We start from the raw sequence: 144179 nt of genomic DNA on the forward strand, positions 1-144179 counted from the left end.
AAATTTCACTAAAGTATAAATAGTTGCATATACTGAAATGTTAGCAGTGATCATTTTTTGGAGTCGTGTTTAAAAGTGTTTTTTGAACTTTTCATTGCAAAATGAACCTAAATGCTAACTTAATGTAAAAAACACACATTGTTTTCAAAGAAAGTTAATTCTAAGGTGAATATTTGAGGAGAAAATGACCAAGACTTATATGTAACTGAATGACACCAATTCTCACAATCTGTTAGCCCAGTTGACTTCCAAAAATGCTAAATAAAAAGACATCCACATCCAGATATAGCTCAGGGAAACTCCAGAACCAAGATAAAAAGAGGATCTTTAGTGTTATATTTCCCTGATGACTACTGATGTTAAGCATCTTTTTGTGTGTTTGTTAGCCATTTGTATTACTTTTTTGGGGGGAAAAGTGTCTATTCATAAGTCTTCTGTCCACTTTTATCAGGCTGTTTGGGTTTTTTTTTCTTAGTTTTGAGTTGTATATGTTATTTTTATATATTAGATATTAACCCCTTATTGGATATATCATTTGCAAATATCTTCTCCCATTCAGTAGATTGCCTTTTTGTTTTGTTGATGGTTTCCTTTGCTGTGCAAAAGCTTTTTATTTTGATGGAGTCCCAATGGTTTAATTTTGCTTTTGTCTTTCTTGCCTGGGGAGCCATATCTAAGAAAAAGTTGCTATTATTGATGTCAGAGAAATTACTGCCTATATTTTCTTCTAGGATTTTTTATCATTTCAGATCTCACATTTAGGTCTTTAATCCATTTTGAGTTTATTTTTGTGTATGGTGTTAGGAAGTGGTCCAGTTTCATTCTTTTGTTCCATTGACCCACGTGTCTGCTTTCGTGCCAGGACAAACTTTGGTCACTATGGCTTTGTAGTAGATCTTGAAATCTGGGGTTATGATACCTCTAGCTTTGTTTTTCTCTCTCAAGATTTTTTTTGGCTATCTGGGGTCTTTTGTGGTTCCATATAAATGCTGGGGCTATTTGTTTTAGTTCTGTGAAAATTGTGGGTGTATTTGGATAGGGATTACATTGAATGTATAGATTGCAATCTCTGGATCTAATTTGAACTTTGATCCAATTAATAAACTGTTAGCAAAAAAGATGATCTTAGGGTATTTGGGGGAAATTTTATACCCTGACTAGCTTTTCTGATGTTAGTAAGGAACTATTGTGGAATTATTAAGACATGTTATGAAGGAATTATTGTGAATTATTTAGATGACAAAGGTATTTTAAAAATATTTCTAAAGGATATTTAACTTTTGGACATGGATATAAAATATTTATGTACGAAATGACATGATGTTTGGGATTAACTGGAAAACAATCAGAAGATGAAAGGGGAAATGGATGAGAAGTGGATGGAGGTGACACAAGACAGCTAAATCAATAAATATTGAATCCAAGTGATGAGTGCATGTGGATGCTGCTTTTCTATACATTTAATTTTTCTAATAAAATGTTTTTTAATATTAAAAAAGGGGGATCTTTAGAGCATCCTGAAAAAAAAAAGAAGAGGAGGTGATAGATCAGTTATAGAAAAATGAAAAAAACATTGTTAATATCTTAACAGTAACAACAGAAACATAAACAACAAAATAGCATCTTCAAGTAATTGAATATTGACTGCACAGCTAACTAAAAAATAGGAGAAAATATTTCCAGATATACAGTAGCAGACTAGGTTTGTTCCAGCAAAGTATCTCTGTAGAAAATTGAAGAATGAACTTGAGGAAAGGAGAAAATTCATCCAAGAAATCTGAGAAAAAATCATGATCAAAGGAAACAAAGTGTTTGAAAAATCTAAACAATTTATAGCAATACTGAATAATAATACCAAATTGTGGCATAAGTAACACAATATAAAATAAGCATACTAGAGAACAATAGAATGAATGTTAAGAATTTAATCAGACAAAATAATCTAAAGTTCATTATATTGCTTCAGAACTGAGAAAATCTATCAAATAGCATTCACATTTTTAAGTTTAATATGAGCGCTAAATTTTTTTTTAAAGAGTTTATTTATTTATTTGACAGAGAGAGAGAGCACAGGCAGGGCGACCAGCAGGCAGAGGGAGAAGAGAGGCAGGCTTCCTGCTGAGCAAGAAGCCCAATGCAGGGCTCCATCCCAGGACCCTTGGATCATGACCTGAGCAGAAGGCAGATGCTTAGCTGACTGAACCACCCAGGTGCACCATGAGTGCTAAATTTTTAATCCACTAATGAATATAAAAAGTGTGAAATTCCCAAAGGAAAAGGAATAAGGAGAAAGAAAATAGTGTAACAAAAAACAAAGGATGCAATACAAACCAATTCAAGAAAGTGGCTAAAGGCAGAATAGGAGAGAAAATTATAAAAAGAATAGAAATTAATCCATATTCATCATATTAACATATGAAAAATATGTGATCAATGTAAATAGTCTAAATTCTCCAGTTCAAGAAAAATATTATCAGAGCTGAGTTTTTAAAATTCAGATTCGAGGGGCGCCTGGGTGGCTCAGTTAGTTAAGCGTTTGCCTTTGGCTCAGGTCATGATCCGGGGGTCCTGGGATGGAGTCCTGCATCAGGCTCCTCTCTCAGTGGGGAGTCTGCGTCTCTCTCTGCCTCTCCCTCCCAACTCATGCACACTCTCTCTCTAGCTCTCGCGCGCGGAGGCGCGCGCAGAAATAAATAAATAAAATCTTTTTAAAAACCAAATAAAATTCAGATTTGAGATTTCTTCTTCAAAATAAGTATAATCTGTAAAAGGCTAATTCTTACATTGATAACAATCAGGAAAATAATTTAAAATATAAAAACCATTCATTTTTAGGCATTGGATATTTGTAAAATGAATAGGAGGAAGAGAAGGCATACATTTTCAATAATTGTAGAAACTCTTGGAGTTTAACTGATGACTTTAGTTTATTTATTTCATGGAGGTTTGTCCAATTCTTGCCTTGGCCAAGAATGTAAAAGGTTGATTTAGGTCTAGGGAGAGGACTACCACTGATAAAAAGAAACCAAGAGAAATTTGGCGGTCTCATGGGACTGCAGTGACAAATGTGGATTCTTGACAGAATTTGGACACCAAATCCTGAACAACTAGTGGGTCAAAGAAGATATCAAAAGAGAAATTATATATATATATATATATAGAGAGAGAGAGAGAGAGAGAGAGAAAGAGAGAGAGACAAACAAAAATGAAAACACATTAAAACACACCAAAACTAATGGAATATAGCTAAAGTAGTTCCGAGTAGTCTATAGTAGTAAATGTCTACAAAGAAAAAAAAAAGACCAAAAAAAACCCCCCAAAACAAAGATTTTCAATAAACAACCTTACTTTATAAGTCAAGGAACTGAAAAATGGAGAATAAACTCAACCCAAAGTTAGAGCAAAAATAAATGCAATAGATACTAGAAAATAATAGAATGATCAACAAAACTAAGAGCTGTTTTTTTTGAAAAGATAAACAAAATTGACAAGTTTTAAGCTAGACTAAGAAAAAAAAGAAAAAACTCAAATAAATAAAATCAGAAATGAAAGAAGAGACATTACAACTTATACTACAGAAATGCCAAGGTTAAGGAAAAACTATTATGAACAATCATACACCAACAAATTGGATAATCTAGAAGAAAGAGACAAATTTTAGAAACATACAACCTACCAGACTGGACCATGAAGAAATATAGAATTTGAATAGATCAATAATAAATAAAGAGACTAAGGCAATACTAAAAAGTTTCCCAACAAAGAAAAGTCCAGGACCAGATGGTGAATTCTACTAAATCTTTAAAAAAGGAATTAATGCTAATCCTTCTCAAACCCTTCCGAAGAAGTAAATAAGAAGGAACATTTCCAAAGTTATTTTATAAGGCCAGCATTATTCTGATACCAAAGCCAGGTAAGGTCAACAGGAAAAGAAAACTGCAGGCCAGTATCCCTGATGTGTATAGATGCAGAAATGCTCAGCCTGGCATGGGATTCTGGTGCCTCCAGACGCTTTGTACTGTTCCAAATCCTAGTCTTTGTTCTTAGTGGTCCCAGGAGACGATGGTGTGCCAAGTCTAGTCAGTGCTCAAAGGCAGGGAAATTCCCACATGCCCGTTCAGACCTCCAGAGGACAACTAATTGCCTGCCCGGTCAGCTCCCAGATATGGGCTAATTGGAAACCTTTCTCTCGGCAGTTGTGAAAGTTGGGATGTCAGATATGCAGTCTAGTTTCTCTCAGGGAGAAACCAGGCGCTGGGTGTTTTTCCCTAGTCGCCCTGTGCTGAGCCGGGGGGGACAGCCACTTGTGCATTCATATAAAATTGCCTCTTTGTGCCGTGTGTCCTGTGGGATCCAAAAATGCAGAGTTCCCAGAGCCATGTGGTGTAGGGGGTGGTCCCCTGGGTGGCAGCCTTACAGGTTGTGCACGTGCTCCTTCTAGGGAAAGCTGGCAACTCTTTTATTGTTGGAGTGAGCTGGGAGGAGAAGATGGGAGACAAAGTATCTATATAAGCCCATTCAGGCTCCTAGGGGATCCCAGTCAGCTCCCAGATACAGGCTAATTAGAAGCCTGACTGTCAGGCAGCAGCTGGGAAAATATACAGTCAAAGCCCACCCAGGGAGAAACTGGGAGCCTTGACTTTTCTGCCTGCTCCTTCTGCACCGGTGCTGCCGGAGGGTTCTGTTTAACACAGTCTCTTTGTTTAACACGGTCCCCAGGGGACTTGCAAACACAAAGCCTCATCCAGCTCTGAGAGCTATGTGATTTGGTAGCCAGTCCCTTGGCTGGCAGTCATGAAAGGTGAGGAGCTAAACGTGTAGTCCAAACCCTTAGCTGGACCAGAAGAAGCTGGGAGCTGGGGTTTCCTTCCTGATTATAAGGCTCCGCACCAGGGCTGGGGTTTAAGGTAAGAGTATGTCTCACCTTTTCCAACCCATGTTAATGTGAACATTTTTTCAGTCGCACCAGGTAGGAAAACACTCAACTATTTTTTTTTTCTCTCAAATGGAATTGATTCATGTACAGCTGTTTACTCAGGGTGTCCGTGAGAAAAGGGAAAGTCAGGAGTTTCCTATCCCACCTTCTTGCTGATGTCTTTCTCACCATTTCTTTTTAAAAATGAGTTCCAAGGGGTGCCTGCACGGTTCAGTGGATTAGGCCTCTGATTCTTGATTTCAGCTCAGGTCATGATCTCAGGACTGTGGGATCAAGCCCTGTGTCGGTCTCTGTGCTCAGGGCAGAGTCTGCTTGTCCCTCTCCCTCTGCTCCTCCCTCCACTTCTGCACGATCTCTCTCTCTCTGTCTCTCGTAAATAAATAAATAAATAAAAATAACTAACTAAATAACTAACTAAATAAAACATTTTTAAAAAATGAATTACAAATCCTAACCAGCAAAATAAAAAGAAAAGCACAGGACTCAAAGTATTATTATTTGCAGGCAATTCAGATAAATACATGAATCATAGGAAAACTATTAAAATGAATAAAAATATTATTTTCTCCAAATTTGAATCACAATCGAGTTCCTCAAGGAACTTAAAGCATAATTCAAAAATTAATATAAAATAGAAAGGAGCCAAACATATACAAGATACTCCAGCAGAGCAATCAAATGACAGGATTTGTCCTAGTTTATATCATAGCTACTTGGAAGGTTATAGTGAAATAAATACTATAGCAACGGTGCAGGAATGGACAGCTTACCTACCCACAGAATCAGATCACTACTTATTTATATGGAAAATTCATATCGATAGCACTGGTACTGCAGGTTATTAGGTCAATAGTGGGTTATTAAGTGAATGGTGGTGATCCATTCATTATACATGTGGGGGAAAATGAGCCATTCATTATAACATAAAAATAAATTCTTAATGAATTACAAAGATATATTCAGAAGGCAAAATTTGAAAACCTTCAAATAAAATATAGAAGACAAGCTTTATTAGCTCAGCAAACGAAAAGTTTTAAAGATCCATAGTGATTAGGCAAAGAAAAAAACTGATAAATTAGACAACCTCAAAATTTAGAAACTAAGAAGAATGAGATATGACAAGTAAAAAGTCTGGTGAATATATTAACAATAGACACAATCAATAAAAGATTTAAACACAGAAACTGTGAAGACCCTCTGCAAATTATTTAAGGGAGCAAACAATTCATTAGAAAATGTAAACAAAAGTCTTGAGGTGATTTTAAGAAAAAAGGAAAAATATATCATAAAAAAATACCTTAGAACATCCACAATCTCATGAATAATCTTGGAAATGAAAATTCAGATAGTAGTGAAAAACCATTCTCCACACAATAGATTGGGGGAAAGATGTAAATGTCAATATCAAAAGCAGAAAGAAGTTGCGGAGCAATGGAAATTTCAGACATTTCTGCTGAATGTTTAAGTGTATGCAACAGCCCTGGAAAGCAATCTTCATCTTCCAGCGCAAGTGAACATGCCTGTACTTACAGCACAGCCATTGTACTTCTGGGTGTTAAACACATAGTGAAATACTTTCACGTGTGTACCACAGTGGTGTACAAGCATTTGTGTTGCAAAGTTTTTGTAAAAGAAAAAAAATTGAAAACAAAACCCCCAAACTCTGCAAATATGTAATACAGATATTAAGTGTCAAATCACAAACAGGGGTGCCTAGGTGGCTCAGTCAGTTAAGAGGCCAGCTGTTGATTTCAGCTCAGGTGATGATCTCAGGGTCTCTAGATCGAGCCCCACATTGGACTCTGCTCTCAGTGTGGAATCTGCTTAAAGATTCTCTCTCTCTCTCTCCCTCAGCCCCTCCCCATACTCGTGCACACACACTCTCTCTCTCATTCTCTCTAAAGTAAATAAATAAATCTTTTAAAATATCAGAAATTTTAGTACATACAAAAAAGTGGAATGTCATATCTAATAATTTGTGACCATTTTCTTCTATTGGAATCATTCCTGACAACATACATGAATATACCTAAATCTTAAAAATTGAATGTTTGAAAGAATAGAAGCTGCTTATAAATATTGAAAAGTGGTCTCCAGAGGCACCTGGGTGGCTCAGTCAGTTAAGCATTGGACTCTTGGTTTCAGCTCAGGTCGTGATCTCAGGGTCATGAGACTGACTGAGCCCGGCATCTGGCTCTGTGTTTAACGTGGAGTCTGCCTGGGTTTCTCTCTTCCTCTGTGCACCCCCTCCCCCAACTCTCTCTCTTTCTCCTTCTCTTTCTCTAAAATAAATAAATAAATCTTGGGGGGAGAAAAAGAAAAGCAATTGAAAAGTGGTCTCCGAAACCCAACAGAATATATTATTTAGAGATAAATAATCTGAGATTCAGGGAAAGGTTAACTGAGGAGAAAGCAAGATCCTTTTGCAGGAGGTCATAAAGAGAACTTTAAATGTTATTTTTTTAATGCCATATCATGAAACTTGAGTTTTTGCTTTATTAATACACTTTAAACTTTAAAGATATGTCATATGTGGTATTTTGTATTCATAATATATTTCAAAAATAAAATGATTAAAACCTACATATATAATCATATGTTTAAATATGTATATTTCCTCATATCTACATGATACTCACTATATCTACATAAACATGGACAAACACAGATTGGAACCTATTAGGGTTAAATTCTTAACATATATCTTCCATTGCACACAGCCACCTCCATTTTGCTTATAAATATTTTCATTTCTCATCTTCTACTGCAAATGTTGGGGGTTGAAATACAGGTGGTCATTAAATTTTCCTCAAAAGATATGGGGTCAAGCCCAGTTGTGCCCCCTTTATAACTTTGCAAATGGCCTAACTATCCTGTTTTGTAGTATTAAATTGCATTTAATGAAGATAAAACTTAGGACACATGATTGTTCTTGAGTTATAAGATTATTGGTAAGTATATAAAATGGCATTACAAAAAATGTGGCAATTTTATTTGCTGTTTGTGTTCCTACATTGGGGCACATCAGAATACCTATCTATGTATCTATCTATGTTTTTCTGAAGTGCATTTTGAACTTTTGTTAACATACTTTGAAGAAAGAAAATAACTATTTCCTTCCTTCTATATTAAAAGCAAGCATTATCTCAGGGCGCCTGAGTGGCTCAGTCAATTAAGCATCTGCCTTCAGCTAAGGTGACGATCCCAGAACCCTGGGATCTATGCTGCATTGAGCTCCCTGCTCAGCAGGGAGCCTGCTTCTCCCTCTCCCTCTGTCTGCGGCTCCTCCTGCTTGTGCTCTCTCTTTGTCAAATAAATAAATAAAATCTTAAAAAAAAAAAAGCAAGCATTATCTCATACCATATGACTTAGTCATTTGCTAAATTAACGGTGACACAATCAAAATAACACAATGTGCTGGAAGGTTTTCCACACGATGGAACTTTCAAAGTGCAACATGACCTAGCACAGACAGTTGAAGATTATAACTAATGATAGCCAGATCATTTATTAAAAATGTCAGTTTATTTGTTGCAGGTTGGTATTAGATCTTCAATTAAAGTATAAAATTATTAAGTATTTAATTATTTTTAAAGTGTGTAAATACTAAGAAAACTATAAAAACATGTATTTCAATTTTTAAAAATATATACAGTAGAATATACAATGTACATTTGAATGTATAGTTGAATATGAGGATTAAACAATATTTTTCAAGTGAACTTAATTTTTTTCTTTATCAAATTTTAACCAGCAGAACAACATCCTAAGACATAAACAGGTCTTTCCTGAACTCCCTTCAAACACAGAACTTATGAATCTAGGAAAAGCAACATAAATGGAGATTATCTGCTCTAGTAATCTAAATAGAATAACTTTAAAAATTAGCCATACTTTATAAAGTTGAAATTATAAGTAGTGCAGAATGAAGATATGATTCTGAGCAGCTTGCATATATGATGAATATGTTGTTTTACTGATGTAAAACTTCAACACTTTATGTAACATAATACTGGCATCTACCATAAAGCCACTAGAAGTGAGCATATAAGGGATAGTAATGTTAAAGAGAAAATTCCAGATCTCAACTTTCTGAAGCAGCCATTAGCACTAGGTTTTAACACCCCAAAATATATTGTCATTCTGCAAAATGTAAACATTCTTTATTTTAGTGTTAGGGGAATAGTTTCATGACCCATGTGTTTCTTACTGTATCAGATAGAATATTTATTATCCATTCTGTATCAAATCTATATATTTCATGTCAACATTCTATTTAATATTATTCTTTATCACAGTAACTAGATTAGTAGACCATTTCGTTTTGCCAATTCAGTAAGCATCAACACAGAGAAAATAAATACCAAAGAATGACGGGTTGATTTTCATAAGAGAAAAATGAGTATTTTGAAATTTGATGAAAGTACTGCCATATAATTATGTTGTGGATTAGGGAAAAAATGAGAAGCTGTCAGTATAATGCATTAAATAAAATATGCATAACTTAGTTAAAAGAACTATTTCATAATTACTTATAAAACTTTTTTAAAGAGTTGTGACATATAAGCATTTCTTTTAGTTAAATTGTTGTTGGCTACATTAGGTAGTCAGTATTTGTTCTCAAAACTGAGGTGGTTTACGTCCATGCTGTTTTTTCACTTAATTTTACGGAAATTCAAGATATCTATTTAGATTGACAGCCAAGGAATATTGGCTCTTCTCTATTATCCTCTTGCCTAATGTAGTCGGCCTGAGAAAACAGGAAAAAAAATCCTAAAAACTTTTTTTTGTTTTTTTTGAGAGAGACAGAGAGAGAGAGCAAGCGAGCATGTGCGTGCCTGTGCATGGGTATGGGCAGCAGAGAGAGAGGGAGAAAACCTTAAGCAGGCTCCATGTCTAGCATGGAGTCCCAGCATGGAGCCCCGTATGGGGCTTGGTCTCACCACCTTGAGATCATGACCTGAGAGGAAATCAAGAGTCCGTCGCTTAACCGACTGAACCACCCAGGTGCCCCTCCTAGAAACACTTTAAAGAAGAGTCAGAGGTGTGAAAGAAATCATGTCTAGTCTAAAAGTTTTGTCTATTCTCCCCTCTACATCAAGAAAAACTTATTATATATAAACATATATAAATATGTATATAAATATATATATATATTTGATTCTGATAGATACAAAACAGCTTTCTCTTAAGATTACTTTCAAGAACAATAATCTATAGCACATTTAAATTGCTTGCCTCATATTTAATTTGTTCAAGACACATTCCATAAATATTTCTTATAAACCTACCATGTTGCTGGCAATTATTCTTGGTGTCGAGGATATAAGTTAAACAAAATAGACTAATTCCTACTCTGTGGAGCTTATATTCTAATGGAGAAAGGATAAAAACAAAGAATTGCATACTTAATGTGTCAAATGGTGATGTGCGTTCAGAAGAATTAAAGGTGGATAAGACCCAGACTTGTGGCCAGTAGGGATGGAGTGATAGGAATGTCCTCTCTGAAATGGTGATATTTAAGCAGAGACCCGAAAAAAAAAGTTTTTAAGTACTCCTGCAAATATCTTCTACAATTAGGGGAAACACAGCACTTCTTTTTATGACATTTTTTCATAGTTCCTGGTATCCTGTATAAGGTAGTTGGTGCAATGTGAACTTTATAATAATTTTATGGTAATTATTCATTTCTATAATTTATTGAGTGCCCTTTATGTGTAGACTGCACTAAACTATAAATGATGTAATGTCATAACAGTGAAAGCCATTGTACTAAAGACGAGCCAAAGAAAACTACTAACACATTTACCAGGAGGTCAAGAGTTGGAAGATGTCACAGATTCCTGGAAAAGTCCAGATTGCTATTATTATTATTATTATTATTATTATTATTATTATTATTATTTTTTTGTATCTAATCTCATGGCAAATGAGGAATCATTTTAAATTAAAGATTTGTACCCTAATATACTAACCATTCATCTCTTTCAAGTGTTACATAGCATAACCTCATTTATAACAAAAATACTTATTTTTAAATAGCTACAAGCTTAAAAAATAGTAACAATGATAATACAAAGAACACCTGTAACCCAGATTTGCCATTTTTTGACTTGTGTGTATATACTATATTTTCCTAAACTATTTGAAAGTTAGTTAAAACGTCATGGTCCTTTCCCCCTAAATAATTCAACGTTTATTTCCTAAGTACACTCTCTTTCATAATTATGATAAAATTACCTAACTTAGCACATTAAATCTTTATACAATAATGTTATTTCATATATAATCCATTGTTTCTTCAATTATCTCAAATTCATCTTTTTTTTTAAGTATAATTGACACACTACCCTGTTAGTTTCAGGGAAACATCATATTGTTTCCATATTTTTGTACATTATGAAATGATTCTCATGATAATTCTAGTTAAGATGTCACCATACAAGGCTGTTATGATATTATTGACTAATTCCTTATGCTGTTACATATACATTACATCTCCATGACATATAACTGAAAGTTTCTACCTGATCCCACCTCAACTCAAGAATTAAATATTAATTATTGTTCATGTTTCTTGAGTCTTTCTTCATTTGGAGGAGTTATTTACTCATTGTCTTAATTGTAACTTTTGGAGAATTTAGTACAGATGTCTTGTTTTATTTTTATCTGATATTTTCTTATGATTAGAGTGAGCAACTATTTTTGGGAGGAATAGTACAGAATCAATATTATGTTCTTCTTAGTACCTTATATCAGGGGACACAAAATTACAGCTTATTGCATTTTTGTTTATGTTGTAGTAATAGATCACTTATGGTGATGGCTACCAAGTTTCTTCAGTGAAACATTACATTTTCCTTTGTATTTAGTGATTACTTTATGGGGAGATATTTAAAACTATGTAAATATCCTGTTTCATTGTCCATTGAAAAATTTTTGCCTGAAAAAATTTTGTGATGGTAACAAAGTGGTGTATTTGTAATTCTATTATACCTTATTAGTTGGTATTCAACTGTAAAGAATTCCCATTGTTGGGACACCTGGGTGGCTCAGTTGGTTAAACGTCTGTCTTCCACTCAGGTTATGATCCCAGTGTCCTGGGATCAAGCCCCATGTTGGGGCTTGCTTCTCCCTCTGCCTCTACCTCTGGCTCTCCCCCGCTCATGATTTCTCTCTGTCTCTCAAATAAATAAATAAACAAAATCTTTAAAAAAAATACAGACTTGCCATTGTTCACTATTATGTGATTATATAGACCACCAGAAGATACATTAGCCTGGATTTTATATCTTCCTGATAAGTGATTCCTCTTAATTCATCCAGTGTCACTCCATTCTACCAGTGGAGACAGTATGGCAGAGTTAAAGTATGACTGTTTTTGACTGGATCATCCCTTCCTAATATAATCAAAGGAATATTCTGGCCCACATACATTCCCACCCAATAATGATATTGACTGTACTTATTAACATAAAACTATATTTATACATCTTTTTATACTGTCTTTAGCATATTTTCATTTCCATTTATTAATTTATTCGTTAAACTTTATTGAATACCTGTCATTTTTACACACTAGATGCTATGCTCTATTATTTCAAAAATAGATTAAGATAAATTCTGAGACTTTAAGAAAATGCAATTCTTTTATGAAATTGCATATTATACTAAATCAGAAGACAGAATAAAATGACTATTCAGCACAGTGCAGTTTAATTTTCTTATATAGCAAACATAATGGCCCTTTACTGGTCTGCTTCAGTCCTTAAAAAATTATGTAACTCTAGGTATCATTATGGCTCAAGTAAAACCCAGAATAGCTGTGATGTAGGAATGCCAGTCAAGCAACTCATGGGGCAAACTTAGAGTGAAAAAAAGCCAGAAGAGTGTGAGCCTATGTATTTGTCAGGGCACGTTATGTTTACCATTTCATTAAGAGTAAGCCCGCCAAAGAACAGCGCCAATTGCTCTAAATCATCACACACACACACACACACACACACACACACACACATTCATTTGTACAAACAAACATACTCACAGATAGATGATATTGTATGTGAAGGATCGCTAGGTTTTGAAAGTGTGTCGTTGAAAATGTGTGTGTCGAACATTTTGCAGTCACAATTATATTTTAAGCATTGAACGTAAAGATAAATAATAGGCCCCTATATATATATGCTTAGCTCTGTATATGTATGTGTGTGGTCATGAAAAGTGATGCCAGGAAGTGATTAGGAACTTAGACTGGTTTGTGACCACTTTTTGACTCTCGCTTTGGTCAAGATACTTAAATTCTATACGTCAGTTTCTGCATTTAGAATAAACGCCGTCCTATAGAGTTGCTATGTGGATAAGCATGGAGTACACTGCCTGGATCATAATAAGCCTGACATGAGCTTTGGCTGTTACTCTCTGAATACCAAGGACTTCAGCATAGACATCTTTTCTTTTTCTAAGTAGATTTAAACTATGTAAGTCTTGTGGTATAAGATGTATCAAAATGAAAACAATATGGCAACGCCAGAGAATCGTAAAACAAGATACTTCAAATATTGATAGTCAATCTCTCTGCTTCCAGCTGAAAATTCACTTTGAACATCTCAGGCCTTATTACTTAAATTTATTTAAATATGCATTTAAAAACTTGAATAATAATAATAATATTGTTAAACTTTAAATTATGAGGATGGTAAATACCGTCACTCTGTATGCTTCATTCTCATTTCTCTGACGTATTTTACGTTTTCTTGAAGATCTATGAAAGCAAAGAAATTCACCTGCTTCAATCCTACCACCTGAATGAAAAAATCAGCTACATGTAATAAAAAATTAACAAACTGAGTTCTTGATTCTCAAACTCAACCTTAGATTTTTGTTTGACCATGATTTCCCCACAACTTACCAAAGTAGAGGGGGAAAAAAGTTCATAGGAAGTATTGAATTTTGTTTCTCTTATTTCTTTTTCAGGTTCTTTTTGAATGTTATGATTAAGAAGCTTTATAGTTCACACCACTCCTGACAACAAGTCCCTGAAAGAAGGATGAGAAGTAGGCTTGGCCTCAGTTCCCAAAGTAAAGGGTAGCTTGTGCCAACACACATCAGCGAACAACTGCACTCTTAAGACAGGCTCTGGGGAAGGGCAGGCCTGAATGATCTGGAAACTCTCCAGGAATGATTCAAAGAATGCAAGAGAGGGCATAGCCAACTACTCTAATAAAAGCACAGTGTGCAATTAAGGGAAATGAAGCAGGCGAAGCTGAATTAGAGACTGAGACTGAATGGTTTGTGATGAGTTTGTAATTTATATAAATGATTCAAAGGAAACATTTTAGTAAATACTCAAATCGAAATTAAAAAAGTAAACACAAGATAAACTGAAATGCATGGTTGGCTTGAAACTATGAAATTAAGTCCTGCCCCTCTTTTTCATTTTCCTCTTCCATGGAAATTTTAATTTTACAAAAAACCTTGAACCTTAGACACACAAGATGAGCCTATGTTTTACTCAATTTTCTTTAAAAAAAGATTAAATCTCAGTCGAATGGATGTGCCTTTCAATAAACCATTAATTTTATCATAGTCTTGGTGAAGAACAGATATTTTCACTCCAGTCTGATTTATTAATCAATAATCATGTCACAGATTTCACAGTACATTTTTACAAACATTACTTAACTGCCCAATAACCTTGTAAAGGAAGGACTATTATGTAGATTTTATTTCTACTTCTTTGTTATGGCTGGTTTTAAACAGGAAACAAACTTTTAAATATTACTTGGCTACAATGTAGTATTAGTTTCAGGTGTAGAATTTTGTGATTCATCACTTACATACTGGAATTTAAATAAAAAACTTTAAAAAAGATAAATTAATATTACTTGGAAATCATAGCTACAGGGCTCATTTAAGATCATGTTGAGAATGTACTCATTTCATGAATGTTATAACTACTATTAAGAGAGGTTACCCAGTTTATCCAATATCACACAGCACACATTGGCAGAATTAGAGTAAGAATCTACATCTCTTTCTTTAATACCAGAGCTCTTTCCCGTATGTTTCAGCTACACTGTCTTTTTGAATAGAGCAACTATTATTTATCTGTAATTTGAAGTGATGCATTTATCATCATTTTTTATTGATAATTGGTTCAGATCAAATATCCTAATCTGTTTATCAAAAATGTAAAATGGAAGCTTCATGATAACAACATCTGCTTTTCTCTTCTGTCCCTTTACTTCTATTAAGAGTGATTTATTTCATGTGACCAAAATAGTTTTTTAGTTATTATGTATATATTTTTTCAATTATTAAGTATTAGTTGAAATGTTAACATCAGTGATTTTAACCACTTAGTAGTTTCAGGACTTCCAGAAGCTTGTATAATAGATCAGGATATAAAATATTATTTTGGGAAAGTTCATATCCTCTGGGGACTCAGAAAATAATTTATTTTTTTATTACTAAGGTTCTTCCTATCTGCTTTTAGCCTGCTGATTCAGAGCCCATTTCATAGTTCATTGGTATCACTAAAATTGGGAAAATTGGAGAAAAAATAAGACCATATAAACTTCACAGGGGAAGAGGATAATATACTTGCTGATCCATAGGGGAGTCAATGGAACTAGGTTAGAACACTGCCTGTCACTGTGCTTATTATGAATAAATTTCATTTTCCTGTGAACTAGTATTATAACTATTCAGGTTTAGAAAGGTAGAGAACAGAAATAATTTGAATTCTTGAGTAGGGTGGTAGAGTGAAGAAAGGCATAGAACTGATCTGGGGAGACATAAATCTGATTTTGGAGACCAACACTGAGAAAGTACATTGTAAGTATATATTGGGAGCGCCTGGCTGGCTCAGTCAGTACAGCACACGACTCTTGTGAGTATATACTGAATGCCTTCTGTTTTTCAGAAACTTCTCCATGTACTTCATATGCATTGTCCTATTTGATTTCATCAAAATTTCATGAAATTTATAATGTTATCAAAATATGAGGATAATGGAAAGCTTGAGATCCTATAACTATTTAATTACAAGTAACTTCTTGAGCCCATACTATTTCCACTAAACAATGTTATTTCCTAGACACATGTTGCTTGTTTATATATTTACCTAGATCCAAGAATGGTGTACCTTGATGTTTGATATTCTGCTCATGTCTTAACTTCTTAAACTCTAATTCTTTGTAACTAATATACAAGATTTTTCCATAAGCATTGACATAAAATGTCCAGAACAAGTGGTTTGTCTTTTGCTTCCTATACTCCTCAGGTTTAGTGTCTTCCAGGACTTACTCAGGTGAGATGTAGCACTGATTAAAAGCATAGTTTTATCATGAGGACCTTCCTACTATCAAAGATGTTCTTAAATTCCAGTGACTACCTTATTGTGATACCATTCTTTAATATACCAGTTTAGAAGGAAAAACTTCACTTATATGATGATTTGTTTATTCAACAAACAATGCTGAGTACTTACTATATGCCAGGAATTATAGTATGCCTTAAAGGTAGAGTGATGGACAAAACCAGGTCTCATCTCTGCCTCATGAACCTTAGGTGGGTGACACAGTTCTTGGTTAAATGTCACAAACATGTATAATGACTACAATTTCCATTGTTTGAGTAGTCTATTGACAACAAATGTTAAATACAGAGAATTGAACTACTCTCTAGAGGAAGGAGTAACAATCATTTATCCACTGATGGGCATAAGACCCTTCCTTTTTTCCATTTTTGCCATTGATTCAGAGCAAAGGTATATCAGTTTTGCAAATTTCCAATCCTATGATCTTATGAGAAAATCCATTGTTAACATGCAGATATTCAAATTTGAAAGACTATGATTTAGAGAATACACAATGCAATTTTGGAAACAAATGGAGCATCTATGATAAAAACTGAACCAAGACACAGAAAATCCAGAAGAGCTCTCACAATACTGAAGAACGAATTTGGGTGACTGACATTACTCAACATCAAGACTTACTATAAAGCTACAGTAATAAAGACAATGTGATATTGGCAAAAGAATAGACAGATCAATGGAATAGAATAGAGAGCCCAGAAATAGACCCACACAAATATAATCTACCAATTGTAGGCAATTCAATGGAGAAAGAGCAGTCTACTCAACATATGCTACTAGTACAACTAAGCACCCACATGCAAAAAGAATATGAATCTATACGCAGACCTTAAATCTTTCACATAATTATGCTAAGCGAAATAAGTCAGTCAGAGAAAGACAAATAGTATATGTTTTCACTCATATGCAGAATTTAAGAAACAAAACAGATGAACATAAGGGAAGGTAAAAAAGCGAGATAGAGGAAGCAAACCGTAAGAGACTCTTAACTATAGAGAACAAACTGAGGCTTGATGGAGGGAGATGGGCTACATGGGTGATGGGTGTTAAGGAGGGCACTTACTGTGTTGAGCACTGGGTATTATATGTAAGTGATGAATCACTAAGTTCTAGTCCTGAAACCAATATTACATTATATGTTAACTAACTAGAATTTAAATAAAAATTTGAATAAAAAACTGTTGGAACAAATTAAGTTTACAGGCAAAAAAAATTTTTTCACATAAATTAACACAAAATAGATCATAGACCTAAATGTAAAATGCAAAACCATACAATTTCTAGAAGATAATATAGGAGAAAATCTAGGTTATCTTTGGTTTGATGATGACTTTTTAGGTAAAACACCAAAAGCATGATCCGTGAATGGAAAAAAGATAAGTTGATAATGGTTGTCTAAAGGGCAAATTGATGACTGAACAACGTGTAAGTGGATCTCTATTGCATAATGTTTGGTCAAAATTGCAACCCAATACATTACTTCGTTTAATTACAGAAGTACATATTAGGGGTGCCTGGGTGGCTTAGTCGGTTAAGCATCTGCCTTCGGTTCAGGTCATGATCCCAGGGTCCTGGGATTGAGCCCCACATCTGCCTCCCAGCTTAGCAGGGAGCCTGTTTCTCCCTCTCCCTCTGCCCCTTCTCCTGCTTGTGTTCTCTTGTGCTCTCTCTCTCTCTCAAATAAATAAATATCTTAAAAAAAAGAATACCGCAAAAAAATTATTTAAAAAAGTAAATATTAGCCTCATATAGATATATAGATTCACCCCATATTATTATTTTAAATGGGCTCCCAATACGAGGTTTGAACTCATCACCCTGAGATCAAGACCTGAGCTGAGCTCAACTCGGTGGCTTAATGGACTGAGCCACCCAGGTGCCCCACACAGCTCTGCAATTTTAGTCATTTTGCTTTTCATGTCATCATTAAAAATAGCATCTCAAATAATTTCCTGTAATATCCCTTTGAATCAGTGACAATATGCTTTGAATATTTTTCAGTTGTGTTTTTTTTTTCTTTTTAAGATTTTGTTTATTTATTTATTTGATACATATAGAGAGAGGGCACAAGCAGGGGGAGCGGCAGGCAGAGGAGAAGCAGAGTCCCTGCCGAGCAAGGAGCAAGGAGCCCAAGGGGCACTCGATCCCAGGACCTGAGCCAAAGGCAGACATTTAACCAACTAAACCACCCAGGCATCCCTCAGTTGTGTTTCTTTACCAGATATACTGGTACCCGGGTACTTGGAGTCTTTTTCACAAACCCCTCTTTCCACGTTGTTTAACATTTTTCATTGCTTATTTTGAGATTATTTCAATTTTCTATAGTTTGGTATTGTGGTAAATGTGGTGTTTAGTACTAATTTTGTACATATATTCAAAGATTTTCCAATAATATGTAATGTTTAGAAATGTTAAAATGAAATTTACTTCTTTCTCCTCAAGTTATAAAATGGCTTTCTACATATTCCAATCTCATGGATGACTTGTCATCTTTCTCTTCCCCGTACAAAGTGAAGAATTCATCCATTTGTATCATATATATATACACATTTCTATATATAATATATAATATTTATATTACATTATATTTTATGTAGCATGTTTGATATTTATATATCAAATATATACTTGTTTATATATTTACATTTATTTACATGTATTTAAAACATGCCACAAATCTTTATCTTAGGCAACATTTATAAACAATTTTGTTAAGTAATAATGCAATAGGTGTTTTTAAATTTATCTATAAGATAGCCATACGCTAATTTTAAATTATGCTAAATGTGAATGTGTGAATAATAATATATGTACTTAAAGATTAGTGCATACAGAATTCAAAGATAATAAAAAGTCTTTCCACTCTTTTCTTGCTTTGGAATTTCAGACACTAGTGACCATATTAAGAAGCAGAGATAAAAGAAGAAAGCAAGAAATAATTGGAACGCTAGTAAAGTAATCCTCTACACTGCCGCAATTTACAATAGCGTGTTATATATAGAAATAGATCAGTCATTGTTTTCAAGCCTGCTAAATAAAACTGAACTCTTGGAAAGGCATGGCACTTGACCTTTCCCGGTTTCACCAGCAGTATTTAAACTGGTGCAAGGCAACACACTTGCAAGTGTCTTCTGTTGACATGACAGATTCTTTTGCTAGTTCACACAATGTTCAAAAGGCACAGGTCCCTTGCTTCGGAACGCAAGAGAGAAATATTTTCCCGGGGAGTTACACGGTCCATGCTGAAGAATGACTTGAGAAACTTTCACTGTTTGTCCCAACTTGTGCTCTCAGCAGGGCCTCTAAAATCAGCTCCAGTAGTGAAACATGCAAAAACTGTGCACTTTGAGATTGAAATACTCGATGCTCAAACAAGAAAGCAGATATGTATTGTGGATAAGGTAAGTTATATTTGCTCATTAAATTTCTCTTACCTGCGCAAAGATTATTGATCACTTGATTTAATGCTGACAAAGTTGTATGAAAATATATTCCTGGCTTTTAATGTTAGTTTTATGAATGGTAAGATAGATACTTCATATATTGTTTCAGTGACAATATTTATTGTCTTTCGTAGTCCGTTTAAATGGTAGCTAATAATTATTAGGTTCTGGTTTTTCTTGCTAACTTGACCATTGTCTAGAGGTAAAATTTCCAGTGCTCAACTTCTCAGCCTACATAACAAAATTTCTCTCTCCATGTACTTCATTATATATTCAAATTATCATAGAGTTTTATTAGTGCTCTTAGAAAATAGCAAGCAAAAGTTGCTAAGTTTACTTAAAAATGATATTTAGCATATATGATAAAGTCTAGTCATTTAAAAATTATTTAGAGTTAATTGTCTTGAAAAATGAACATCTCACTTTTTATGAAAAGTTTACTTATTTCAATTTTACAATGTTTAAGTTCCTAAAAAACAGTCTTGCTTATTATGTTACACTTCTATATTCATATCACAGATGTTTCACTCAGGCAAGATAAGATACATACTTACCTAGGTTAGAAAATTAACGCCTAAATATATGTGTACTTTGTGGGTATACATATGTGTATATAATATTTAAAACATACTCAGTTTTTCATAAGTTTGAAAAGTCACTAGTAGTTTAATTTATTGTGAAAGATTGATATTTTTAAAAACATATCTTCATTTACTTTGCTATAAAATGTTAAATAACTTTTTTCTGTTGTTCTAAAAATAAAATTCAAACACTGATTTCATTTAACTATACCTATGATTCTAGGTAAGAGGGAAAGAGACAAAACTGTTTACTGCATTTAATTGCAGATTGTACATACTTTCTTACTTAGTAATTATAACACTATGGCCAACCTATTAGTTGGCTGATATTAACTTTTATTTACAGACCGAAAGAAAAGAAAAAGAACTTTTACAAGTTCATACAGGTCATAAGTGGAATGCAAGAGTTTCAAAACTATTTCTATGCAATTCCAAGTCACATTCTTTTTCTATAGTACAACTAGAATCATATATAAATGATGAAAATGTATTACTAATAACAGAATTTTAACTTATGAATTTCATGCATGTTACAATTTACTTCTATTTTAGTATCTCAATAAAGTTTTTGGATTTTTTTTTTATATCATACAAGAATAAGTCAAACAAAACAAAAAATCATCCAGAAGTTGCTGATGTTTGCATTATGTCACTTTTGAAAATTTAAAACTTATAAGAAAAATACAATTAAATGAAAGGAAATAAGGTAATGAATGGAATGGATATTAAACTGGTCAAGGATTCCCAAAGACCAAGATTCTAAAATGGGACTGGTTTTTGTGTCCTTTCTGACATGTATCTTAACCTTGATGCAAAATCCACCTTAAAGTAATGAGAACCTGCTAATGGGCTGCGAATTATTTTTCCCATACATTTAAATTTTGATATTGAGATTGTATTTGAAGGTAAAAGATGGAGGTTTATATTTTCAGTTATTTCTTAAATTGCAATAAATAAGTAAATAAATAAATAAGCATGCAGAAAGCCAGCATTCTTTAGCGATAAGGATTTGCTTAGGAATTTTGGTTCAGAAAATTTTGCTTGCATTTGAATAGTCCTGGTAATTGCATCTCCAGTGGCAAACTTTGGGGAAACTCAGTAGGCCAACTAGGGGATTACTTCTGGATTCCACACCGCCTTTATTGCACAACGGCACCGTGTGATGTGTATCTTACAACACAGAAGTGTTTGAGTTGTCAGGAGAACTGGATTCTGTTTTGTCTCATTTTTGTTTTGTAATTTGATAAATTGTCTCAACGCAAGACATTTAGAAGAAAAAAAATCTGTATTCATGTAGATTTTTTTGTTCTATGACTCCTAAAAGTTCAAATTTGTAAACATGAGAAAGATTGATTTTGTTTGTTGTTCAAGATGCTGTTTTCCTTTGACAAAGTAACAGCTATTAGCAGCAAGGTCATGTTAAGTGCCTTTCATTGTGCTTGGCACTACTCAGTATACTAACTAAGTGTTGCTAATGACTGAGTCCCTGTCTTTCAGTACGTACTGTGTTATAAAGCAGTAGAAATTACAGGTCGTGTTCTTTGGAACTAAGTATATCTGGACCGAATCCCTGCTCCATCAATCATATTTATCAAGGCTCAGGCAAGTCGCTGAATTGATGATCCCCGTCACCTTATTTAGAAAATAGGGTAATAAAATCTATTTTGTAAGCTTAGACTGAAAAGTAGGATTAATATATGCAACATGCTTAGCATGGTGCCTTGAACACAATAGGGATAAGATATATTTTTCTTAGTTTTAACAATCACTTAGAGAGATAAAATTAACGTGCATAAATATTCAAGAAAAAATAAGTGATGAGCTTTGTGATACTGGCAGAGTTTAAATTTAACTTCTTGATAATTGTCCATTGACATGAATTGTTATAATGCTTCGATTAGATATAAATATTCAAAAACCTTGAGTGGAATGTATGTATTGTAGTAATACATGCTGACCTCTAGTAGAAATTTAGTTTGTATCTAGATACTATAATTTAAATTTCAAAATGGACAAGGTATCTACTAAAGATATTCATGAAACAAAGCACTGAGAGAATTCCTGGGGTTAAAGAAGATATACTGAATCATGTTCTTTTACTTAATGTCATACACACACACACACACACACACACACACACACACCCAAAAAGAAACAAGCCAAAACCTGTTGCGTTCACTACCTTCTCCAGCTTCTGCCCCATTTCTCTGATTACTTTCATCCTGTTCACATTGTAATATTGTCTCTTCTCATTCTATCCTAAACCTACACCGTTCAAACATTTACCTCCATAACTTGTCAGAGTTTGAACTTGCCAAGATCGCCAGTGAGGCGGTGGTAGATTCCTTGCTAAATCCAAAGGTCAATTCTCACACTTTATTTTAGTGTATCAGCAACATTTGTTACTGATAAGCATGTCCTCGTTATTAAAACACTTTTTCTATGTGAGTTTCAGAATAATAGACACATATTTTAAAAACTTATTTCGTTGCTTCTCCCTTTCCTCTTGCTGCTGCTTCATCATCTGACTTAACTAGGATGGACTGTCAGTAACTCGGTCATCAGAACTTCTGCCCATCTTTACTCATTCATCTTATTGTGTCCCATAGCTTAGAATATGATCTATCGATGACTTATAAATATGTAACTGCAGCTTCTCCTTTTCTCCTGAACTGCAAATTCATTTATCTATGTATGTATACATCTATGTATGTATCTGTGTATGTATTTACTTATGCATCTATCTATGTATCTATTTATGTGCTACCTATCCATCTATATGGACATTTACTAGGCATCTCAAACTTAGTATATCTAAAACTGAGCACTTGGTCTCACCCCCAGATTTTGTCACAGAGTTTCCCAAGTCAATAAGTGGCAACTACATCCTTCAAATACCTCAAGCCAAACACTTAGAGACATCATAACTCATATCTTAATCTCACACCTCACATACAATCCATCTTCTCAGTGGTACTTTCAAATATATCCAAACTGACAAATTTTCACCACCTCTACTGCTAGCACTCTTAAATCTTTCCTCTAACTTCTGTTCTTAGCACCTTCAGTATATTCCTTACATAGAAACCAGGACTAGTATGTTTTTATACCAAGTCAGATAATACCATTTCCTACATAAAATTAGTCAGTGTCTTCTTTAGATCTATTTAATTGTCACTTTTTCTTTGGGGGCTTTTGTTAACTACTTTTTTCAAACTGTAAAATCTGCAAGTATTCTCTATTACTCTTCCCTGTTCTATTTCTTTACTACTACTTAATACCCTCTAGCATACTGTTTATTTTTCCTTTTTCATTTTGTTTATTATTTGGAGTACTCCTGGTATGCCAGCTTCACAAAATCTGGGATCTGTTTTTTTTTTTTTCATTCCTGTATATCCAACATTTAGAACAGTGGTTGGCACTAAGACAGTATTTAACAAACACGCACAAAGAAAGTGTTTAACCAACATGTATTGAATAAATGATGCCTGTTCAAGAATGTGTAGTTTTGACAATGCACTCATGTTTAGCAGTGATAGTTTTGGGATGAAGGAGTAGGATATTTGAAAGTAGTTTTTGCTATTTTCTAAATCAAATTATTCTTGAAAAAATATATTCACAGAAAAAGACATTTGATTGAACCATTTCCTTAAATGCCGAAATTCTTCCTGGTTTGCTCCCAACAAAGATGTGTAAAATTTAACTTTGTATTAGTGTACAATTTACTCACAGTCATGTTCAGATTATAAAGAGCTAAAAAGTTTTTCATAAGGCAGACAATGAAGATGGGGATATTTATTTAACTAATTTAGTTACGTCCTATATGTGATTAAAATAATATGACTAACCAAGGATGATAAGATGGAGAGCTAACTTAAAATGTAAATATCATTCTTTTTTTTAATTGGAACATAGAAAATATATGAAAAATAATTTTTAAAACTTCAACAATGAGTTATTTTCAGTTGCTCACTATCCCTGTCTCACTTCTATTTTGTAAAATGTCAGAAGCTTATCTAGTGATGTATTGATGATTCAAGAGCACAGCAAGAACTCTAAAAGCTAGGATTGATAAATGTTTCCAATATCTTCCCATTCTTTTTTCTTTAATCTTTTCTCCAAGGAACTTGACCTCAAGAGCCCTCTTTCTCCTATTATTTTATTTGCTCTATGTCAAAACTTTAAAAAGCATTTCAAAGACTACTTGTAGGAGCGCACTTACTGTGATGAGCTCTGAGTGATGTATGGAATTGTTGAATCACTCTCTTGTACACCTGACACTGATAAAACATTGCATGTTTAAGAAAGACACTTATAAATAAAAGAAAGCAACTCAGTAATTTTCCAATCCTTCTAATGGTAAAAATATCAGTTTTTACCAGAAAATACTAGAGAGAATTACTGGGTAATCAGACTGAATAAAATTGCACTTTTAATACGTTCGTTAGAAATTTTGAGAATTCTTAATTTCTAATATTGTCATTTAATATTTTACCTTGAGCAGCATGCACCTAAGCATATATATGCCTCAATTTGCTCATTTATAAAATGAGAATGGCATCTGTCTTAAAATATCCTCGTGGCAGTTTTTAGAATTTCATGCGTATACAAATGGCAATATCTTATTTTTCTTCCATTCCTCTCCCTCCTCCTCCTTCTCTTCTTTTTTTTCCTTCCTCTTTTCCTCCTCTATCATTCATCTCTTCCTCCCATCCCTGTCCCCTTTTTCCTTCCTTCCACCTCAGCCCCCTTCCTCTTATTTCTTATTGTGAACATATGAATCTGACTGTTTTTATTTTGTTTGGACATAATCCAATATCTCTGCACTTTATTATTATTTATTGTAAAGAGGATTTAAGTATTACTATTCATCTATTTATAAAGGAAGAACAGTGGCACAGAGACTTGAAATGAAGAACTTAGTGTGCATTAGAACCAAGCTTTGAACTGGCCAATATATGTTCTGGGCTTTGCTCTTAACTACTACACACTACCACTTAACAGATACTGATGACTAATGACATTAATGATACTAATGATACCAAATTCTTATGTTCTCTTTAATTTCACGATTGGGACAGAACATCTGAATCTGACTCTGACTTCTGATACAGACAATGTGTTTCAGGACAGAGGTGCTATTTTGTTATCTTTTCTTTTCAATTTTCTTTCTTTCTTTCTTTCTTTCTTTCTTTCTTTCTTTCTTTCTTTCTTTCTTTCTTCTTTCAATCCCCATCTTCTTTTTTTTCATGTTTTAGTTTATATTTAAATTTATTTAGTCAACATATAGTGTAGTATTTGTTTCAGAAGTAGATTTTGTGACTCAGCACTTACATGTAACACCCAGCGCTCATTACAAGTGCCCTCCTTAATACCTATCACCCATTTGGCCCATCTCCCACAACCTCCCTTCCAGCAACCCTCAGTTTGTTCTCTGTAGTTAAGACTCTCATTTATGGTTTATGATTTGCTTCTCTCTCTTTTCGTCTTTTCTTTCCTATATGTTCACCTGTTTTGTTAGAGGTGCTACTTTTGAAAAATGTCTATTTCCCTTCCATTTGATATGAAAGAAGTTTTCAAAGCTTTGTTTCTATTTTTTATATGCAAACATAAAATAGCATTAATTAACATTCAAACCTAGAAATTAAAAATATCTTTGAAGCATCTTTAATAATAAATTAAGCAACAGATATGCTTAAAATGTTTATATCATTAAAAATTAAGGAACTGAAATGAACGATTCCTCCCCAAAGAGGTAGTTAACATAACCATTTTCTATGAGCCCAGAGGAGCCTCAGTGCCTACTCCTCTTTTTGGATATACTTGGAAATTCCATAATATGACATGAAATTCTAATTTCAAAAGAATCAGTGTACTTTGATCTTAATATATTTTAGTATCATCTGTCCTGACTTAGATTTGTCTCAGAAAAAGTGAACCTACTATATTTAACAAATACATACTGCCGTGAGAGGCAATGTGGTGCAGTTGTTTATACACAGAAGTCAGACATTTGTGTCTGCGTTTGAGCCGTGCAAATTATTAATGTTTTATCATCTTAACATGTTACTTAACTACTCTAATTCTTGTTTTTATAAGTAGGGTAAATACCAAATCAAAGTAAAGTAAATATCTATCTTCTGGGAGAATCTAGGGCTTTTATATTCTTGTAAATATGAAAAATACAGCAATGTGTCCACCACAGCATTGGTTTTCCTTAAACGAATGCTGTATTTTAGATAGTGGCAGTACATCAGTAATATTATTCCACTAATGTGGAAACATAATTAAATTAACATTTCTATTATAACTGTAAGAATTCAGTCATTTTTTATGATAGTCATTATGGTTCCTTTCTGAAATGATTAGGAAGCATTAGAATTAGGAAGTATGGTCACTGGGGCCATGTTTGTAGCATCAGTTTCTAGCATCCTATATCCAACTATCATACCCCAAATAATATGCCCTGGGTACTTATACCATGATATATCATCAAAGATGCCAATGGATATATAAGCACTGGACATCAATATATAGTAAAGAAAAACAAATATCCTCTAGAAAACTATTCATGAATAACATTTATAAAATAAGTATAAACTATTAGGTGTAATCAATTAAATTATGTCTACATTTTTCCATTTTCCAAATATACCACCATGTAAGAATACTGTTTTTGCTTATGGTGAAGCTATTAAGAAGATGTTATTTTATCTCCTGTTGTCTAGTGTTTTATTATATGTTCAAGATAATGCATTAACTGGACCAGATGCAATTCCTATTCTCATAGATACTATTCTTTCCAGTGGAAGCCAAACACTGTATAAGTAATGTTAAGTGCAAAGATACCTACACAGTGAGAGGAAACAAGGTAATCTGAGGTGGTAAACAAAGGGAGATAATCCGTGAAACAGGAGAATCTCTTTGGAGGAATGATGTTTATGTGCGGCCCAGACAGTGAATACAATGGAAGAGAAATAGGAGTATATGACAGACACAGGAGATAGAAAGAACAGAACTTGTTTGCTTGTAAAAAATAAGAGCCAGGGAAGATGCAGGTATGATGTTGAATTGCTATTTGAGCAACTGAGATCCTGAGAATAGTATAATTTACTGAGTCCTTTTTGTTGGCTTTTATTTGTTTGCTTCTTCTTTTTTTCTCTTTTTTGAGTTTTTATTTAAATTCCAGTTAGCTAACATAAGGTGTAATATTAATTTCAGGTGTGAGATTGTTTGCTCTTTTGTTTTTGGTGCAGGCAAGTAGAGAAGCAGGTAGGAAGCAAGAACTCAGTTTTATTCTCTTTAAGTTGGAGGTCTTTGTGAAATACCCAAAAAGAGATAACCTACAGGCATTTGGGTATGAAGATCTAGAACTCAGGAAAGTGGTCATGTTTAAATATGTAGACTTGGGAATTACAAAAGTATAAGTGGTTCTTGCAGCCATTGTAGTATAGAAGATTAAAATTTAGAAAGAACAATATAATGAATAAGGAAAGAACCAGCAATAAAGGCCTAAGGAATTCCAATATGTACAGATCTTAAATAAAGGGGGGATTAAAAAGGAAAATAAGGAGATGTTTCCGGAGAGACAGAAGAAATATGGTAACTCTTTACAGAAACCTAAGAAGAAATATTTGAGTGAGAAGAGAAAGATCAGTAGATGCAGCTAAGAAGCACAAAGAAATACTATAAGTACCCCCTGTATTAAGTGGGGTAGTATTCATTGTTTAGTTTAATCAGACCAAGTTAGGTACAATGATTTGGAGGGAAATCCAGGCTAGAATGGGGATGACAGTATATGGGTAATATGAAATTTGAGTTTCCTAGGAAGCCTTTCTTCTATAAGGCAGCAGAAGTCTTGAAAAACTTCATTGTCTCAAACTCTTCATTCTTCAACTCTATATTGACTCGTAGTCTGATTCACATTGTTTGGTTTATTTTCTACCCTTTCTTTATTATTCCATTTTTAACATTCTATATTACTCACCAGCTCCCCCAAAATACTGTAATTTCGATTCTTTGAGTCTGGGTAAAATTTGATTCCTCTGCCCCGAGTGTTCTGTCACAATCTTCTGTCTAATTCACATCCATTCCTCATGAACAAATTGAGATGACAACTTTGTGTGCCACTTAGGATCCCCGATAAGCAGATATCTTATTTGTCCCAGCAACAATTGGTTGAAATTTCCATTATATAACCTAGTAGTTAGAAATGAGCTTTTGTAAGCTATCTTAACAATTTGAAAGATTAATTTTGTGCTTGTTCAAATAATTTTTAAAAAATAAGAACTATAATTAGTTTATCAGTATTTCACTTTTTCTAACAATTTATTTCATTGTATTTTACAAATGTATGATAGAAGTTCTTAAGGAGTGGTATTTTGTCCTACATAGCTTGGGAAGCATTGAACTGGATGACATGGAAATAACCTAAATGCTATCGTACAATAAATATGTCTTGGATGCAAAATTAGAGCATTGTCATAGCCAGACTCCTCTTGGATTTAATTCTAAAAATTGTATATTCTTGACAGACAAGGTATAATAATAACTTCCAAATATTTGAATTGTAAATGTAGAACAAAAATATAGCTGATATAACATGTTTTTAGATCAAAGAAAGTGAATAAACCATGTTTTCCTTGGAAATGTAAAGATAGGGTGAAAAGAGAAATGTTAACCAGTAGGGAAGAAAATTATGAGGGGACTATTATACTATTAAAAGAAATCCTGTTTCCTATTAAGTCAAGACTGAATTAAGATAGTTAATTTTAGAAACACATGTTTAAAAATGTATGTAAGACATAGAGATTAGTCTATGTAAAGAACCTAGCAATGAAATTGTGACTACCATTGACCTTTGAGCAATTTGGGGGTATGGGGCACTGACCCCCATGCAGTTGAAAATCCATGTTTAACTTTTAACTCCCCCAAAATTTAAGTACTAATAAACTACTATTGACTGGAAGCCAATAATGTAACAGTTGGTTAACACGTATTTTGAATATTATATGTATTATATATAGCATTTTTACAACAAAATGAGCTAGATAAAAGAAAATATTATTAAGAAAATCACAATGAAAGGAAATACATGTACAGTACTGTACTGCAAAAAAAATCTCTGAACAAGTGGCCCCACATTGTTCAAACATGTGTTATTCAAAGGTCAAATGTATATCCAAGAAAGACATGTTATTCAAATTAGACAAATAATTACTTAATGAGTAGCTATTATACTTTAGATTACTTGAGGTTAAAAATTAAAAATATTTCCTTACCCTGATATACATGAGTCAAATTGAAAAGATACATTACACATTTTAAAACAAATTATAACATAGGAAAGAGCATATGCAAGTTTAACACAAATTATATTATGAAGGCTAGTTAAAGAATACTTTTTCACCTGATAAAGGCATGAGGATGAGAAAAAAGCTAAATTGAGTGGAAGGAGGCACTCAGAAGGATTTTAAAAATATATATGTTACAATTAATTAGCATGGGTGAGTTAGAAAGAACATCCCAGGGGGGCACCTGGCTGGCACAGTTGGTTAAGCCTCTGCTTGGGCTCAGGTGATGATCCAAGGGTCCTGGGATTGAGCCCTGCATCCGGCTCCCTGCTCAAAGGGGAACCTGTTTCACCCTCAGTCCCTCCACCTGCTTATGCATGCATGTGCTTTCTCTCTCTCTCAAATAAATAAATAAAATGAAAGAAAGATAGAAAGAAAGGAAGAAAGAAAGAGAGAAAGAAGAAAAAGAAAGGAAGAGAGAAAGAAAGAACATCCCAGGAAGAATTAACATATTGAAGGTATCACAATCCCAGATTTCTACTACAAAGCTGCAGTAATCAAAACAGTTTGGAAATAAATAAATTAATTAATTAAAAAAAAAAAACCCAGTATGGTATTGGCACAAAAATAAACACATAGATCAATAGAACAGAATAGAGAGCTTAGAGATAAACCTACACTTATGTGGTCAATTAATCAAGGACAAAGGAAACAAGAATATACAACGAAGAAAGGACAGTCTTTTCATAAATAGTTTTGGGAAAACTAGACAGCTATATGCAGATGAACGAAACTGGACCACTTTCTCACACCATACACAAAAACAAACTCAAAATGCATTGAAGACCTCAATGTAGGACCCTAAAACATAAAAGTCTTAGAAGAAAACATAGGTGGTAAACTCTTAGACATTAGCTTATCAGTATTTTTCTGAATCTGTCTTCTCAGGCAAGAGAAACAAAAGCAAAAACAAAACAAAATAAAACAAAAACAAAACAAAACAAAAAACCCAAAAAACAATTAGGATTACAACAAACTAAAAATCTTTTACACTATGAAGAAAACCATCAACAAAACAAAAAGGCTGGGGCACCTGGGTGGCTCAGTTGGTTAAGCATCTGTCTTTCGCTTGGGTCATGATCCCAGAGTCCTGGGATTCGGCTGCGTCTGGGAGCCTGCTTCTCCCTCTCCCTCTGCCACTCTACCTGCTTTTGCTCTGTCTCTCTCTGTCAAATAAACAAATAAAATTTTTAAACAAAACAGAACAAAACAAATACAAAAAAACCCCCAAAAAACAATTAGGACTACATCGAACTAAAAATCTTTTGCACTATGAAAAAGCCATCAACAAAACAAAAAGGCAACTTACTGAATGGAAGAAGATATATGATATATCCAATAAGGGGTTAATATTCAAATACATAAGAACTCATACAACTCAATACAAAAAACCCAAATAATCCAATTAAAAAATGGACAGAAGGCCTGAATTCTTTTTTCCAAAGAATTCTCTTTTCCAAAGAAGATACACAGTCAATAGACACATGAAAAGATGCTCAACATCACTAATCATCGGGGAAATGCAAATCAAAATCACAGTATCACCTCAAACCAGTCAGAATGGCTAATACCAAAAGGACAAGAAATAACAAATTTTGGTAAGGTTGTGGAAAGAGGAAACCCTCATGAATTATTTGTGGGAAATTAAATTGGTGCAACCAGTGTGGAAAATAGAAATACCATATGATCCAATAATTCCACTACCGGGTATTTACCCAAAGGAAACAAAAACATTAATAAAAAAAAATGTATGTACTCCTATGTTTATTGCAGCATTATTTACAATAGCCAAGATCTGAAAGCAACCTGTGTCCAGGAACAGATGAAGGGATATAGAAGATGTGGTACACACACACACAGACGCAGTGCACAGAAGCACCAGAATATTACTTAGCCATGAAAAAGAATGAAATCTTAGCATTTGTTGCAACATAGTTGAAGCTAGAGGATATTTTGCTGAGTGAAATACATGAGACAAAGAAAATACCATGTTATTTCACTTATGAGTGGAATCTAAAAAACAAAACAAAGAACAGAAACAGACTCATAAATTCAGAGAACAAATGTGGTTGCCAGAGGGTGGGGTGATGAGCAAAATAGGTGAAGGGGATTAAGATGCACAGACTTCTAGTTAGAAAATAAATAAGTCTTAGGGATGAAAAGTACAGCATAGAGAATATAGTTAATAATATTGTAATAACTTTGGATTGTGACAAATAGTATCTACACTTACTGTAGTAAACATTTCATAATGTATATAATTGCCCAATCATTATGTTGTACACCAGAAACTAATATAACGAACAAGTATCCTGGGCTCTGCTTTGGTTTTGAAGATACTCAGCCACCTCTCACACTTAGCCAGCTTGGGACATTGGACAATGAATGTCCTTATTTTTTTTCCCCTTAAATTTTACTGAAACAAGCTATGTCACTGGAGTCATCTGAATGAATGCCATCTAGTAGGGATTTCCATAAGGAAATGTCTATGGCCCAGAGCCTTGAATATTGCTAACAAATTAAAATCTAACTTTAATGTAAATGTAAAAATATACAATGTAAAATGTAATGTAAATCTAAAATAATAACTGTAAAAATAATATAAATTTTTCACATCATTTAAATATATTAAAAATGACAAAATGAAGGAAGGTTTAACAAAATTTTCACACTGTAATAAAATGTTCAAGTTAATTGAAGTTAATTTTTTTTTCTTTCTGTATGTCCATATAACCCATATTTGGGGGAGTAAGTAAAAAACAATTTAAATCACGTATAAATCATTGGGCACATCTTTAGGACACACTTGAGCTTTAAAGTAATAAATATATACACATATATTTCTAATTTAATCTTTACTAGACAACACCCTTTATGTAACAAAATGGAATAATTATGTAATAAATATACTGTAGTTCCTATCAAATGTGGTTATGGTCCACATAGTTGAGACAAATGTATATATCTGGGTACGATAGAATAGAATGTGGCATTATAGGTAAAGGGAATATGATATTCCATTACTATTTTATTTCAGTCAGGTTTGGTTTAACAGGGATTTTGCTGTTTGAACTTGTAATGAATCAAGGCTATCTTCTGTATATAAACCTGTTATGAATTTGTCAAATTAACACACACTAAGTGGAGCACACGGTGCCAGATGGTGAGCTGAGGTTTGGCAACGGACCACAAGAGAAATGAAAATAGAGAAGTTTATTACTCACAGGTTCTGGTGGAAGTATCCAGCGGGCTTCAAGGAGCTACATGGGGAGGTGAGAGAAGACAGGGTGCAGATATAGACAGACAGGAGCTGAGGCACATGCCTTTATTAGGGTATGTGAGTGGAGTGCTAGGGGTTCCTGGATTAAGGCTAAGTTAGTCAATTCAAACCAAAAGAAGGGGTTTTGGTAAGCCCCAATGAAGTCTTATCTTAGGGGCACATAAAGAAGAGTCATTGGGAAACAGAGGAGACTGTTAGTCCCAAGGGCTGTTGGAAAAGTCCTATCAGAATGGACGACTTGTGACTCTGAGGGCTGCTATCTTGGGCATGTTCTTGTCTGAGGGGCTAGTGTCAGGTGAAGGTCACTGCAGGCTGCTTGGTCAAACAAACAGAAGCCAAAGCAGCAGTATCTTAGCTTAGCTAAACTCTTGACAAAACCTGAAGACGAGCAGAGTGTATTAGGTATCAGAAAGTACATGATGAAGGAGTTTTTAGTTCTTTCATGATCTAACAGTTCAAACAAAAAAAGATTAAAATTTGTGCTTACATAATGTATTTCTGAGAAATAATTTGGTTTTGGTGCTTTTGTTTTTCTTTGATTCTTTTTTCAAAATAAATAAAAGAAATTATATTTTAGGCATGTACCTTGTCCAGATTAACATTTTACTGGTACTTTTGGGTAGCCCGATAAAGAGCTATCAAAATCATCACTGAACATGTTGTTGTGAACTTAATGTTACTTAAATACAACATATTTTTTTTAAATGTTCCTTTTATAGACCTTAGTGTTCAAAATTATTCAGTAACAACTTTCTTTCCTGTACTATTACTCATAACATTAGTATTTAACAAATGAGGAGTAATTTAAGGCAACATTAAGAAATCAACCTTCCATTTTTTGCTTTTTTTTGTTTTTTATTTAAAGGCTACAGGGCAAGAGGTCTGAAGGTATAATATCGCAGAAAGTGGAAACACATTGATATCACTTAAGAATTAATATCGTCATGATACACATTTGTGCTTCTTAACAACATAGAATATAGCAGTGATGAAATTTATATTTCTGTTAGAATATGCATAATTATTCATAAATATGAGTGAGCTTAGATTTATGTATGTTTACATTGCATCTTACCATCTGCTGTGAAAACTATGCTATGTGTATGGCTACACGGTAAGAGCTTGAAGGTCTGGAGGCAGTCATTATTTGAAGGTGATATTACCCTTAACGTGTGTTCAAAGAATTATCAAGTTCCTACGAGAATATCTTGCGAGGGCAGAATCCTAGAATATCACCTTTCTCTTCCCTTCCTCCCTCCTTCCTTCTTTCTTGTTTTTCTTTCTTTCTTTTCTTCATATACATTGAAGAATACCAACCTTCCACTGTAATAGACCTGGGAACACCAGTGTGAAAACCAAAGCAAACCAAACAAACAATATACATATATACAACAACCAAACAATATATTTTAAATATATATATATATTCCCTCCTCTTTAGATATTCTCTGTGTTTTGATGATAATCACATGTAAGTAGTCCAACACAAGATAATATGACACAAGCCAGAATAGAGGCATGAACGAGGTGCTGACTGAGTCCAAGTGGATGATTTTCTTTTTCACTGCAGAAATAGAGAGCGGCTTTAGAAACCTCCTCCAGTTATAAACAGTCCCAGCACACTGACGGATCATCCCGAGGATATCTCTAACAGTAAAGGGCAATCTCCTAAAGTAGAAATTATCTCCTCTAAATGCCTTATATCCTCAGCTTTTCAAGCTTTAACTGAAGGCATATAGCTATAGAGACACCTCTGGAGAATTTGGGAAGGAAGGCAAAGATGAATTCTCTACCCACTTAAGAGTTTCAAATGTGCAAACTTTTCAGGCTCTGTAACATTAGTATGTTATATTTTATCAGTGGATTTTTAAACTGACAGTCATCAAATAATTCTCAATCCCTGTTGATCTACTGGGACTCAACTAAGTAACCTGAGCCCACCAGTCTGTCACCATATAAAGGCTATGAATGTCACACTCATTTATTCTCCTATGAGAAGTTAGTTCTCTTTCTAGAGAGATTTATTGTGAACTGCCTATTACATCAACATATTGGATATTTTATTTGAGAATTGATCTTACTCTTAAGTCAAGAATGCTGTACCTCTGCCTTCTTATAAACTAATCATTTTAACATCATTTTGTGAAAAGTGTGAATTAATTATCACCTGTCTTTTTTCTTATTGCAGTTCAAGTTTCCTTATTACACATTTTCACTGCCTCCAAAATAAACATTTAACATTACTTCATGTTTGGGTGTTTCTGACTTTTTAGTTATTGGCTATTTGATTTCTTAAAAATAAAAATGTAATGTACTTGTAATTTCTTTTAACAAAACATTTGATGAATTACTGGCTATATAACTGAATCCTTCATTTGTCAGTACTGGTCTGTGTGCCATTGAATATCTATTTATTATCGGTTTCTCATTAACTTCATTTAATAAAATCCATTTGTAATCTGAACTTAATTTAGTAAGGACTTTAACATAGAATCCCTGAGACATTCAGAAGATATGTTACTTCTTTTTTACAGATAGGAAAATTTCAAAGAGCTTTTCACACTAAAGTTCCTGAGAAACTACTTTTGCCTTAAGAGATATTTTATGTAGAATTCTTTTAACTTGACATTATAAGAAGCATACAAACAGCAAGAACAGCCACAAACCCTGAGCTGTTGATGGCTAAAATGAAATCTGCTTCATTTCAAAATGAGAAGAAAAAAAGTCAAGTACATTTTCCTACAAAGATCCATAAATGTACTTATTTGCTTTTACTTTCAATCAGCATTTCTGGCATTGCATAGACATAATGTCTTCTTTTTAAAAATTTTTTATTTGAATTCGGTTTAGTTAACATATACTGTATTATTAGTTTCAGGGGAACATAATGTCTTCTTAGACCTTTGTTGGTAATAGAATTCCTATAACTTAAATTAACGGTCCATGTATGTCATGATTTAAATATGTAAGTACAATTTCACTAAAATACTTAATTTTCAAGCTATTTCTTCTTGCGTCTATACTGTGCTGTAATAGAAAAAATCTGGACTCACAGCTTAGCTCTGCTTCTGCACACAATGACACCATATCCCCTCTGCCAGATTATGTCTCTTCTAAATACTCACGTCATCCACCATCGCATGCATCCTAAAAGGAGGGACCAGCATGTGGAGTACTATAATACATAATGCATGTGTGATGGAATGTGCTATTTTTTTCAGATGGGTCCCTGCTGTTGCCTCATGGTTATTCATTTGGGAGGCTGAAGACACTAACACGCAGCAAGTGATTGCAAGATGATCAAAGTGTTTCTATCAGTAGAGAACTCATGTGTGGAGTTAATTCTTTAATGAGCTGACAGAGAAAGTCTCACCTCACCTTAGTTTATCAATCTGCTTCAATTCTCTAGGATTTCTCCCTGTCTGTACTACATTCGATCAATCAGTAAATCATTTTATTCTATGCACAATATATCTCTGAACTTTACCATCCTAGTTCAAATCATTATCACTTCTAACATACCGACTGATCTATGTGGGTCTTCACCAAACACGCATGGTATATGTAGCAAATCAGTAAATATACTATAGTTTGTATTTATAGCTTATACATGTTCCACAGCATCACCAGGTGAAATAGAACTTGGAATTTGTTATTATAAGCAAATACATTTATTATTGCATTATCATTTTAATTTTCACCTAGAGACTGTTCAATTTACAGAAGCCAGATTGATTCTTTTAAATCTTGAGTTATAACACTGCTCTGATGAAAACCCTCCAACAGCTACATAGATCACTCAGAAGAAAATCCAAGCTACTCTCCCATATTCTAGAAGGTTGTCCATTACTTCCCACCTTCATCTCTCTGGTCATGTCTTTAACCACACTGTTCTAACTCACTCTGCTCCGAACACACTGGCTTGCTTGCTATTTCTCAAGTACTCTGGATGTGGTCCCTCAGGGTCTCTGTCCTAGATGTTACCTCTGTCTGGAAGAATCTTCTTCAAGCAATCTGCAAAGTTTGCTTTTAGCTTGTGCTTTTGCTCATATACCTTTTCTTTCCTATCAGAATCATATTTCTTCTTTCCATTATTCTGATCTTTTACCTTCTTTATGTTTTCTTCTTAGAACTTATTATCCTCGCATATATTACAGATATATTTCTTTATTCTGTCTCATTTCTTAAATATTAGTTATAATTTATATTAGTTCAATGTGTGCCATTATGCCATTGTATTTCAGAAAGTGCTTTCAGGTATAAAACTGCTTGTATTTAAACCAGTTCTGCATCTCATTAGCTATGGGACAGGGCACAGATCTCTTAACATCTAAGTGCATCAATCTCTGCTCTGTCAACTGGGGATAACAGTACCTACCTCTGGGTTGTTAGGAGCTCACATGTTTAGAAAAGTACCTGGTACATATAAGATACTGCGTAAGTGCTGGCTATTATTTTTAAATAAAATGAGAGAGAGAAGAGAAAGAGAGAGAGTTTTTCCTCTCTGACACAGAAAATTTACTGGTACATAGTTGGTGCTCAATTAATACTTTTGAGCTCCATACATATTTACCATATCATTTTAGTGGCTAGCTTGGATCCTCTTATGTTATTAAATACAAATGTTGTTTGCACTTGTATAATGCTTAATGATTGATTTGTATAATAAATATCTAAAATATAATGCTTGGAATAAATATTATGAACAGCAAGACATGACAGTGAACACTTTCTCAAGTGTTTTTTTATCCATATTAATTAAGTTCCTGGTTGTGTAACTTCAGGAGGACATTCATATTTCATGACCACAATTTCTTCATCTTTTAAAAAGTCTCAGTGTCATTTACCTCATAAGGTAGCTTATGATGACCAAGTGCTATCTGTATAGATCTTAAAGCAGTGCTTACAATGATAAACATTCAATACATTTTCCTCCATTCCTCTACCTTCACCTTTTTCACCCCCTCTGCTATGTTGTGTACCACGGTGAAGAATAAGCTTTGAACCAGGCTATTTGCATTCAAAGTCCATTCTTGTAACTTGTTAGCTGTGTCACCCAGATAAATTACTTAACCACTCAGAGTCACAGTTTTCTTGTATGTAAAATGAAGATAATAACGTTATATCTAAAACCATAAAGATGGTATGTGAATTAAATTACTTAAGAAAGGCAAAGGTCTTGGAATTGTGGTGGACTCTTATCAAGCGTTCAGTGATGTTATGACTGCTAGCGGTATTCTTAATTGTTTTCAATGCTAGTTCTCCAATACATATTAATTTAAAACAAAAAGGATATAAATGCTTTAATTACAACATTAGACTGCTAGCAAACACACTTCAGTAGTGAAACATGATAATCTGTATCAAAGTAATAGATGAAAGAGTAGCAAATAGTATATATCAAGCATTGAAATTGATCTAAGTTCTAGGTTTCAATAACATTCCGTTTCTTTAAGGTCCATTAGTAGCTGTTTAGGACACTTTATGTCCAGAAGACAAGTGGTAGAACTCCTTACCTGTATTACACTTTTTAATCCCAGTTTCATGCTGTATTTGATGATAACATTTTGTTTACACTTAAAATTGTCTGCATTGGGATTATAAATGATATGGTTGCCTTTTCTACAACTAAGCCTATGAGAAAAGTGCACTCTAGAAGCCTATGTCCTTCAAAACTATTTTTGAAAGAAATTGATTAAAGCTATTTTTAAGAAATGCTAGCTGTACAACAATGGAGAAAATTATGCTGCCATGGCTTATAGTCGTCACTTTTGTACCATGAGGAACCGAGGCTAAGCTGTCTGCCATATTCATTGAAAAATAAATTTTGATTATTATTTGCAGTCATGATTTTATGGACACTGTACACTTCTTGACATGCTTGTGATAGAAGTAATTTTATAATTCATGTAAAAAAATACTTGATCTTGTATGGAATTATTGAATCACTATGTTGTACACCTGAAACTAATATAGCACTAACTGGAATTAAAATAAAAACAAAACAAAACAAAAAAGGAATAACAAAAAAATGAAAAAACTGAAAAAAAATAGCTGATCTTATATTTATTTTACATTTGATGATCTGACCATTTTTATTTTTCTCATGTGCCCAAGAAACTAATGTCTTGGTCAGGGATGGAAAGCATACACTTTATGTGAAGGAGGGAAACTGAGTTATATTTTATATCCTATCTCCCCATCACCCCACATACTAAAGGAACCCTGTATTTTCCAACTACTATAATACTACAATAATGTTTAAAATATATAACATATAACCTATCTATATATCTATATCTATCCATCAAGAGGATAGATATATAGCTGAGGACATGGTGTGTGTATTTTGAAATGTAAGGGATAGAGGGCCAAATATTTGATGATCAGAAGGGTAAACTGGTAAACATTAGTGCTGTTTATTAAGAATTTTTGGCCAGTCCTCACACAGGAGATTGGTAAATTAAACTTTCCTACTTCTTTGAAGTTACTTGTTTTGTGCTGTGAAATGAGGGTGAGAGGCATGCATTTATTTCCTGAGGGAAGCTTTCAGAACCTAATCTAATTTCACCACCTTTTCTTTTTTTAACTTCTTCCTTGGAAGTAAGCAATGTTCCATACGATGTCTGCTTCTTCACTGTAGATCTAGAGTAAGGAAAATGTGCAGTAGGTCCATCAGCCAGTCTGTGATATACATGCAGTGTGTGTGAAAAATAAGCGTGTGTTGTTTGAACCATTTTTTGTGGCACAACCTATTTTGAGAAGTGCATTCAATGAAACTTGAATTAAAATGATTAAAACTTTGTTAAAAAGATAATTTAAATGTTAAAAATTATTTCATGATTTTCTCAGTTCTTTACTAAAGATCCTTTGTCATTAGAAAACTTACAACAAAGAGAAAGAGAGAGAACAGTTTTCTATATTATTGACATGGAATATTATTCAGTAATCAGAAAAAGGAAATTCTGTGATTTACAATAACATGGATAAAGCTGGAGAGCATTATGCTAAGTTAAATAAGTCACAGTGAGAAAGACAAATACTGCATGGCATCACTTGTATATGGAATTTAAAAAAAAATGAACTCCTAGAAACAGAGTAGAAAAGTGGTTTCCAGGGGTTGGGGCATGGAGGAAATAAGGAGAGGTTGGTAAATGGTACAAAATTTCAGTTATAAGATGATTAAAGTCAGAGAATCTATTGTATAAACTGATGACTATAGCTGATAGCACTGTGTTGTATGATTGAAATTTGCTAAGAGAGTAGAACTTAAATGTCCTCACCATAGACAAAAAAAGGTGAGGTGACAGATGCGTTAATTAACTCAACGGGGGAAATTCTTTAACAAACAATGTATATGTATATCAAATCCTCACATGGCACATTTTAAGTATCTTACCATTTAATTTGTCAATTATACCTCAATAAAGCTGAAAAATATATCATAAAAATATTTTAGTTATGGTCTGAATATTACTTATTAGTAAAATAATATTTGTGTACTCAGAATACTTCCTATCCATTCCAAGTAAAACATATGCAGTATATGTAAGTACGTATTCCATTTGCTAATGTAAAACTTTCCAATGGAAATTCTTAGAGCAATATTTTCACTTTCCTGAATTAATCAATCTTAAAATATGGTTCTCCAGGCTAGTACTCTTCCCTGTGTCCCCAAAACCAGGAACAAAAAGCTCATGACAGCAAAACTGCACTAGATATTTTGCCTGTATGTGTGTGTATTTTCATGCCTCTGTATTTATTCATTTCTATTCAATTCATCTTTTATTCTGTTTTTCTGTGTCTTTACTGTTGGACACATTTCTTTTCTAAACGAAGTTTACTGACAATTTTTGGTTTGTGCATTGCAATTATTGTCAAATGAATTTCAAAGAGGTTGTTGTTTTTTCCTTATCCCTTAATTTTCATTTCTTTAAGGAGGATAAGCAGTATTCTAAAGACATCTGTTCATTTCAAGGAGTTCCTGAGAAAGTAGCTAAAATTTAGTTCTAAAATGTAGCAATTTTAATTGTGTAATATTGCATTATCTGCGTAGGTGGCGAATTCAAGCAAATCCTAGATTTCACTTAAATGTGAAAAGCTTTTTCAAAGTCTATCAATTTACATTGTTGGGTAAAGTAATAATAACCCAAAACTCAATCATGATCAGTTGGAATTAGAAGTAATTTTTTGATTCAACTAACAAACACCATTTGCCTTGTCTACTTAACGTTTTAAGATTAATTTCCTCTAATGAGAAAGAAACATTAATGAAGAGAATTTCAGGATTTCAGATGTCAGAATACTTATGTCTCCCATCTGCACAATTAATTGTGATTTATAGAAGTGAATAAATTATTGTGATGATAGTTTCTCTTTTTTAAGAGGTATTAAAACTGGCTAAAAAGTAGAAGTTATTATGAATAAACTTCCTGATGAAGCAACAGTGACATCGATTTTAGTAATCAGAAAGTCTTATATACTCTGTTAATTATCATCTTTTCCTCTCTGTGCTCTGAGTACAACTGAAGGGCTGAAGGAGTTGATCAAGCACAGTCTTGTGGTTAATTGAGCAATACTGTCTGAATCATTTAATAGTTAATTATTTTTTTCTTCTGTATTTGACTAAAATTGCTCCAGCTAGGGCAGTTCTTAAAGATTTATTCAAAATCAGCACTTTTCTAACATGTGAAAGTCAAACGTAATTTTTAAAAAGCAAATTAAAAATTTTGTTAAAAGCTTGCAATAACAACCCATTTCCACATGTAGGTTTCTTTCAGGAGAATATAATCTTAGTTTTGAAAATTAGCAAATTCAAAGAAAAAATGCATATATCAAATTAGAAGACTTTCTTTTAAATTATTCTAGTAAAGTATATAGCTTTTCCACAGAAACCTACTTGAGAAAGACTTTCCATACCAGATTTTAAAACTTGTTTTCACATGACTTTGCACTCACAGCTTTATTTTTTATTTCAACAGAAGTGACTTTAAACATGATTACATGCTATATGGTGCACTAGATGTTGAAACACACTAGATGTGTACAACACCACCAGGTCATTGCCCACAAGGACTTCAGAGATGTTTGGAAGAACTAGCATGTAAACACAAGATAATATGTCTTCATCAAGTGATAGCTGAGCAACAGCGAACTTTAAGGAGTTATTGATCATGAAAATTACTTGCTTTTCCAAATTAGATGGCCCTTGAAATGAAGGGTAGACAAATAATTGATACTCTGGAAATAGTATGTGGATTTTCGGCATCCTTATCGGAGAAAGCAACATATAAAATTGTTTTGTGATAAAGTAATGGTAAGATAAAACCATGAACAATGTTAAAACAAAGCGCCATGTTTTAAAAAATATAATTCAAATATAAAAGTTAAATTATCAACATTAAAATGAGGTATAATACGTTCAAGTATATAAATATATACTACCCTCACTAAAAACGGTTTCATAAATATTTTATGACATCTTCCAAACAAGAGCGATGTTATCAAATATTTGAAATTTTCATACAGATTCTTTAAGGTCCTTTTGTTATTTATAGCACTACCCAAATGGGAATTAATATCATCATTTTGTGCTTAAATCTTAGAACTTTTTTATTTAGTAAACCATATGCATAGAAGAAATCAGAAAAAAAAATTTCTATGAATAACATAGCACACCCTTGGTTTATTAATCAGAGAGTGGAATATGGTAAAATCAATGCACTCATTGTTATACTTTTAATATTTAATTAAACATTAAATATAATATAAATATAATATAATAATGTTAATTAGAACTGCCTGGGGTGTTATTATGTGCCATCCTTTATGCAATTTTATTTTTCACTTCACTCTCCCGAAATAGCTGTAAGATTTTAGTATAGCAATAAAATACATAATGAACACAATATTCTATATGTGTTTAGTGATAAGAAATATATTTTCTTGTATGGGCATGGATATGTCCTTTGCTATAGATCTTGAAGTATTGTTGGGTTTTATCCATAAGCCAGTGAAAAGGGCCAGAGGTAAGGAAAAATTTTAGTTTGCAAGTTTGATATGAGCAAAGTCAGACAGTCAAAAAATGTTGTGATGGCCTGAGGTGTTTAAATAAAACTCTCATCCTCATACATTTTGCAATTCTGATGAATCCATACACCTAACATGAATAAATAATAATAATATATCTAGTTTTATATCTAATATATCTAACATGAATTTTGATAGACCTGTAACATTTTGGGATGGGATTATTAATAACATAACTAATGAGGGGTCTTGGATAGGATATTTTTTCTGATGATATTCTGAAGTAAACATTTCCCTCTTTTGCCCGTATAAATCAGCTTCATATACTGAAACTCCTCTGTTGCAAACTCTTTTACCTTCTGTCTAACTTGTATAATTATTCATATTTTAGCTGGTAGTCTCACCAGTTTAGAAACCAGAAATTGAATATTATTGGCAAAGAAGATTCAAAAATATATTTTTGAGATGAACATTTAGATAGGCTCATATAATAACACCATTATTGCTACATACAAAAATAAAACTTTAGAAAAAGGCATACTGATGCAATATTTCAAGGTTGTCAAAGCAGTAATGATTGAAAAGTCAAACAAAATGTACTGGTTATTTCATAATAATTTTATACTTTACTAAATTATGTTTTCTTCTTAAAAATATAGCAAACAAATAAATAATTTTAAAAATAATTCTCTCTACATATTTTCTTTTCCTTTTCAGGTGGTACAAACATCTACTATTCATGATGTTAAACAAAAATTCCACAAAGCATGTAAGTTTTATGTATAATTTAAAATTTATGTTACAGTTTTCTCAAATTGGTTCAAATGTATCTGTAAGAATAAGTTCAATATTATGATGGAAAGAGTGTATGGAAACCATATTTTTACATGAAACTCAGAAATAATATGGTATATGTTTTGACTGTATTTTCATATCTAACTCTAATCCACAATACTCCTAGTTTTTCACAAAATTGTTTTCTCCTTCATATTTGAACATTTTTTATGATAACAGGAAACATCCTATTTATGAGAGACATTAATTGGGACAAAATACTTACTTATATGTAAGCAAAATATTAAGCAAAAATTTTACTGCATGTATTTATACTGGTCAAATCTCTTTCACATAGGAATTCTTTTACACTAAAAAAACAAATTCCTCTGTATATTTTTGCAAGTACTTTCTAAATTAGGGAAAATGTTTTCAAACTCCAAATTTGTGCCTCATTACATTACCTATGTTAACCATATTACCCTTTTTTATTTACACAAGTATTTCCAGTTTAATTGAATACTAATGCAGTTGTTTTGAGTTATTCCTATCTTTGCATAAAATATGGTTCTCAAACTAATAATTGAATTGTCATCTTTGGAAAGACTTAGACTAAACTTATTTAATGAGATGGTTTCAGAAAATTTAGATGTAGTAATAAGTGAGAAGACATTTGAAAATTAATGTTTTTACTATAAAGCTTTACTATAAACTATAAAATTTCAAGAAAATGATTGTAATTAAATTAATGACAACATAATAAAAATATGATTTCTATTATTGTCTGGAAAAGAGGAAATGAATCAAAGGCTAATGCATGTGTAGAAGAAATATGCAATTATCTTGATGTGTAAGTCTATGACTGCTTGTATGATAGTTTGTAATATGTATAGACATATGTAACAATTACAAGAAATCTTAAAAATTTTTGAGCCAGAAGTTCTATATGTAGTCTAGAGCCTATTTCCAAGAATAAGTAAAGTAGTTTACAGAAAATCTTTGAAATGTCCAGTTTCTGAACTGGATAACTAAAAATATGACAGGAGCATTTGGTGGTTCAGTCGGTTGAGCATTGGACTTTGGTTTCGGCCCAGGTCATGATCTCAGGGTTGTGGGATTGAGGCCAGAGCTCATCTCGCGCTTAGCGTGGAGCTTACTTGGGAGTCTTTCTCTCCCTCCCTCTCTGCTTTTCATACTCTCTAAATAGATAGATAGATAGATGATAGATAGATAGATAGATAGATGGATAGATAGGTAAAAAATAAATAAAATGTTAAAAAATATATGACAACAATGTGATTCATTTTAATAACTATTTCAAGACAATTTCTTTTTTTAGACTTAAGGATTTCTTGATAATTATTTTATTTATTTTCCTAGCGACAGTTCTAATCTTTAACAACTATATGTAAATTGTGATCTTTTCATTTTTATAAAATGAATGTTATTAAGAAAAGTATACCCATCACTTAAAGAAAGATAATATTTAGATAATTGTATTTATTATACCATATTTTATATGGCCAACATTAAAAAAAGGCTCAATATCACTAATCATGAAGGAAATGCAAATACCTCAATGAGATATCACCTCACATCTCTCAGAATGGCTATTATCAAAAAGACAAGAAATAAAATGTGTTGGTGAGGATGTGGGGGAAAGGGAATCCTTGTACACTGTTGGTGGAAATGTAGATTGGTACAGCCACTTGGAAAACAGCATGGAGATTCTGTAAAATAAAAATAGAACTACCATGTGATCCAACAATTCCACTTGTGGGTATTTGACCAAAGAAAATCAAAACACTGATTCAAAAAATAAATGCACCCATTATGTTCATAGAGCATTATTTACAATAACCAAGATATGAAGGCATAAGTGTCCACCTAAATTCCCATCAGTAAATGATGGATAAAAAGATATGGTACACACACACCCACGCACACACACACACACGCACTAGAATATTACTCAGCCACAAAATAGAATATCCGTTTGTAACAACATAGATAGAACTAGAGAGTATTATGTAAAGTGAAATAAGGCAAAGAAAGACAAATACCATACATAGGACTTTACTTACATATGGACTCTTAAAACCAAAACAAATGAATCAACAAACCAAAACAGAGACTCATAAATACAGAAAACAAACTAATGATTGCCTGAGGGTAGGGGAATAAGGAGATGGATAAAATAGGTGAAAGAGATTAAAAAGTACAATCCTGCATTTATGAAATAAATAACACAAGGGGATATGGTATACAGCATAGGAAATATAGTCAATATAAAAACGATGTACGGTGACAGATGGTAACTTTACTTATTGAGGTGATCATTTCAAATATACAGAGGTGTTGAGTCAGTATGTTGCACACCTGAAAATAATGTATTATGTGTCAATTATACTTTAATAAAAAATAAATATAATATTCAGGCAATTTGCATTCACTGTACTTTATTTCAAAAACTTACTGGTCTTTAATTTTTACAAAGTATAAAAACATTTATTGCTGCATTAAATTACATAGAATTATCTGTAAGTCAATTAAATTGGACATTATGTTTAATGTATCTACTAAATAATAAAAGGCAAGCAAAAAAGTGGTGCTAACACTAATAATTTTACAATGGTAAAAATGAAACAAAATTATGTGTTGATTGTCTTAATATTTTATGTTTAGTGTATTTAAAACCCAGTAACATTGAATACCTTGTTGAATTTCATAAATATATTCAAATAATAATAATCCTTTATATTTAACTGCAGTTGTTAGTTTTTTACAAACTTACTTTTTTTTTTACAAACTTACAATAAATTTTTTATTCTGATACTTCTGATGCTGTTTATTTGTAAGCCCTGCAGTTATAATAGGAATTGTTAATCTTGTAAAGAAAGAAACAAAGTCATCAGAGGACTGGGTTTCCTGGAGGGAGAGTTCTCCTTGTCTTTTATCTCTATTCATTGTTCTCTTAGGTGTTTTGACTGATCTTGATTTCTGGTCTCCCTAATATTTCTCTGACTTTGTGTCAGCTTTACATTTTTCTTAGTTCTATTTCTAAACTTTCATTACTGTCATTTTCTTGCCGTGTAAAATGACTATCTTATTCTCTTCCAGGGTTTATAATTTTTTATTTCATCTTTATTAGAAGAGTCATCTTTTAGATTACCTTGGTGATACCATGGCAGTCAGACTGGTGAAGAAATAGAATGGGAAGGAAACCACAATTAAAATATTAGCTGTTAAAATAAGAGGGAAAGAGCTATGATTTCATGAAAAAGAGATTCTAATAAAATATTAAATTATATGTATGTACATACACTTTCATCTATTTCTCCTCTTCTCATCACCAAAAATTTTGCACATACACTTTCATCTATTTCTCCTCTTCACCAAAAATTTGTGAAATGCCTCAACTGCAATACTCCCTAGTCTTTCTGTACCTCCACACATGTTTTTATTCACACTTGTGACGATTGTTCTTGCTTGTATCTTGAAACCCCTCCTAGAGAGTCTCAGAGACCGTCACGTTCACGGTCCATAGGTCATGCATGCTCTCTTTACTGTCATTTTCTCACAAAGGTTGTGCAGAAAAATTAAACCTTGTTAAAGCTGAGCTGAAAAATTAAGAATTGTAGAAGTCCAGGTGACACTCTGACTAAAACTATGTGAATATGTATTAGGATTTCAAGGTATTAAAAAAAACTCTCCATGTTTAAAAACAAACTCGGGCCACCAGGGTGGCTCAGATGGATAAGCGTCTGTCTTCAGCTCAGGTCATGATCCCAGAGTTCTGAAATCGAGCCCCATATCCAGCTCCCTGCTCAGTGGGAAGTCTGCTTCTCCCTCTACCCCTTCCCCATGCTCCTGATCTATCTCTGTCTTGCTCTCTGTCAAATAAATGAAATCTTAAAAACAAAACAAAACAAAAAACACCTCTATTACATATTCAAACTGAGTAGCATTACCTTATTTCACGTTATTCAAATCAACAACTATTCCATGATTTCTTTATTTTAAATTTAATTCTCTTTTAGGCTATAATATGACTTTATTAGAAAAATTGTTAATATTTTTAGAAAATAATAGAACTTATAAAAAGCCACAGACAACTGTGTATATACTAATTTAAATCTGTAATGATATATTACATTTTGTGGATTTAATCAATCAACAATCAAAATATTTGCCCAAATAACAAGTAAATTATAGTGGAAAAATTTTGCCCAAATGTTACAAGTTATTTTGTTATGCTTTATCATATTCAAAAGTATTTAAGTTCCTATAGTCTAGACCTCTCTAGAAGAGGGATGGATGCAATAGTGAGCATGGATAAAATAGAAGATATATTAAAATAAAAATAATTTAAAGATTTTTTAAAGCAAAGGTCTAGTGAATATATTCTTTCAAAACTCTGTCATTACTTGTCTTGGGAAGGAAGGAAGCCAAGGAATCTACAGCGGGGGTTAGACAATACCATTGCTATAGAAAGTTGTATAAAGGTAGGATTTCATCTAAATAGTTTTAAAAAAACAACTTTTTTTCAAATGTTTAAAAACTTTTACTGGTTTTGTAGCTAAAAGTGATTTGTAATCACAACAAGATAAGGTGCTCTGAATACTATTACAATTTTATGCATAATATCTAAAAAGAACTAGCCATCAACCACTTACTGTGAATGATGACTTCTGTGATTGTTTGGTGGAGGTAAATACCACTTATAATTAAAATGGATGAGAGAAAAACTCTCTAAAGATCTGATATACAAGGGAAGCCATTTTAAATTTCTTTCTAAGTTAACAGGACTGTAAATAAACTTCATTTAAATCAAAAGGCTGATTAATGGCCCACCAAGCATACCTTGTACACTTGCTTTATAAATGAGTAGCCTAAGGAAAACCATCTTGTCCATAAGATATAAATCAATGCTCTTACTGCCTGCATTCCTTAAACTAAAGTTTGTGATTCCTGCCTATATGCTAATCGATAACCCCTTGAGCTTTTACAAGACGTACAAAGTATGTAACCCTATAGAAACTCTTCATTCTCCAGAGCACTTTCTTCCTTGTGAATAGCATGTTTCCCAGGCAGCTATCATAAATTAGGCTCAAATAAAACTATCTTTTAAAAAAATTAATCATTTATAAAGTGCGTGTGTATGTATACATATATATGTGTATATATCTATATTTTTAAATTTTTACTTTAATTCTAGTTAGTAAACATATTGTGCAATATTGACTTCAGAAGTAGAATTCAGTGATTCATCACCTTCATACAACACCCAGTGCTTATCACAAGTGCCCTCTTTAATACCCATCACCCATCTTGCCCAACCCGCACCGACTTCCCTCCATCAACCCACAGTTTGTTCTTTATCATTAAGAGTCTCTTATGGTTTGTTTCCCTCTCTCTGTTCATCAGTTTTGTTTCTTAAATTCCACATATGAGTGAAATCATTTAGTATTTGTCTTTCTCTGACTGACTTATTTCACTTAGCTTAGCACACCCTAGCTCCATCCACATTGTTGCAAATGGCAAATTTCATTATTTTTGAGGGCTGAGTAATATTCCTGTGTGTGTGTGTGTGTGTGTATCTCACATCTTTTTTAGCCCACCTAATGGACATTTGGGCTCTTTCTATAGTTTGGCTTTTTTTGATAATGCTGCTATAAACATCAGGATGCATGTATCCCTTCAAATCTGTATTTTTGTATCCTTTGGGAAATACCTACTGGTGCAATTGCTGAGTCATAGTATAGTTCTTTTTTAGCTTTTTGAAGAACCTCCATAATGTTTTCCAGAGTGCCTGCACCAGTTTGCATTCCCACCGACAGTATAATAAGGTTCCCCTTTCTCCACATCCTCCCCAACATCTCTTCTTTCCTGAGTTGTTAATTTTAGTCATTCTGACAGGTGTGAGGTGGTATCTCATCATTGTTTTGATTTGTATTTCCTTGATGATAAGTGATGTTGAGCATCTTTTTATGTGTCTGTTAGCCATCTGGATGTCTTCTTTGGAAAAATGTGTATTCATATCTTCTGCCCATTTCTTAATTGGATTATTATTTTTTTGGGTGTAAAGTCTGGTAAATTCTTTATAGATTTTAGACACTAACTCTTTATCAGATATGCCATTTGCAGATATCTTCTTCCATTCTGTTTGTTGCCTTTTAGTTTTGTTGATTGTTTTCTTTGTTGTGCAGAGCTTTTTATTTTGATGAAGTCCCAATAGTTCATTTTTGTTCTTGTTTCCTTTGCCTCCAGAGACGTATCTTGTAAGAAGTTGCTCCAGCCAAGGTCAAAGAGTTGCTGTCTGTGTTGTCCTCTAGATTTTGATGGTTTCCTGTCTCACATTTAGGTCTTTAATCAATTTTGAATTTATTTTTGTGTAAAGTCCAGTTTCCTTCTTCTGCATGTGGCTGTCCAGTTTTCCCAAAACCATTTGTTGAAGAGACTTTTTCCATTGGGTATTCTTTCCTGATTTGTCGATTAGTTTTGGTATGGATTGCATTAAATATGTAGATTGGTTTGGGTAGGATAGGCAATGTTTTTCCAATCCCTGAGCATGGGATATTTTCCCATTTCTTTGTGTCTTCTCCAATTTCTTTTCTAAGTGTTCTATAGTTTTCAGAGTATAGATCTTTTACCTCTTTGGTTTTTGGTTCAATTCCAAATGGAATCGATTCCTTGATCTTTTTTCTGCTGCTTCATTATTGGTGTATAGAAATGCAACAGATCTGTATATTGATTTTATATCCTATGACTTTCCTGAATTCATGTATTAGTTCTAGCAATTTTTTGGTGGAGTCTTTCAGGTTTTCTATATAGAGTATCATGTCCTCTACAAATAGTGAAAGTTTGACTTCTTCCTTGCTGATTTGGATGTCTTCTATTTCTTTTTGTTTTCTGACCGCTGATGTTCAGACCTCCAGTACTGTGTTAAATATAATGGTGAGAGTGGACATCTCTGTCTTGTCCCTGACCAAAGGGGAAAAGCTCTCTGTTTTTCTCCATTGAGGAAGATATTAGCTGTGGGTCTTTCATATATGGCCTTCATAATATTGAGATATATTCCATATATCCCTACTTTGTTGAAGGTTTTTTTTTTTTTATCAAGAATGGATGCTGTATTTTGTCAAATGCTTTTCTGCATCTACTGAGATGATCATATGGTTCTTATCCTTTCTTATAGTAATGTGGTATATCATGTCGATTGATTCGTGAACACTGAACCAGCCACGCAGCCCAGGAATATCCCACTTGATCCTGGTCAATAATTATTTCAATGTACTGTTGGATTTGATTTGCTAGTATCTTGTTGAGAATTTTTGCATCCATGTTCATCAGTGGTATTGGACTCTAATTATCCTTTTTAGTGGGGTCTTTGGTTTTGGAATCAAGGTAATGTTAGCCTCATGGAAGGAATTTGGAAGTTTTCCTTCCATTTCTATTTTTTTAAAGATTTTATTTATTTATTTGACAGAGAGAGACAGCCAGAGAGAGAGGGAACACAAGCAGGGGGAGTGGGAAAGGAAAAAGCAGGCTTCCCAGTGGAGCAGGGAGCCCGATGCGGGACTCGATACCAAGACCCTGGGATCACAGCTTGGGCCAAAGGCAGACGCTTAACACTGAGCCACCCAGGCACCCCTCCATTTCTATATTTTGGAACAGTTGTAGAATAGGTATTATTTCTTCTTTAAACGTCTGTTAGAATTCCCCTGGGAAGCCATATAACCCAGGACTTTTGTTGTGAGATTTTTGATTATTGATTCCATTTCTTTGCTGGTTATGTGTCTGTTCAAATTTTCTATTTCTTCCTGTTTTGTTTTGGTAGTTTGTATGTTTCTAGGAATTTATCCATTTCTTTCAGATTGCCCAATTTGTTGGCATATAATTTTTCATAATATTCTCTTATAATTGTTTGTATTCTGTAGTGTTGGTTGTGATCTATCCTCTTCCATTTGTGATTTTATTTGTTTGGGTCCTTCTCTTTGTGATAAATCTGGCTAAGGGTTTATCAATTTTATTAATTCTTTTAAGAACCAGCTCTTATTTTTGTTGATCTGTTCTACTGTTCTTTGTTTGTTTGTTTCTATATCATTTATTTCTGCTCTAATCTGTATTTAAAACTCTCTTATGTTGGGGTGCCTGGGTGGCTCAGTCGTTAAGCATCTGCCTTCGGCTCAAGGCATGATCCCAGAGTCCCGGGATCGAGCCCCACATCAGGCTCCTCTGCTGGGAGCCTGCTTCTTCCTCTCTCACTCCCCCTGCTTGTGTTCCCTCTCTAGCTGGCTATCTCTCTCTCTGTCAAATAAATAAAGAAAATCTTAAAAACAAAACTCTCTTATGTTTAGAGACTAGAAGATATGTTCATCTAGCACTGACAAATCCACAGTTTTAAAGTTGAGTGAGATATAAAATCCAATGAACATTTGAAGAATATTGAATGAGATTCAATCTTTATGTAGTAACAAATCATATAACATTTGCTAAATGTTTTTAAAGTTACATCAATATTTATATTTTCAAAGCTTATATAAAAGTTTGTACATAATTGACAAGATTAACCATGCAAGGTTTTGATTAATGTGAACATTTGTACCAAACACTTGATGAATAGTTTCTTTTTGGATAATTCATCATAAATATTTTGGATCCTTACTTGACACTAAAGTTCGAATCCTTATTTTTTTTTTTAGAAAATTATAAGTAGTAAATGCTTTTTAGTGTTTCTAGATCATGTTTCTTTTTAAATTATGAAAATAAATTAGGATGTTATGATGTTTTGATTTATAATAAGAAATGTATATTTGGTTTTTATCCCAGTTTCTGCACAGAGCTCCTAAAAACCTTGGAGTATCCTGAGTAATGACAGCAACAAAAGTGTCTTTTGTATTGTTAATGAGGTAAATTTTGGACTACAGCTAAGAATGGGGGCTTGTTGCCAGGAGGTTTGGAATTTTCAGTCTCACCCTCAAGCCTCTGGGGAGGAGAATGGTATAAAGTTTGAATCAAGTGTCAACAGCCAACAGACTGGAATCTGACAGCTTCTGGAGAACCTGTGGAGATTCAGGGAGTGTGGTTTTTTTTCAGACAAAGCATGGAAGCTCTGAGGTATTTCTCCATCCTTGCTGTATTCATCTCTTCCACCTGACTCTTTCTGAGTTATATCCTTTCATAATTAACCGGTCATCTAACAAGTAAAATATTTCTCTGAGTGCTGTTAGCAGCTCTCATGAATTAGCAATACCTGAGGAAGGGGTCATGGGAAGCTTTGTTTTATAAGTGGTTGGTCAAAAGCACAGGTGACAACTTGGACTTGCAACTGGTATCAGAATTAATGGAAGGGCAGTCTTGTAGGACTGAACTCTTAACCTGTGGAACCTGTTGGTACCTCCAGGTAGATAGTGAGAGAATTTAGTTAAATTGTAGGACACCATGGTGGTGTCCCAAGCATAGGTTGTTATGGAGGAACACCCTCCACCCCCATGTTGAAATTGGGTGCAAAACCCAAACTAGATGTTTTGGGCAAAAAAAGAAAGAAGAAAGAAAGAAAGAAAGAAAGAAAGAAAGAAAGAAAGAAAGAAAGAAAGAAAGAAAGAAAGAAAGAAAGAAAGAAAGAAAATAAATAATGCCATCATGAAATTAGAATGGTATTCTATGGAATTTTTCTACTCATCAATTTTTTTATGGACTAGTAACATATTTGTCAAAATTGACAAGCAATTGTGTTTAAGAAAACTAGAGGAAACTATGAAAGGCAAGGAAAATGAAAAGAAAAGCTCCTTCCTTGTGATGTTTGTTGTTGTTTTCTCTTCTTTCCTCAAATCTAGGTGTCTCAAATATTAGTATTCTTGTGCTCTTCAAACATTATTCCTCAAAAACATAACTCTCTAAGCTTTCATTACCATCCCTGGGCTGCAGAAATCTATTTTTATTGGAAAAATTTTTTCTAAAACCTATAAGATTTTTCTCCACATAACTATCCCTTGATACTTAAAACCGCTAATTCTCCTTCAAATAAATTTCTTTTTGTTAAATTTCATACTTTCTGCCAATGACTATAGCATCATTTTTTCTTTGTTTCTTGGACTTTTGAATCACTTTTAAAAATTGTTTAATTTAAATTGTCTCTTAGGCAGAGTATCCCAATTCCTCCCCCACCCCATGTTTTCTCATGTCTTTCTCTATTACTTGGGATAATCTGTCTATCTTTACAAAATTCACTAAATTATCAAGATATAAATGCATTTTTATTCTCTATGAGAATCTCTGATTTTCCTTAATTATGCTTTCATTTTTTCAAATTGAAAGATTATAGCTGACATCAAAGTTGAGCTATTGCTATCACATATTGTGCCTTATAATATCTTTGTATGTCCTATTCTAGTTCCCTTGCATTAACATTCATAATAAGGGAAATAAATATAGCTAACTTGTATCAAATAGTCACTCTTTGTTATGAATATCCTAAGATATTTCTGTGTAGCAAATATTTAAAAATACAACTTTATGATAATTTAGTAGTACTTTAGTTTTCATTTCACAGATAAAATTCTTTGAAAAAGATTAGGTAACTTGCCCAGGGTCACATAGCTAGTAAGTGGCAGAGCTGGAATTCAAACTCAGGGAATATGATTCTGTAATCTGTACTCAAACCACTAATCTCCATTGCCTCTATTTTACTGAGTCACATTTTTTAAATTATTTTTTTTAATTTATTTTTTATTTTTTTTTAAAGATTTTATTATTTATGTGACAGAGAGACAGCCAGCCAGAGAGGGAACACAAGCAGGGGGAGTGGGAGAGGAAGAAGCAGGCTCCCAGCAGAGGAGGCCGATGTGGGACTTGATCCCGGAACGCCGGGATCACGCCCTGAGACGAAGGCAGACACCCAACGACTGCGCTACCCAGGCGCCCCCATTTTTTAAATTATTTTTTAGGCAGAAATTCAAATAATACCTGTGTATTTTACTTCAGAAATGCTATCATTAGTCCTCATTTGCAAATAGAGAACTAACTTGAAAGTCAGTTTTAGAAATTATGTTATGAATAATATTGCCATAAGTCTATGCATAGTTCACAATTGGTTATAAAAATTGAAATCCCTGTCTAATGTCACATAGCACCATATAAGATCAATTGTTAAATTAAAAACAAGAGTTAATATGAATAAGAGGAATGAATGCAAATATGGTTTGAAATTGCCAATGGATTTTTCTCCTGTGAAATTGATCTAAGAATTAGTAATATATGAACTGAAGTAAAAAGTGAATGACAATCAATTGAAGTGTAATTCATGCACTCATTCTGTGTCATAAAAGAAGTTTCTGAAAGACAAACCAAGTCATTTTACCCATGACCTATGTGTTATCTATTAGTTAGTAACACCATACAAAGTTTCAGTGATGTTTATAATTTATTGGACTACTTGTCTCTGAGTACACCAGAGAGAGTCTGGGGTGGGAGGAGGGTGAGGGGACGGGGAGAGAGAAGCAAGAAAAGGCAATGAAATTAGCAAACCAATTGCAGCTTCAGACACATAAAAGGATGTATAATTTATTGTGACAGTTGAAATGCATATAATTCTTTGCCAAAAGGCCAGGGGGACATAAACAATGATAAACTTTGAAAGGTTCAAGGAGAGTAACTCAAAACAAAGATAACACAGTAGAAGGATTTATGATATATAGTATAGAATAATGAGTATTCTCTAGGCAATCTGAAAGGAGCCTCCTGGACAAGGCAGTAGAATTCCCTGATCTTTCTATGAAAGAGCTAGAAGAATGATAACTGTAAGGGAAGAAGTGGCAGAATGTTTTTCTTTAAAAAGTTCTCCACTGCTAACTCTAGAAATAGTTAATAGTCTTTCTATAATAGTTTCCTCAGCACAAAAATTATGAGTCTTATCAAGAATTTAGATAAAGATATGGAACAATTTGGCAGGTTATTCAGCCTTGGGTTAACAGTCAAGGTTATATTTTGTGAAAGCTATGGGGATTAAGTGGCTATTTTCCTTCTAGAAATCTAATCACCACAGTCCATTAAGACCTTTCACCAGTGGGCAAAAATCTCACCAATTTTTTCATATTACAATTAGATTTCAAGATTGAGATAAGTTAATAAATCCTGTTAATATTGATGTTCTGGTCATTGAAGAAATTCTAATGAATGTGCCAATTGACACACAAAAAAATAGATTATATGGGTCTCCCTGAGCTAGAAACAACAAAAGAGATCTGTTAACCACATCCTTGATGAACCTCATGCAAAATATTCCAGGAAAAGAGTGAATTTTTATGAATCATATTTAACCCATTTAAAATTTAATAGGATTTTCAAAATATCTCTTCTTCATTAAGCATACTGTATACATCATTTTAACAATTTTATCCCACATATTGTTAAGTTTTCTTCAATAAAGAATCGTTACAATTTGAAGCCAAATAATATTTGGTAATTTAAAAAATTTTGTTTCACAGGAACTGTTTTATAAGTTTCTGATGATTATCTCACAAAATAATAGTTTATTTTTTTTTGTATTTTTCAATTTTATCTTAAAATTTTTTTTTTTTGCTACTTGAGTAACAAAAATTATTTAATTCAACTTAATTCAACAAATACTCATTAATCAAGTTAAAATATCAGGTACTATGCTGTACTACTAAAGATGAATATTCATAGTCTAACCATCAAGACTTTGTGGCATACAGAAGCAAATGTGCCTACACCAGCATACACACATACATACAAACTGAATGATTTTTAAGAATTGCTTAATGTTGAATTCATTTGTTAAAAATAATTAAAATTTTATTTTACATTAATGTTAGTAAATGTTACTCTGTGTGGCCACAGATGCTCTATTGATTCTTAAAAGGAGTTGACAAGATATATCCAACTTTCTCTTTCTCAAGTATATTTCAAAATAGTCAACAACTTATATATGTTAATAGAGAGAAATGTCAAATCTTAAAAAAAAAAGTGCTGGAAGATTGCTTCCCCAATCTTCAAATTTTAGAGAGATTGGTGATTAATTTGCTCAAAAGTGGTAAACTGAAATTAAAAAAAAAGGAACTAAAGAATGTATCTTCCAGCAACATGATATTAAAAGCTGTGAACGTTTTGAGATAATAATATTTTGAAAAGAAACTACATATCAAATCTATTACATTATGGTATATATAGGTACTGAAATCACACAGTATAATAATATATTGTTCAAAACACGTTTTTTCTGATATCTCATTAATGTTTTCTATTATGAAATTTAGCTAATGATATATAGAATAATACAATTTTCTTCTCTCTATCTTCTTAACTGACTAAAAGACCCTTGCTATAAGTACTTCTCTTAACTTTCTTCTTAAGCCAATATTTTCTTGTGGACTCAGTTCAAATCATAGTATAGACCACTGGCACATATTAATGTACCTGGTATTGAAAATAGACCTCTTCTCACTGTGACTGCTTTAAAATACTGGTCAAATTTACATTGCTGTATACTTAACGGCATCAGAAACTCATATAAGTGTCAAAAATTCAATTTACCTATGTGATGTATTTGCAGAATCTTAGGAGACTAAATTGTTAGGAAGCAATGTCCATTTTGCCAGTCAAGTTTCATGTAATCCAACTGTCATAACTAATACGATTCTTAAAGTACATGAGGTATGATCCTGTCTGTAAGTTGTTTTGTCTCTCATTATGGCACATTTAAACCTGTGAATTGCTATGCAATGTCAGGGCTATTCTGATTCATCCTTAATGACATACTGATATTCCCAAAGCCTGATATGAAATAATTTTGTTTTATAATCTCCAAAAGTCAAAATGGTTGGGATAGCAATGTTTGAACTTGAACAAGTGACTTTTTTTCATTCTGACTATATTATAGATTCACCAAATATTAGAAGAGATATCCTATCTATAGTGAGTTATTGATTTCAAATTTATATTTGAATATGTGGCTGTGTGAGGAAATTTAAATTCAAAGGAAATAGATATCTGGGCAGTGAAATATCTGGACTGGTTATGTTACTGCATAAGGGAATGTTCTCAATTAATACAAAATCAGAAAGCACATAGAGTACTAAAGCCACTGGTACAAAGTGAAAGATTATCTTGTAAACTTTAATGAAAAAAGCAATGTTCTTTTCGTTTTTTTCTTTTCCTTTCTCTGTGTGTTTCTTTTCTTTTTTTTTTCTTCTTTTGCTACTGTTTTTGGTTAAATTAGCAGGACTAAGGACATAATATTTGGTGAGTAATATAAAAAAGCAAGGGAGCCTATTAAGACATAGTCCTAACAGCATTGGTCCTCTCTTTTCTGAGATTTTGTTCCTTAAGGAAATTTTCAGAAAGACATAGAATGCATCACAGTGAAAGCCTATGTAAACAATGTAAAAACAAGCAAATGACCTTTTAAAATGCTTTATTAATGATGCTTCATTATTGCAAGAAAATCCCTAAGATGGATTATTTGTGCTTACATATTTTTTTTTAAAGATTTTATTTATTTATTTGACAGAGACTGCCAGCGAGAGAGGGAACACAAGCAGGGGGAGTGGGAGAGGAAGAAGCAGGCTCACAGCGGAGGAGCCTGATGTGGGGCTCGATCCCATAACGCTAGGATCACGCCCTGAGCCGAAGGCAGATGCTTAACGACTGCGCCACCCAGGCGCCCCTGTGCTTACATATTTTGTCTTCTATCTAGTTGATTAAAAATATCTTCCATTTTTCATACTTCATAAAATAGGTCGTATTCAGAGTTACTTGGAGCTTATTACAAATCTTTTGAAAATATTATCTCACTGTTAAATTCAGATGTGTTAAAGTGTATCACAATATTTTCTATAATCTCAAAAGATATTAGTGTGGAAATGTCTTCTTTTCTTTTCTTTTTAAGATTTTATTTATTTATCTGAGATAGAGAGAGAGAGCATGAGTGGGGTGAGAGGAAGAGAGAGAAGCAGACTCTCTGATGAGCAGGGAGCCCTACATGGGGCTTGATCCCAGGACCCTGGGTTCATGACCTGAGCCGATGGCAGACGCTTAACTGACTGAGCCACCCAGGTGCCCCACAAATGTCTCATTTTCATGTATGATTTTTTTGTTTGGTGTGTATGTATTTTGTTGGCAAAGCATCAGATTTAATAAATGAGATTATTTTTTGCAAGATAACAATAGCTTTACTTTATACTATAATAAAATAATGAACATACAAGATAAATTTCCAAAAATATAAAAACTCACAATATTATTAACATCTTTACTAAAGGCTAGAGATCCTTCTCTATGACTATATATGCAACTTCACATATCTTACACATTGTTCTCTAATAGCTTTTCCTATCAAAATATTTTCTAGATATATTTTTGTGTAAATATATATTGATCATCACTGGAGATATACATTTGCTTGGATGGTTGATAGACTTTTTTTGGATACACATTCTAATTGTTCTATAATAGAGAAATATTGTGCTTATTTTCTCAACAATGTTTGTTGAATGCTGAAAAATATTTATGGAACATTTAACCTGTACCATGCATCAAGATATTGACCAGAGTAATTCATGTTTGTGAACTTCTTTAGGTGTATTTGTAAAAATAATAACAGAAAAAAAACCATCATATTATAAAAAGAGCTCATTTGAAATCCTAACATGTATTGCCAAATTTTCCTTCCTAGTTTATAGACTTAGAAGAGTACTTTAGAGTCTTTCTTTTCTCAATGGCACTGGATATTAACAAGTTAATAAGTTTTGATAATTGATGTGTGGAAAAAATCGATTAGTATTAGATTCCGTTTATTGAATCACTGGGTGAATTAACTTTTTCTTATTTGAGATTTTAATTTTTTTTTTTAAAGATTTTATTTATTTATTTGACAGAGATAGAGACAGCCAGCGAGAGAGGGAACACAAGCAGGGGGAGTGGGAGAGGGAGAAGCAGGCTCATAGCAGAGGAGCCTGACGTGGGGCTCGATCCCACAATGCCGGGATCACGCCCTGAGCCGAAGGCCGGCGCTTAACCGCTGTGCCACCCAGGCGCCCCTGAGATTTTAATTTTTTTTTTCTGGAAATTGTCCGTTCATGGTCTTCACCCATATCTTTATCTTCTTGGATGTTTTTGCTGTCTTAATAAAATGAAGATCTTTATGAGTTAGTGTATAAGACATAGACACTTTTCCCCATTTTTCTTAGAAAAAAACATTTTTATAGATTCAAATTAATCAATTATTTATTTTATGTTTTCTGTTTTTACAGCCTATTTAGAAGTATATTTTCATCCTCTAATCTTTAGAGGTATTGATTTATGCTTTATTCTCACACTTGTAAGTTATAATTTTATTTTTCACATAACTTTAAAAAATATCTGTAATTTATCCTGGTATAAGAGATGAAGTACCAAATTCTCACCATTTTAATTATATTTTATTTTTGGGATTTTAAATTCTAATCATATATTATTAGTAGTAAATTTATACAGCTATTTTCTCTCTTTCATATTTATTTTTATTATTTTCTTCAGTTTTTTACAAAACAATATCTAAATTCTGGGGAATTATTTCTATGTTGCTTATTTGGTATCATGATTTCTCCATTCTTTCACTGATAATTTTTGTAGATAACTTCTTGATATCTCTTTCATGTATTGTTTAGGGTCCATAAGCTTGAATTACAAACATTTTTAAGGATGTGATATTTTGTATATATTTTAATCCAAACATTTCTATATTACCATTATATTTCATTTTCCACTAATTACCAAATCTGGCCCTGCATAGCACTCTCATCTTTCCACCAGTTACTTTAATGAGTAGTAGTTCTTTATTGAAATGGGTTAGAGTAAAATATTCCTAGAATAAATCCACATTGACAAAGCTTTTAGTCATAGTATCATCTAAGTGATAATAGAGTGATATTATGTGCTATCTACATACCATGTGCATTTTAATATACAGACCTCAGGGTGCATATGTTTTTGTGTTTGTGTGTGTGTGTGCATGTGTGTATGTGTGAGCATATGGTAGGGAATTGTCATAAAATATGTATGTAGCTAAAATATTTACCTTTTCTACTATAGAGCTGAGAAAGTATAGAGATGATCTAAAATTTGTTTTCAAAAAATTAACAAATGCATTTATATGAAGAAAGCAGTCTTTTTACTAACATTCTTTAGTGTAGAAAAAACATTTTCAGAAACCTTTTGATTAACATGTTAAAACTCATAGCTTTTTGTTCTTAACAATATATTAGCTTAATACCCTTTTACAGTATTTTTTGAGTCTAAAAACTTAATAATTTCCAAGATGTACCTAAATAATGTGAAAAAGTTAAAGATTTAATGTACAAAGAATATTCTAGACATTTTTTAAGTATCTTTTTGAGGTTGACCAAATGTTTATTAAGTGAAACCTATATATTTTGTCACAATCCACAGTAAATCTTTTACCTAGTTTACTTTCAAAATTTAAGTCATAAAGTTTTCTCTCACAGAAAATCTCCATACTGTAAGATTCATGTCATTCTAGTATATTATTACTCATTCTTCTTTGTTTTGTGCTTATCTTCCCAAACTTTCTCTGTTTTCTTTGAGGGATCTAATAAATTCTGGCTATTAGATTTCCCCTTCATTTTAAGCCCGAGGATTACTTTGAAAATTACATCTAAAATGATAATAATCCAATATGCTAGTCTCAAAACTACTCGTTTTTCATGGAATTTTCACTTCCACTCTGCTTTAGCTGCTTATCTCTTGTCCACACCATGTGATTTGACATTAGTTATAACTGAATTTTAATATTTGAAACTGAACAAATCACTTGTCCATCTACCATTCTAAACATCTCATTCTTTTGTTCTGGTACTTCCAGTTCCTGGAACTCTGAGAGATATAGTCTCTAGAACACTACCTTTCTTCTGATTTATCATCAAACTTAAATTCTATTTTGTACTTTATCTAAACTGAGCTCTCAGTGATTGATCCATATTAGTTTCTTTCTAGCTTAAAACTGTTCTGTACATTATCTAAACTGCTCTCTTACAGATTAATCCATATCAGACTCTTAGCTCCACTGGGGAATTGTCTCTCCAAATCCTTGGTAGATTTACTTCTTTAAGTCTTTCTTTTTTTCTATATCTTCAAAAGCTTCCTAAAAATTCTTTCATCAAGAATTTCCCAACTTACATTCCACTTATAGCAATACCATCACTCTTCCTTTCTCCATCACTTAGCACTCACTTCAAAACACTTTACTTTGTCAGTATGCCAAAGACCTTTCTACGGTCACTGGCAGTTTCCCTTTTGTTAGGGCAGTGGATCATTTTCAGTCCTGTGTAACCTGAACTCTGAATTGCATTTGACTTGGTACACCAGTCTGTTTGACTCTTTCTGTTTTTTTTTTATTCTAACTCTGCCCACTTGATTCTAAGACAGAGTTTTTTTGTCTTCTCTCTGACCTCTCATTCTCAGACTCTTTGAGGACTTATCATTCTTTGGATTCTTAAAAGGTAGTATTTCCACCTTCTGTCTTCAACATTCCTCCATTTAATTCTACATTCATATTTACACACATTACACAATTGTGATGAGTTACAATCTTTTTGTATAACTAATACAAAATAAGTTTTAAAAAAGGGTCTTCTCAATAAATAAATTGGTAAAGGACAACTTCAGAGGAGGAAGTACGATGGCTAAAACAGAAATATAGTAATAGAATTAATATATATTAAAATAATATTGGTCTTTTTGGTCTATTAAACTAATATTTTTCCTGATACATTAAATATATATGTATGTAAGCAGCTTTATTGAGACCTAATTTACATACCATTACAATTCACCCATTTAAAGAATACAATTCAATGGCTTTTAGTATATTCATAGTGTTGTACAACCAACACCACAACAATATTCTTCAACATGCTTCAACATTCAATTCTACATCCTTTTTCTCTTTTTGTGTGCTCTCAACAATTCCCATGGTTTAGAAATTAACACTAAAGAATGAATAAAAGTAAAACTGTCTCTTTACCAGAACTTCCAACCATATAATAAACTGGCAATGGTATCTTCTCAATATATTGCATTTTTTGCAGACACGTCAGCAGATGTATTAGAATTTTGACACAAAAAGCTGAGGGAATAGATTCAATCTGGAACCATTCAAGAATTGAATGTTTCAAGAATTGGTGAAAAATGAAATGAAGTAGCTCTAGGGACAATAAATAATGAATTTAGTTCATACTGTATTACTTTGCAATGTAAAAATGCCATTATAATGTCCAGGATTTATTAACATAGAAAATTGTAAACTTCTGAATTGTTTATCTGTCTCTGCTGAACACTGTTTTTGGATGTCTCAGTATTTGCCACAGTTTGATAATGAGAAACCATATTCATCCTAGGCATTCTGTTTATATTTGAAGCTACTGAGTTTGGGAAATGGCAAGTTAATCTAAACTTGCCTAGCCCTAAAATAAATGAAATGTCTCAATTTTAAGAACACCTATGTGTGTATGTGCCTATGTATGTGTGTGTAGGTATGTGTACATACAGCCAAATGTATGCACATGCATTTATTTATTTAATTAAAGTCCTTGGATTGGGTGTTGAAATATAGTTTTCTGACAGAATTCTCTATTAAATAACTGACTGCTACTAAAGACAAATACCAGTTGCGCACAAGTGGTATATTATATCTGAATTTGGCACATTACCTTCTCATAGCCACAGTTCAAATCCAAAATTTTTCATATAGATACCAATAATAGTCTTTTGGATACATTTTCTCACATATTGATTGGCTCTAGTATCTTATCCCTACTTATCCCTCCAGCATCAAGTTCAGGCTCCTCATGGCACATAGTCTTTCACAATTTTCTCATACTTTATATGTATGTATGTATGTGTGTATTTTTCTTGGTGGCAGCAGAGAAGAGTCTATTTAATAGATAATTTGAAGGAAGGGTAGGGAATGTTTTCTTGATATTGTTCCTAGATAACAACGGTATTTTGACTATGAGATTATTCTTATTTGATTATTTACTTACTGTATTTATTTCTGTGACAATAATTAGTTCATATATGATTCATAAAGAGGAGAATAATATTAGCCTAATGTGGAATTTACAATTATTCTTACACATTTTTTTTCTGGTCATGATATCATTTTGAAGGAGCAAGGAACAGTAGTTATATGCAGAGTACATAGCGTGAACACATTACTTTGCAGATGAATAGATACTCTATCACAATATCTATTTCTTACCTGGCTCAATTTGCTTATGCGCTCTGCCTTGGAAGTGTGGATTGTCTATTTGCCCCTTATTATTGTTATTCAGTTGCTGCAAATATTTCTTACACACAATTCCATCAACCTTTCTTTTACTTTATTAAAACAAGGGAAAGCCTCATATTTTCTGTCATTTATTGTTTTTTCATTTATTTAAAACACCTTTTCAACTGTACTGGTATTTTAATTATAATTATTACTGGTTTCTCTTAGTGATACAATACAGAGTTGTACAGATTTTATAACTATGCCCCTAATTACTTTTCATAATCCATTATTTTCAGCATATGATTTTGCAGAATATGTGTTCCAAGAATGCATATATTTGCAGGAAATCTTATATCTATACAAATGATTGAAAGGTTTTATGTTGCTTTGATTTAAAATTAAAGTTAATAACACATTTTAAATTAGTTCTTAGTAGTTTTGCATACTTTGTAAAGAGTATCTCATTTAACACTCACAACATCCCTAATAGTCAGATACCTTTGTTACAGTTTTTAAAAATTTTTTGCTTAACAGAAAAGTAAGATTCACAGAAGTGGCTTGCCTAAAATAAATAAGACAGCTAGTTGATTACAGTACCAGGAGTTAAGTACAGACAGTGAATGTCTATAGACTTTGCAGTTAACTAGCAAAGTAACTGACTTTTTATGTAGAGAAAAGGATTTATTATGTAATAACTAATAACTTCTACCAATTCTTCTTCAATAAGAGGCCATATATTTATTCAAATCTTATAAAATCACATTCCTCTGTGCCAGGCAATCTTCTAATCATTGCATATACAATGGTAATAAAAATGAGCATGTCTGCCTGTTCTCATGGAGATTGTACAACAATAAAGAAAAATGTATACTAAGCGTCTTTAAAAGTGCATAAAATAATTTTAGATAGGAAGATCAAAAACAGGGTAATGAAAAAAAGTAACTGGGAAATAATACTGGGATTAGATAGCATCACAGAGATTCTCTCTCTATAGGAGTCATCTAGAAACTCAAATTTTGATACAGAAAATTGAATAGTCGAATAAAACAGTGTTTAGTGTTTTCCAGATAGTGAGACAGAGAGAAAGTAGTGGAAAGTAATCGTTGGTTAGGGTGTGTGATTGCAGCTATAGACCCTAGAATTGAGCCTAGAGAGGAATGAACATGTGTGAAAAATAATAACAATAGTATGATAATTGTTGGAAAATACTTGAAGAATCAAAAAATATTTTAGTTAGAAATAGTAGCTTAAGTAAGTAGGAAGGAGAGATGGTTGTGATGAGAAAGTAAGGTGTTTGAAATTTGTTTTTAGGAGTGGTAAGTGTAAGATTCTGGGAAAGAGTGAGACAGTAGATAGAAAATCTGGATTTGAGTAGATTGAAGAACTAAAGGACAGGAAATTAAAGTTATATTAAAATCATTAACAATGATAAAAGAGCAGTGGTGGAGAGCATGTTCTGAGCTAAAGTCATGAATATTTTAAGTGGAAAGACCAGTCCACCAGAGATGGCAACAAGAAGAAATAAAATTAGGTAGAAAAGTTTGATGATATGAAATCCACAAGGAGAATGGAGGAAAATGTTTTGGAAACAGCATTTAGTAGCAATGAAGATTCCTACATATTTTCATGTCCATAATTGGAAGGGTTTAATGTGAAGAATAAATACTTAGTTGAAAATCATGCAAAGTTTTCTATTAAAGGAAGAAGATGGAGAGACTTTTTTTGAATGGAAATTGATCATTTAGAAGTTTTTGCTGTTGACAGATTAAAAATACCTTCAACTGCATTGGGGGGATATTAGAAGGCATGGAGAGGTGGACAATCAGATCTGATTAGTGGTTGTGCAAGGCAAAATTGGGAGAAGTATCATTGTACTGATAGATACCCTGGGAGACTTGACAGCTAATGGTGTCCAATGTAAATGGGAATATAGGCATGATGATCAATCCTGGTAATTTCTTAGAAGTATGGTGGGTAATTTGGTGAACAAACTGGTTATAAATTCGAGCCAATGAGGATAAAGAAATAATCTGGTTATACTCTGTGTGCTCTTCTCCCTGCCCCACATTATTCTAGCTTTATGCTTTGTATTTACTGTGAAATTGGCTTGTTACTTTATGCTTCTTGCTTTCATGCTCTCTTTTATAATTCTTAATATTTTTTATGCAGCTTTTAAATTTTCCATTTTTAGAACCATGTCTGTTTTCTTGCAGAAGCCTTGCTTGTGATTGCTGATTATACAGTGTGATAGCACTCTGTCTTTCTTATTTGAGCACTTCATAATAGCAAATTCTTTAGCAGATGCATTTTCTTTTCAAGGTCAGCAGAATTATATACATTGGTTGGTACTGGCTTTAGTGTTAAAACTCTTTGTTGTTGTTGGGATGAGATAGGAAATAGTTCTTTTATTTTTCGGATATATAGACATATCACACATATCATTTCTTACTGGCTTCTTTGATTCTGCTTTAGCGTGATCACTTAATTATGTCGGTGGCATTTATAAGACTGCAAATAAATGTTTTACAAGGAAGATAATGGTCCATTTAGTTCTAGTGAAGTACTGTACTGAATGAATCATTTGTAACAAATAAAACAACTGATTCAACAATATTAAATCAACAGCCAGTATTTTAGTACATCAGGAGTTTTGCATAATATGTTTGGTGTTTATTTCTTATAAAAAAGGAAACAGAATTCACTTGTCTGCCCTTTTGCTCAGGCTTACTTATAGGATTCTAGTGTTCAGAAAGACTATAGCAGTACTAATTAATAAAGCAATAAAACTAAAGAGATAATGCAAAGTACACAGGACATTCTGTCATGACATGTTTCTTACTTAGCATTCTATTACTTGTTTGGTACCTCCTGTACTTTAATTTCATCTTGTACATATAGGAACTTTGCAATCAGAGCACATCTTTTGCCTGAAAGGAAAAGAGAGTTGAATACTCTGGATATTAGAACAAGGAATATATGTGGAAGTTATTAAGAAAGAATTTGGCTTAACAGAAATATGTTTACCAATAAACTGTTCAAAATTTTTTAAAAATACATCTTTTGGGGAGCCTGGGTGGCTCAGTCAGTTCAGTGTCTGATTCATGATGTTGACTTATGTCATGATCTCAAGGTCATAAGTTCGAGCCCCATGTCAGGCTCTGCTCTGGGTCTGGAGCCTGCCTAAGATTCTCTCTTTTAAAATAATAAAGTAATAAAATAATAAAATAATAAAAAAATCTTTTTATCAAAATCTGAAATTGATCAATGTTTCTACATGATTCTTCTTAAATAATCCAAGGTAGTTAGAATGCTTTAAGTCCAAAGAGTGCTTTCCATTTTTTTTTAGTGTTTTCCATTTTGTATGTTATTGTTATCCAGTATTTTGTTTCTGTATATGCATATACATTATTACTGTTATCTATATTATTTTATATAAATGAATTATATAGATATTCTGTTATTTTTATATAGAAGTATCCACATATATGCCAGTTTCTTTGCTCAATATTGTTTAGTTTACCTTATCTCTTAGTCCTGGAATTAAGTTATTTTTCTAAAAGTTGATCCTTTAAATGTTCATCTACTAACTGACAGAAGGGGTCTATGGAGTGTGAGATTTCTCACTCCAGTAATGTCCTTATGTTTTCTTTAAAAGATATTCTATTTAGAAGCAATTTGTTCAATACCTTTTATTGTTCCCATTTAGAAATCTGCTATCAGTTTAATTGCCATCCATGAAAATTTGAAAAATGTGAAAATATGTAAGGATTATAACAGACTCTGGATGAAGTTATCTGCCTCCAGAGATTATTTCCTTTTGCTTCCATGGGCAGGAGAGCTGGACTGTGGAGATCACAGATCAGTTGAATACAAACAGGAATTGAGATGACTCAAAATTCAGCTTCATTTCCTGTAGGAACTGGTTTATTTCTGATTTGCCCTTATTTTACAATATCAATTGGAATATTGGGCTTTTACCAGGGCTTCTGCTTCTCAACTGGGGATGTAGTCTGATCTTTTGTTCCCTTAGGCTTGTGAGTCTGTAGAAAGTCCTGCTCAGCTGTTTCTTCTAATACTAGCCAATATCCCTAAGGGAACATGGCTCCAGGGGCCGGACTCAGCTTTCTGGGCTTTCTGTCCTCTCAGAGCTTGGCTTGATAATTCTTCATTTTTCTAATTACTTTGTGGAGAATTTGAGAAAATATTTTGCCATACTTTTCTAGTTGTCCTCAATAGGATATATGGGGAGGAATATATAGTTTACCATTGTAATTAATAAAATTTTTTCTTATGCTTACATATGCCTAATATATTATTCACTTTTAGCCCCTATTTCTTTTAAGCTGCTTTTGTATTCTCTTAATCCTTCATGTTTTCACTTTCTGAGTAATTTCCTCTGGTCCATCTTCCAAATAGCTAATTCGCTCTTGTGCCTGGTCTAATCGTCTATACTATCATCCCGTTATTTTTTTATTACTAAAAATAAGTTGATGATATATTTGATTTCTATAAATTTTATTCAGCCTTTTGTAAAATGAGCCTCTGTGTATATAAACAAGGATAAATTATACAAATATAAATAATATTTTATATTATATTACATACTATATAATTATATACACATAAAATTTACTTTTTCTTTTGAATGGTTATTAGAAATAACAGTTGATACACTTCAATTTATAATGCTATGTTTTCTTGGAGTGGCTGGCTGCCTCAGTTGGTACAACATGTGACTCTTGATCTCAGGGTTGTGAGTTCAAGCCCAACATTGAGCATAAAGATTATTTTTAAAAAATGCTACATTTTCTTGAGGCTTATTATCTAAACGTTTTTTTTTTTTTTGATAGGTGTCATTAATTTTCAGAAGAGTTAGAATCTATTTCCTACCTTGTTTATATCAATTATTTGGAAAATAAGCCTTCATGGTTTCTAACTCTCTGGAACTGTCATTGCCAAGATTAGCTTTGATTGCCACATTTGTATCTAATGGCAGTTCACAGTGAACAGGCCAGACAAATTTGCTTATTTTCATCTACATGAAGTTTTGGAATATTGAGGAATTAAACTGAGCCATGTAGAAGCTTGTAGAACTTCATCTTTCTTCCATTATACTCTTGAACAGAGACAGCTCTGCATAGCATACTTCTTAGGTCTATATTCTGTTTCTATTTATTCTTTATCTCATCTCACAACACCAGCCACAAAGAATCCAAGATGTAAACAACAAAAATGGATCACCATTTCATTTATCCCCAGAAGTCTCTATGGTTCAATATGGAGGTTCCATCACATTTATTAACATTTTTTAATCCTTAACTGCTCTCAGAACTTATCGTTCCTACTGGGATTGGCGAAGTCAAGAAAAAGGTAGGAGTAAAGGCCAAGTTTTACTGAGGGTCATAAATGAGGGCACAAGTGTTCTAAGATTCATGGATTTCAAAACTTTTTGACTGTGATTCAGAATAAGAAATTATTATTGGTCTTATAAAAATAAAATGTACTTATACAATTTAAAATATTGAACAAAAGCTCAAGAAACAATACTTAACCTGTCTAGAATTTATTGCAATACATTGCATCCAGGGTCTTGACGACCCATCTCTACTTATTCTACTCTATTCTATTCTATTCCTTTAATGCTAAAAATAATACACATATTCTGTTTTTCAATTTATTAATGGCTCACAACCAACAGTTTGGAAAATACTACCTTATTAAAAATATATATATATATATTTGAATTATATATTGAAGTACATGTATATCAAATATATTATCCATTTAGGATGTTATCCCTTGGGGCGCCTGGGTAGTTCAGTTGGTTAAGCATCTGCCTTCGGCTCAGGTCATGATCTCAGGGTCCTGGGATCAAGCTCTATGTCAGACTCCCTGCTCAGCAAGGAGTCGTCTTCTCCCTCTGCCTCTGTCCCTGCTCATGCTCTCTCTCTCAGATAAATAAATAAAACTAAACTAAACTATAAAATAAAATAAATAAAATAATAAAAAAGAGTTTCATTCCTTAGTGATATAAACACTTTCAATTATTAAGAAAAGAAGTTGTGTTTAGAATATGAAAAAAGTTACACAAATCAAGTTCAATATCTTGATAATTTTGGAGACTGGCAGAAACATTAGATCTCCTACATAGTTATAATTCATCTGTAAGCCAGTTGTCTAACTTCAATGTACTCCACAACATAATCTTTTAGACTACTCATCCATGCTAAAAATCTTTATGCAACATATGGTCTTTATCATTTATACTGTCTTTTTTTTTCTGCCATTTTTCAAACCTATTCCACCTCCCCACAACAAGCACAGAATATTTCAGCAAATTCTTTGCTCTTTGAGCAGTGACTGAAACTAATCTACAGGCTTATATAGGCAGTTAATAACTGTTTTTCACTAGGACACAGTGTTAAAAGGTCACAACCCATAAATGCCAAGTTTATTCCATAAGTAGATTTATAGTTTAGACATGTTGACAGAGTTAGAAGGACATGGATTTCCCAAAAAGTGTTTGGAGCTTCTAATTTCTCTGATATATCATTGTGGGTTTAGCCAGTATTCAGTCATCTAGTTCATAGACAGAGCTATGGGCTTAGAATGATAGTTTTTCATTTCCACCATAGGAGGCATCACAAAATGCTGTTGAAAGCAGTATCTCATGTGAATATTATTTAAATGGACAGAAATTGGCAGCTTTTATGTACACCCATCATAGGTGCTCAATGACTATATGTTCAATATAAATGGATTTCCATTATGTTTGTATTTTCTCCAATACCCATATTTGAAACTCAATTAAAACTATAGAAGACTCTGTTGTATGCATTTGCATGATATCTTCTTTGGCAGCAGATTTTCACTGAGTAATGAGTAATACAAGTAATTATTTTAAAATATCTTTCAGCAAATAATATACATTCCAGAACAACCAATGGCTATATAAATAAGAAAAATTTTATTAGTAAATACAAAAACAAAACAAAAAAGTATCTTTACCTGCATTTTTCTCTAATTAAAAAAATCAAATATCAAAGTTAAATTTTGTGTCTGCTCATTTGTCATGCTATTACTAAATTTTGTTTATATATAATCCTAAATAGCTTTAAACTTGTGATTACAATTTTTGACTTATGAGTTATTTGTCCGTGATAATATCCATATGTTTTTTTGCAATAAATTTAGAGAGAATTTATTGCAATAGTCTAGTTATATCTTATTATCATCATTCTTATTACCACTTTAAAAAGTAATGTTTTGAAAACAAAAAAGCAATGCAGAATGTTCCTTTGACAGTACTTTTCTTTTAATTTATTATAAATCAAGTTAATTTGCTTAATACTGCATATCAAAGTTAAGAATTAAATTTTCAATAGAAACTTTAAAATAACATAGAATTCATTTTAAGAGAAAATAATTATATTCTGGTAATTGCAAACCAATTTTTCTATTATGGCTATATATGGTAAATGTATTTTGAATTCCTTATCCATGTAGAATTCTTTAGTAAACTATGTATTTATTCCTAATGGTAGTATAAGGAAAAGAAACTAAAGTGATGGTCTGCTATGATCAATAGGCTTATAACTATTAAAAGTCAATAATACATATTATTCCAGTAGTGTGCTTTACCCCTGGTAAAAAAAACGATCCACTTTCACGTGCCAATATAAAAAAAAATTAATGAGATCAATGTTCCTTGGTTTTAAATGAAGTTGTTTAAGCACCGTATCGAAGAATAACTTACATAAAGTGCACAAGTCCTATGTCATATACTTTGGTACAGGTCCACAGATTGAACACATCTATGTAACCAGTCCCCAGATTGAAAAACAGGAAATTATCACGCTAAAGTTCTCATCATAACTAACCACCACTGCTCATCAGCACCCTGCAAGATCTATCTCCATTTATGACACTAGATAACTACTTTATGCACATCCTAAGATTGAATCTGTCTTCCAACAGAAACTATTAGATTTCTTAGGGTGGGGAGGGAAATGTCTATTCATGTATTCTGCCCATTTTTAAATTGGATTATTCATTTGTTTTATTTAAATTCCAATTAGTTAACATACAGTGTAATATTGGTTTTAGGTGTATAATGTAGTGATTCAATGCTTACATACAACACCTGATGCTCATCACAAGTGAACTCCTTAATCTCCATCACCTATTTAACCAATCCCTCCACCCACCATCCCTTTGGTAACCATCAATTTATTCTCTATAGTTTAGAGTCTTTTTCTTGGTTTGCCTCTTTCTCTTTTTCCCCTATGATCATTTGTTTTGTTTCTTAAATTCTACATAGGAGTGAAATTATATGGCATTCGTCTGTCTCTGACTATTTCACTTATGTGGTACTCTTTAGCTCCAACCACATTATTGCAAATGGCAAGATTTCATTCTTTTATGTGGCTGAGTAATATTCCATTGTACATATATACTACTTCTTCTTTATTTATTCATCATTTGAAGGCACTCTGGCTGTTTCCATAATTTGGCTATTGTAGATAATGCTGCTATAAACATTGGGGTGCATGTATTCCTTTGAATTAGTATTTTTGTATTCTCTGGGTAAATACCTAGTGGTGCAATTACTGGATTATAGGGTTAAAGACCTAAATGTGAGATTTGAAACTGTAAAAATCCTAGAGGAGAATACAGATTTAACCTCTCCGATATTGGCCATAGTAACTTTTTACTAGATATGTGTCCTGAGGCAAGGGAAACAAAAGCAAAAATGAGCTGTTGGGACTTCATCAAGATAAGAAGTTCTGCACAGCAAAGGAAACAATCAACAAAACTAAAAGGCAGTCTTCAGAATAGGAGAAGATATTTGCAAATGATAATTTCCAATAAAGGGTTAGTATCTAAAATATAAAAAGAACTTACAAAACTCAACACCCAAAAAAGGAATAATCCAATTAAAAAATGAGCAGAAAACATGAATAGACATCTTTCCAAAGAAGACACCCAGATGGCCCACAAACACATGAAAAGATGCTCAACATCACTCATCATCAAGGAAATACAAATCAAAACTACAACGTGATGTCACCTGACACCAGTCAGAATGGCTAAAATTACCAAGACAAGAAACAACAGGTGTTGGTGAGGATGCAGAGAAAGGGGAACGCTCTTACACTGTTGGGAATGAAAAGTTGTGCAGCCAGTCTGGAAAACAGTGTGGAGGCTCTTCAAAAGGTTTAAAATAGAGTTACCTTAAGATCCAGCAACTGCACTACTAGGGATCTACCCAAAGAAACTATTAGGTTTTAAAATGTGTATACACTTGTGCTGACAATTAAATGCTTTATTTTTCATGGGATAGGTCCAAAGTGGTATCCTTCCCGAGTTGGCCTACAACTAGAACGAGGTAAGAATAAATTTTCACTGATGTATTTATTTAATTTGGAATCCCTTTTCTGTCATCAATAGCTAATATTTATCACTTAATAAATGGCAGGCATTGTAGTAAGTGCTCTGAATCAGTTATGTCAATTGACTCTCCCCATAAGCTAGTGCTTCACTTTTTGCATGAGGAATTTACATCAGAAACCAGGGATGTACTGTATGGTGACTAACACAACATAATATAATGAAAAAACATTTAAAAAAAAGAAGATAATTTTCACACATCCACTGTCATGTGCATTGGATGCAGGATTTGAACTAATACCTTTCTGTTTTGAAAAGATTTACTGCTTTATTCTCTCATTCTATTATCACCTAATATGTTTGCAGGCATATTGCTCAATAATTTCTTCCTTCCTTCTCCCCTTCCTTCCTTCCTTCCTTCCTTCCTTCCTTCCTTCCTTCCTTCCTTCCTTCCTTCCCCCTTTCCTCCTTCCTTCCTTCCCCCTTCCCTCCTTTCTTCCTTCCTTTCTTCTTTCTTTCCTTTCTTTCTTTCTTTCTTTCTTTCTTTCTTTCTTTCTTTCTTTCTTTCTTTCTTTCTAAAGCAGAATAAATGAGCTAAGGAGGAGCAGAAATGAACGAATTCTAGGGAAAATATCATATCCAGTATTAAGCCTCAAGTTTCTCAAACTGTCAAATCCTATTCTCCATTCAAAAAAATTATAAATAGATACAGTTAAAAGTTACTCCTGCTAAGAATGATTGTCCCTGATATTACATCAACTTGACCTTTATTTAGACTTGTTAAATAAGAGCTGTGGGTAGAATATAACTTTTGGAAGAATACTTACTTGAGGTCAATAATAGTAAATCTACAAAAGACATCTATTAAGGAATTTCAGTCTCTAAATTTTTCCATACAGAGGTGAACTGTCTTTTTTTTTTTTTCTGGTACTTTTGCTAATTATAATACTCAGGCCATCCTTTCTCAGACATTACCTTTACTTGAGGACAAATGATGATTTCTTTGCATCTCTCTAAGGTGTTTTGTTTGTTTTCAATGTTTCTTAGACATTCCAGGTTTCTCTGAGAACTCTATGCTGAAAAAATAATAATCCATGATAGTCTTGGAAGTCATACTTTCTTGATGATCTCAAATTCTTCCAAGCTCAAATGTTAAAGACAAGTTCCTATCTGGCTAGAGTTTAAAAGAGAAAACTCATCATCTAGCTTATTTTTGCTTCCATAGGGCCTAGTATATGCCAACCATATAAATGCCTTTCAACACACGGATGCTCAAATAACAAAATTATATCGTGGTATTGTTTTTGGAACTTGACTCTTATATAATGAAGACTCTAGAATGCCACAGGCATCAGTATAAAATATAATTCAATTTCAAGAACACCAGAAGAAACTGGGAATTTCTGTTAGTTTCAACCTTCCTGGTGCATGTGACTTTTTACTTTCTCCTCATGTATATGTATTTGGTTTCCCTTCACATACATTTACAGGTATGATCTGAATGAAATATAGCCATTAAGTGTCCTTGAATAAGAATGTGATAACATAATTGGGAAAAAAAAAGAGTTAATTATTTTAGTGAGCTAAGCAGGATGTGGTACAAAGAGGTTGTTTGGAGTAATGCAGAATTTTAAAACCTGACTCTTCTACTTATCTACCTATAGGGTCTTCTTTCATAAAGTGGAGTTAATAAAGAACCTAACCAATGGTTTGGTTTTTATTTTAGAAGTGTTAAATAAGATCCTGTTTATAAAACACTATAATGATTGGCACACGGTAACTGATGTTATAATTATTAATATTAAGGAAAGAAAACTTAACATTGAAACAAAGCAAGGCCTAAATATTTACATGTATTTCCTGCCATAATATACTTGCCAGAATGCTTATACTATGAGCAATGACATCATGCAGATTTAGTCTTTTACAGTTTCCTCACACAAAAGATCAGTAACACATAAAGAAAATAGCAAACATTGATTTTCATGGGCAAATTAACAAACTTTTTTTTTTTTTTTAACTCAGTGGCTGTGCGCATTGAGCTGGACTTAGCCTTACTTGGGCGGGTCCACTTAAGCAGCTGCAGTCAGCTGGTGGGTTCTTGGTGACTGGCTGGTCTAGGATGGCCGTGACTAGAGCTAATCCTCTCTACTCTATGTGGTTTCTCATGCTTCAGCAGAATATTTGGGGCTTGTTCTCATGGTGCATTCAGGAGTACAAACAAATGAGCACAAGCACTGAAGAATTCTTAAGTCCCAGGCTTGGAAGTATAATATCCCTTGCCCTACATTCTGTTAGCTAAAGTGAGTGACTAGGCTAACCCATATGCAAGGGAGTGGGGAAATGAGCACTAACTCTTATAGGAGGTACGAAAAGTCACATTGTAAATGGGGTGGATATGGGAATGGTAAAGAACTACAGTCACAATTTTCATACCTCTGTCATAGAAACTGGTAACTAAAATGTGTTCTCTCTTCCTACCTTGATTAATATACTTAATAATGTTCTGGAAGCACAGAGTTGAATTTCTTTTTTTTTTTTAATGGTTTTTTATTATATTATGTTAGTCACCATACAGTACATCCCCGGTTTCCGATGTAAGGCTTGATGATTCATTAGTTGCGTATAACACCCAGTGTACCATGCAGTTGAATTTCTAATGCTTAAAATCATTGGATTTCTACAATAGAAAGGTGAAGCATGGGTAGACTTGGTCCTTTCCTCCCAGCCCTGGCTCTAATCATCCATACCACTTATAAAAGAGACTAGACAAACCTCTAGGTAATACCTTAGTACCTGGCCCATTTTGGGGAAGAAATGTCCAAGAATGAGGATTTGTTTAAATTAATTTGGGTAGAAAATTCAGGGGCCTTAAGTGGCTGAAGCCTGATACCCATGGCATTGGTTCTTGTTTTAGAAATATTTTTTTGGCCCTACCCATTCCTCTCCCTTTGGAAAAGGACATAGACATAGAAGGCCAAGGCCAAGGTTCCCTGATTACTGAGTCTGAGTGGTATGATTAATGACATTCCTGGATTCTCTCAGGTCCTTCTATGCAAATGTCATATTGATGGGACCGCATTTTAAAAATATGCCAATGGTCTGTTCCTTGAAGTCATCAAGAGTGATAGAGGAGTAGAAACTAATCCCCTTCCCAAAGGTGTCAAGAGATGTATGTTGGAAAGATGTTTTCAGCACTTTCAAGCAGTACAAAGATCTCAGGTTGTTTTGTCTTTATTAACATTTCTTGTTGTTATACATGATTGTCAAAATGACATTGGCCATTTGTATATCAAAGTCTTTACCTTGATCCATGTTGCGTTAACTTCCTATTGCTGTGTAAAAAATTACCACAAACCGGGCTTAACATAACACTCATTTATTAGCTTGAAGACACAGTGCAGTTGGATTCTTTGCCCAGAGTACCACAAAGCTGGAATCAAGGTGTTGGCTGAGCTAAAATCTCATCTCAAGATTTTGAGAAAATTCTATCTCTGACTTCATTCTTATTGTCCAAAGTTGTGTGTGTGCGTGTGTGTGTGTGTGTGTGTGTGTGTTTGCTTGTGTGTGTGTTTAGTTTTGTGGCTGTATGACAGGTTCCTATTTCCTTGCTACTTGTCACAGCCTATGGGCCGATTCCATTCCTGGAGGCTATTTGCATTTTGCCATGTGGCTCTCTCCATCTTCATCCCAGCAATCTTTCTCATACTGTAGTACCAGTATTCCAGTACTCTGAATCTCAATTCCTCCCGCTTACACATATTCATGCAGATTTAAATAAGGCATGATTAGCTCAGACCCACCTGAATAATCTCTCTTATAAAGCCATGACTTAACTTAATCAAGGGAATGATAGCCTACCATACTCATATTGGCTTTATCAAATACCATCTTCAAAATTAATATATAAAAATTGCACATTTTTATTTTACTTTAAAATACCTGTAATTGTAAATCAATGTATTGGAATCTGAATATCATCTAAAAATAGTCACAAATTAACACTAATGTGTCTTGGAAAAATAGAAAATGAAAGGCACCTAGGTGGCTTAGTCGGTTAAGCATCTGCCTTCAGCTCAGGTCATGATCCCAGTGTCCTGGAAGGGTCCCCACTTCAGCTTTGGGTTCCCTGCTCAGTGCGGATCCTGCTTCACCCTCTCCTTCCCCTCTCCCCCATGCTGTCTCTCTTTTGCTCTCTCTCTCTCTCTCAAATAAATAAATTAAATCTTTAAAAAAATAGAGAATGAAATGACAGTTTTTTGACTAGGGATAAAGATAAATCACAGATAGATTAGCATAAGGAAGAATATAAATACAAACAACTACAATGACAATAATAGTAGCGTTATACTTGTGAGATTCATTTAGCCCTAGTCCACTTGTTTTTCTTTCTGTATGGTATGTCTTTGGATAAAACAATTTATATTTACCGTTATCTCATTTATGAAGATTAAAGTTTTTACAATTGTTTTGCAATTATAAATAATGTGAAAAAGAACATCTTTGTACATATCTTTTAGTCCACACATGTCAGGCTTATCTAGTGTTTATTATTAAGAATGGAACATTTTCTTTGCATGTCTTCTAAGACATCAGTTTATTCTTCTCCGATTTCATGAGAAACTCCTTTTCAGTAATCTTTCTGTATGTTTCTCTTATTACTTTGAAAGCCTGTAGTGCTAGAGACCTGTCTCAATTTCCATTTTCTTTTCAAACTGAACACTTAAATAATCTCATCACACAGCATGGCTTTAAATGTTAATGACTTTCAAATATCTACAGACACAACTACCCAACTGCCTATTTGACAGCTCCTACTTGAATGTCTAATAAATTTCACACACTTAACATGCCTTAACTTAAATCTTAATTTCTACCCCCAAATTCTGCTCCTTCCCCAGTCTTCTTCCTGCCAATTAATGAAATTACAAGGTTCCTAATTGCCCAGGCCAAAAATCTAAGAACTGTCTTTATTTCACTGAAATACTTTCTTCTCAAGTTGAACTTGCTCTATGTTCAAAACATATCTGAAATTGATGAACTTTTTTTTATTTTAATTTTTTTTTTATTTTATGTTAGTCACCATACAGTACATCCCTGGTTTCCGATGCAAAGTTCGACAATTCATTAGTTGCGTATAACACCCAGTGCACCTTGCAATACATGCCCTCCTTACTACCCATCACCAGTCTATCCCATTCCCCCATCCCCCTCCCCTCTGAAGCCCTCAGTTTGTTTCTCAGAGTCCATAGTCTCCCATGCTTCACTCCCCCTTCTGATTACCCCCCTTTCTTTATCCCTTTCTTCCCCTACCGATCTTCCTAGTTCTTATGTTCCATAGATGAGAGAAATCATATGATAATTGTCTTTCTCTGCTTGACTTATTTCACTTAGCATTATCTCCTCCAGTGCCATCCATGTTGCAGCAAATGTTGAGAACTTGTTCTTTCTGATAGCTGAGTAATATTCCATTGTATATATGGACCACAACTTCTTAATCCAGTCATCTGTTGAAGGGCATCTCGGTTCCTTCCACGATTTAGCTATTGTGGACAATGCTGCTATGAACATTGGGGTGCATATGGCCCTTCTCTTCACTACGTCTGTATCTTTGGGGTAAATACCCAGTAGTGCAATGGCTGGGTCATAGGGTAGCTCAATTTTTAACTTTTTAAGGGACCTCCACACTGTTTTCCAGAGTGGCTGTACTAACTTGCATTCCAACAATGTAGGAGGAATCCCCTTTTGAAATTGATGAACTTTTAACATTTCTACCAGTGCCATCTTAATTGAAAAAAACCCTGTTTGATGAATTTTGAGTTCCTCCTAAGTAATCTTTCTTCCCTTCCTCCCAATTTCTATACAGCATCCATAGAGATCTTTTAAAACTTACATCAAGTCACTCTGCTGATACTTTCAATGACCACTAAAATTTATTCACCCTAATTTATCATATAATAAAAGAATTTAGAGAACAGTTTACATTTATGTTTACTGACACCCCAAATTATCCTTTTTTTAAAGATTTTTTTTTACTTATTAGAGAGAGAGAAAGAGAACAAGCAGGGAGGAGGGGCAGAGGGAGAGGGAGAAGCAGACTCCCCACTGGGCAGGAAACCCAATGTGGGATTTGATCCCAAGACCCTGCCTGAGATCATGACCTGAGCTGAAGGCAGATGCTCAACCAACTGAGCCATCCAGGCACCCCCCCCCGCAATTATACTTTAAAAATACCTGGTATCATATTTGATTATGATATTATCTAATATTACATTTTCTCAGAACACAACAGGATAGTAGCTAGTCGTAGTCTGCAGTTTGTTTAGGTAGAGGTGGGAAACTACTGTCCATTTGAAAAATTGCTAGACATTTTTTATTTTACTTTAAATATTTATTATACATCGTAATTTCTATGTATGATTTAGCATTCACAATTTTTCACATTAAAAATTGTTTGTTAAAAATCACTATGCCTTGAAATTGTATTAAAATGCTTTTCCTTATTATTTAAGGTGGGCCTTTTTTGAAGGACTACATAACTGTTCAAAGCATTGCAGCTTCCTCCATTGTCACTCTCTATTTTACAGACCTAGGTCAACAGGTCAGTTGGACTACAGTAAGTATCAGTTTGAAATGCAATATACATGTCCCACATTTTGATAGGAATAATTGGTTGACAGAAGGACAATTTTTATCAAATAAATTCATAATGACACAAAATACTATACTGAATGGCATTTTAAGTTTTCCATTCTTACTAGTAACCATGGCCAAAATTTCATTCAAGAATTAGAGCCATGGAAATACACAGTTGGAAGAAGAAGAATAAATTCTTTTTTTAAAATGTCAATCTATCCTATGACTGTTGGCCCTGTTTCTGCTTCCTCCATGCCTTGTTAGTTAAATCGTTTTTCTTCAGCTTTTCCTTCTAGGAACCTGGAGATATGAAGACTCTTTTGACATTGGAAAAAGAGGAGATAAAATAATCAATAAAAAATATTCTAAGGCAAAGGGAGGGCATTTTGGAAAATAAGAATGAAGTAGTGAGACTTCTTTGAGTTAGGTAGTTGTGGAATACTTTTGGCTTTTCTTGAAGGAGGAGCTTTCAAAGTTGCGGCAACTGAATCCAATGGCATTAGAAGAATGAAGACTGCATTAAAAGACACGGAGGACTAAGATACAGAGAACATACTTGACACTAGTTCAAGCATGCATTGAACTATTCATGAGTTATGGAATAGATAGATGGAATAGCTTTAAGAGCAAGATGAAATACTACGTGATATTTTATGACAAAGAGTTAATTTGATAAATAATTTTGACACTGATATACAAAGAATAGTGCATTCTGTTTTCAATTCAATTATTTTATTTATATTTTCTAGAATTTTAAAGTTTTTCCAATTACATTCTATTGCACTTTTAATATTTTCTATATTAAGATAGCTTTCCTTTTTGCCATCATTAACAATCAACATTATCAGACACAGTGCTTTAAGTTTTCCCTGTAAACACTCAATTTTTAAAATAAGGCAAGCACAGGACTATTTATTCATTATTATTTAATTCTCAAACAGAGAAACTCAGGTTCACATTTACTAAAATGTCATATCTTTTACTTTTCTGACAATCTTTACTTTAATATATATTATCTTCCTATGTTTAGTTCATTATTTATATTTTAGTGTTATTGGTTAAATAGTTGCCTTAGTTTTTGAAGTTCCTTGGTTGAGCTTTTGAGTACTAATTTGTTGCACAAAAAAACTGAGGTTAGAATATTCTGAATTCTTGTGAAATATAATATTTATAAAACAGCCTATTAATGCATGCATTATGTAAGCAAAGGGTTTAATACTTAAATGTGATATCAACAGACCTTTACTAAAGAAGATTTTAGACAAGCACATTCTGATCTTCAAAGGTTAAAATATTCATAGTCTTTGTCCACATTTATGATGAAAAGGGAATTCTGTCTACAGAAGTTTTGTCATGACGAGTGGCATTAATGGTGAGTTCATTAGAAATTCCAGCTGCATCATCTGGATAAGCACTGAGCAGAGAAAGTGCTAAGGTGGAATTCTAGGACAATTGTACTACAAAATTATAGCTTTTTTTGAAAGGAAAGTCATTTAGGTGACAAAGAGAACTCTGGAAAAAGGGTGAATATTTTTAAATCAACCCCATGGTTCACACAATCTTTTGCTCCAAATGAGTCAGTCCTATTAAATGCTAAAAATATACACATTACAGTGCAATCACACCCACTTTATATCTGCTAAATTATACAAAAAAAGCAATATTTACCACTCGTAACATTCTTGTACATTTATAAAATATTAAAATGTGTTTCTATAATAAAAGCAGTATCATAGGGTTGGGTTTTTTGTTTGTTTTTTGTTTTTATAGAGACAATCTCTTTAGCAAAGTCAAAAATAATATTTTAATAATATTTTTCACCAAATAAGAGTGTGCTGTCACAGAATATTGAGAAAATATTTGCCTCATTGAACTTACTGAAAGACAGGATAGAGGGTTAATATAATAATCCTCATTATATAGATCCTATTAATTAAAGATTTGGTTCACTTTTCACCACTTTTATGTTCATTCCTGTGTGTCCTATAGTTCTATGCAATTTATCCCTTGCAAAGATTCAGGTACTTACCACTGCAATCAGATACAGAATTGTTCCATTCGCACAAAGGAACTCTCTCATATTAATCTCTATATTTATACACTCCTTTCCTTATCCTGGGGCAACCACCAATCTGTTCTTGATTTCTATATTTTTGTCATGTGGCAAACGCTATAAACAGAATTAGACAGGTTTTTTTTCATGGTTTTTTCTTTTTTTTTTTTTTTTTGAGATTGATGTTTAATTTTCTCTAAGTACAGTGCCTTTGGGATTCATCCTGGTTGTTGCATGTATCAATACTCAGTTCCTTTTATTGGTGAGTAGTATTTGGTTATATGAAAGTAGTAGTTTGTTTATCCATTCACCCCCCTGACAGGCATTTGGGTTCCTTTCAGTATTTCACAATAAATAAAGCTGTTATCAATCTGTGTGTAGGTATTTGTATGAACATAAGGTTTTATTTATCTGGTACACACTGTTGAGTTTTAAGAGTACCTTTTATATTCTTGATAAAGAGTTTTGTCTGATAAGTGGTTTGCAAATATTTCCTCTCAGTTTTAGCTTGTCTTTTCATTCTCTTAATGAGATTTGTGGTTTTCTTTTTTTTTTTTTTTTGTGCAAAAAGTTTTCAATTTTAATGCAGTTTAAGTTGCCAATGTTTTAAGGATTTTTGTCTTTGCTGTCATATGTAAGAATCCTTTGCCTTGCTGTGTAAATCTGGGAGTTTTCTCCTATGTTTTCTTCTAATAATTTGACAGTTTTTTATGTTTTACATTTTAATCGTAGTCTATTTTTATTGTAAAGAAATATCTAATTTTATCACCAGGCTTAGTATTTTCTTTCAATTTGTTTCCTGTGGTCTACAATTCTTTTGTTTTGTTTCTATTTTCTTTCCCCATTTGGAATTAATTGTCATATTTTATTTTCTATTAGCCTCTTGGTTATTTTGGCTAGAATATCTTCTTTTTTACCAACTCTCCTGGTTACTGAAGAGATTATGTGCATCTTTAAAATATTGAACACTAAAAGAAATTGTTTAATTTAGGTTTACTGATGTGAAGATACTTCATAGATAATTGAATGACTTTATGATATTTAATCTCTTCCTGACTAATCTTCTATTGTGCTATATTTTAATTTTCTAGGTACTGTTAAGTAAAAATCCACTAGTATAATTTTATATGGCTAATATTTATTTAGATTTATCATTTTCACTCTAATTTAGTTATTTCTTTTAATGCTGAGCTTATATCTGTGATCATTATCATTCTTCCTGAAGAACATCTTTGGTGATTTATTCTAGTTCTGCCATTGATGAATTTTCTCAACTCAGTCAGTTCATCCTAAAATATATTTAACTATTTCGGAAGAATTTTTTTGTGGAAAAAAATAATTCCATATTGGCAGTTATTTTGTCTTCACTTTACAAAATTTCATTATTTTGATTTTTGACTCCCATGTTTCTGTTGAAAAGTCCACTATGCTCTTTTGAAATAATGTGTCTTTTCTCTGGCTTATATTAAATTTGTCTTTTGTTTGATTATCACTGTTTGAATATGATGCACACAGTTACAATTATGTTTCTATTTATCCTGCTTTGGGTTTAGAGTGTTATCTGAGTCTACTGCTTGGTATAAATATTTAATTTCAAAAATTATCATAATCTCTTTAACATTTGGTTTTCCTTTATTCTCTTTGTATTCTCCTCCTGGGATTCATATTACATTTCCATATTTTTCTTCAGAGAGGTTTCAAATACCTGCTGAAATACTCAACCTTGTTTTTTATTTCTTTGAATATATACAAGATCATTTTTTAAATGTATGTGTCTGATAATTCTACTATGTGGATCTTTTGTTTATCTCTTTTGAATGTCTGCTATTTCTTTTGGATTTGATTACAATATCTTTACTCCTGTTATACATTTATATTTCTGACCTAGTACAGGAAAATACATATGAACAACTTGTAAAGATAACATGAGGCCTAGGATCATGTTATCTCTTTTCAAACTGATTTATCATCCTGTAGATGGACTAATGATGTTATTTGGCCCAGGTCATCTTAATTCAATTGATGACTGAAATGATTTCAGACTGAACTTTGGTACCTGTAAAGACAGATCTAATTCTGCTTCATCATGGCTCTAGATCTTAACCCAAATCCTGCAGATTTTATAAGGCCATTTCTGTCTTTAAAAGATGTGAACCAACAATTTTGTCCCTCCATTCTCAGGCACCCTCAAAAGATTTAGTTTTCTTCTCAGGATGCTCTCAGACTTCAAATCCTAGAGTCAATCACTATTCTAGAGTCCTGTCCTAAAAATCCTGACTTTCCAATTCTCAATGACTCAGTAGCTCTTTGAATCCTAAAAAGCATTTTGATCAATTTTTCTTGCTGATCTCATTACAATGGTTTGAATAACCTAGAATAAAATTCTCCATTATATGTTATTCATATAATTGTTAAATAAAAATAAAACAAAATTTTTTTAGTATTATATTAGCTTTAATAGTTCTCATTCAGTACAAAGTAATATACTATTGAGAAATGTTCTCATAATTTTAATAGCTCTCCCATCATTAGAAGATTAAGGATGGTACTACTTTATTTTGTTGGTATTTTCAACAATTGTGAAATATGCAATTTATTTTGTTTTCAACTGTCAATTGCAATTTTAAAAAAGAAGTAAAGCCAACACCATCCCAATAATAATAGCACTAAAAAGTTTTCTTCTTTTCGAGAAAGGATGAAATGTATTAAGCACAGTCTAAGCACAAGATTCTAACCAGTTCCCAACAATTGCAGCAGTGTGTTTCAATTTATATTTCTAAAACTTCTTATTGTCTTCTTCCTTTTTCAATTTAGACATATCCCAAGTTGAATAGTCCCCAAAAGTTTCAAAAAAAATCTCAGTTACCCAGGATGCCTAGTATCCTATACCTAGTATCAGTTTAAATTTAACATTTAAAGCAGCACATTAGTTTAATACAGTGAACATTCTATAAAGGAAAAGTGTGAAAATAATTTCATATTGGACATAAGTTTGAATTTTAAAGTAGTATATATGTTTTATATATATATATGCACACACAGACACATATACATATATATCTTCAAAGTAAGAAAATAATATATCTTCTTATTTTGAATATATAATTTCTACTAAACTTTTGGTTTATAATGGACTTCTTAGTTTTTGCAAATTCATCTGATTTACTAGGGCTTATAACTGGCATATTTGTTTGTTTACTTGGCTTTGGTTTTGGATTTGTTCCTTTTTAGTAGAAGAAAAATTCCTTTTTCAGAAGTGTGTCTTACTACTATTTGTCTGTCTGGTCCTTGTTTTTATTTATTCTAAAACTATTTTCTGATTACTTTCTAGGTTTAATAAATCATTTCTCTCCCTTTTTTTTTCTATTTGCACCCAAATAGACTTTTTTTTTTGAAAGATGCATTGTCCAAAAGTTATTTCTTATCATTCTTTACTGTTTTCAGGTCAGGATATAGCCTTCTTACCTTAGTACTGTTTTAACCCCCATGTTTCAGCATAAACAATATTTGTGATAAAATATTGGGCCTTGAACATATTACTGGAAGCCAACAGGTTCTCCTGACTTATTTTTAGGATATGATGGAGATAAGACTGTAGTTTAATTTCCTGATCCAAAGAAACTTCATATCTATGATAGCATTTTTATTAACTTAATAAAGAGTGACATGTGGTCAAGGTTAACTATTGTTCATAACATTTTTCATTACTGATATATTACTAGAGAATTTGCTCAAAATTAACTTGACTAGATTAGATGGCATAGAAATAAATATTTTAAACTTTTTGTGGTAATAAAATAATTATTCTGGAATATTAACTAAAGTCTGTTATCAGACATTCAAAAGTGGTAAACACTTTTTTCTTTACATGTGAATAATCAGGCATGTTGTATGCCATAAATTAATATAGTTTAGCAGTAAAAAAGTTGCTTTACATGACTTTACAAGACGTTGCATATTTGCCCTCATATAAAAGTCTTTTATGGCTAATGGGATGATCAATACTGTTAAATGGAAAAAGTATACCTTAAGAAACCTACATGTATAAAAGTTCATACATGCATGTATATATACACACACTGATATAATTATATTTATAAAACATGCATATATATCATATATTCTAACCATGTAGTTATATAAAGTTCTCATGAGAAATAAGAACATAATTTCTAATCAATGTGCACACCTGCATATATGAGTAAAACATGTGCAACTTTAAGTTTTCTTTCTTAGAAAATGATGAAATTGGCCAAGACCAAAGCAAAGCAGTAATGGCAGTTGAGTTTTTCATTGTCATGTCTGTATTCTTTCTCTCTGAACACTCAGAGGTAAATTATTTCCCTTTCTCTGTTTGAATTCTAGAGTGACTTTAACCTGGTTTTAGCATCAAAACAAAACTAAATAACGGACAGTCATAAGATTTAGAAAACAATCAGAAAGCCAGTCAGCTAGTGAATAATCAATCAAACAGCACTGTTTCCAATTATCTTTCCAAATCTTATGATCATATCTCTATAGATCAGATATCTTTCCCCATATATGGTTGACTCCCAGCTCCAGAATTCAGAAGGCAATCCTTTTAACTACCTACTCAGACTCACAAGAGTTAAAGTCTAAAATTTCCAGAAGAGAGAAATAAATTATTTCAGTTTGAATCAGTGTCAAATCAAGATGACCTGGCCATGTAAATTAAAAAAAAAAAAGAAAAAAGAAAAAAGTCACTGTAGCCCAATTCCATTCAGTGGTAGGAACCGTTCACATTATAGCTGGAGGGTGTATGGGGCTGGGGAGACACAAAGAAATGCGTTTATAATAGTTTGGTTAGATAAATACAAACTCCTGTGTACTATTTATAAGAAATCATTACATTAGTTTCCATATTTATTTTTATTTTAAATTCACCATTTATAATTGTCTTTTCCTTAAGTCTTGGCTAGTTCTTGCAAGGAAGACTTCTTGTGAATTCTATTAGCACTCAGTGTAATTCATTTTAAAGACGAGATAATGCTATGTGTCCATTTTACCAGTTCATTCAGTAGGCTAAGTCTGTAGACATGCTTATTATGTTTGTATGTAAATCTTAATAATATCTACAAAAATTTATTTTTTGATTTAAATCACCTTCTTATTTTCAGGTATTTTTGGTTGAATACACAGGACCTCTGCTGATATATCTCCTCTTTTATTTGAGGATCCCATACATATATGACATAAAAGAGAGTTCTAGAAGATTACGCCACCCAGTGGTACAGTAAGTAATACATATAGTACCTATAGATTAAGGAGGAGATAAACTCGTACAAAGATATAATTTTAAATTTTGTTTATAAACCAAATTAAAGTGAATTACATTTAAGAAAATATATTTTAAGTAACTTTAAATAATGTATACACACCAACTTGCAAATTTACATATAAGGAACTATTAAGTGTACCTTAAAGTCGAGTAATATAAGTTCATAATGTTTTGTTCATAATGCTTTGTAGGAGCAAAAAGAAAGCTAGTATGGCAGAAGCAGAGAGAGGCAAGGGGAAACTGGTTCTTAGGGATGATGGGCAAGTTGTTCAGGGCCTAGTAGAACATTACTATTTTTCTCTCTAGTGAGGGAATAAGGAAATGACCAATTTGTTTAGAAAGTCTGGGGTGAAGTGTTCGTAAAGACAATGTAATTGTACTCATATTTAAGACCAGCATACAACATGTACTAGATATATAACACAGCATGAAAAAAAAAAAGGGCACTTTTTTTTTCCTAGTGTAATTCTAAGGGAATTGACTGACAGTTGGTTACTATTCTTAAACACAAACGCAGCATGTTTGATAACATCTAAGTGTAAAAGTTTGCACCACGGTGTTCCAAAATAGCAAATATGTTAAGTTTGTATGAAATCATTTCAGAGCAGATACACACAAACACACAAACTGCTTGTGAAATTTGAGTGTCTAGCAGAGATCTATAAAATAATCATACGGCTTCCAAGGCAACCCAATTTTAGGATGGGTGGTTACCATTTCTCAAAGTTAAGAAGATAACATTTCAAATGCGATGTCCAGTTGCCCCATACTCTAATGTTAATTCTCCAAAATGGTTTTGAATCATTTCACAGAATCAAAAGTATTTTTCTGCTGGCTTAGATCTATATGTGACTCAACTACCACAAAATTCTTTGGATCTCTTAGAAAACTCTGCACACTGGAACTAAGGCGGTATTCCCTACATTACCTCCATCCCCATCAAGTAGTGAAAGGGGGTCCACAGCTTCCTGAAACCAATCGAGTTCAATCACTGAACTTTATTCAATCAACAGTAGTTCAGAGGATACATACTCAAAAGTGTCAAGGTCTCTCCCGTCATAGGAATCAAGTGAACCACTTGCACTGAGGCTGAGGCCACCTCCCTAAGGACTTCTAACTGCATCATCAGGGATGGAAAAGCAGTCCTAGAAACCTTTCCTACACACAGTGCACACAGTTGGACTACCTGCCTTGAATGCAAGAAGATAACATCTATTTGGACACTTATATCCCTGTTTAGGTGCCCCACATCATTAACTCCATACTTTCAAGCCACCCTTCTTCTCTCATACACCTCAATAAACTCCACAGTCCTCTGTATTGCTTTCATTGAGTCCTTCCCAATTCCTGAAATTCTTCTCTGTGCCCTCTGCAATTCAAAGTCCGTTATTAGCAAAACCTCTTATAGCTTCAGCATTTTATCTGAACATTGCCTTCATATTCTTCCACAACAAAAACCTGGAATTGAGACTGTATTTTCTTTTTCTTTCTTTCTTTCTTTCTTTCTTTCTTTCTTTCTTTCTTTCTTTCTTTCTTTCTTTCTTTCTTTCTTTCCCTTTCTTTCTCTTCCTTTCTTTTTTAAATATTTTATTTATTTGAAAGAGAGAGCATGAGCTGGGGGGGAGGGGTAGACGTAGAGGGAGAAGCAGACTCCCCGCTGAGCAAGGAGCCCCCTGGGCTCAATCCCAGGACTCTGACACCATGACCTGATTGGAAGGCAAATGCTTAACCAACTGAGCCACCCAGGCACCCCAAGACTGTGTTTTATTCCATAGTCCTCCTATCTTGAAACATATGTGATAAGGGATATTTTTTAATATTATGATTGGAAAAAAGAATTGGACCTAAACCTACTTATGGATGTTCAATTAGTTTAGCACTGCACAGAGAAGAAGTTGATATTTGAAGGGAAGTCAACCATAATTAAATAGAAATACTTTGGAATAAAATCAAACATGGTAAGTGAGTTACCAATACTGTGCAAAGTGACATATATCCAAATAGTAAGATACGGTTGTATGTACTAAGCTCGTATAACATCAGAAAAATAAGTGAACTAATTTAATCATAGCATGAACTAAAATTTCTCATTTAGTGCTCTGTTATATAGCTGGGCATAACTTTACTTTATGTTTTCTTACAAAGTGGAAAATTTTGTCACCCAAGTATATACTCCTACAAAGATCCGACAGGGTAGGAGAGATACTGATTCCCTTATCAGTCCTTTAAACCTACAAGGCTTAAACCTTCTCCTAAGTCAGAACCTTTCCTTTTGCTTGTCTTAGTATCTAGAAAGCTCTGCTCCTGGATATCCACACTTTATTCTCCCATTTCTCACAGAATTTGTCTATTATTTAGACACACATAGAATATGTCTTTCCCCTAATACGTGCACGCTTACATTTTTTATGAATTAATGAATAATAATAAGTTCCCTGATGACTTAGGCAGATTGGTTTGTGTTTGTTTTCCCTAAAGTCACTATTATTATTAACCAGAAATCATTAATTCATTTTGTTAAAATAAATTCCTATAGAGACTCAATGTTTGATTGTACATAGACTATATGATATACTGATTTTTATGTTCAAACTTCATTGGCTTAATGTGCAATTTTTGATCCATATTGGTTTTTCTGAATAGCAACCACAGTTTTTGAAATTTTGTATTTTTAACAAAATCAGTACAGATTTTACTTTTTTATTTTATTATTTTTTAAAGATTTTATTTATTTATTTATTTGACAGAGAGAGAGACAGCTAGCAAGAGAGGGAACACAAGCAGGGGGAGTGGGAGAGGAAGAAGCAGGCTCCCAGCAGGGCAGGGAGCCCAATGTGGGGCTCGATCCCAGGACCCTGGGATCATGCCTAGCCTGAGGCAGACGCTTAACGACTGAGCCACCCAGGTGCCCCTCAGTACAGATTTTAACAGAAATGTATTTTAAGAACAAGCAAGAAAATGTACTTCTATAAATCATATCTGAAACTAATATATTTTAAGCAAAATCAAGAAAATAAACTTCTGTAAATAATGTCTGACATTTACTTTTAAAACAATAGTTTTGTAAATGGCAACAGGAGTTGCTCAATTAGAAAAACAGAACCAGAAACAAACACACAAAGAGACAAACAAAACATTACAATTTGTTAGGCAGGCAAAACCAAAACATAAAACAAACTAAACAAAACAGAAGCTGTACTGACTCCATAAATAAAGAAATTCAAACCATTTCAATGTATGGTTCTTGCTACAGGACAGTTATTCTGAATACTATAAAATGTCAAATGAATTCTAACTTGATTTTGGGTATTTTTAAAACTTGTAAATTTTCCCCTCTGGCATCACTCAGTTATGTTCTCTGTATTTATAGGTCTGGTTCTGTTTCTTTGTGTGTTTCTTCTTTTTTTTTTAGATTCCGCATGTGTGAAATCATATGGCATTTGTCTTTCTCAATCTGACTTATTTCACTTAGCATAATACCCTTTAGGTCCATCCATGTTGTCTCCAATGGCAGAGAGGAGAAGAGTGAGGGATCAGGCAAAGTGGGTAAAAGGGAATGGGAGATACAGGCTTCCAGCTATGGAATAAATACATTACAGGAGTAAAAGGCATGGCATAAAGAATACAGTCAATGATATTTAAATAGCACTGTGTGATGATAGATGACAGGTACAGTTGTGGGGAACATAGGATAATGTAAAACTTGTTAAATCACCATGTTATGCACATGAAATTAATGTAACATTGTGTATCAGTATACAAAAGAAAAAAACTTGTGCATTTTCTGCTCCGTTCATGAGCCATTTTGATATGGCTACATTTATAATTATTATGTATTCCTGGGGTAGGTGTGACCATATAGATTATGACTGGTATTATAAAATATTTTAATTGTCATCAGAAGTAAATTTATAGACTGTTGTGACAGTACTGTTACTGTGAAATAAATTTAGAAAATTTCTAGAATAAAAATTTTAAAATAAGCATTAGTGTTTTGATTATTGGAAACATTTCCTAATAAATATAGTATTGTAGTAAACTAACAAAAAATGTCTTACATGTAAGGCAAGCCAGACCTTTGGAAGGGAACTTAATATGTTCATGTTTTATTTTCTTTCTAGCTTGGCTTGCTTCTGTCATTGTATACACTATATCCGCTATCTCTTGGAAACCTTATTTGTTCATAAAGTTTCTGCAGGACATACACCTTTGAAAAATTTGCTAAAGGTGGGGATTGATATGTTTTATAATTTTAATTATTATTGAGAAATTTTGTGTATTGGGTCATCCATAAAATGATGCAATCATGTTTATTTTCCTCATGCTTAGATTTTTCTGTTCAACTTTGTCAGCCAAACATGGGCTCCTGAAATGCCACTTCCTGAGTGACCTATTTCACTGGAATTGTGTTCAACCAATAACCCTACAGAAAAGATTTCCAATGTCCTTTTCTTACAAGCCTTGTATGCTCTGGCACCTTTAATTTTGGAAATACTTAGCATTGAATTCAGATTCTTTAAGTGTTGCTTGAGGAGGAGGGATGTCATATATGAACCCTCCTGTAGAAATACATCTGTGTGATAACAATGATGAAATTACACCCTGTATTTATGACAGTTGTCAGTGTGATGACTGTCTTTGCTCTTCCAAAAAATGGTGAATTCAGAAGTTAATAACCATCCCATCAAATAGCTGTCAAGAAAATGGGAAGTTTTATGAAATATTGAAGTGGAAAGTTACATTGGATAATATGCTGCAATTCAGTTTTCCAATTCTGATTCCAATTTATTTTAATTTCCAATTTAAAATTTACTTTCTATAGGAAATATTTCCTTATTAAAAATTTCCTGTCTTTTTTGGCAAATATCTGTTTTGTAAAAATTTCAACAAGCCTTTCTATTGTTGTCATTGTAATAAAACCATAAACTCCAAAATTCTTAGAAACCTCAAAAATCATTTAGACTAACTTCTATTCTGGAGGAAGATATTAAAATTTATCATATCTGTAAAAGATCAGTATTATAGCCTAGGACTTTCGAACTAGGACATTTACCTTTATAATATATCAAGATATGTTTTACTAAAGATTAAATAATTCATTATTTTATTCACTTACTGTTAGAAAATGAATATTAGTATATTTTATGTAATACATTTATTATTTTATTACTTCATTCATATTTATTACTTGATCGTCAAAGACCACTCTTGAAAATTATTTCTAAAATATATTGTTACATTTGCCTTATATCCTAAGTACCCATTTATATTAATAAGGGTTGAACAAAGTAATGCCTTTCCTTAGTGATATCAAATAGGTACTTGTAAAATTCTACTTTATTGGGTGAGGAGGCCTTTCATTTATCTTGCTTAGGACATACCATTTTTCATACAAAAAAAACCCTGCAGTGTGGCATATAAGTGTCTGGGATGATTTCAAATGACGTGATAGATTTTACATATATTTGCTAACTTTTATTGTGTTTTATTTGTAGGGTTGTGCCTTTTATTGGGGATTTACTTCTTGGATTGCCTACTACATTAATCACCCACGGTATACACCACCATGTATGTAGGATTTCTTTCTAATTAAACACATACTAAATTGCCAGCATCAAAACTCTCTTCAAACTACACAGAAATGATGAACAACCTGGCACACTTAAAAAAAGCAAAAAATGAAAAAAATGTCAATTTTAAATAGCTTCCATATCAGACTCCATTAAACCTTTATGTAGACTTAAAAGACCAAATTTGGCGGACATAGTTTGATTTATTTTCTCTCCATAGGAACTCTAGCAAAAATATGAATTGATTGTAAACATTCAAAATGACAGGTAGTAAAATGAAATGATGAAGATTAAAAAGAAAAATTCCTTATAGTCACACAATCACATAAAATCAGCTATCAGCATTCTTAAAATAAACAATAAATATGTAATTATTATATTAAATATAATTCAATAAGAAAAAAATGGAAGCAGTTTGTTTCTGTAACATACTGTTTTCTGTTTATAACTTTATTAAATGTCTTGACCATTGGCTCAGATGAAGCAATTTGGTGGAAAGCACAATGTACCAAACCTAAATCCTCAGTTCCTAAATGTGGAGAAAAATAGCTGTCCTCATCAAAGAATTCCATTTCATTTATTTGCTGTGGACTTTTCTCTCCTCACACCCTTTACTGCAGCCCTCAAGGCTCTAGTGCTACAAGGGTTGAGGTTTCACATTTAATTAACAATTATTTTTTGTAGTCTACTTCTGGTGTTTATAAAATTTGAAATGGAAATGAATGGAGTAGTCAAGCTTTATTTTAGATTTTATAAAATGTTAAGCCATCTTAATATCTGTGCTTGAAGTACCAACAACAGAATTTTTATTAAGATCAGCAAAACTAGTTGAGCATGCTAAAAGTAAATCATTATAATGTTCAATAAATACTAAAAATTAACTATGAATATTGAAGGGGAAAATTTCTTAATATCATATAACTCATTTTTTAAAAAATATTTTATCAAAAGATATACCTACTAATATTAAAGCATTAACAAACAGATATTTTTGCTTCACAGTATGTTTAAGAGGAGCCTTTGAAAAATTCATACACCGGATACAAAATAATAGAAGCTGATTGTTATTAACATATGCAAAATATTTATGGAAAACTTAATGCTTGTCAATAATTGTAAAATTTATGTTTCTTATGTAATAAGAAACATTATTATGTAAGTGTTAATATTCCCAATTAGAGATTGGGAAAACGAGGCCCTGCAAGTCTAATTTTACTGTGTGCAAGACTCTTAAATGCATAAGATAGAAGTAGGATCCAATTCTGTGAAAACATATTTCAGATTACAATACTGATTCCAACAAGAAAGTGAATAAATATAATGTAGAGTCCTATTCTCCACAGATTTGACTGCATAAAATTAATAGCATCTGTACATTCACACACATTAATTTGAAAAAAAAACAAAGTATTATTATTATGTATTTCTACCACATAGACCATTAAGGACGTCATTTTTCATAGTTCTTGAAAATATTTAAAAGTACATAGGAAACAATTATCGTAATTGAAAACTGCCCAATGGCAGGAATATTCTGTTAACTGCAAACTGGCATGCATATGTTCAGAAAACTTAACACATAAATGTTAGTATCAGCAGCAAAGAAAAACAACTTTTTTTCTTGCCAAATGTAAAATATTATAAAAATTATAAAAGTACTACAGAATACTACAGAAAGTTTTGGGACACCTGGGTGGCTCAGTTGGTTGAGCCTCTGCCTTCGGCTCAGGTCATGATCCCAGGGTCCTGGGATCAAGTCCCGTATCCCCGTATCCGGTTCCTTGCTTAGCGAGGATCCTGCTTCTCTCTCTGCCCCTCCCTCCCCCTGCTTGTGCTCTTTGTCTTTCTCTCTCTGACAAATAAATAAATAAAATCTTTTAAAAAAATTACAGAAAGTTTTAATGATGGCTAAAATTTTTTTCTGGAAAGTTTGTTTCAAATTACACTCTCTGTGACATTACTTTTTGGAAATAAACACTAAAAATATTTTAAAAATTATACTCTTTGTCCCTGTACCTGTTTTTATCACATCATTATTTATTTTCATTAAAAAGTGAAAGCAAGGTATATCTTTACTGTCCTGCTACATGAAATGTTCTGAACCCCTCTCTTGTCTATGTTAATATCTATTCATTTTAGAAATCAGATTTCAACCATGTACTCAGTACTGCCTGATCTCCCTGATAAATCCTTCATTTTAGATCTTACATTAAATACTATATAGGTCTTTCTTAGTAACACTTATCAGGGTTTCAGACTTCCCTTTGTTATCTTGTGATTATTATTTGTTTCCTTGTCAGACAGTAATTTTTATTAAGAGTTACTTCTAGCTTAGTTTATAATTGATTTTATCACAAGCACACAGTACAGTGCCTGTCTCATTCCTAATAGCTATTGTTGAATGAATGAAGTTTTGTCTAGAAGTAGGCATAAATAAAAAATATATATATTTTGTTTTAGCTAAAGAATATTTAATTATATGGCAAATATAGTATTAAGGAATAAGTGTTTATAAAAGTATTCTATCAGATACTGTAAAAAGTGTATAACAAATATGTATATTTCCAAAGGAAAATCTGAGTTGTAACTGATTTACCATGGATAATGGGATTTTAATGTATTTTATTTCCCTTTACATTTTTATCTTTTTTTCAAATTTTCTCCATTAATGTATTAATGTATTTCATTTCATATTTAGAAATATGCACTTCATAAAAACAAAACTTCCAATACTGCTATATATTTTATATATATATGTGCGTGCGCGCTCTCTCTCTCTCTATATATATATATATCTCCATATATCCATGCATAGATACTTATATAACTTTTGACTAAATTATCCTTTAAATTTCTGGCCCATGGAACTGGAACTTCAATAAAAGACTTATAAAGAAAGATGTTTGAAGCAATATTACTTAACATACATAAAATTAAAGTAGCACTAATTACACAGCAATTAGATAATATTTAATGTTTTTAGAGCTAACTACATTATACATTATGATGTAGATGTTGTCATAGTTTTTATAATGAATGTTTAATAATATTAGAAAAACCTTTAAAATATTCTTATAAAATATGCAAGATTTAAAGTGAGACATAATTTTGTATGTGTTTACATAAATACAATTTATATGTGCACACACATAAAAGTGGAAAAAAGAAATGCAACTCTTAGTACAGATGATAAGCTTGTCAGAAAAATTTATTTTTTGTACTTTTGTATATCCCACCTTCTCTACCATGAAAAAGGTAACATTAGGACAGTGTCTTAAATTCTATTTTATTCCTTATTCTATATTATTTGGGAACTTATGTAAGCTATATTTTTCTTTACTTTAAGATGAGAACATTAATACTTACCTCATATACTTGTTTTAAGATGAAAAATAAAAAAAACACTTAAAATATTACCTATTAGAAAATATCAATTAAAAAATAGTTTTTTTTATTAGCATGTTTCTTTTGTTGTTAAACATTAAAAAACAAGAGCTATCATTTGGTGCCATCATATATTATGCCATATGATGTGCTGTTAAGGTGACAAATGAAAGATTAAATCTGCCTTCAAAGAGTTAATAATACAAATTAAAAATAGATTCCTTCTGTATTCTAAATATAATTAGGTGACTAGAAAATTTGAAAGCAAAAATATTTTCATCCTTTTAGATCGCAAATGTACTATCCCAAAGGGTCAATTACATACACCATCGTGCTTTGGATCAGAGGATAGTAATATCCAATAAACATTGCTTCAAATATGTTTATAGTGTGGCAATCCAAAATATGAATGTTTGCATTACATCTTATTTCCTATTTTTCAGCATTTGGAAACCGGCAAGTCACAGTATCTGCTATCAATTTTTTGGTATGTATTATTTATATTACTTGCTATTCATGCTCTAATTGTAGTGCTACTAAGAATGCAAAACAAATTATATTTGAGGATTTCACAGGTAGAAAATATGATCTATTTTTATATTATATACTTAATGATATTAAGTGGAGTAAGTCTAACAATTACCCCGAATCAAGCCATTAGCTCTCTAATTTTTTTTTTAGCTTTCTAATTTTTTTTTTTTGCTCTCTAAATCTTTTAATCAAAATGTTCTACTCATCTATGAAGGATGATTGGAATAATTTGAAATTTAGCAAAATTTGAAAAAAAATCATACTTAGTAATTTTTCCTATTGTCTATACACTTACAAACCCCTAAGAGCAAAAAGTTTTATGAGTCTAATAGATGAACATCTAAAAAAACCTTTTGGTGTAATTGTTAATTTAACTTATTCTGAATGAAAACAGTCTGTTTTTCTGAATGAAAGACAGGTCTTTTCTAAGTGTTTTTAATCCAGTTATTTAGATTATTCTATTTAACTTTACCTATGCATTGTTTGAATTAGGTACACATCAATCTGAATACAACAGAGTATTTATTATTTCTGAAATGCATTATTTCATTAAACGCATATTTTGCTTCATACACCATATAATTCTACCGTATATAACCCTTGCTTCTGGGGCGCCTGGGTGGCTCAGTTGTTAAGCACCTGCCTTCAGCTCAGGGCGTGATCCCAGAGTTCTGGGATCGAGCCCCGCATCAGGCTCCTCCACTGGGAGCCTGCTTCCTCCTCTCCCACTCCCCCTGCTTGTGTTCCCTCTCTCACTGGCTGTCTCTTTCTCTGCCAAATAAATAAATCAAATCTTCAAAAAAAAAAAATAACCCTTGCTTCTATTCTTTATTCATATTCTTCCTCATTCTTGTCCTTGATAGATTAACTACCATGATTCCTGTCCCTGATGTATTGATAAATTTCCTTGATTCATATTTAAGTCTATATCCTTTGTGAAGTTGGTATTGAATAACTTATACCCCACCATTTCATACAAGGCACAAATAACACACTTTGTCAGGAGCTCTCATGCGAACCCGTGTGTGTGTGGGGGGGGGATTTTAATTAATACGTTAGTTAATAACATCCTCTACTTGTTAGCTGTGGCAGGAGCAAGTCCTGCTTTAATATTTTAAGCACCTAGTTTTGTGCATATAGAAACATTCCTGGGGCGCCTGGGTGGCACAGCGGTTGAGCATTTGCCTTTAGCTCAGGGCGTGATCCCGGTGTTGTGGGATCGAGCCCCACATCGGGCTCCTCTGCTGGAAGCCTGCTTCTTCCTCTCCCACTCCCCCTGCTTGTGTTCCCTCCCTCGCTGGCTGTCTCTATCTCTGTCAAATAAGTAAAATCTTTAAAAAAAAAAAAAAGAAATATTCCTTGCTTGAATGAATAACAAAAATCATTTATTTATTCATAATTTCTTAAGCAAATATATTGTCGATATATCACCACCTTTTAACTTTCCACATGTGCATATTACTCATAAATAGCAAGGCTTCCATTTATTCATTTTGATGCCTTTATTGTTAACCCATGTTGTACCAAGTCAAATGATCTCTGTATATTAACTACTCGGTAAATTTGAGCAGCTGCAAGAATTAATTAGTGGATAAACAAAACAATAACCGCGTATTTGGTTTTTATTTTTATATATTTTAGATTTATATCTGATTTCTCTTATTTTTCTCCTCCTTATGATGTTAGCCACTATACATTTTTGCAGCTTGTTTTCTGTTATTTTTGTGTAAATATTTACACATCTCCTATTTAATATTCTTGATTTCTTTCCTTTTCTCTAATGTAGTATAGCTGTGAATCCATGGCTCTAGTATAAAAGAAAACTTTTAAGAAAAGTTGTAGTTTTTAAAATTTTTTAAAAAGATTTATTTATTTATTTATTTGAGGTGGGGGAGCAGAGGGAGAGGGAGAGAGAGTCTTAAGCTGACTCTGCCCTGAGCACAGAGCCTGACGTGGGGCTCGATTTTATGATATTGAGATCACAATCTGGAGATCATGATCCCGAGACCACAACCTGAGCTGAAACCAAGAATGGATGCTTAACTGACTGTGCCACCCAGGCACTCTAAGAAAAGTTATTGCTTTTTAAAACACTTGTCATAGCAGTTATAATATTTTTTAAGTGAAAAAGAGGCATAATTAAAAACAAGCAAAATTCTAATGGTTTGCAATATATATGAAAAATGACTTTTAAAGATGTTGCCTCCTAATTAAGTTACTAGTATTTAATCTTCACACATGATTTATTAATCAATGCTTTTTTATACATTTCAAGTGGGGAAAAAATAAGAAGGAGGAGAATTAGGCAAGTCATAAAATTTTATCACAGTTGCTGGCTTGTAAGGGCCAAGGTATCAAAATAAACAAATAGTGATAAATAGTACCATTGACTAAATCCAATACAGACAAGAAGTAAGTGTGGTAACTTTAATTCCACATTTCTAAGCACATAACAAACATTGACTGTTCCAATCATAGACTTAAATTAAGATAAAAGGAAAAACCTGTGCTTTTAATTATGGGTAGTATTGAGTATATGAAATAATCTTATGTAAAAGTCAAAATTTTGAATGTAATTCTGTTGCACATAGAAATTAAGAAATGAGACAGAAGGGTCCTAAAATTATAAATTGTGATGACAAATTAAAAAGTCCTGCTAGCCCTGAACTTCTTAATAATGTTCCAGGTAGGCAAAACACATTTAATTTTCACAAATAAAATATGATATTAAGATGTAAATTTTAGGAAACTGATTCTAATACAGGATGTAACAACAAATGATTTGAGTTTGCACATGTATTACCTAAACTGAAGATGCCTACTGTATCATTGTGAACATAAAATTCTATATTTCAAGGTTAAATTCTTTTTTCATTCACAATAACTGAATGCTTAAGTGTGTGCCTTTCACATTTATCACAAGAAACGTATATGCAAATGGTTTGGAAAGAAAAGCACCTATGTTTAAGTCAAGTGCTTTTAAAATTATTTTATATTAAGATTATCTGCATATAATATAATCACTTATTATTATGTAGAGGGAAAAGAGGGGAAATTCATAGGCCAATCTTGTATAATATAAAGTTTAATCAGAAAATGCCTATCTTAATTGAAAGTGCTAATTCTTTTTGCTAATGTTTGCAAAACTTCCTGTTCATTTTGTTGATATATGTACCCTCTTAACATAAGAAAAAAAGCATTATCCATTTAAAGTTAATTTTGCTTCTGCTGTTGTGTAGAGCCAAATTATCACCTGGTTAGGAGATAATATATGACAATGTGTGAAATATGGTCATAGTTAATTCTTAATTACTCATGCATGAATCATCCATTTTGTGGACTAACCATTAGCAATTATAATTTTCTCTTCTGCTCCCTCCTCTTGTTTGTTTGTTTTTTTTTCCTATTGCAATTCTAAGCTTTCTAATATACTAAGCAAAATCTATTGTAAGCAAAACAACACACTTTACAATGCACACCTAACATATTCCAAAGTGAGGTATAATTCCTTGTGGAAAATCTTTGATTTTGGTGAATTTTGTCATGTAGATACTATATTCTGAGAAGTATTTAATCACCTCCCCCGCTGTAAGTTCTTTCTGACTTTCAACATGACTTTGTTCCCTCAAGTATGTTCTGATATCACAAAATCTACAAGGGAAAAAATCAAAGGAGTAGAATCAAATATAGGCACATTTGTAAAGACATCAGAGTATCTTTCACCACAACTTTTAGATCTTAATTTTTCTGCTAGAAATATTGTGGTGATATACAATAATCCAGTCTCTTCATATTTCTATGATCTCTCCTCATTCTCTGAACCCAAGTCCACCCACAAAGGAATGAAAGCACTATTGCAAAACAAAATACAGTCTATAATTTTTAATATTTTGTTATTTAACAAATAACAATCCTGTTTTCTTTATCCACTCTTCCTGTTTATTTTTACTCCCCAGAAACAGTTTATGATTTGTGAATTCTTTATACATTGATCACTTCACCAGAAAAGAAATATTTTCCTCGCATTTCTTACTTCCTCAATAATATAGAAAATGAGAGAAATAAATAATAACATATAAGACATGGTTTGCAAAGTACTGAAAATCACTCTTCTCCCTGGTTTTGCCTCTGTGGCTTCAGTCTCACCATTAGTTATCCACTCATTTAAAGTTTTTTTTTATTAAAATGCAAATATTCTTGGAGAAGTAATAAATTATGCTCTTATCAAGCAGTCACACCTTCTCTTGTAACATTGAACCCAGAAGGACCTTGGGCACAGAACAGTCATTTTTGATTAGGGGGAGGATGCTGGGAACAATATATCACAGCTTTTAACAAGGGTGGAGGAGAGTGGGGCCGTGCTAAGGAAACCGAAGTAAGGCCAGGAAACTGCTCAAATGTTGGGTATTTGTGGAGGAGATAAATGAGGGAAGAAAAGTGTGCCAAAGGTAAGTGCTTTCATTCTCAGGCAGCATGCTCAGGTTTGGTTGTGAGAGTTTTTTCTGATATTTTGCCTACTGTTGATAGACACCAATAAAATGATTGACAGTACTTTTTATTGAAGACTTAAAACAAAGTTTAGCACTCTACGTTTTCTTATCATTTGCCAATTTGGTTTCCTCTCATTTCCCCTCGAGTATCTAAGATAAATAACATAGGTAGGAACCAACTTTTATACCTAAATTTGGTTGGAGTACTGCTTCTTCAGTAATTTGTTTAGAAGACTAGTCTTAAAAATAATAATATAAAATTATTTTTAAAAATTTTATTTATTTATTTGCCAGAGAGAGAGAGCGAGCGCAAGCACAAGCAGTGGGAGCAGCAGGCAGAGGGAGAAGCAGGCTCCCTGTTGAGCAAGGAGCCCAATGTGGGACTTGATCCCAGGGCCCTGAGACCATGACCTGAGCTGAAGGCAGATGCTTAACTGGCAGAGCCACCCAGGAGTCCCTAACAATGTAAAATTAATGCAAATTTATTTTATTATAATTTTTTCTAATTTTCATTATTTTTCAGCTAATACTCCTAAAAATAGTAATAATTTAAATTAAAATCAGCCATTACTATATAATGATAAAAATTATCATTGCTGGGGCGCCTGGGTGGCACAGCGGTTAAGCGTCTGCCTTCAGCTCAGGGCGTGATCCCGGCGTTCTGGGATCGAGCCCCACATCAGGCTCCTCCACTATGAGCCTGCTTCTTCCTCTCCCACTCCCCCTGCTTGTGTTCCCTCTCTCGCTGGCTGTCTCTCTCTCTGTCGAATAAATAAATAAAATCTTTAAAAAAAATTATCATTGCTAAAATATATAGTATGAAAGCTAATAAAAAATAATTTCTCAAAAAATCATCATAAGTGTGTTTTTAACAATAATTTAAAATAGTCAGTATTAATGAAGTATCTTTATCTTTAAAATTTTACTGTATGGTGCTATTTTTTAGACTATAGTCTTGCACTGTACGTGCACATTCTTGTGTTATATGATATTTCATGAAAGCTCTATGGATTAGAAAAAAATAAATTAGGTATACCTAGAATTACGGTAATCAAATGGGCTACAGAAATAAAATAGACTATTTTTAAACACTAAATCAATTTCAAGATCAAATACTTTGAGTTACAATTTATTGAGTGAAAATATCATCTCCTATAGCAAGTATAACAAGTTTATACAATAAAATATTAGTTTCATGCAATAAATTCATAAAATAACTACTAAAATTTATTTTTCATATCCTGCAATCATATAAATGTAATAGCTGAATTTTATTTAGAACCCTACAGTTACTCATTTTCAAAAGTGACATGTATTGGTTAGAGCAAAGACAATACAATAGAGCAAATAAATCATAATAAATGGTACTGGAGCAACTAGATACATACATACAAAAAAAATGAATCTAGACATAGAACTTATACCTTTCACAAGAATTAACTCAAGATGGATCACAGACCAAAGCACAAAATGCAAAACCGTAAAACTCTTAGATGATGACATAAGAGAAAACCTACATGACTTATGTACCACAATGACTTTTAAGATAAAATACTAAATAATGATCCATGAAGGATATAATTGATAAGCTGGACTTCATTCATCTTAAAAACTTCTGGTCCACAAGGAACGATGTCAGAGAATAAGAAGGAAAGCATAGACTAGGAAAAACATTTGCAAAGACACATCTGATAAAAGAACATTTTCTGAAATATACAGTGTGTTCTTAAAATGCAAGAATAAGAAAACAAACAGCTCAATTAAAAAATGGGCAAAAGACCTTAACTGACACCTTACCAAAGAAGATACACAGCTAGCAAATAACCATATTAAAAGCTGCTCCAAATCATATCCTATCGGGGAAATGCAAATTGAAATAAGATAGCACTACAAACCTATTAGAATGGCCAAGAATCTAGCACACTGACAACACCAAATGAAGATAAGGATGTAGAACAGCAGGAATTCTCATTCATTGCTGTGGGGGGGGGGGTGCAAAATGATCTAGTCACTTTCAGAAACGTTTGGCAGTTTCTTACAAACCTAAATACACCTTTACCATATTATCCAGCAATTGTGCTTCTGGGTATTGCCCAAAGGAATTAGAAACTTATATTTACATAGAACCCTACAAATGGATGTTTACAACAATTTTATTTATAATTGTCAAAACTTGGGAGCAACTAAGATGTTGCAAAGTAGATGAATAGATAAACTATGATACATCCAGATAATGAAATATTACTCAGTGCTAAAAAGTAATGAGCTATCAAGCCATGAGAAGACATGGGGAAAGCTTAAAGGAATATTACTCAGGAAAAGAAACCCTTCTGAAAAGTCTAAATACTGTATGATTCCAACTATATGACAGTCTGAAAAAAACAAAATTGTGGAAACAGTAAGAAGATCAGTGATTGGCAAGGGTTGGGGAGAGAGGAATGAACAAGAGGAGTACGGAGGATTTTTAGGCAGTGAAATACTCTGTATGATACCGTAATGGATAATGGATATGTGACATTATACATTTGTCCAAACTCAGAATGTACAACACCAAGAGTGAACTCTAATGTAAACTGGGGACTTTGGGTGATTATAATCTGTCAATGTAGGTTCATCAGCTATGACAAATGTACCAGTCTGGTGGAGGACATGGATAATGGGAAAAGTTATGCATGTTCAGGAGCAGGGGATATATGAAAAATCTCTGGAACTTTCCCTTGATTTTACTGTAAACTACTCTTAAAAAAAAGTCTTAAAGAAAAAAGTATTGGTTAGTATATATATTTTCTGATAAACCCATAATTAACATATTGGACATATTTATTCTGGAACACAATGCACGTTATGCATTTTTTATTGAAATGTATATAAATGGCTTTCCTAATTTAAAAAAATAGAGATAAGGAATTAGAATAAACTTTTATAATGCTTTCATAGTGATATATCATCATAAGTTATAAAACTTATGATGCTAAAAGAGTGTAATATTGGCCTATATTATCAAATAGCATGTCTATGCACGTGTGTTTTATCCTTTAGAGTACAGACTAACTTCTCAAGAAGTTAGTTGATACATATCACAATGAAACTTTCCATAATTATATAATGATCTAAGATTTTCCTTATTCTTGAAATAGTAAGACAAAATAAATAAGGCATGACTTATAATAATAATTATTATCATCTGAAATAGAGAAAATTAAAATAGCTGAAATTCAAAACAAACCTGATTATCAGTGTTAGAAACATTTAAGCAGATTCAATTTTTTAAATTATATTAATGAAATGGTCATTACATTGCTCAAATTATAAACTAATATCTGCCAATAATTAATAATAATAGTAACATATATAAATATTTGGGGAGAACAGATACATACAGAAATAATATAGATAATTTTCATTCCTGTAAAAATACTATTAGATCACAGAATAAATGTTACTTATTTTTACTGTGGAAACCGAAAGATTTTTACTAAGACAAAGTGACAGAGCCTGACTATTTGATGGCTACAAATTCTGTATTAGGGTGTTTAGATTTTATTATTATTTTTTTAAAGATTTATTTTACTTATTTAAGAGAGGGAGTGCAAGAGAGAGAGAGCATGGACAGGGGGCAGGGGGAGAGGGAGAAGACGACTCCCCACTGAGCAGGGAGCTGGATGCAGGACTCAATCCCAGGATCCTGGGTTCATGATGTGAGCCGAAGACAACTTAACTGAGCCACCCAAGAGCCGCTAGATTTTATTCTATAGACACATTGTTTTCACTTATGTAAGTAGAGAATGTTCACTTCTTGAAGCTTGCAAGAATGATCATTAGAAAAATTATATAAAAGTAGATCTCTGCAAGTTGGGTCTCTTCTAGACATCTGTATATTTTACTATGTAAGATAATTTAACATTTAAGTAATGTAAAAATCAAACCTAATGATAGCAACTTCCTCAAACTTTATTTATGAAATTGTTGTGTTTACATTTAACGTGCCAGATGAAGATATCTGATTTAGAGAAGAATCAACCCAGTAGAAATGTGTAAGTCATACTGGAAAATGTTACAGTGTTTCACATTTAATGTGCTTCTGAAATTTTATTCAGTGATAAAACCATATATTGAGTTTTATAGCACTGACTGAATTTTCTAATCTTACTCAGCTCTGACCCAAGAGGAAATTATATCAACCATTTTTATCTAGGTCAATTAACCTATATTGGACACATTCATTCTTCAGAGTTTTAAAGCCAGTGCTTAAGGTGAAAGTTGAAAATACTCACAAATGCTCTTCATTATAGATTTGCTAACTCGATGATAAACTAAGTATTTCTAAGCATACAGATAGATATAGCTGATTTTTTTTTCTCTCAACCCCTAGAATGTATAGAGATATGCATTTCATCTGTAGATAACAAGATAGAAAAGTTGGATTATTTACCACTTTTTTAAATCCCGTTCTCTCATATTTCTTATTTCAGTATGTTATATGCTTTATTTGGGGGTCGGGGGGAAGGGGCACCTAATGATAAATTATGGCATTAGTATACAGCTAGTAGTCCAACTGAAGCCTAAATGCTCATTTTCCATGGCCTATACTTTGGGTAGAAGATTGATGTTTTCATATTTAGTTGTGTTGTGAAAGTAGGAAGGAGAAAATATTTTGATGGTTGAATGAGTTTAAAATATTGATAATCATAAAATGAATATGTTTTACCAGAAGAAAAACCATAATTTCTAAAATATAATTTGTTCACAAAAACTTGGTAAGTTAATTTGCTTATTAATAAGTATTTTTATCATATATTCCATTTTGCATTTGGCACTGTGAGTGATGAAAAAAAAGTATGACATGCCATTTGACTGAAAGATGAGCAAAAGATGGAAGACCAAACAAATATGACAAATTATTAATTTAGTAATTACATGTTTTGTAGTGTTGCCATTGTGTGAGATAGGAATTTAGAGACGTATGATTAATCAATGTACGGTAATTCTCTGAAGAAGTTCTTAATTGATGACATTGGTAACTAAAATTATCACAGTTTTATTGGGTAACTCATATGTCAGACAGTTGATTTCATTTAATAATCCTAAAATAACCATCATGAGACAGAAAGTAAAATTAGCATTTAGGTGAAGAAATGGGATTTCAGATGTCTTAATCATGTAATCTCTAAAAGGTAAAAGATGAGGCATTTGAGCACAAATTCATCCAACAATGGCTCACACTCTTAGCCACATTCACCTATAAATAAGTTCAACTATAAAATTATTATCTGAAAATGTAAAATTCAGCTTTTATTCCTAATGATAACTTGAGAAACTAGGAAACTTCTACAATTACAAAACTATTATATGTGAAGAAATCCATACAGACATTGTTGAAAAGAACAAAATCAGGTATACGTTAAGAGATTAATAGCATTAAAGACACTAAGTTAAAAACATGCTCAATTTATGGGATATATTATAGTGAAAATTTGGATGACTCTAAACAATAATGATTTTGGATAACAATCTGTTATTAATAACAAAGTATTCAAATTTTGAATACATACCTTGTGTTAATCAGGCATATATATGAGAAAGGAAAGGATACTAACTTCTGAGGACACATGTTGCAAATTTGGAACATTATTTTTTTTTATTTTATTTATTTATTAGAGAGAGAGAGATCATGAGAATGGGGGAGGGGGTAGAGGAAGAAGCAGACTCCCCAATGAGCAGGGATCCCGAGCGGAACTCGATCCCAGGACCTCAGGATCACAACCTGAACTGAAGTCAGACACCCGACCCATTGAGCCACCCAGGCGCCTGCAAATTGGGAATATCATTAACCCCACTCCTGGAGATGTTAGTAAGACTTGAGCTTCTTAGACGGTTATAGTGGCCTCTTGACTGGGATGGCTAGTGGAGTGTACATGATCAAGGGGCCAGATGACAGACAAGCAGCAAATGTCTTTGTGGGACAGTACTGCTTACACTCGGTTTTCTAAACTGAGCTGAAACCAGCTGGGCATCACACTACTATCCTTGCAGTAGCAGGGTTGCTACTGTGCTAATGAATTTAGAACATGCATACCTACACCAAGTCTATCTTCGCTGACCTGACTTGTCTCTCCATGCCACGGAAACTTACCTACTAAACAAATACAAAGTGTATAATCAGCACAACCTGATTTTTAACAAGGGAATTTGAACCTAGTTATCAAAAGGGATCAATAATATCTCCAAAGTTTCTATCTCAATGTGACTCATTATGTTAATTCAATATATATCTACAACAGCTTCTTTCATTGTTATGATACAAGCTTCCTTCTTACAATTAGAGTAATAATATATTTCTTGGATCTTTAGGATTACTATATTACATGGATATTGGTGAATCTATAGAATATGATTTTTAAAGAGGAGCATGTAGATCACACTGAAAAGTATAAAATGTTTTACAGATTTGTGAAGCTGGAAATCATTTCATCAATGTAATCTTGGCTCATCCCAATCATACAGGTCAGTCTCTTTTTCTTTATCTTCTCTAAACAATGTTAATTTTTATTTTTAAAAGACTTCAGTAAACAATTTTTTAAAACAATAGTTGGAAACATTTAAGACAATATGTCCCAATTCTATTCTCTGTATGCCTAAATTTTTCAAATATTTGAACTAAATCGTATTTTCTAATAATGTTTTCTCTAAAATGAAATGCCCCCCACATCAATGACAATCTCACTTAAATATGTAAAAAATAAACAGATAACTAAGAATTAAGGAAGTATAAAATCCAGTGATAAATGCCAATTTCTTAGCTTAACTCTCAATTTTGATCTAATTTGCATAGTAATTGATATAATCCCACTGTATTTCCGGTGACTTAAACTTTTTTCTAAAAAAAGTGATCTTTGTTTGGCAAAGATCAGTAGCTCTGTAATAGCAGTGCCTGGGAGGACATTTTGAATTTAGTAGTTAGTCAAAGTATTTCACAAAATTCACAGTGTTTACATAAAGATATTCTTAGTAAATGAATCTTCTCATTCACACTTAATTATAGGTATGGATTCATACTGCTTTTTGTACATGATACATCATTTAATCATAATTTTAAATGGCAATGGTCAACATTTGGATTTCATGTCGTTATCAGTCTAGCTGCAAATATAAAGGTATATTTGCCTCAAGTGTGTTTTAACATCTACCTGAATGTCTTATTTTCTTACCTTGCACATTTCCAGCAGGCTGGTGAAACACTTTTCAAAATATTTTTTTCATATAATATGTAGAGTTACAAAGGAAATTTATTATGTTACAACATTTGTGAATATATACAACAGGTGTAATATATAACATGTTTTATTATAAAATTATATAATACTGTGATAACTAGTCAATTTTTTGACTGTTGATGACTATATACAGAGATAGATATTGATATATAGATATCTAAAATAACTACAATACGATTTGAAAATATTTGTACTTTCTCTTGCTGAAATATATTAACAAATTAATGCCAATGCTATTGTGGTTTATTGTCTGCTTTTGCATTAAAGAAGAGCCTACATTTCATTAAGTGGTTGGATGCCATTTTTATCTGATCCAAATTCATAGATTTACTGAGTTCTCTTTGGATGCATTTGAAGCCCAATTGAAAAACGTCTGATTTCTTTTTGGTGTAGAAACACAATACAACCCTGTAAAAATACTAATACTGCCAAAGTTATGAGTATCACTAATTTAGTCTTAACTATGAACCTCTAACAAGGTCACCTTGCTCAAGTTTCTTCATCTATTTGGATTATGGTATCACAATTTGAAAATTTTAAATCATCATGTTTCTGAAGTCAAATATGACTTTGGAATTGTTCATGTGAAAAAGACTTTTTTTTTTTTTTAAGATTTTATTTATTTATTCGACAGAGAGAGAGACAGCCAGCGAGAGAGGGAACACAAGCAGGGGGAGTGGGAGAGGAAGAAGCAGGCTCATAGCGGAGGAGCCTGATGTGGGGCTCAATCCCGTAATGCCGGGATCACGCCCTGAGCCGAAGGCAGACGCTTAACCGCTGTGCCACCCAGGTGCCCCTGAAAAAGACTTTTTTCTTCAGTGTTTGCTCCACCCTTTATCTTGCTTGTACGTTGCTCTTGGGAAATCAAGACGCCAATCTAATCTTCTCTTCTTTGTTAATTGACTTGGTCCTTTTGCCTTGAGACTCAAAAGACTTTTTCTTTACCACTAAGTCTATTAATTTTGTAGGTTATGTTTTAGAGTTCATAATTTCAGGTTACTTTTCCCAGAAACATGATGTAATCTTCCAGTAGGTTGATTCATGTCTTTTTTGTTGTTGTCATTTTTTAGTTCTAGAAAGTTTTCTCATAGTTTAAAATTTGTTTTGTTGCATTGTGGACTTTATCAGGGGAGTAAATTATATATAAGTTATATCTTTATATTTTAATATCTATCTCTTTCAATTTTTAGCTTTTTGTTTTTGTCTGTATTTGTTCATCTACATAATATCCCCTATTCTATTGAACATTCCATTCTTAGACAAATTGAAATGTCTATATTACTGAGACGAATTTTTTACTTTTTCTACAGTTTCTTTCTTGAGTACAATCACCTTTCATCTTTTTTTCTTCCAGTTTGGGCCATATTTATTTTGAGTTTGGGAATTAATGGTTATGTTCTCTGGTATCTGCAAATGCTTCTGTGTAGGCATGTCCTGTTAAAATTTTTCAATTTTATTTTTTGGGGGTATTTTTATCAGCATGGAAAAAGGAACTTCCTATTTATTGACACAGAAGACTTATATGAATGCCGATCAATTTATGTTCATTTTTAAGTGTTTGGATTGTCCTAAAAGAGAAATAACATGTTTTTTTACAGATGGGGTGCTTGAAGTGGAGTCCCTAAAGTGTGTTCTGGAAAGGAGGGGGGTTGCTTTATTGTGTCTGGATTCTTTAAATACTCCTTTTTTCTAAATCCCACAATTCCAAGGACTGTTTCCTTCTTTTCTTTCTCCTCTAAGCCTCCAAGCAATGTCTTCCCCATGAACTGCTCTCCAATACTACTTTTCATGGAAGCAGTGCTTTCTAAGATGAAAACCTTCTGGTTTCACTACTTTCAAATCATTTCATCTCATTTCGGTTCTTCATATCCAGTGTTCTGATCTATCAGGTATCAGACCTTTTCTCAGGGTAGACCTTCTTTTTCTTATCATGAATTCTAGATTTCTATACATACAGTACATTCTTTTTTTTTTTTCTTACATAAGCTCCTTTTTAAAATGTCAGTTCTTTTGATGGCTTTGAAGAAGTTTCTACTGTTCCTGAATTTTTATTCCCCATTGCATACTAATTGAACTTTGTAGTAATATCTCTTTCTTAGATGTGCGTTAGTCAGAAATTATGTGTAGGGGTACCATTTAATATTTATTATTTAAACAAGGTGTCCCAAAATGTGTTCCCCAGGAGACATAATCTGATATAGAATAAGTTTAAAAAGAAATTTATTACAAAGTATGGAAAAGAGGGAAGGAAGGAGAATTTTGCTAAGTGGGAAATTGATGCTGTCTCCTCAGTGGCTTCGGTCAATTCTATAGGGGTGTCTGAAGCTAGGATAACTTTTCTGGTTGTCTTATGCTGGAATGACTAGAAAAAAGGTAATTTAGGTGTGGATATCTCTGAGAAATCTGAATGATCAAGGATAAGGCAGTTCTCTTTAGTCAAGACCATCCTCTCAGAGGGTCTGATAGTTGAAAGCTTTCTACTACCACCACTCCCAGCAGTTATGGAAGAAGTCCATCATACCTGTTGGGGATCTTAGCAGTGTATCACAGCACCCAGCACAGTCTCTTCCTTTTGTTTCACAGATCCACTTCTTTGTATATTTTCTGCTAGTAGCCCCATCAGGATGCCAGTAGGCCTCTCTTTCTGGGGGAAATTTAAAAGAGACATGCTAGTCGGTGAGTGCACAGCCTTCACCACGGTATATGATCTTGGTTAACAACTGATTTGCGGTAATTTCCTCCTCCACAAACTGCTAGATTCCTTTTACCCTCAACATGTACTTTTAATTTCTTAGGGATTACTTATTGCCTTGACCTAGATCCTCTTTTTTTTTTTTTTTTTTTTTTTTAGAAAAGGATGGGGGAGGTGTGGAGGGAGAGGGAGAGAGAGAATCTTAAGCAGGCTCCATACCCATCGTGCAGCCCAACATGGGGCTCAGTCTCACAACCCTGAGATCATGACCTGAGCTGAAATCAAGAGATGCTTAACTGACTGAACCAGCCACCCAGGGGCCCATACCTAGATCCTCATCTTGAGGTTAAAATTTTCATGGATCCTTGTTTTGGTGTTGCAGGGTCTTCTTTCCTGAGGTCCCAGTTTGTTCTTCCACCAATGAGTTTAGTGTCTTACAACTGGTTAAAGTCCAAAAACTGGGAAAGGAATTTTATAAGTCAGCTGCCCCAAATCTTTGGACTATCCATCTCTTATTTTACCTACATTCAGAAATAATACTGTTTGGTAAACATCAACTAGCCTCTAGGAACATTGTGTTATTTTAACTAGCCATAATGTTTTGTGGATCAAGCTTCTTCTGAATTTACTACAGGTTCTGCCTTATGACAGCTAAGTGCTGCAACTAGAAGTGCCTTTGACTTCAGAGAAGGGGAAGGAAGGATCCTTAAATCCCAATCACTACTAGTCCAACCTAGTTCTCAGATAGCATCACTTACACTCAGCCTGGAACTGCAGAGAGACAACACTAATCTTAGTGCTGTAGGTGCCCCTTTCACTAAAACATTCCTTATAGCTTTGAAAATGTTGTATCCTATAAGTTCTATGGAACATGGGAAAGAACATGGGAATACCAGCAACCATATGTTCAGGACCTACCATCAGTGATGGAGTGCTTATTGCAGGCTTTTCAGTAGGTCATTCCACTCAAAAATGCCATTCCATTATCTGCTTTTTGGGCCATTCCTGGTAACAGCTACTGTTGGTTCAGTTTTTGGGGATGCAGATGCTGAAGTGGAGGTTAGCATTCAGGAGGTCAGTTAGAGAGTGACTTTATGAATGGGAAAAAATGTCATGTTTGGGGAGGAAATTGAGAATGATACAGTTTCAGATTAACCTATAGGGCATTCTACAGCTGGGATAAACAATCAATGTTATTCTGAGTTGAGTCCTCAATTTACCATATTGAGCAAATATTGGATTAAGGCTACACCAAAGAATGAGTGTGACCTTGGGTAACGTTGCTCCCTTCTGCCAGACAATGTTCATAGAGTGTGCTGAGAGTTGAAAGTTTTCTGCCAGCAAGCAGTTATCCCTGAAGCTGTGGAATAAACTCTTATACCTGAAGAAGAATCTGGGTGGTGCAGGATTGCAATATAAAACATTTCTGACTTTTATTTAATAGAAGTTCTATTATAAATAGTAACTATAGCTTGGGAAAACATTTCATGGGAATATATTAAATTAGTAACATCTAAACTTACATCTTAAAATTAACAGTAAATAGATACACAAGACAGTATCTATATACATATGTTTTTCTGGGTCCCAAGACATATTGGTTACTAATATGTGTATTTGTGGATCCCTGAACATTTCCACTACCACTAGAGGCTGAACAGTCATAAACTAGGTTTAACACAGATTATCTTGTGTACATCTTCCACCTCTGAAATTCAGTTTCTATAACATGGATAGTAGGTTCCTCAATCACTTTTCTTTTGATGAATATATGAACATTACACAAAGGCACTTGCATGTACATTATCAAAAGAATCTGTAATATTAAATGGTATATGTATTTATCCTTATCTTGAAATGAGCAGTACATGAAATCTGCACTGTACCTAATATATTTTTACTTTGATATTTTAACAATAGTTACAATTCTGAAAACAACATACTGACATTTCATTACGACTTTAGAATTATACTAAAAGAGATTAGTTGATGTGTTATCTGATTAATCTTGCTATGGAGAATAAACAGTAATTTTATAATTCATATTTACTTTTACAAATGTCATTGCTCAAAGTTCAACTTGAAATCATTATAAATTTATTATCTAAAATATTTCTTAAAAGAAATTGAAAGGCAAAAAAATCACAAAAATCAAATGACAATATGTTAAGTATAATGAAAACTGTAAATAACAATCCTGATTGCTGAGCAGAAATAATTTATGTGGTATTTTTGAATATTAACTATGCTGATATTCACTGTAATCCTCTTATGAGAGATTTTCACACTTTCCTAATATAAATGACATCCTTATAAAATTCCCTTTGGATTTTCACTAATTAAATAGAAAGGGAGGTTTGAAGTATTTAATAATCTCAACCAAAAACATCTTCTTTGACACTAAAAGAGAAGAAGCATGCAATTGTTAAAGCACATTTACTGATTTCAGTATGCAATTCAGCTGCATCTATTATGCAAAATAACATTTATATATTGAATTTTAAAGAACTGATTATCATGCTGTATTCTGTAATTTTATAGCAATATAGCTATAGACATAGGAAATGGCAGTTATTCTGTTTGAGTCAAAAGGTCGTAACATTTGAAACTGGGATTCTTCTGAGTAATTTGGGAAATAGGTTTCTATAAATACATGATGGCATTTTATGTAGTATAAGTTATTCTAGGGAATCTAGAATTAAATAAGACATATATGATTAAATTTGCAATATGTAGCATCATTGATATTTTACTCTTCTTTCTAAAAGGAATTAATGCCTGTTTTCCAAGTCCAAATTATAACCCCTTCACATGGATGTTTTTCCTCGTTTCATGTCCTAACTACACCTACGAGGTATGCTATTTATGTATGTAAATAAGTAACTTTATTCTATGAGATACTAAATGCATATGTTTATGTATTTACATATATTAAAGTTTAATATATATGGTTATACACAGGTTTTATCTGTAGATTTGGCACAGAGATATAAATTATGATATATTATTTCAATTCAAGTTATAGGCATAAGAAATTGGAACATTTAGCTAAAATTTTCGCTGCAAAAAAATGAATATTTTCACATATATTTATTTTTAAAGAAAACTTTACAATCTTCAAATAAAATGCCTTGAGATGTTTCAGGATTCTTTTTTTATCATCAAAGTTTTTGGAACAATATCTTTCATTTTGTTTTATAAATATGATGCTGTTTATGGGGATTGTGACGATCATGTTTAACAACAAAATTATTTTTGAGGGAAATTTATTTCTACCTATAGTTTTTCTACTGTGTTTAAGCTTTCACATTACCTACATAATATCATAAATGAAAAAAATACTAGATTAATCATAGGTATTTATTAATTTATGTTTTAATCTAACAGATTGGATCATGGATTAGTTTCACAGTCATGACACAAACGCTGCCAGGTAAGACCTAGGTTATTTGACATTGAAGTAAATGCACCTTTAGGAGAAGTGGTTTCTGAGAACAAGTTTTTATAGTGCTAAAGTTTGGCATTTTTGCAAAAGGATTTTATGCTTCCATTTTTATTTTTATCTTGGATATTTTTATCAGTATTAAAACATAATGAAACACAAATCTCTAGGTAATTGTGGCTTAATCCAACCTGGAAAATGTAACCCAAACATATTTATTAAGCAGCAAGGATTTGTTAATAGGACTGGTGGTAATAATGCACTTCACTTGAAACTCTCTCTTATGCATGAACACAGACAGACATGCGTATGTGCTGTGTCCTTCAAGTGTCCGTGATGTCTCTGAAGGGAAGGCTGGGAGCATAAGTGTGTAATCTTAAATGCTGGGCATTTTAATACACATAAGAAAGTTAAATTGAAATGAACTGCATGTATTGGAAAGTGTATGTATTACATCCTTTTCATCCACTATTTGTAACACTGTATAAAATTTTTGAATCATAAGTAATGCGGTTTGCCATATGCATGTGTGTGTTTGTAGATGTATATTATATACATACAGAAAACTGCTATTGAAAAATTCAGAGATAAAAATTCCTTATTTGGAAATACTTTGTGGCAGTGGGATATAAAAAAGGTGGATTTATTTTGACCTCTGCTAAGTACTTTCTATATTTATTCAACCATGCAATAAAAATGGTTGACATGTATTATGCTAGGCAATTAATATGAGTAAAGAAAATTGATACAGAAGTATACAACACTTGAGAAATATTTTAAGAGCTAAATATGATAGTTTTTTTCTAATACAACTTCCTGTATCTATCATAGAAATAAGAAAGGCTTTCTTTCTTTTTTTTTTTCTAGTTGGGATTTTTACACTTCTGATGAGTATCCAGATGTCTCTGTGGGCACGAAAGAAACACAAGATTTATTTGAAGAAATTCAATTCTTATATGCATAGAAAGTCAGCAATGATTCCATTCATACTGTAGGAAAAATGTATAGAAGAATAGTATATAAGATCAATAAGTCAGACTTGGACAATTGTTGACTATAATGTAACAGAATTTCAAAAACTACAGTGCTTTTACTGAGTATAAATATTAAATGGTAGACTCTAGCTAAATTTAGAGGAGTAATCCTGAGGCAAATAAAAAGTAGAAACCATAAATATGACTAATAAAAAATAGTATCTGATATATTTTCAAAAGATTGATCCTTAAACAAGATTTTCTTACTTCATTAAATATTTCTTAATACTATTTGCTTAAGACAATTAAAACACCTGAATTCTAAAGTAAAAAATTGTGACATTTAGGTCACTTGAATTTTACACATTTTGATAGTAATTTATTATTTTCTTTATTGTTCAATATGTTATTGAGAAGTATATTTCAATTTCTTGTGAAAATTCTACCTACATTAAAAGTGAAACATAATTTCTCGTGTTGTATTCATTTATTCATACATACATTGTATGTTGTCATTCTGAAACTATAACAATTAAAATATTTTCTAGACATTATTTACTAAATCATTTGAATATATGCTGCATATTAAAATATATATTTATATTTACATATAAATCATGTTTATATATAAATATATATATAAATATATATTTCAAATTGATTATATGTGATCACAGAGTACATGGGAGATTTTTCGAGATTAAGAGTGGAAATATTTCTTATGTCCTCTCAAAGCTTGTTTGCATATATGTGAGTTTGTATGTAAATATACATATATATTTTGACAGGGAGATGACTGGTATTATAAAAATCAAGTACACATTAATTAAATATTTTTTTTTAATTTGAGTTTCTTCATTTTTAAATTGGGATTCTTTAGATTGGTTAATTTCTAGAGCCTTCAAATTTCTACATATATATAAAAATATCCTCATTAAAGCTGTTAGATTATATATATATTTGACAAAATATCCTCGGTAAATGTAGGTAGGTATGCATTCTGTCGGTAGCTATCATTAATATATGTGTCAAATTATTCAAAAAAATAACAAAAGCACCCTTTTAAAAGCTTTGTTATCATTCCCAAATGTATAGCATTAAAATATCTCAGAGGAAGACAACAAACTTTAACTCCCTAATACCTATTCAGCAAAGTAGGATGGAATCATGCAAAAGTCTTAAAAGGAGGTACTAATGCATTAAACCACATACACCTAATACATCTATGTAATCAACTACCTGTGATAATTATCTTGGTTGAAAAACAAAGAATATTTTATGCATTCTTAACTAGATTCTGACTGATGCCAATCCAGGAAGTTTGCACATCCTTACAGGACTAGAAACTCTTTGATGCAGCAAGGAAGGATGAGATACATATGGGACAGACATTTCTCTTCCCATGGTGCTACATTCCCTCATATCTATCTCATACCAATTATTTCCTTACAGTTGGGAATCACACCTTGGTTAATGAGTTATGAACTGCTTTTTGAAATTAATTACTTTCTCATTCTTCTTTCCTGGAGGAATCGTTGCCTCAAAAGACAGAATCTGATAAATTTACACCATTTTGTTATCAACATTAATTCTGCAAATATAACCAATAATCACACTATCACGTATTTACCCAAAGAATATAAGGACACTAATTCATCCCTATGTTTACAGCAGCATTATCTACACTAGCCAAGATCTGGAAGCAACCCAAGTGTCCAGCAATTGATGAATGAATAAAATGGATAAAGAATATAGGTATAGGTGTACACACACACACACACACACACACACACACACCCAATGGCATACTATTCAGTCATAAAAAAGAATGAAATCTTGCCATTTGTTATGACATGGATAGAGCTAAAGAGTATCATGCTAAGTGAAAAGATTCAGAGAAAGACAAATACCATAGGATTTCATTCCTATGTGGAACTTAAGAAACAAAGCAGACAAGCAAAGGGAAAGATAACCATCTGATGGTTACAGGGGCTGGGATGGGTTAAACAGGCGATGGGGATTAAGGAATGCACTTGTCACGATGAGTATATGGAACTGTTGAAGTACTATATTGTGCTCCCGAAACTAATATAACACTGTATGTTAACTAACTGGGATTAAATAAAAACTTAAATAAAACGAAACAAAACAAAATACTTGGGCTTCCCTTTTTATTATCCTAGGATTTCAAAGCAGGCTTTGGGATCTGTCATTAAAGGACAAGAATAATAATTATTCTAAGTGAATCAGTAACTCCACAGTCACATTGTTGTTCCTAAAATCTTCTTACAGGTGAGTGGATATGATGCCTCAGCAAAAAGGATACTGTACAAATGAGATGTTCAAACATCTAAGTTTACTTGGAGAAAAACTGAATAGAAAAAACCTTTTGTAGGCGCACAGTGTCTGTGCCTTTTATTTCTATATTTAGCAAATGGAAACATGTAAAATCAGTATTTCTTCTCCATTAACTGACTTACCAATATAGAACGACCTACCAGCCCTTCATGGTTAATAAAAACAACATAAAAATAGCCTGCTGGTTGTATTTTCATGAACATTCCAAAGTAATATATAAGTTCTCCAAATATCATCTGCTTTCTGATTTTAAACATCTAAAGACATTATTAAGTTTTCTTTACGTTTTTGTTCTTTTATTCACTGGGCTGCATGGATAAAAAGGAATGGACATTACCTCAAGCTGTAAACGCCTGTTCAAATTATGGAACTGGGAATCTGATCCACACGCTCAATCTTCTCTCAGGCCTTTGTCTGCTTATAATGTCTTAAAATTGCTCTTCATTTCTATATCCTTTGCAGAACATACCATTTATAAAAACAAAACCAAACCAAACCCCTAAAGTCTGAAATATAAATATATATATATATATATATATATATATATATATATATATATATATATCATTAGTGGTTATAGATCTATAAATTCATGTCCAATGATATCTTCACAGATTGAGTTATTTTTTGATTTACCTCATGTTTTATAACTCCCTTCTACACATTTAGAGATGAATCAGTTTAAGGGTCTTTAGGAGGGTCTTTTACTTTTATCAAAGTAAAAAGGACCAGGTTGGGAAGTGAGTTTCACACAACCTGTCCCTCCATTAACATAGAACTTACTATGTCTTCACACTAAAGGCCCCATTCCCAACAAAGGCTGGAAATAAACTTAGGCAGGAGTACAAAAATATAATTACAGATTTCAGCCTCTGTCATCCAAATCATTCAACGCAATAATTATTATGAACCCTGACAAGCTATAGCTTTGCACCTTCCATTTGGAGTTTTTAAGAATGATAGCCAAGAACATATTTCAATTTTATGAATGTAAGTAATCATATGAGAGTAAACAAATTAACATCAGAATTTTCTGATTGATACTAGATTTGAGATTACATATAATATTAAAAAATTGTAGTTCATTTAATCTAATAATTATCCTAATAGTTATCTTTTTGAATCATTGTCTGGAAAAATACCTTCTCTAATCCCAAATAAAAATTTGCAAGCAATGTTTTTAAAATAACACATCTTCATCTCTCACACATTTCTTATAAAAAGTAGCTGGAGAAAGAAAATAATCAAAAGAAAAACAACAAAAGTTAAGTCAGCTGCTATGCCACCCCAAATTATCACAGCATACTGCTTCTGCTCTCCACCCCTTCATCATGTCTGCCTCAAGCTGCTATTTTATAGGTGTTTTCGGTTTGTTTGCATGTGTTTTTAAAAGAATGTTTGCCTCTAATTTTGAATAAAAATAGACCTGTAGTGCATTTTGCCTTTTAGTAAGTTTTGTGGAAACAAAAGTTATTCTCTGACTCATACACAGGCACACACAGGCACATACACAGCAACTTTAAGGACTAACATTTCTTAGGAGAAAAAAATATGTTGGGTCAAATAATTTTTAAATAAATGAAGCATATTCTTATTTTTCTAAATGTGCATGTTTTGTCTTCTCTATAGAAACGTTATGTCTAATATCAAAGCATAATCAAATCAGAAAATTCAACATTATAGCTGAATATCTTATATATTGACTTTTAATCTTTAGTAATTAAACATATTTTCAAGGTATTTTATGTTCAATTTTAAGTAACTGGCATTCGGCACATGTTATGTTTTAGCAGTTGATGTATTTCAATTAAAACATTTGTTCTCATAAGATAAAATAAAATGACCTGTGAATCAATAATAAGGGTTCTTTCTACTTTTATTTTAGTGAGAAAGAAAAGAAAACCTTTATGTTGCTCCTGGATATTAGAGGTGATTATAGCAAATGTTACTTTATAAGCACAATTAAGGGCATTTATGCAGCTTTTGCATAATGATAATAATTAAAAACCGTTTATTTTAAAGGCTGCTTAAAAGTTAATTTTCACCCAGGTGCATATTGAAGCCTATAATTAGCCTTCCTTCAGAGGAGGTTTGGTTGAGGAAATGCATAAAAGCATTTCCAGAGGCAGAAGTTTCCTGCTAAAATGAGATTTTGGTTTTTAACTTTAGCTTGATAATGGTACTTAAAATATGTGAGAAAAATGCTCAGAAATATTTAAAAAATGAATCTATAATCATCCCAGATTGTTTTATTGAGAAGACATAAAGAAGACATATTTACATACACTTTGTTTGAGAAATGAAGTCCTATAAGACTGGTACCTGGAAAATGTTATTATTTACAACAAATAAAAGAATTGCTCAAAACAGGGATGCCTGGGTGGCTCAGTGGGTTAAGCATCTGCCTTCGGCTCAGGTCATGATCCCAGGGTTCTGGGATCAAGTGCCGCATAAGGCTCCTTGCTCAGTGGGGAGTCTGCTTTTCCCTCTGCCTGCTGCTCTCCCTGCTTGTGTGCGCTCTCTCTCTCTTTAACAAATAAATAAAATCTTTAAAAAAAAATGGCTCAAAACAATCACAAAGCATAATGTCCCGTGTATCTTGTCATTCTACTGGTCTGGATCAATGTTATTCCTATGATAAATTCTTATAGTTCATTCTTCATCTACTGATGATTTCCTACTTACTAACCATTCACCAGATGGTTTATTTTCCAGAAGCTCTTTCATACTTCCTGACAGAATCTCTGAGTAGAGGAAACCATTACACTTTATTTATTGTTCAGAAGAGAATACAATAGGATATATAATCCTAATAAGGATTTTTTAAAAAAATCTAAGTACCGTTACTCTAACAAGTTTATAGAAGTAAATAAGTCACTTAGGAATTATTATGAAATATCTGATGCTAGCTGAAGTTTGTTTCCCTGTTTAGATATGAGTTTTCCTATCTATAAGTTAGATGTTTGATGTAAGTAACCTATAATAATCTTTCCTAATTTTCCTGTAGAAAATTGTTGTTGATTCAAATCATTGTCAATTCTCACTGCTCTCCAAAATCATATATCATAAAATCCATGTTTGAATTATATGGTCAATGCTTACTTTTTATATAACATAATTTCTACTAATTTGTTAAATATATTTATTAGCATGTGGTATCTAAAAAAGCAGGTCTAAGCTTTCCTAAACAAATTAAACAAGATTTCTTCTTTCTGGAGCTTTCTATATGAGGTACAAAATTGGAATATAACAATTAAATAAATGAGTGACAAACTGATTTAGACTGTGATCAATGGTATAAGAAAGTGCTCTGAGAAAGTAAAATAGCAATATAAGGGATAAGATGAGGCAGATAGTGTGATCAATAATTTACTCTGTAAGGGGATGACCTTTTAGAAGACATTCAGAGTATTTAGCAAGCTGAAGGATTGCAGAAAGAATAGTTTAGACAAATGAAATTGACATATATAAAGCACTGAGACAGGAAAAACCTGGTATGCTTGAAGGTCAGTAAACCATGCAGTATAAATGGAATATACTAAGTAAGAGAATGAGTCATGCACACTGAGTTTGGAGAAATACTGAAGACACATGTCACACATGGCCCATAGGTCAGTCTAAATTTCACATTACTTGATGTATTATTGTAGAAAATTCAATTCTGCTATAGAATATAAGAATACATATGTTTTAGAGGGGACACATAAAGAAATTGCATCAAGGTAATTTCCAAGATGATAATATTTGGTTTTTTTTAAGATTGTATTTATTTATTTTAGAGAGAGAGAGGATGGGAGAGCATGGGCCTGAGCAGAGGAGGAACCAAGGGGCAGGGAGAAGGTGGGGAAAGAATCTCGAGTAGACTCTGCACTGACATGGGGCTCCAAGTCATGACCCTGTGATCATGACTTGAATCAAAACCAAGAGTCGGATGCTTAACCAACAGAGCCACCCAGGTGCCCCAATATTTAGATTTTATTCTAACTGAAAGAAATAAGTGCAGATCAATAAATAATATAATGTGATGTGATATACTTTTAAAAATAAATTGTTTCTTATGTGCAAAACACTATGAGTAAAAAGATGACACAGGAGAACATTTAGAAGACTCTAGTAATATCCAAAGGGAGAAATGTTTAGCTGCTAACGAATGCTCTGGGTTTTGCTTTTTGTTTTACAGACAAGAAAATTCAGAAGAGCCCTACCTCCAGCTAGGAGACATTCTAGATTCCAGGGAAGAGTTGAAGTGAAGGCTAAGTGGACCTAGATTTTGAATCTCAAAGAAGTCCTTTTATTGGCCTGAGTAAACAGAACTAAAACCATTCCAGTGTCAATAAGTCAATCTCCTGTAAAAGTAAGAGCTTCCCATACCCCCTAACATGCTTGTGTTTGCCAAACATGTCCCTGAATGACATTCTGTTAGAATATGCAGAACTTCATCAAAGCCTATGAGGCTGCACAAATTCATCTTTCTGAAAAGACTGGAAGGACACAAAAACTCATTTTTCTGGATACATAAACTGTCCCTGAAGAAGATACCACTCTAGAAAATTCTGAAGGGTCCCATATACAAACAATTTCATATGTATTGACCAGTACAAACAGTGCAACCATGAATACAAACTGTTTTGGAACAACTAGCCATATAATATTGCTGTACAAAAAGCTGGACATAGTAAGGACAAAAAGTGCTATAGGAGCTTCATAGGTGAAATAAATTCAGCCAAATTAATTAAATCTTAGTTATTGATTTTAGGTCCAAAGAAACCTCCAGTCATTTTCCCACCAAAATCAATCAAGCTATTAGATCCTAAAATTATGATATATATACAAACTCAGCACTGTGCATCAAATAATATTTCAATCTCAAGAATTCTATCTGGAAAGTATTGATATAGGCATAGTAATATATATGCATATGTATGATAATACATAAGCAGACATTAAATGTGGACAAAATGGGTAATGGATCTGACAAATCAGGTCATGCTCTAAATCATGGAGTACTATGTAGCTTTAAAATATATATTCTATGAATTTTAATTGGCATAATTAAATCCTCATATGAAAGATTAAATAAGTAAAACAGAGTGTAAAGCTGGATAAACACTTCATCTAAACCTGTAGGCATTTACAACACTAAAGTAAAAAAATAGAATTACCAAAGATGATAAGATCAAACTTATTCATATACTAAGTAATGATATAAAAGCAAGAATACCACAAAAAGAGGTATCAAAATATTAAGAATTGTTTTGGATTAGGAGGATTAAACTTTTTTTTTCCTATTGTTCTATGCTTTTGAGATTTTTTTCAATGTACAAGTATGGTCTATTTCACTATAAATTAAAAAAAGAATAATCTCTACTAAACTTCATGGGCTGGTTCCTACATTTTTTTTCTCTAGCGTCATTTCCAAATATATTTGCTCATATTTTATATGCTCAAATAATCACTGATCAACTTAACATGTATTGAAATTTTCATGTGATTTTATATGGCTAAGTTTCTGCATACATTATTCTACAATATGAAGTCCTTTAAATTAAATGGTTTTTAAAAATTTTATACTGAAATTTACATACATATATATATATACACACACACATACACATATATGCCAAAAATTATACATTATTCTAATAAATGAATTTTTCAAATTAAGTGTACTTAGAATGTTGCAGAAACAGAATATTACCAGCCACCCTGATTTCCCCTACCCACTGCCCATCTTGTAGTCACTATCCATTCTAAAAGGAAAACTAGGTGACTTCTAATAGCACAAATTAATTTTGCAAGTTTTGTGACTTACTCCTATGTGTTTTTGATTCAAATCATACAAGGTTAATAAACATCGTTGCATGTATTTTTACATATTTTTCTTCTAATTATGTTTGTGATACCTTCATCCTTTTTGATATTGTTTATCAGTTTTAATTTTCATTTGAGTATATTCCAGTTTTAGGTTAACACAAATAGTTCAGCTATGAACATATTAATACTTTTTTTGGATAAACATTTATACACAGGCCTATTGAGTATGTATCTAACAGCCGAATTGCTATGTAATGGTTGTGCTTATTTTTCAGCTTTAATAAATACTGTCACACAGTCAGTTCTTCCAACATGTGGTATTTTCCATTTTGCATTTGGTTGGGTGCGTACTGATATATTACTGTGTATTTAATTTGCATCTTTCTGATAGCTAATGAAGTCAAGCACCTTTTTACATGCTGAATAGTCATATGGGTATCCTCTTTTTGAATTGCTATTTGTCTTTTACCTAAAAAGCTATTGAATTTTCTTTCTTACTGATATGCAGGATATCTTCAGTATTTAAATTGTGAGTTCCTTGTTTTATATCCATCTATCTATTCTCTTGTCTCTTTATTTCTCCACAGATCTATGAACCTAATAAATATGTTCTTTTGTTCTGTGAGTCGCTTCTCTAGTTCCTCAAAGCATATTTTAAGAGTAACTTTAACATTAATACAGTCTAATCATTTTCCTTGTATAGTTATTGCTTTTTGTGTCTTTTTCAAATGCTCTTTGCCTCTTGAAGGTCACAAACACGCTCAACTATATTTTTGCTAAAAGCCTTAATATTTTATCTTACACAGTTGATCTCTAATCTATCTGGAAAGGATGCTTTTGAGTTTAGAGTAAGATGGAGGACAAAATACATTTTTAGTGTACAGATAGCTAATGTACTAAAACTATGTATAAAGAAAAAAAAATTGTCCATTGCCTTATACCTGCTGGAAATGGTCAGCACTCCCTGTACCCACAGAAGAAAGATTACTCTAAACTTTGCTGTGAAAGAGATGAGAAGGCAGGGGTCAGCGCTCAGAGAGGAAGACCCTTTGTTCTTTGCTCCCGCCTTTATTGGTCCTTCAGGATAATCATAAATCTTTATCACTGTTTCTCAAACATGTGATGTCTGCCAGGGAGTCTTACTGGAAGTACGAGGATCTGTTTACAGGAAGGATATGATATGCTAATCCGCGTGTTCTATGATATGCTAATCTGCGTGCCTTGCATTCTGCTAAACAGCCTAGGGGACAACGCATACGTCTCTAAGATCACAGGGCTGCTGTTTGTTCTAGGAAAGCTTCAGGGAATGCAACTCCCTGGGGCATTCCAGGGCAGATCGGTCAGCTAGGCCTCAGTATTCCAAAGGCCTATGACATTCTCTGAAAACTTACCTGCCGCCAGCGGCTTCAGTATTATATTTTAGCAAGCCAGACATTATGACTGATTTCATGCTCCACATTAACCCCCAACATTTACCTTTATAAACTGAGTGTCTATATATGTAAGTCTATTTTAGGGGTTCACAATTTTATCCCATTGGTCAGACTTACACTTTTTTTTTTTGGCTTTGGGTTTAACCTTGCACTGATCTTACCTTATCTTCATTAATCATCTTTCCAGGCGACATATGTCCTAACTCCACTTTTCTTCCTCTTCTTAAAGACTGTTTTGGTTATATTTGGGCCATTATATTTTTATTTGAATTTTAGAACCACTTCGTAAATTAGAAAATCTCCTGGGATTTAAATGGGAATTATATTGAATCTATAGATTAATTCAAGGAAAATTACCTTTGCAATATTGGGTTGTATAATTCACAATCTCTCAATTTATTTAGATGGTCTTTACTTTCTATCAAAAAATTGTTTCCATGTAGACATCTTTACAAATTTCATTAGATTTATTTTAACAGATATTTCTATCACTATTTTAAATTATATCTTTTCTTTTTAATCTTCCACTTGTCAGTTTAAAAAATAATAATACCTTTAAGAATTTGGATTATTATTATTGTTGTTGTTATTTGCTGCATTATTTCTAATGGTTTTCTGGAGAGAATTTGGATTATCTAGGCATATAGTCATGCTATGCGCAAATATATACATTCTCAGTACAATATGTTATAAAATGAGAGATAATTTTCATTTTTACTTAGAAACATTTCCAGTGGTTTTTTTTTTAAAGATTTTATTTATTTGTTTGACAGAGAGAGAAGCCAGCGAGAGAGGGAACACAAGCAGGGGGAGTGGGAGAGGAAGAAGCAGGCTCCTAGCGGAGAAGCCTGACGTGGGGCTCGATCCCATCTTGGGACTGCCTGCCTTTGGCCCCTACATGATGGAGTATTGAGTTTTCTCAAATGATTTCTTCATCTATTGTAACGATCACATATTTTTTTCTTCTATTTTCTTTAGGGTATTTTTTGCTGTTCTTTTTTTCTAGTTTCCTCAGAATGGAGCTCAAATAATTTTTAACATTTTAAATTTTATAATAAATGTTCCATTAACCACAGCTTTTGATGTGTCAACAAAGTTTTGATATGTCATGCATTTGGTATTTTACATTTTAGTAAAAATGCATTCTAATTTATGTTTTTCTATTTGACTCATGGATTATTTAAGAGTAACCTTTCAGTCTCTAAGAATTTGGGCTTCTTTTCCAGATGTTTTGTTTAATCTAGCTTAATTCCATGTGGTCAGAAAACATACTCTAAATGATTGAGTTCTTTATGTGTTTTATTTTTTAAATTTGTTGAGACTTCGTTACAACACATATGGTCTAATTTGGTAAATTCTTGAACACTTGAAAAAATGTGAATGTTGCAATGTGTGCACATTTTATGTAAGCTTACTAGATTTTTATGAATTTTAGTTCTACGAATATTTAAAAATGCACAATACATTATTAATATATATCATCAGCAAATAACATTAGCTTGTTTGCATATGTGAAAATTTGTATTACTGAACGAAATTCAAATTCTAGTGGGAAATGATATTGCTCTTACGATGCACCCAAACATCTGCAAAACCATTTTCTACAAGTTCTACATTAAAGCATTTTAAAACATGGGTCTATTTTGGTAATACCTATAAGGCTCACTTGCCTTACCTGATCAAATCACAGTAATTTATAGGATAACATGTTTTAATTTTTTGGTATATAGCTAAAATTATAATGCTAATCTCTTTTGGTTTTCCCAATAGAAATGAAAGGGAACACAAAGATCATTTGAAATGAAACCCTTGTTTGGGGTATGAAGAAAAATTATACAGTGTGGTGGGACAATTTAGTTAGCACAAAATAATTGCTGAAGTAGAGGAATTTTTGAAGTATACGTAGAAAAAAATGATTTTTAGAAGGAAAAACTTATTAAAGACTTGCATTGGTTATTCCAAATGATAAAACAATAGAATAGAAAACCTTTCCCTAAATTACAACATGAACTTCAAAGTACAGAATAAAATCAACAGGAGTAAAGAGATAATATTTAACCAAATAAAATTGATAACATTGTTTTTCTTTTCATTGACAACAAAGCAGGTTTATGTTTGGAGTTTGTCATTTTATGCGTGAAATGCTTGATCTTGAGTTTAGTTTTTTTACTCTTAATGAGAGAATTGATAAACTTGCAATTCTTACAGAAAAGAAGATTAAATATCCTAATCCATCCCTAAGGTCTCAGAAAGATTTGGCAGCTCAAAACTATGAAGCAGTGTAAACCTATTTGAATATTACTGCAAATAGAAGAATTGATTATCTATCATCCATCTATCTATCATCTATCTATATTTTAGTTTGTTATTATTTTATTCCAATGAGTCTAGAACATAACTTACAAACCATGCTAAATTCTACAATGTACTTTGCAACTGAAAATTAAACACTAGCTTTTGATATCATTTTTGAGCTCTATTGGGAATTCGGGACATCAGTGATTTCTAAGCCACACAGCCTATACGCAGTGGCTGTTAATTACAGCAACATTCTCCTGAGCCAGGAACTTCCTAAAACATTCTCCAAATTCTGCAAGGACAATTTGTCTCCTAAGTGCACTCATTAATTAAAATTTTAAAACACTCCCTATACAAAGATATTTGCAGATGTGTACTCACGTGTGTAATAGAGCCATGTCCTGTTCATGTTTATAACTGATTTAGAGCTCCAAACTCAGAAAGAATTGGTATTTTACCATAAGAAACTATGAATTTCTTCTTTATAGTTTCTCAATAGAAATCATTTCTATTTTTTTTAAGTTTGAAGGTAGCATCTTTGAAATAAAATTATAACTACACACACACACATATATATATATATAATACTTAGAATTCATGACTATTAAATAAAGTAAAAGGTAATCATCAATGAATTTTATTAATAAAAACATTCATGGTATAAAATTGAGAATATCTGAAATAGCAAGTGTATTCTTAATATATAAAATAAGAAATTTCCAAAGCACACTTAATTTTAATAATTTTAATTCAGGCCGAATGTTATAAACTGAATATTTATATCACCTCAAAATTCCTACGTAAAAATTCTAACCCCCAATGTGATACTATTATGGGAGGTCTTTAAGAAGTTATTAGACCTTGAGAGTGGAGCTCTTATGAATGGGATTAGTGCCCTAATAAAAGATAACCTAGAGCAGTCTCTCAACATCTTTCTACCATGTGAAGTTACAAGAAGTTGGCAGTCTGCAAAAGGGTCCTCATCAGAACCTGACCATGCTAGCACCCTGATCTCTGACTTCCAGATTCCAGAACTGTGAGAAATAAATATTTATTTTTTCTAAGGCACTCAGCCTGTGGTATTTTGCTAGAGCAGCCCAAACTAACCAATGTACTGAAATTCTACAGGAGGGATTATTTCCCAGTCGTCATACATATCCCTTCCAATAAGAAGTGAGACTAGACATAACAGAAGTTTCTTTTAGTTTATCATTTGGACAATGATAATCAAATCTCCATGTGAAGCTCTTTTCTTTGACAGTAGGTCATAATCAATTACAATCTAGCTGAGATGAAAAGCAATAATTTGGATTTTCATTTGTATTAAATAGAGAACTAGAGAACCTCTTAACTTTTTAGCATCTCTTTTGCTGCTCCAACGGTTACCCTCTTACTTCTCTGATTATTTATTCAAGTATGGTTATAATAAGTACCCCTACATTTATGATTTATTTCCATTCATACAATTAGCTTCCTTTTATTTAAAAGAATCATTCAATGGCTTCAAATTGCATAGGAAAAATTACTGTTTCTCTTAGAGCTTTGCTTTTTCCACTATCTTAAAACACAGAGTTGTATCTACTGACCTGAGTTTATCATGTCTTTTCAATCTTCTGTTTCCCAGAAGAATCTAACATAATCACAACTTCCTTTGTTCGTAATTTCTTTTTCAGACAAGTAGAGAGAAACATATACCTATATATCTAATTAGTGAAGTAATCCTTTATGAAATATGTATCTCCACAATTTACACATATTTTGCAAAGTAAACAAACTACCTCTGTGTATTAACATATATTATAAAGAAAACATAACATAAATGGCATTAAATGATAAGCAGGAACTACATATTTTAATTTAATATTCCCAACCATCTATTTTTGTATAAGATCCCCACATTATTGCTTAAGACATTGAGTTTATAGAAGGTATAAAGCAGTGGTTTACAACCAGAGTTGACTTAGTTCCCCAGAAAATATTTTGCAATATTTGGGAATATTTTTGATTGCCATGACTAGGAGGTTACTACATTTAGACAGTGGAAGCCAGGAATGCCACTAAATATCCTATAGCACACAGGATACACTCAGCCAGCTACCTCTCCCCTCATGCACACACACACACACACACACACACGCACACACACACACACGACACACACACACAATGAAAATTACCCATTTAAAAATATTAACAGTGCTGACACTGAGACTCTCTGATATATAGGATAATTTGTCCACAATCACACTGTCAATAATTAGTAGAGCTGGAGTCAACATTTTCATAGAAGGTATACATTATTGGTTTAAAATGTATCTTGAAACTTATTTCTTCAAAGGATGTCAGAAATTGTTCCTTTCCAAATATTTTGTTGTGATTGTTAATGTTTGTATTCTGTGACATTATTAAAACCAGTCTTAGTCAATATAGACATTCTTCAACAAAATGGATAGAGTGACATATATCATATGCTTATCTGGATATATATCTCTCCTTATTTAAGTCTATTAAATGGATCTTTCTCAATACGAGAATTACGACCAAACTGGTCAGTTTTGTTTTGGTTTTGGTTTTTTGGAGTCAAGACTTGATCATCTTTATATCTGTGGTGGGTTCAATCTACAGATTACATAAGAGTTCACTTTTATGGTCCTTTCTTTTTTTCTTTTTCTCTCTCTCTCTCTCTGTCTTTCTTTTTCCCCAAATGGGGATATTGAATCTAGAGTTGTTAATGTGAAATGAGTTTCTATTCTACAATATTACAATTCAGATGACTTTTTTTTTAGGTTTTTTTGTTTGTTTGTTTTGTTGCATTTTTTTTTAGCAACTGTGGGAAAATTTTAGTTTTAAAAGACTGACAATTGGACTGTCATTCAATAAGTATTTAGAGAAAATGATCACTTCCATCCACTTGAACTCGATTTATGTAAGAACATTAAATCTGGTAATGTGCAAGAGGCTACTGGGAAATGCTGAGCAAAGCAAGCAGTTTATGTTCTGAGAACTATAAAAACATATGTGAGAAAAAAATCTTAAAATTTTGACACTGTTAGAGTGATGACAGTGCATGTTCACATTGCTTCTGCACTATTATTTGTGAATAATGAATTATAAAACATTATACCTCTTGTCATCATCTTGAATGATGACAAGAAGTTTGCCCCTAAGAAGCACAGAGAACATAATTTTTCAGAAATATTTCATAAATGGATATAAAATTTTATTTCTCAGAACATTCAAATATCTTGTTGACATATGCAATCTACAGATAATTTATAACATAGGAAAAATTACAGCAGCAAAAAAATAGGTGAAAGAAAACAGTTATTTATGGGATTTAGTGATGTATTAAATAAACTAATGGGCAGGGATATACTAGGCAGATTCCTAAATGTGCCAAAATACTAATAAATGTTTGTGAGATTGAATGAAAAGGCAAGGCAGCATTAAATAAAAGTTAAACTTCAATATAATTGCCAATTCAACATTTAGCTTCAAAAAATAGTTATACAGAATTGAAAGGTTAGATCAATATATGGATATTTATATCCTATCAGTGATTAACCTAACATATTTCATTTTCAGCACTTTAGTTGCATTATGTTTTGTTTTTTTTTTTTAGTCTTTCTGACTCTTCCATTTCATGGAAGTGTTGGTTGATTATTTTTCCCAAAGGATGATGGTAGAAATGTAAAGATAGAATTGACACATAGCTTTATCAGCAACATGAGTGTGCATTAGAACTGATTAGCTCTCCCTTTAGCCCACTGAATCAAATGGCTTCTCTGAAGGACAGAAAAGACTTTTAAAAATCAGGAGAATATTTTTAAGAAATAAGTGAAAATGTATTTAGCCTTATGAATTATCAAAGAAATGCAATTGCAAAAGGAGAACCATTTAATGTAAATTTAATTCAAAAATCTGAAAAAAGACCTGAATATGAATATCCAAGAAGCTCAATGAATTCCATGTAGGATAATTTCAAAGAGACTCATACCAAGACACATTACAATCCAGTTGTGGAAAAACAAGGAGAGAACCTTTAAAGCAGCAAAAGGGAAGTGTCTCATCAGATACAAAAGATGATCCTCAAGGGACACCTAGATGGCTCAGTTGGCTAAGCATCTATCTGCCTTCAGCTCAGGTCATGATCCTAGAGTCTTGGGATAGAGCCCCACATTGGGGCACCTGGGTGGCTCAGTTGTTAAGCGTCTGCCTGCGGCTCAGGGCGTGATCCTGGCGTTCTGGAATTGAGGCCCATATCAGGCTCCTCTGCTGGGAGCCTGCTTCTTCCCCTCCCACTCCCCCTGCTTGTGTTCCCTCTCTCACTGGCTGTCTCTCTCTCTGTCAAATAAATAAAATAAAATCTTAAAAAAAAAAAAAAAAAAAAGAGCCCCACATTGGGCCACCTGCTCAGCAGGGAGGCTGCCTCTCCCTCTGGGCCTCCCCATGCTTGTGCTTTCTCACTGTCTCTCTCTTTCTCTTTCTCTCCCTCTCTCTCAAATAAATAAATAAATAAATAAAATTAAATTCTAAAAGATGAACCTTGATAATGTTATCAGTAGATTTCTCATCAGCAACTTTGCAAGCCAGAAGGCAGTGGGCTAATATATTCAAAGGGCTACAAGAAAAAAACAAAACAAAACAAAAAACAAAAAGACCATCAAGAATCATATATCTGGCAAAAGTGTCCTTCAAAAATGATAGAGAGATGAAGATATTCTTACATGAAGAAAACTTGAGAGTGTTTGTTTTTATTAGGCTGGTCCTGGAAGAAATTATATAGGTATTCCTGTGGGTTGTAATGAAAGGGCACTGGACATGAACTAAAAGTGATATAAATAAATTAAAATCTCAGTAAAGGTAAATACATGGACAATTATAAAAGCTAGCATTATTATAACAATAGTTTATAACTCATTTTTTCTGCTTTGTGTATGATTTAAGAGACTACTACATTTCAAAAGTACTAGTCTAAAAGCTAGTATTATTGTAACTTTGGTTTGTTATAGCTGCTCAGTTTACGTTCTAAAAAAAAGGCTTTTAAGAGAGTAAAAATACAGTGAACAATGGTACACCAGAAAATGGAATAATCTGGATGAAATGGACACATTCCTAGAAACAAGTTTTTTCAAGACTGAATCATGAAGAAATATAAATTCTGAATAGACCTATAAGTAGTAATGAGAGTGAATCAATGATTAAAATCTCCCAACAAGAAAAAGCCCAAGAGCCCAAGACATGATGGCTTCACTGATGAATTCTACCAAACATTTAAAGAACTAACAATTTTTTAAATTTCCAAAAAAAAGGAGAAAGAAAGAAAAAGAAAAAAACAGAAAATACTTCCTAACTCATTTTATGAAACCAAAAATTTCCCTGATACCAAAGCCAGACAAAGGAACTGTAAGAAAACCACAGACCAATATACTTTGTGGATTTTGTTGCAAAAAAAAAAAAAGTGGTGTTATATTAGGACTACATACCATAATTACATTAGGTTTATTTCTAGAAATGTAAGAATGGTTTAAAAAACAAAAATTAACTAATGTAATATACCACATTAACAGAGAAAAAATAGAAATGTGATCTTTTCAATTGATGCAGAAAAAAACATTTGACAAAATCCAGCACCTTTTATGATAGAAACACTCACAAGTTACGTAACACAAGGAAACTACCTCATCATAATATAATCTGTATATTAAAAATCCACAAGGAATATTATACTCAGTGTTGAAAGACTGAAAGCTTTCCTCTAAGATCAGGAACAAGGCAAGTACACCAGCTTTGCCACTTCTATTAAACATAGCACTAGAAGAGGAATTAGGCAAGAAAAGAAAATATTAGGCATTGAAATTGGAAAGAAAAAGTAAAATTATCTCTGTTCACAGATAATATGATTTTATATGCAGAAATACCTAAAGATTCCACAAAAAAACTCTTAGAACTAATAAATAAATTCAATAAATTAGCAGGTTTCAATGCTAAAATCAGTTCTGCTCTATATACAAACAATGAATAATCTGAAAAGGACTGTAAGAAAACAACTCCATTTACAAAAGCACCAAAAGATAAAAACCTTAGGAATTAATTTAATGAGTCAAAAGACATATATGATGAAAACTACAAAACATTCCTGAAAGAAGTTAAAGAAGACATAAATAAGTGGAAAAACATCCCATGTTTATGGATTGGAAAACTTAATATTTTAAAGAGATTATTACTACCCCCAAAGTGATCTACCAATGGAGTAGAATAAAGAACCCATAAATAAACTCTCATGTATGGTTACATGAGTTTTGACAAGGTCTCAAGATTATTCAATGGGGAAAGGCCAATCTGTTCAACAAATGGCACTGGGAAAATTGAATACTCACATAGAAAAACATAATAAAGTTGGAGAATTATCTATCACTATTTACAAAAATTAACTTATGATGAATCAAAGACCTGAATGTTAGACCTAAAACTAAGAAACTCTTTAAAGAAAACTTAGGCCAGAGATTCACAACATTGAATTTGACAATGGTTTCTTGGATATGACAACAAAACATAGTCAACAAAAGAAAAAATAGACAAATTGAACTACATGAAATTTAAGAATGCTTTGTGCATCAAAGGACACTGTCAACAGAGTAAGAAGGAAAAAATAAATAGCTTATGACTCAAAAATTGACACAGGACTTGAATAGACTTTTCTTCAAAAAAGTGGCAGATGAACCCAGGAAAAGTTGCTCAACATTGCTAATCATTAGGGAAATGAAGATTAAACCTATAATAGGGACCATCTCACACCCATTAGTAGGATAACTACTATCAAACAAAACAAAACAGAAAATAAATGCTGGCAAGAGTGTAAAGAAATTGAAACTCTTCTGAACTATTGCAGGAATGTAAAATGCTACAGCCACTGTGGGAAAAAATAAATAAAAAATGTTCCTCAAAAAATTGCACTTCTGGGTATACCCATAAGCATTGAAAGCAAGGTCTCAAAGAGATTTTTGTATGTCCATGCTCATAGTAGCATTATTCACAATAGCTAAAACGTGGAAGAAACCAAATATTGATGAACAGATGAATAGATACGCAAAATATCATATATATAAAATAAAGTATTATTCAGCTTTAAAAAGGAAGGAAATTGTTGCATATGCTACAATATGGATTAACTTTGAGGACATTATACTAAGTGAAATAAGGCAGTCTCAAAAAAATACTATATAATTCCACTTATATGAAGTGCTCAGAGTAGTTCAAATCATAGAAAGTAGAACGGTCTTTCCAGAGTCTAGGTGGAAAGGAGAAAGAGGGGTTATTGTTTAATAGGTATAGACTTTTAGATTTGCAATACGAAACAAGTTCTGGCAATTTCTGATGGTGATGATTACACAATAATATGAATGTTCTAATATTACAGCTGTACACTTTAAGTGGTTAAGATGGCAAATTTTATGTTATGTGTATTTTATCTTAATAAAAATGGAAAAAAAATGAATGTAACAATGTCAAATTCGAATAAGGGAAAATAATAAAATTATTGATCATCTGACACGTCAAAATTCAATTTAATCCCCTCAGAAGATCGAAATTAAGTTTTAAAGGAGCTGTAAACATTAAAGAATATATTTAAGGGAATTTTTCAAAATATGGAGAATGAGGGATTGACATGCATGAATATGATATTTGAATAGCTATAACATTGAAACATCAGAAAATAGCTAAGTATTTATCAATAAAGTGAAAGTTCAATAAATTACACTGTAATAACTAAAATAACTAAACAAATTTTTCATGAAAACTACATAGATAATGAAAAATACTTTAGCTGTGCAATTCAATTTATTGCTTTAAATTTCCATTCAAAAAATTCATTCTCTTTAGTGGGCAGTTCTATGAGTTTTGACAAATACATAGAGTCATGTAACATATGCCATCATAATCAATATACATAACAGCTCCATCATGCCAAAAAATTCTGTTATCCTTCTCCTTGATTCAACTACTCCACTCATCGTCAAACAAAGGAAAGCAGGCATCTGTTCTCTGTCACTATAATTTTGACTTTCACAGAATGTCAGATGATTGGAATCATATAAAATGCACACTTTCAAGTCTGACTTCTTTCACTTGTAATGAATTTAAATTCATCTATGTTGTTTTGTGTATCAAGAGATCATTCCTCATTATTGGCCAGTAGTATTCCATATACAACTTCATGTACCATAGTGGGTTATTCTTTCAACAATTGAAGAACATTTTAGTTTCCAGTTTTGATGTTATGTTCTCTATATGAAAAGAATCCAGGTAAATTAGTCAGGATTTGAAGGGTGTCATACTTTGGATTAGAACACTTTCTACTTCTTATCTCATCATCAAATTCTCAGACACAGGTAATTATGAAATTAGGGAAAAACACTGAAATTGAAAGCAAAACTTTAATTTACTTAATGTTTCCCTTAATAAGAGTTAATTTTGAATCTATTTTCCCGTAAATAAAACAAACTTTTGAGCTAAGTCCATTTTTAAAGATTGAGTTTCCTCCTCCAAACAAAATCTGGTGTTACTCTTAGTATAAATTTGGAATAAACAAAAAAACAAAAACAAAAACAAAAAACCAACTATGTAATCATAGAGGTAGTTTTTCTTGGTTTTCTATTAAAAGTTAAATCAGATACCTAAAAAGTATTATAAAGTACTTATTCTCCAGTTCCTCTGAAAAGGCTCAAAAGAGAGAACTGCACTTCACAATGGAAAAGCACCTAAATATCCTCTTTTTGCATTTATTTTTTCAAAGGCTTATTTGTAATGGTAGCTTCTCACACACAAAATCACTTTCATCTCTTTCTCCCATATTTTAGATCTGCCTTTTTCCTTCAATAAGTAGATATGTTTTTAAATGTAAATCAGATTAGATGTTCAATGTATGTATTCATTAATATGATCCATGCTCATACCTTCTACCTTGTAAAAGTAAACCATGATGCTCAAAAGTCTTGAATGAAATAGTATTAAGATTAAAAAAAAAATCTTAGATACAGTTATTCCAGTAAAGATGATCTAAAAGCACATTCCATCTGACCATAACTGGTGGCAAAGAGAAGAGGTGTAATAATGATTTTTAACTCTTAACATTTGTAATTCTTATCCCTGGTGTTTTGTATTATATTTATAATCATTAATCTTAATTGCTCATGCTTACTTCTAAATATATTTTGATGGAGGAATCTTTTTCATTAGCATCTTTAATCTTATTTTAAAAGTGTTAACAATCAGAGGTACCTGAGTGGCTCAGTTGGTTAAGTGTCCAACTCTTGATTTCCACTCAGGTCATGATCTCAAGGTCGTGAGATTGAGCACCACCTGGGGCTCCGCATTGAGCATGGAGTCCGCTTGGGATTCTCTCTCTCCCTCTCCTTCTGCTCCTACCCCTGCTCTTGTGTGCTCTCTTTCTCTCTCTCTGAAATAAATTAATTAAAAATCTTAGAAAGTGTTGACAATTGTAGTTGAATATATTTCTAAATATAAGCAATTATTTGTGCTATTTCACTGAAAAAAAAAGGGGGTCGATTCTTCTGGTATAAAACATAAACAAAAGGAAAATGAACTTCCATCACTAAAATTTCTACACGTTTCAAGAGCGAATATATAGCCAAATGTTTCAATAGAGTTAAAAACTAAGAGAAGTTATATTATTCTTTTTCAGCAGACCATTTCAGCTTGGAAGCACTAACATACTTATTTCACTTCAGAAAATTCAAATATCTGATATACCTCTACTGGAGTTTTTATTTTTTCCTCTCATTCTATAGCACTGAAGGATGAATCATCCCACCAATTATAAAATTTAGCAAGTACTGTTCTTAGGCCAATCCAATAAGACTGAGGAAAATATGGGTTGTCTGCTTCATTAGCATGAGACATCGTTCCTCTGTGTTCATTGTATATTATTGATTCAAGTATATAGGTCCAGATTCTGCTGAAATATATTTAACTGTTAGCTGAAGTGAAAATACCTGAACAGCTGATGGCTGGAATTGACCTTAGATGTTTAATAGCTTGATTCCTCAGAGGGAGTCACCAATACTCATTACATCCTATTCAAACCATTAGACTGATCAATGCAGTATTGTTTTTATGATTCTTTTGCAGACTTTTCTTGAAACTGAAGTCATAGCATTTTGAAGCTAGAAGAGATTTTACAAATGATAAAACTAAACGTATGGGAGGTTAACATCTTTTCTTCTATTCACTCTTATGAAACTGGATTCTATTTTATTTTTAATTTGAATGTGATATAAGGATAATTAGAAATACACCCTATTAGCCCTCTTCTAGCTTAGCCCAGACCTATTTGCTAGATGAACAGGCTCCAAATGCGTGATTTTATGGTTTAAAAATACTTTGAAAGAGAAAGCCACCTAAACAACAAAATCAATCAAGCAGCCTTTTGGGGCTTTTATAAATGGCATATTATAAAAAACAGTCAGTCCTCTGGCACAGACCTTTGTGAAAAGTTTGACTACATAACAGCCCTGACAAGAAGTTTTTGTAGCTGTCCTATATCATAGAATCATAGGTCATTATTAGAAACATAATGAAAAATTCTGTCTTACAATACATTTGTCACATAATGTTATTTATTGATTTCAGCAAATGACATAGATCTACTATCATTTCTTTAGACCTTATTCAATATCTTTCTGCATATGATATGAAAATTGTCTTTAAATGTTAATTTAAAGGTTTTAAATCCAGAAACAATAATTTTTAGAGTCTAAGTTACCAAAATCAAGTTAAAACATAAATAAAAATGAAAAGTTATATTTTCAGTCCTAAAGCATAGCAATCATTTTTTCTATTAGTGATCATTTTGGCTCATCATTCCATTTTTTAATCTACTGATATCCATCTACAGACTTTTATTCCCACCAGAAAAAAAAAAAAAGGCATGTGCAACTGTGCATATGAATTCAGAGGATTTAAGGATGCTAAAACACATCCATGTATCTCAGTGAACTTCAGATTAAAAATATCTGCATGAATAAATTCAAAGATGAAAATATCTGTATTTACTTGGGAAGAAGGATGGCATTCACTTTAAATGCCTAAAATTTAAGCTCAGTGTAATTGAACAATTGACAGCTGTAGTTGACTGATAGTGCTTTAAAATTTTTAATAATGTCATGTCACGAAGAGGGAAAAAAACAAATCCTCTTAACCAGTCACTATTCCAAGCCGAAACAGTAGTAATATAAATATTCAATCGTATTTTAACTCTGCAGTATAATTAAGATTGGATTTTGTAACTTGAAATGTAATTCTCTCAGGGAAGTGTGTCATATTACTCAAAATTCACATTAGGAATATTTGCAGATTAATATTTTTATTGTTTGAGTGGCAAAAATAATGTGTGTGGGTTTAAGCCAAGTAATGATCTACGCTAAGCAGTTCAGTTATGGTATAAAAAAAGAACAGCTGGTTGTCAACAGTGTTTACTGTGACTTTAACAGACAACAGCAGCTACAGAATGCAGTCTTAATGAAGGAGAAGCTCTAAAGCTGCCTGTGGATAGAATTACAAATGTTTTGGGAATGTCACAGTAATTTGTTTTCTTCTAAGGGTAACCAAATAAATCTGAGATTTCATTGCCTAAAAGAAGTGAAGTCCACAAGATGTGAATGTTAACAAATTCTTCAGGCTCTTTGAACACTAGTTTCATTTATTCTTTCTATTTTTCACTCTGTATGTGCTATGTTATTAGCATGGAGCAAAGGGAATAAATCCTCACAATTGTTTGACAAGCTAAAGTTCAGTACTATGTGGCTGTATCAATTTGAATTTCATGTACCACTATTTCCCTTGACATTTTACCATAGGGGGATCCCACACATTTACCAGGCTTCTGTAATAAGTATGGGAGGATATTTGGAGCATATAATGAGTGGATACACAAGAGACTGTGAGAACTTAAGTCAATGTAATTTGTCAATTGATATGTGGAATTAGACTTTAATTGGAAATGAGCTGAGTATTTCAAAAGCAGAAGTGCAGTATCTAAGTTATTTAGTGTCAGAAGGAAGATGCATGTGTGACAGAAATTAGGAGGCAGTGAATGATTAAGGCAGGAAAGTGTAATAAAATATGCTTTAGCACATAGTTTTGTGAGTTGCAATAGAGGAGAATCCAAAGTAGAACATATTCTCAGATTCTTTTCTTTTTAGTTGTTTCAACATGATTCTGTAAACCAGTTTCCTAATACCACAGGAAACTATACTCCGTAGACTAATTCTATACTATTAACACTTTGTTGTTGTTTAAGATTTATTAGATCACAGTGACAATCATTTATTCATGTATTGTCTATGGCTGATTGAGTATTGCATCTGCCAGGCTGAGTAATTGAAATGGAGACTGTATGGCCTCCAAACTCCAAAATACTCATTGTCTGACCCTTTACTAAAGAAGTTTGCCAACCCCACTCTAGATGTATGAAAATTATTGAAGTTTTGGGGGCCTGGTTTTCTCAGTCAGTTAAGCATCCTACTCTTGGTTTTGACTCAGGTCATGATCTCAGGGTCCTGAGATCAAGCCCTGCGTTGGACTTCCCACTCAGCAGGGAGACTGCTTCCCCTCTCTCTTTCCCTCTGCTCCTCGCCTAGCTTGTTCATTCTCTCTTTCACTCTCTAAAATAAATAAATAAAATCTTAAAAAAAAAAAGAAAGAAAATCATTGAAGGTTTATGTTGTTTGATTTGTAGATTTCTTCAAGGCTTCTTATTCAACAATGTAGCCTCTAACATAAGCTACAGAATTAAAAACAAGTTTATATTAGCCATAGATATTTTAATACAATAAGTGATAAATTCATAGTTGTATTAGTCAAAGTTTAATTAGGATAGTAGAACTACCAAAAAAAATGTTATGGGGCTAAAGAGATTCGTATAGAAATTAGAACTAAACATGAATGTGAATGGAATTGGTTAAGTGAAAGTCAGAAAGGTGAGACTTGAAAGGTAAGGCACAATCGCTGTCGATAACAGCCTGAGTCACTGAAGTAGTTGCGCAGAGTTAAGCTTTAAGGAAATCCTAAAAGTAATGAACATCTGACTGTCAAACTGAAACCATGAAGGGGAAACTGGTCGAGATCTGTGGAATTTGCTGTCTTTGAAGCAACTCTTTAAAGGGCTTGGCAGTTGACTTGGGTCCATTCCTGGCTGCCTTGGGCCAGTAGTCTGAAAGACTTCCTGGATTCTGGAGTCTGCTGAAAGCCTTTATGTTTCTCTCTCAACATGATCTGCTCTTGAGATCTTTGGAAAGTAATGGTTTCCTCTTTCTTTCTGTCATTTCTTATCAATTCTAGCTTAGAAATATATATGAAAAAGAAGTATGGGAAATAGAGTTTCCACTTTCAGTTAAATTAACAACATTGATTATGCTCAGAGATTGTAAGCCAGAAATTTGGAGAAGGCATAGCAGGAGAGATTCGTCTCTGCTCCAGCTGGTATCTTCTTGTTGAGGTTTAAAGGCCAAGATGTGGAGTCATCTGAAAACCTGTTCACTTAACCAGTCTGGTGGCGATACTGGGGAAACTCAAAGAGCTAAGGACTAGGGCTGCTGAAGCTCCTTGGGCATCTTTATTTCACAGTATGTGGACTTTTACTTGTCACTCAGGTGTCCCATGGCAACTTTCATAACAGTGAGAAGTCAGGGGGAAGCTTTATGATTTTTATAACCAAGCTTCAGAATTGACTTACCATCGTTTTGCCATCCTCTACTAAAATGAATAATCACAAGTTTCAGTTGAGATTTAAGGGGAGCAAATGAAGACCACACCTCCTACCAGGAGGAGAGTCAATCATGTTGTCAGAAGAGCACATATTTCTTCAACCCATTTTGGAAAGCAAAATCTGCCACATTTTAAAAATTTGTCATTTTTCTGTAACTTCTTAACAAGTAAATTTAAATTTACTTTTCAGATTTTCTAATTTTTTGATACCAACATTCAAGACTAAACTGTCCTCATGGAACAGCTCAACTTACTTTAAAATTTGTCTCTTGTTTGAATCATATTTACAAATATAAATATCCGGAACTATAAAGTTTCCTCAGAGCATAGCTTATAGTATTTTACAATTTGATATTCTGTAACTCATGTGTTATTTAGAATTATGTTTATAAGTTTCCAAATGTACAGTTATATTTAAAGTTTATCTATCTTTGTTATTATCTGTCCAAATTTTGTTATGATCAGAGCACATGATTTGCTAATATCATTTAAGTTTATGAAACTTTTAATATGATCCAGCTTTTCAATTTATATAAATATCTTCTGTATGCTTAAAAAGAATGTGTATTCTTCAGTTGTTGATTTTATTTTTTAAATACATACACACATTTGACCAATTATGTTAATTGTGTTGTTTAAACTAAGTCATTAAAAATGTGTATTGGTATCTTTTTTATCCTAAGAATTGGTGTTTATGTTTGGAAAATACGAATGAAGAATATAGACAAAAATCCCAGGTCCCTTGGGACGCCTCGGTGGCTCTGTCAGTTAAGTGTCTGACTCTTGATTTCAGTTCAGGTCATGATCTCAGGGTTGTGGCATTGAGCCCTGTGTCGGGCTCTGAGCTCAGTGTGGAGTCTGGTTGTTCCTCTCCCTCTGCTCCTCTCTTTGCTCTCTCTCTCTCTCTCAAATAAATAAATAAAATTCTAAAAACATTAAAAATCCCAGCTCCCAATGAATCTGTATTCTGTAAAGTCGAATAAGGATCAACATAACAACTAACTAAATAACTAAATAAATCTAAATAAATGTAAATTAGAGATAATAAATCACATGAAAGAAAAAATGAGGTAATGAGTATTATTAATATCTGTTGGTGTGGTGATGTTGAAGGATTGCAACACTATATAAGATAATGAAGTTTGGCCTCATTGAAAGGCAACTTTTGTGTACAGATGTCATGGTTGTGAGGGAGTGAGCCAAATACACTTTTTTCCAGTCAGAGGAAACAGCCAATACAATTTTCTTATGGGGAATATTCCTGGCCATTTTGAGAAATAGCAAGCTGGAGAAAGGTAACCAAACCTGAGCAAGAGTAATATCAGATGGAGTCAAAGACACAGGAAGCTAGGCAGTTTTGTAAGCTTTTGGCTTTTACTCACATGAGATAGTGAGTTATGATATGATCTCCTTTCCGTTTTCATAGGATTACTGCACTCTATTGAGAACGGACTTGGTGGAAGAAGACAATTATTCGACAAGCACAGGACTCCCAGAGATAGAGATAGAGTGGCTAGGTTCTGAATATATTTTGAAGTTAGATAGTGGACTACTCTGTCAATGGGACTGGGAGAAAAAAAAAGCAATAAAGTAGGACTGTAACAATTCTGGCCTGGTCAACTGGAAGGATGATATTGTAATAAAAGAAGGAAGGAAGGACTGCAGATATAGAATGTTTCAGAAAACACCAGAGGATCAGTAATGGATATTACATTTCTGATGACAGACTTCCAAATACTAATAGAGAAACTAAGTAGGAAAAATCTGTTTGTTTCAGTTTTTTGTTTGTTTGTTTGTTTGTTTTTTGAAGATTTTATTTATTCATTTGAGAGAGAGAGAGACAGAGTACAAGCAGGGGGAGAGGCAGCGAGAGAGGGGGAAGCAGGCTCCGAGCTGAGCAAGGAGCCAGATGAGGGGCTCAATTCCAAAACCCTGGGATTATGACCAGAGCCGAAGGCAGATGCTTAACCATCTGAGCCACCCAGGTGCCCCAGGAAAATCTGGGTTTTCGAAGAGAGGACTGGTCAAGAGATATACAACTGTGAGTTGAAAATATATAGATAGTATTTTATGGCGAGAGGCCAAATGAGTTTACCAAGATAATATTTGTAAACAGAAGAGAGAAGCTCTTAATTCTAGGACACTCCAATGATTGTCAAAAACATGAAATGATTCAGCAAAGAAAATTAAGTAGCTCTCAGTAAAATAAGATGCCCCCCCCCCCAAAAAAGAGCACATGGTTTCTTAAAAGCCAAGTAAAGAAAGTATCAACTTGGAGTACTTGTCAATTGTCAATGTCAAATGCTGTTGCTTATCTATAAAAAAAAGACCAATGATGAGAACTAAAATAAAAAAAAATGCTGTTTTATCTGCTTGGCAATCTCTGTGTGACATACGGGTATTGAAATCACTATTTCTTACAGTAAATTTGTTTCTTTTTCTGTCAATTTGTAAGATTTTCATTATGAAAATATTCAAGCATTTACTAAAGTTGAGAGAATTTTATAGCTAGCACATAGATTTGTCATAAATATTTCACTATATACATTTGTTACATACGTATCCATTTGAAGAGCTCCATATAAATGGAAACATACGGTATTTGCTCTAAGCAAAAAGCTTATCTCAGTCAGCATAAGATTTTGAGAGGCATTCTGGTGATGTGTATTTTTCCCTTAAACATA

General features: G+C 32.7%; 1 protein-coding gene across 2 annotated transcripts; it reads left to right on the top strand.

The window, feature by feature from the left end:
- The first annotated feature begins 19391 nt into the window (after positions 1-19391).
- On the top strand, positions 19392-116261 carry TECRL (trans-2,3-enoyl-CoA reductase like). Of its 2 annotated transcripts, XM_045771495.2 has the most exons (12): positions 19393-19717; positions 43720-43771; positions 73413-73457; positions 79972-80075; positions 87287-87402; positions 91569-91674; positions 92943-93015; positions 96845-96888; positions 107869-107926; positions 114157-114242; positions 114776-114821; positions 115698-116259. In XM_045771495.2, the coding sequence occupies exons 1-12, from the start codon at positions 19484-19486 to the stop codon at positions 115823-115825; spliced, it is 1092 nt and encodes a 363-aa protein (XP_045627451.1). In that variant the 5' UTR covers positions 19393-19483; the 3' UTR covers positions 115826-116259. The 2 variants fall into 2 exon arrangements, with proteins under 2 accessions (XP_087720237.1, XP_045627451.1); XM_087864111.1 differs by lacking the exon at positions 73413-73457 and having other exon boundaries at positions 19392-19717; positions 115698-116261.
- Positions 116262-144179: the final 27918 nt, after the last annotated feature.

This window comes from Ursus americanus, chromosome 8, assembly GCF_024610735.1.
Source record: "Ursus americanus isolate L20-20 chromosome 8, mUrsAme1.1.p, whole genome shotgun sequence".
Classification (NCBI taxonomy): Eukaryota; Metazoa; Chordata; class Mammalia; order Carnivora; family Ursidae; genus Ursus; species Ursus americanus.

Bases quoted from the DNA above. Each gene is read 5' to 3' on its own strand.
- TECRL (XM_045771495.2), top strand. From the start codon at position 19,484: ATGTTCAAAAGGCACAGGTCCCTTGCTTCGGAACGCAAGAGAGAAATA. The intron at 19,718-43,719 runs GTAAGTTATATT...TTTCCTTTTCAG, and splicing joins AGATATGTATTGTGGATAAG to GTGGTACAAACATCTACTAT. The intron at 107,927-114,156 runs GTCAGTCTCTTT...TCTTTCTAAAAG, and splicing joins GGCTCATCCCAATCATACAG to GAATTAATGCCTGTTTTCCA.